At 40.3% G+C, this 144,179-nt stretch overlaps 2 protein-coding genes and 1 long non-coding RNA gene across 12 annotated transcripts; 2 read left to right on the top strand and 1 right to left on the bottom strand.

Moving 5' to 3' along the window:
- Nucleotides 1-12,190: 12,190 nt before the first annotated feature.
- LOC140251884 (uncharacterized) lies at nucleotides 12,191-16,288 on the bottom strand. The gene is made up of 3 exons (XR_011903484.1): nucleotides 16,208-16,288; nucleotides 12,503-14,448; nucleotides 12,191-12,314 (listed from the first exon to the last, which is right to left on the bottom strand). It is a non-coding gene; the product is annotated as an uncharacterized lncRNA (long non-coding RNA).
- A 10,729-nt stretch (nucleotides 16,289-27,017) lies between these two features.
- SH3RF1 (SH3 domain containing ring finger 1) lies at nucleotides 27,018-93,726 on the top strand. Of its 2 annotated transcripts, none has more exons than XM_072336414.1 (12): nucleotides 27,018-27,146; nucleotides 28,032-28,521; nucleotides 65,506-65,781; nucleotides 67,090-67,185; nucleotides 73,373-73,675; nucleotides 74,227-74,337; nucleotides 79,792-79,943; nucleotides 81,551-81,721; nucleotides 81,862-82,121; nucleotides 85,039-85,382; nucleotides 87,447-87,781; nucleotides 91,102-93,726. In XM_072336414.1, exons 2-12 carry the CDS (start codon nucleotides 28,135-28,137, stop codon nucleotides 91,268-91,270), a joined length of 2,604 nt encoding a protein of 867 aa, XP_072192515.1. In that variant the 5' UTR covers nucleotides 27,018-27,146; nucleotides 28,032-28,134; the 3' UTR covers nucleotides 91,271-93,726. The 2 variants fall into 2 exon arrangements, with proteins under 2 accessions (XP_072192515.1, XP_072192516.1); XM_072336415.1 differs by lacking the exon at nucleotides 27,018-27,146 and adding an exon at nucleotides 27,309-27,341.
- Nucleotides 93,727-98,333: 4,607 nt separating this feature from the next.
- Nucleotides 98,334-118,208, top strand: CBR4 (carbonyl reductase 4). 9 transcript variants are annotated; one of them, XM_072335251.1, is made up of 7 exons: nucleotides 98,334-99,103; nucleotides 111,005-111,147; nucleotides 111,667-111,787; nucleotides 112,246-112,382; nucleotides 112,960-113,094; nucleotides 114,378-115,902; nucleotides 116,127-116,622. In XM_072335251.1, exons 2-6 carry the CDS (start codon nucleotides 111,006-111,008, stop codon nucleotides 114,554-114,556), a joined length of 714 nt encoding a protein of 237 aa, XP_072191352.1. In that variant the 5' UTR covers nucleotides 98,334-99,103; nucleotide 111,005; the 3' UTR covers nucleotides 114,557-115,902; nucleotides 116,127-116,622. The 9 variants fall into 9 exon arrangements, with proteins under 9 accessions (XP_072191352.1, XP_072191353.1, XP_072191350.1 ...); XM_072335252.1 differs by lacking the exon at nucleotides 98,334-99,103 and adding an exon at nucleotides 103,113-103,196; XM_072335249.1 differs by lacking the exon at nucleotides 98,334-99,103 and adding an exon at nucleotides 106,483-106,546.
- The last annotated feature ends 25,971 nt before the right edge of the window (nucleotides 118,209-144,179 follow it).

Raw genomic sequence — 144,179 nt, 5'->3', positions numbered from 1 at the left:
ATACGACACTCCTCTCAAGAAAATCAATAAGAAACTAAAAAGTCATCTAGACTCAAATGACATCTGCATCCCGTCAGGTCTGAGATGCAGCCAGGCGATTTTTGTCAGTACTCCCAGCTAAGTGCCTGGATGGATGCAGAGTGGAGCTGTAAAACTCAAAGACAAGATGCACTGAGCACATGAACGCATTTCTCCTGCCTCCTCACAAACACAAGAGCAGCACAGATCCGTCTGTAGGGATGCAGAAGCCATAGAAGTACTTCTGTGTTACGGTCACTGATCTGCTTATGAGTTGCTGACATGCAGATGGAGCAGCAGGGGCAGCACCACCTCTGTTTGCAGGCAAAATGACTGGATCAATGGCAACCATGCGGAGCCCCATGCTGTCAGAATCACATAACAGTAACTGAGGCAATTTAAAGGTAGCACTAACTGCAGCATGGACATCTCCTCGTTAACACAAAACCAAATCAAACAAAAATACACATCACGGGTGAAAAGGGAATCAAAGAACAGCCCTGTTCATTTGCACCAGAGACTGGAGAAAGTGGTCTGAGTTTGCTATGTGCTGTGCTTTCTGCTTCAAAGCCAGCAGCATCAGCATGGACAGCAGCAGTAAACTCTCTTGATGCCACTGAGAGTCTTGTTTGGCCTTAGGAAAGAAATCTCCACTGTGTCTGCAGGGCTCATTTTACAAGGAAATCAGATTAACCTTTTTGGTCTGTGCTCAAGATCCATGTGGCATGGGAAAATAAGGCTAATGTGGAAGATAGAAATAATGAATTGACCTTTCTGAATAAGTGCAGCTATAAAAATCATTTAGTCTTCTTCATACTATCTTAAAATGGAAACATGCCTATTCTTCCCAGTAGAAATAGCACTAAAATTCATTCCTGAGCCCACAAACAACAACATTCAGCCCATTACTTCCTCTAAACATCATCTCCTGCTACACATTCTTTTTAGTAGGCCGTAACACCTCTTCTCCCACACTTTCTACTGCATTCATGTTAAGTCAATTGCAGTCATCTAAAGATGCTGGAGGTGTAATTCATAAATAAATTGAAATAGGTATCCATATATCAATTCCCTTCATCCAGTTTCTCCTGTTCAGCCTCCACGTAATCAGCTTTGTTATACGAATCAGGCTGACTGCTAATACAGGCACCTGGGTTATCGTGTTGTTGGGGTCACAGTCTTTAGTGAGATTTTGTAACATTCAAACAGAGCTTGAACCTGTTTTTGCTTTGCAACCCATTGCTGCATTTTAGTGCATTCACTGCTTTTGCTCAATGTCTGCCCATTTCAGAGGATTGTCATGCTAACAAACAGAAATCTCCACTGAAATACCTCTTAGTTTAATTTCCTGATACTTGATGCCTTCCTAGGCCACAATTGTGGCCAACTGCATAAACCCTGAGCCCTGTGCTTTCAGTGACATGAAAATGGTACACACTGATTGATACAGCAGAAAGGAATATCACACAGCAGCGATGGATATGACATTGAAGCCTGTTGTGCACTTCATTTGGCAAACTGAGTATCAGCCCAGAAGCTTCTCAGCTTCTCCTTTTTCTCCCATTATGAAATACTTGTCCCCCCATTTACTCCTCTGTGGCCCATCCATCTTCTCCTCTCTTCAATACAGTTCAACCCCTGCCCCTTCACGAGCAAAGCGTGACTGTGTTTCTCATTATGGCTCCAACTGAATGTCAGAGGCATTACCAATTAAATCCTACCCACCTCCTCAGGAAGTGGCAGAGCGCACACTTGAAAAGGCCATCCCGTTTTGAGCACTGTGAAAAGCACTTCATACAACAAGGCTGTAACAAGGCAGAAAATTCACCAGCAATACAACACAGTCAAGGACAAAACTAAAGGGTCTATTTCAAGCTGCATAACAAAAAATAAATAATAATAATAAGTAAAAACCCAGAAGGAGCTCATCACCAAGAGACCCCATTAAACAGCTAGTTAAACATGGGAAGATCTCACTCTATTTTCTCCTCTCCACCTCTAACCCATTACTCCAACACATGAAAAGGTGGTGATGTGTTCGTGACGCAGAGATCTTGTTCTTAAATATTGCCTGTAAGGAGTCAGATATTTGCACACTGAACAGAAATGAAATGTCTAATATAAAGGATCAGCAGTGAAGGTAGGAATGGCATGCATACCAATATTACCCTATGGTACCGTGGGAAACCACCTATCAACATTCCAGGCAACTGAATACCTACCCACTGTATCCAATGCATTGCTACATTGTGATACAAGTTGGTTTTTCCCCTTGTTCAGATACAATGATTTTCATCCACATATACCCGCCCCAGAAAACACACACTATTCTTACACACCTGTCCGCACTCACTATGGCTCAGGCAGGTAGCAATTCTGTTTCATCAGACCCATTTAACGTAGAGGAGCAGATTCTGAATCATTTGTTTTAACTCAACATCGTATATAGTGTGTATTATTTTATTTAGAGAAGAACATAAGGAACATTCCTTCACATTACATCTCTTTAATATAACTTTCTAAGGTTTTATTGTTTAAAGACATTTGCATAGAGCGGTAGCTCAATTGTGAAAGAGGTTTGCACTTTGTGCTAGGCAGAATTAGGAAGAAGCCTTCTATAGTTTTAAACAAGACTTGCATTTCAAGTGCTAAGATTGCCAGCTAGTTGAGGACTCTTAAAGGGGTACATGGAATCAAAATAATCAATTGGGAATGCTTTATATATTTGGAGAGTAACCTGCAACCACAGCTGATTAAAAGCAGCCTACTCTAGTGCCCCTATAGCTAAATCCTTGTTTCACTATGTCCCCTGCTGCTCTGAAAAAAGTCTTATAAGCCAGATGTCTGTTCATCAGTACAGAAACTAGCATCACCTCTTCTCTTGGCCAACTGGAACATTTCCTTTGCTCCCTGTCCTGATGCTCCTTCCTTACAGAGCCCATCTCTGGCTCACCCATTCATTCACTTGCTTCCCATGACTGCTGCTGCATCTCCCAGATTTAAATAATCTCAGTTCTCTATTCCCTATTTTAAAGTATTGTGCCAGGTTGTGGCAGGAGGACATATTTTATCACCAAACAGGCAGAGTTCACAAAAACAAACAAAACAACTACAGGAATAGTCTCAAGTTTCTGGAAAACAACAACAAAAGCCACTGTGACTTGTATGTTATTTATGGGTATATAGATTGTTAAAATGGCTGCTAAAAATCTGTTCCTTTCCTTGTTCTGCACTGGGATCTGTTCAGAGGCAACAGCAGCCCGAGCACATAAACTCTTGCAAACCGAAAATTAGATTCTTATTAACACAGCTCAGGCAAACCACACACTCCTAAGTTTGTCAGAGGAACGGTATGTCATGCTGCCCTTACACAGTATGAGATGCCTATATACTTTGTCAGGTGTGAAAAATATTCCTCTTCTTGTACCGAACTCGATCAATAGATAGGCCCCGATTTCTTCATCTTTTCATGTCTTATTACCCCCCAGACTAATACACTTGGATCTATACTATAAAAGAGTTAAAGCAGTGATGCTGGACCACCACTTCCATAGATCAGAATGAGTTATACAGACATCAGTAGATTTTCTTCTTCTTGTGTCTGGAAAACCACAAGTCTCAAACCTTTATTCTCTATTCCACTCTCCACCCTCCCACCCCTCACAATACAGACCTAAGTCATTCACATTTTATAGACAGAATCCTTAGGAATAATCTGTGTGGGACTACCCATCTATTCATATGCAATTCAAGGAAGCCTATTCTCTGAAGCAGCATGCCTTTTGCTGGCTTACAAACAGATTTGCAAGGCTGGAAAAGTTAAGTAAATGCAATAGAAAACCATTAAGTGAAAAGAAAAAGCGGAATAAGAAAAACTCACTAAAAACTGATCTGTCATCTGAAAAAACTGCAGAAGGAGTTGCATTCTCACAGGGAATACAAATAACTGCCATTTTCCACTTCAGCTTCCAGGGAGTGCAGTACAACAGACTCACCAGCTGTGCCATTTACTATCTTCAGACTAATAGCTGGGCATAGCTGTAAGTCCTTCTCCTTCAATGCGGCTGTTACCACGCTATGTTTTGGAGAAATACAACATTGTTAACACACCAATGTTTTCAGTTGTGACTGAGTAGTTCTGAAGAATCAAGTAGTATTAGTTTTCTCAGCTGCTCCTACAATCCAAGAAAAAAGCTAAGAGCAACTCACAAGGCTGGAAGGGGACAGAGTCATAAGAGCTGACCTAAACCTAGCAAAGGAATATTCTGTAGCCCACACCATGATATATAGGGTAAGTTCAAAAAAGACAATAAAGTTGATCAGGAGGGCAACTGATGCTCAGGAACCAGCTAGGCTTAAGTCACTAGGAACTGCGTAATTGCTTTGGCATCAGCAGCTACACACAAACTGATGAGTGTATTCTATCATAGCTATTATCCTCTTTCCCCTTTTCTCTACATGAATAAATTGTTTTTAACTCCAGTCCACTAGTTCTACTTCATCTCCACCCACCCCCCCCCCCCCCTCCATTCTCTCCTACTCCTCCTGGGAAGGGAGGGAGTGAGCCAGCTTAGCCCTATGCAGTTGCTGTCTGCCAGTCTAAACCACAACACAGCAGAGAAACAAAATTACTGCCCCCATTGACCACAGCCACATTACCGCAAATGGTGCAATAAATCAGGTTCTAAAGAGGGATAAAGCACCAGCAGAGAGAACCACACTAACAGCTAGAGGGGAACCAAGCACATCCAATTCATCCCTTAATGCAAAGGAAGATCTAGCATTTGGAAGACACCAATGAAAAACCACGCAATGGGAAGAGAGAACAGCATAAGTATACCAGCAAGTGAGCCAGTCTTACTTGGATGAAAATCTGCCAATGAGCCAGTTTGACACAGAACATGCAGAAGACTAAAGGAAGAGATCTACTAAATCAGTGAGTTCAATGCATGAAATGAAGGAAACAAAGGCAGCCAGCTCACCCTGGAGAAATCCAAAAAGCAGGGGAGAAAACAATAGAGTGCAGACAATTCAACCACTGAAAAACGAAAAGAACCACGCTACTTAAGATTTAACATAACAAGAAAACTCAATTTTAGCCTGCAATGGAATAACAAGGTAACATACTGAACCACAACATGAGCATGAGAGTACCCAGAGCAGGGGAAGCAAACACCCAAAGTTACACAGCACAGCAGGTCTGCCAGCAGAACATATTCAGACAGAGACAAAGCGACCCCAATCAACCTGCCCACCCCGCTATATTCAGAGAGCCATTATTTGAAAAAAAAAGGCAACATTAGTCAAGACAAACATTTACCCAAACCACAGCTAACACAGGAGAGGAAAACCCTGCACTTTGATATCAGGATCCAATATAATAGGATATGTTTGTTTAACAATAACAAAGACAGAAAACACAAAACACTTAAACAAGAAAAACAAAACAGCTTTAATCTTATGAGAAAGCAGAAGAAACTACCAGTATTACAAAATCATGCCCAACAGCAAATAACAGAACAAAAAGAAAACGGCAAAAGATAGGACAAAGAAAAGGCAGCACTTTGAAGTCATGCCTGCCTCCAGGTCCCAGCGCTGCTTCGCCTCTTCTTTTTTCGGCAGCAGATCCTGAAATACGAGGCACGACACCATTAGACCTGAGCAGCAGCAAACCCCCCACCTCAAGGAAGCAGGAAAACCAGCGTCCCAAAGGAACGCGGCACACGACCACCCAGCCAAGGGGGAAGACCTTGCATCCGCCCCCTCTCCCCAGCCCAATTCCAAACAAAACTACTTAAGAGCTGCTTTTCTCACCTCACTGGCACGCTGCGAAGGCTCCAGCCGGCGCTGCAGGGGATCGTGGAGGCGGGCAGACTGGGCAAATATAGCTGGGCACTCAAAAAGCAGCGGACAAAGGAGTCGCTTCCCTGCTTACAGGGGACCCCCAGCCACTGCCTCCATTGCAAAGGGCCTGGGACTCGGGGACACAGCCGCTCCCTGACTTACAGGGCAGCCCCCATCCCTATGGCCGCGGGAGGCTCCTTCTCTCCCAGTCCGGGGCACTTTGGCACCCACCCCGCTAACGGGGCGGTCGCCCCACACAGGCTGCCAGCAGAGCAAAAAGGCTCACGCACCCAGACCCTGATTACAGGCGGGCCGACAACACCCCTGGAGCCACAGAGCTCGGTTTCCCCCCCAGCAGCAGGAACGACTCTCAGCCGCCAGGCAGCGGGGCGACACGGCCTAATGCCGCGGTCGGGGAAAAAGCACATCCAATTCCAGGGAGGGAGCAAGCCCAGCCCCACAGCTCGCAGCCCCGTGCCTCTGAAAGGCCGGGGCCACATTCCCACCTGAGTACAGGGGGTCTCTCAGAACGCAGCTCACCAAACACAGGGGGCACGCACAGCCCTGCCTACAGGACGGCACCCCATGCCTCACCATCATCAAAAAGCCCCACGGAGCACACAGCTCCCGCCAACGCCCGAGCTACAGGCGGGCCCGCCCAGCAGCAGAACATCACCACAGCATCACCACAACATCACCACGTCTTTGAGAGCCCAGGGAACAACCTCGACCCACCGAGCGGGGAGGTCACCCCAACACATAAGCACATAAGCACATAAAAGCAGCACCTCAACCTGCACCCTCTGACGGGACAGGGAGGGGTCATCCCCACCAGCTGGATGGCTAAAGCAGCCGGCCGCAACACTGCGGCCTCCCCGGCCCTGATTACAGGGCGGGGCGGGCCACTTGAGGGACAGAGGGCTCCACATCTTGTGACACAAGCCCCGAGTACGGAGCGGTCACGCCGCCAGAACAGGCGGCCACGCAAGGACAGGCCCAAGCCCTGGCTACAGGGCGGCCTCGGCCACAGAGCTGCCAAGTGGCACAGATCTCATCTAAGAGAAAAAGGAGACAGGCCAACAGGACACTCGCTGCGCTCATGGGACTAAGATGAGAGGGAAGACCCCCGCCTTGCAGCATGCAGCCAACCCCTCCAAGCCCCACTTGGGAAGCCAAAGCTAGGCTGCAGCATCTTTGGGGAGGCCTAAAGGGAAAGCTCACTCACACACTCACCACGCAAACAGGGAATGGAAGGGGAACACACACACAGGCAAGCTTTCCAGCAGGGAAGGACAAGGCGGCGCAGCCAACTCCTGGGAATAAACCCGCACCCACGAGCAACTCACAAGAGCCTGAGGCCTGTGTCCGGGGGCTGCACGGAGGCCACAAACCTCAACGTGCCAAGGGGGCGTTCTCAAGCAAGGACAAAGGACAAAGGACAAATGCCACACCACTCACCCCGAGTACGGGGCCGGCGCATTGACAGGCCACCAGCAGGCAACAGCACTGAGGGGCCGGGGGAGGAGGGGCAGGGAAAAGGCACTGCCCTGATTACAGGGAGGCCTTGGGGTACCGACGAGCTCCATTTCCCACGCAGGTGCGGAGAGGTGGCTTTCACCCTCCGTTACAGGGGGCCACGCTCCCCAGGCAGCCAAAGGAGCAACAAGGCAAAAGGCCAACTACAACACAGACCAGAGCCCTGATTACAGGGAGGCCACCCAGCACAAAGACGGCCTGGTCACCCAAGGCCGCCGGCAACGCTCAATTCCAATGTGACTATATAGCCCTGCTAACAGGGAGGTGATTTGCCCAGAACGCCTTTCTCTTTCCCCCCCGCATTGGCAGGCTTCTGCTTCCTCCTCTTCCTCTTCTTCCTCCTCTTCTTCCTCTTCTTCTTCCTCCTCTTCCTCCTCTTCTTCTTCCTCCTCTTCCTTCTCTTTTTCCTCCTCCTCTTCCTCGCTCCTGCCTCCCAGGTCCCCACGTCGCTGCTTCTTTCTTCGGCAGCAGATCCTGAAATACGAGGCACGACACCATTAGACCTGAGCAGCAGCAAACCCTCCACCTCAAGGAAGCGGGGAAAACCTGGCGTCCCAAAGGAACGCGGCACACGACCACCCAGCCAAGGGGGAAGACCTTGCATCCGCCCCCTCTCCCCAGCCCAATTCCAAACAAAACTACTTAAGAGCTGCTTTTCTCACCTCACTGGCACGCTGCGAAGGCTCCAGCCGGCGCTGCAGGGGATCGTGGAGGCGGGCAGACTGGGCAAATATAGCTGGGCACTCAAAAAGCAGCGGACAAAGGAGTCGCTTCCCTGCTTACAGGGGACCCCCAGCCACTGCCTCCATTGCAAAGGGCCTGGGACTCGGGGACACAGCCGCTCCCTGACTTACAGGGCAGCCCCCATCCCTATGGCCGCGGGAGGCTCCTTCTCTCCCAGTCCGGGGCACTTTGGCACCCACCCCGCTAACGGGGCGGTCGCCCCACACAGGCTGCCAGCAGAGCAAAAAGGCTCACGCACCCAGACCCTGATTACAGGCGGGCCGACAACACCCCTGGAGCCACAGAGCTCGGTTTCCCCCCCAGCAGCAGGAACGACTCTCAGCCGCCAGGCAGCGGGGCGACACGGCCTAATGCCGCGGTCGGGGAAAAAGCACATCCAATTCCAGGGAGGGAGCAAGCCCAGCCCCACAGCTCGCAGCCCCGTGCCTCTGAAAGGCCGGGGCCACATTCCCACCTGAGTACAGGGGGTCTCTCAGAACGCAGCTCACCAAACACAGGGGCACGCACAGCCCTGCCTACAGGACGGCACCCCATGCCTCACCATCATCAAAAAGCCCCACGGAGCACACAGCTCCCGCCAACGCCCGAGCTACAGGCGGGCCCGCCCAGCAGCAGAACATCACCACAGCATCACCACAACATCACCACGTCTTTGAGAGCCCAGGGAACAACCTCGACCCACCGAGCGGGGAGGTCACCCCAACACATAAGCACATAAGCACATAAAAGCAGCACCTCAACCTGCACCCTCTGACGGGACAGGGAGGGGTCATCCCCACCAGCTGGATGGCTAAAGCAGCCGGCCGCAACACTGCGGCCTCCCCGGCCCTGATTACAGGGCGGGGCGGGCCACTTGAGGGACAGAGGGCTCCACATCTTGTGACACAAGCCCCGAGTACGGAGCGGTCACGCCGCCAGAACAGGCGGCCACGCAAGGACAGGCCCAAGCCCTGGCTACAGGGCGGCCTCGGCCACAGAGCTGCCAAGTGGCACAGATCTCATCTAAGAGAAAAAGGAGACAGGCCAACAGGACACTCGCTGCGCTCATGGGACTAAGATGAGAGGGAAGACCCCCGCCTTGCAGCATGCAGCCAACCCCTCCAAGCCCCACTTGGGAAGCCAAAGCTAGGCTGCAGCATCTTTGGGGAGGCCTAAAGGGAAAGCTCACTCACACACTCACCACGCAAACAGGGAATGGAAGGGGAACACACACACAGGCAAGCTTTCCAGCAGGGAAGGACAAGGCGGCGCAGCCAACTCCTGGGAATAAACCCGCACCCACGAGCAACTCACAAGAGCCTGAGGCCTGTGTCCGGGGGCTGCACGGAGGCCACAAACCTCAACGTGCCAAGGGGGCGTTCTCAAGCAAGGACAAAGGACAAAGGACAAAGGACAAATGCCACACCACTCACCCCGAGTACGGGGCCGGCGCATTGACAGGCCACCAGCAGGCAACAGCACTGAGGGGCCGGGGGAGGAGGGGCAGGGAAAAGGCACTGCCCTGATTACAGGGAGGCCTTGGGGTACCGACGAGCTCCATTTCCCACGCAGGTGCGGAAAGGTGGCTTTCACCCTCCGTTACAGGGGGCCACGCTCCCCAGGCAGCCAAAGGAGCAACAAGGCAAAAGGCCAACTACAACACAGACCAGAGCCCTGATTACAGGGAGGCCACCCAGCACAAAGACGGCCTGGTCACCCAAGGCCGCCGGCAACGCTCAATTCCAATGTGACTATATAGCCCTGCTAACAGGGAGGTGATTTGCCCAGAACGCCTTTCTCTTTCCCCCCCGCATTGGCAGGCTTCTGCTTCCTCCTCTTCCTCTTCTTCCTCCTCTTCTTCCTCTTCTTCTTCCTCCTCTTCCTCCTCTTCTTCTTCCTCCTCTTCCTTCTCTTTTTCCTCCTCCTCTTCCTCGCTCCTGCCTCCCAGGTCCCCACGTCGCTGCTTCTTTCTTCGGCAGCAGATCCTGAAATACGAGGCACGACACCATTAGACCTGAGCAGCAGCAAACCCTCCACCTCAAGGAAGCGGGGAAAACCTGGCGTCCCAAAGGAACGCGGCACACGACCACCCAGCCAAGGGGGAAGACCTTGCATCCGCCCCCTCTCCCCAGCCCAATTCCAAACAAAACTACTTAAGAGCTGCTTTTCTCACCTCACTGGCACGCTGCGAAGGCTCCAGCCGGCGCTGCAGGGGATCGTGGAGGCGGGCAGACTGGGCAAATATAGCTGGGCACTCAAAAAGCAGCGGACAAAGGAGTCGCTTCCCTGCTTACAGGGGACCCCCAGCCACTGCCTCCATTGCAAAGGGCCTGGGACTCGGGGACACAGCCGCTCCCTGACTTACAGGGCAGCCCCCATCCCTATGGCCGCGGGAGGCTCCTTCTCTCCCAGTCCGGGGCACTTTGGCACCCACCCCGCTAACGGGGCGGTCGCCCCACACAGGCTGCCAGCAGAGCAAAAAGGCTCACGCACCCAGACCCTGATTACAGGCGGGCCGACAACACCCCTGGAGCCACAGAGCTCGGTTTCCCCCCCAGCAGCAGGAACGACTCTCAGCCGCCAGGCAGCGGGGCGACACGGCCTAATGCCGCGGTCGGGGAAAAAGCACATCCAATTCCAGGGAGGGAGCAAGCCCAGCCCCACAGCTCGCAGCCCCGTGCCTCTGAAAGGCCGGGGCCACATTCCCACCTGAGTACAGGGGGTCTCTCAGAACGCAGCTCACCAAACACAGGGGCACGCACAGCCCTGCCTACAGGACGGCACCCCATGCCTCACCATCATCAAAAAGCCCCACGGAGCACACAGCTCCCGCCAACGCCCGAGCTACAGGCGGGCCCGCCCAGCAGCAGAACATCACCACAGCATCACCACAACATCACCACGTCTTTGAGAGCCCAGGGAACAACCTCGACCCACCGAGCGGGGAGGTCACCCCAACACATAAGCACATAAGCACATAAAAGCAGCACCTCAACCTGCACCCTCTGACGGGACAGGGAGGGGTCATCCCCACCAGCTGGATGGCTAAAGCAGCCGGCCGCAACACTGCGGCCTCCCCGGCCCTGATTACAGGGCGGGGCGGGCCACTTGAGGGACAGAGGGCTCCACATCTTGTGACACAAGCCCCGAGTACGGAGCGGTCACGCCGCCAGAACAGGCGGCCACGCAAGGACAGGCCCAAGCCCTGGCTACAGGGCGGCCTCGGCCACAGAGCTGCCAAGTGGCACAGATCTCATCTAAGAGAAAAAGGAGACAGGCCAACAGGACACTCGCTGCGCTCATGGGACTAAGATGAGAGGGAAGACCCCCGCCTTGCGGCATGCAGCCAACCCCTCCAAGCCCCACTTGGGAAGCCAAAGCTAGGCTGCAGCATCTTTGGGGAGGCCTAAAGGGAAAGCTCACTCACACACTCACCACGCAAACAGGGAATGGAAGGGGAACACACACACAGGCAAGCTTTCCAGCAGGGAAGGACAAGGCGGCGCAGCCAACTCCTGGGAATAAACCCGCACCCACGAGCAACTCACAAGAGCCTGAGGCCTGTGTCCGGGGGCTGCACGGAGGCCACAAACCTCAACGTGCCAAGGGGGCGTTCTCAAGCAAGGACAAAGGACAAATGCCACACCACTCACCCCGAGTACGGGGCCGGCGCATTGACAGGCCACCAGCAGGCAACAGCACTGAGGGGCCGGGGGAGGAGGGGCAGGGAAAAGGCACTGCCCTGATTACAGGGAGGCCTTGGGGTACCGACGAGCTCCATTTCCCACGCAGGTGCGGAGAGGTGGCTTTCACCCTCCGTTACAGGGGGCCACGCTCCCCAGGCAGCCAAAGGAGCAACAAGGCAAAAGGCCAACTACAACACAGACCAGAGCCCTGATTACAGGGAGGCCACCCAGCACAAAGACGGCCTGGTCACCCAAGGCCGCCGGCAACGCTCAATTCCAATGTGACTATATAGCCCTGCTAACAGGGAGGTGATTTGCCCAGAACGCCTTTCTCTTTCCCCCCCGCATTGGCAGGCTTCTGCTTCCTCCTCTTCCTCTTCTTCCTCCTCTTCTTCCTCCTCTTCCTCCTCTTCTTCTTCCTCCTCTTCCTTCTCTTTTTCCTCCTCCTCTTCCTCGCTCCTGCCTCCCAGGTCCCCACGTCGCTGCTTCTTTCTTCGGCAGCAGATCCTGAAATACGAGGCACGACACCATTAGACCTGAGCAGCAGCAAACCCTCCACCTCAAGGAAGCGGGGAAAACCTGGCGTCCCAAAGGAACGCGGCACACGACCACCCAGCCAAGGGGGAAGACCTTGCATCCGCCCCCTCTCCCCAGCCCAATTCCAAACAAAACTACTTAAGAGCTGCTTTTCTCACCTCACTGGCACGCTGCGAAGGCTCCAGCCGGCGCTGCAGGGGATCGTGGAGGCGGGCAGACTGGGCAAATATAGCTGGGCACTCAAAAAGCAGCGGACAAAGGAGTCGCTTCCCTGCTTACAGGGGACCCCCAGCCACTGCCTCCATTGCAAAGGGCCTGGGACTCGGGGACACAGCCGCTCCCTGACTTACAGGGCAGCCCCCATCCCTATGGCCGCGGGAGGCTCCTTCTCTCCCAGTCCGGGGCACTTTGGCACCCACCCCGCTAACGGGGCGGTCGCCCCACACAGGCTGCCAGCAGAGCAAAAAGGCTCACGCACCCAGACCCTGATTACAGGCGGGCCGACAACACCCCTGGAGCCACAGAGCTCGGTTTCCCCCCCAGCAGCAGGAACGACTCTCAGCCGCCAGGCAGCGGGGCGACACGGCCTAATGCCGCGGTCGGGGAAAAAGCACATCCAATTCCAGGGAGGGAGCAAGCCCAGCCCCACAGCTCGCAGCCCCGTGCCTCTGAAAGGCCGGGGCCACATTCCCACCTGAGTACAGGGGGTCTCTCAGAACGCAGCTCACCAAACACAGGGGCACGCACAGCCCTGCCTACAGGACGGCACCCCATGCCTCACCATCATCAAAAAGCCCCACGGAGCACACAGCTCCCGCCAACGCCCGAGCTACAGGCGGGCCCGCCCAGCAGCAGAACATCACCACAGCATCACCACAACATCACCACGTCTTTGAGAGCCCAGGGAACAACCTCGACCCACCGAGCGGGGAGGTCACCCCAACACATAAGCACATAAGCACATAAAAGCAGCACCTCAACCTGCACCCTCTGACGGGACAGGGAGGGGTCATCCCCACCAGCTGGATGGCTAAAGCAGCCGGCCGCAACACTGCGGCCTCCCCGGCCCTGATTACAGGGCGGGGCGGGCCACTTGAGGGACAGAGGGCTCCACATCTTGTGACACAAGCCCCGAGTACGGAGCGGTCACGCCGCCAGAACAGGCGGCCACGCAAGGACAGGCCCAAGCCCTGGCTACAGGGCGGCCTCGGCCACAGAGCTGCCAAGTGGCACAGATCTCATCTAAGAGAAAAAGGAGACAGGCCAACAGGACACTCGCTGCGCTCATGGGACTAAGATGAGAGGGAAGACCCCCGCCTTGCGGCATGCAGCCAACCCCTCCAAGCCCCACTTGGGAAGCCAAAGCTAGGCTGCAGCATCTTTGGGGAGGCCTAAAGGGAAAGCTCACTCACACACTCACCACGCAAACAGGGAATGGAAGGGGAACACACACACAGGCAAGCTTTCCAGCAGGGAAGGACAAGGCGGCGCAGCCAACTCCTGGGAATAAACCCGCACCCACGAGCAACTCACAAGAGCCTGAGGCCTGTGTCCGGGGGCTGCACGGAGGCCACAAACCTCAACGTGCCAAGGGGGCGTTCTCAAGCAAGGACAAAGGACAAATGCCACGCCACTCACCCCGAGTACGGGGCCGGCGCATTGACAGGCCACCAGCAGGCAACAGCACTGAGGGGCCGGGGCAGGAGGGGCAGGGAAAAGGCACTGCCCTGATTACAGGGAGGCCTTGGGGTACCGACGAGCTCCATTTCCCACGCAGGTGCGGAGAGGTGGCTTTCACCCTCCGTTACAGGGGGCCACGCTCCCCAGGCAGCCAAAAGAGCAACAAGGCAAAAGGCCAACTACAACACAGACCAGAGCCCTGTTTACAGGTTGGTCGCCCAGCACAAAGATGGCCCTGGTCACCCAAGGCCACTGGCAATGCTCAAATCCAATGTGACTATAGCCCTGCTAACAGGGAATTGCTTTGCCCAGAACGCCTTTCTCTTTCCCCCCCGCATCGGCTGGCTTCTGCTTCCTCTTCTTCCTTGCTCCTGCCTCCCAGGTCCTAACGCCACTTCGCTTCTTCTTTCTTCAGCAGTAGATCCTGATGTATGAGGTACAACACCATTTCACTTTCTCGCAAATTCATTATTGCTGTAACTACTTCGAGCACCAGGCACCCACCTCCATCTTTTATAGTATACGTAAAGTAGGTGATTGTCCCTTACTCAAATGAGGCATATCATAGGAAATTAAGAGAGAGATTTAGAACACATCATCTAAGACCAGAGTAGATAACGGTATTTTACCTTCATGCCTGTTTTTTTCAATCATTCTTATCTTTATTATCAAAGCATTTCTTTATTTTCATACACAACTCTAATACTGCTGTAATGATTTCTTCTAAACACCCTGAATACCTCACTTATCTAGAAGCACATCTTCATGCAATCAATGGATATAGTCTCTAAAGAGCATCACTTCAGTCACAACAAGAACTTATTTTTTATTAGTTTTCTTCCATAGCATTGAAAAAGGGGAGGTATTGAAGTCTCTGTTGCAGCCACCCCCTTCCACCTGTTGCCGGCAGCAGTGCCCCGGCAACCCCCCCCCCCCCCCCCCCCACCTGCCTGCCGACAGAGGCACCGCTCCGGCCGGCCCCCACCCCCTTTCCATCTTTTCGTCGGAGGCTCTGCTCCGCCCTCCCCTCCCCTCCGGTTGCCGTCGGAGACTGTCTGGCAACCCCCCCACCCGCTTGCGGTCGGGGGTTCCGCTCCTCCCGCCCCCCCACCCGCTTGCCGTCGGAGGCTCCGCTCCGCCTGGGCCCCTACTCCAACTGCTTGTGGTCGGCGACTCCGCTCCGCCCGCCCGCCCGCCCCCCTCTCCCCTCTCGCCGGAGGCTCCGCTCCGCCTGGCACCCCCCTCACCCGCTTGCCGCCGGAGGCTCCGCTCCGCCCGCCCCCCCCACACTCGCCGTCAGAGGCGCCGCTCCGCCCGGCCCCCCAGCACCAGCCTGCCGCTGGATGCGCCGTTCCACCCGTTCCCCCCCAACCCCAGCCTTCAGAGGCGCCGCACCGCTCCCCCCCCCCCCCAACCCGCCTGCCATCGGTCGCGCGGGTCCGCCCAGCCACCCCCCCCTCCGGCCGCCGTCGGAGGCTCTGCTCCGGCCGGCACGCCCTCCACCGTCGGAAGCGCCGCTCCGCCCGCACCCCCCCCTCACCCGCTTGCCGTCGGAGGTTCCGCCAGGCTCCCCCCCCACACACACCACGCGCTTGCCGTCGGGAGCTCCGCTCCGCCCGCCCCCCCCCCCCCCCCCCCCCTCCCCCCCACCCGCTTGCCGTCTTAGGCTCCGCTCCGCCCGGGCCCCCCCTACCCGCCTGCCGTCGGAGGCGCCGCTCCACCGGCCCCCCAATACCACAGCCGTCAGAGACACCGCTCCACCCGCCCCCCCCCCACCCGCCTGCCCTCGGAGGCGCCGCTCCGCCCGGCCCCCCAGCACCAGCCTGCCATCAGATACACCGTTCCTCCCGTTCCCCCCCCCCAACCCCAGCCGTCAGAGACGCCGCACCGCCCCCCCTCCCAACCGGCCTGCCATCGGAGGCGCGTGTCCGCCCGGCCAACCCTCCCCCCCGGCCGCCATCGGAGGCGCCGCTTCGGCCGGCACCCCCCCCCACCGTCGGAGGCGCCGCTCCACCCGGCTCGCCCCCTTTCTCCATGACCGTCGGAGGTCCCACTCTCGCCATCCCACCACCCGCGTGCTGTCGGAGTACTACATCGACTTTTCAGGCAGCCGTCATTCCTAATAAATCGTGCCCGGCACTGCACCCATCGATCCCAGCCGCACCCCCCCCTTCGCACCGTACCTCGTTCCCGGCGGCGGCTTGTAGTTCTGCTGCGGCTGCTACCGTCGCCTCGCAGCACCCCGCTCCTTCTTTTCCGCTGAGGTAATCTTCTTTTGCTCACGGTCCCACCCACGCCTTATATACGTTTCCCAGACTCCCGGTAGCCAATAGAAGCTCAGAACGCAGCTTTCTTTTCCCGCCCTTTTCTCTTCCCGCCCATTTTTTTTCCCGCTCTTTTTTCTTCACGCCGTTTTTTTTCCTCACCTCGGCCTTCCCGCCCTTTCCAGCTGAAGGGACCGGGCCGGGGTCACCTGCAGGTCACAGCTGGGGTCACCTGGAGGTCACGGCCCCCTTGCAGGGCTTTGCCGCCCGTCCGCTCAGGGCCGAGCCTCTCACAGGTGGTGTCACTTCACCAACTGCAGCCGGGCTGAGCTGGGGGTGAGGAATTATTTCTTCTATTTCAGTGTTTCTTTTAACAGTCTCATAAACATTAAGTGTTCTTTCCTAAGGAGTTGCTGTCCACAAGTATTATATATATATATATATATATATATATTTTTTTTTTTTAATGAATTTTTCCATTGACGCCTCACATCTCTGTACCTACAGGCAAAATCCCATCTGAGCTCCTACATATTGTTATCGAGGTAAAGTGGTTAAATGATGCCTGATGTGTGGAAGATAGAATTTATTTGTAATCTCAAGATGTTTTTGTTTTATGGGGTTGTTTGTGTTCTATCATTTCATTACAGGCCATGGCTGGAAGTGCTCACCTGGGTGCTGCCCACTGTAGTGAATGCTCACTAAACATATTTCCTTCTGTGCTTGACTACATTCCTTCTCATTGTAAGAGTGTTATGAATTATGGCTAAGAGGGATCCAAAATGACGGATCCATAACACATGCTGCTCCCACCAATGAGAGATTCCAAAATAGGACAGTATCAGAGATGACTTTGGGCAGCTGTGAGGAAAAGTTTCTCCTTCAAGGAATCTCTTGCCTTAATGTATTAATACGCAAGACAGGCAAATAGTCCAGCACAAAGGGCACCCAGGACCTGAGGGAACCAGCTGTGTTACAGATGCTGTGTAGCATGAGTGTCCAATCTTTTGTTTGCCTGGGCCACATTGACTGAAGAGGAATTGTCTTGGGCTGCATGTATGTGGGTTGCTCCAAAAGTAATGCCTTCTATTTGTTTTCAATGAAATGACAGCAGTTTAAACGAGTAACTCTGTTCAACAGAGTGAATTCTCAGCTAGAAAATGCTGTTTTTCAACACAGTCATTACCATTAGCTATGTGGGATTTTTGTTTGTTTGTTTTTCCAGCAATGAACATGAGGCTGCATGCCGTGGCTTGTTAAAACGTGCACCAGCACATGTGGCCCATGGTCACTGTCACCACTGCTGAAATGCACTATGCACCACCCCTCTGTGCTGACATCCATAAGTATTCAGCAAGCATCCATGAAGGCCAGTGGGTGCCATTTTTTCCACACGGTGGGATTCAGTGACATGCTTTTGTTTCATACGCACTTCTATGTCAGGTGCCATTCTGTCAGACTGCCCCTCTGTTGCCATCTATCACACGGCAACAACACACAGTGGAATACTGGTGGAAGGTTCAGCCTCTGCTGCTGTACCACCGACATTGGCCTTTTGTGTCCTGGGACAACACTACCTCTTTAACTCCCAGTGTTATGATGTGAAATATTGATAACAAATCATAAAAGCATGACAAGGGATGAAGATGAAAGAGTACACAAGAGGAGCAACAATGGAAACACACCCAGGTATTGTTCAGGATCTTGTCACTTTCTCTCAGTTTTAGATGTGGTTTTGCCCTGGAGTAGCCAGAAAGTTTTTCAAGATCAAAATAGTAAGATAACTGGTAGGTAGTAGAAAAATCACCTGCAGTAGAACTGCCAGTTTGTATTCACTCAAGGATCATCCACTTGGTTGTCTCTAGTAGGCTTTAAGTTTTACTGGCCTTTCAAATAGCTGCACTCTAAATTGCATTTAGTAACAACTGATAGAATAAACTGACTTTGATATCTTTGAAAGCAGATGTAGTCATCATTAATTTTAAATGGTGAGCTTTCATGAGAAATCTGCTTTCACACAGAAATTTGGGACAAGAAATGACAAGAAGGCTTGTAAATCTAATGCCTGTCATTTATTGTCATCTGTGCTAGCTATTTAGAACCTCACAGCTATCTTTTTCTTATTTCCTTCAGGAGAAGAAGATGAAGGATGAAGCCAAAAAGCAAAGACACAATTACTGAACTACGCAGTAAAGATTCTTAGTAAGGTAGGCCCTGAGAACTCTGCACAAAACTGAAAACCTGATCAGTGCTCAAAAGCAGTTGTATAAATATTATTGTTTGTCATAGCACAAGACTTCATTCAATAACCCAGACAACGTTTGCCACTCCTTTCCATTTGGAGCAAGTATCCATGAAACATTATCTGTTGTACAGATATATTTCATTCTTAGCATTTAACTTATTTGAGGAATTAAATTTGTGCAAATATCTTCAATGAGAGGAGTAGTTGAAATGCTAAGTCACAGCTTGAAACAGTGATTAAGCATCTGGTAAGATGGCTGGGCCAAGTCAGGGGAGCTCAGGTGCAAGCAATGCAGGTGAGAAACTGGTAGAGGAGGAGCCAGGATCCACCTTTTTCCCAGATCTCATGTAAGGTTTGGTAGTGTAATTGAGAATATCTTGTTTGGGAGAGGGAGAAGTGAGAGGGTCTTTGTGTGGCATGAGTGCTTTCTGAGCATTTTGAAGGTGAGCAGTTTTTTTGTTTCTTTGTTTATTGCTGTTGTGTCTGACTGGATTCTTCTGTGCTGTAACTTAAGATCTTGCTGCTTTGCCATTTTGTTATGCTTTCCTTTGCATCGTGGAAAGTAATGGACTAGATGGTCTTAGTGTTTTGGTTTTTTTTTCCAACCTTAATGACTCTTTGCTTTTATAACCAGTAACTAGCTATACTACTAGTACTGAAAGCATTTTAGAGGAAGTACCTGGGTGCAAAAAATTTATCTACAGCACGTGGAAGATATGACTTTTTTTTCTTCAGTGTCAGTTAGGAGTGTCTTTCTGTTCTTATTTTCCTTGAGAACTATTCCATTAGGTCTCAATTTGTTTCCTTTGTGTTGTGATTGAAATAGTTATCTTGCAGTGCTCAGTGCATGGGGAAGAAGCAGAAATTGAAAAACAGCAAGTAAATGTTTAGCCTTCTGTCTGGAAACGGTGAAAATATGTTTAGATGATAGAGAGCTTACTCCAGTAATCAGCATCACAAATGACAATATGACTGTAGGGTAGCTGTATGTGGCCCCAGTACGCCTGTACTGTACTTCAGAAGGTGAAATGCTAATGCAGACTCTGTGCTACCTTCCTTCAACTGACCTCTTTCAAGGTTAAGGAGTTACAACCTTAAGTGATTTTCAGGCAAGATGAGACTTGGTAAAGTATTGAGGCTGAGCTGAGACTTCATGTTAACTGTCTGTTTCGCTCCCACTCATATCCCATTAGCTGCCTATGGAATTTCCACCAATTGTAGAAGCAAAGCTTGGTCATACATGCTTCTGAAATCTCTTCCATTATTAGTTGTTGTTGTTGTTGTTTTTTCCCCAATTCTTTTGCCCACACAGTATGAGTACATTAATTTGCAGATGTGTCCTCAGAATGAAATGTAGTTAAATCAATAAAGAAAACAAGCCATTTATAATACACTTTGGAGAAAAAAAATACTAAAACAACAGCTTTTGGAAACATTGTAGTATTGTATTTGCAGAAAACCTTCTGGGCCTCAATCCAATAAAAACCTGTCAGAAAATACTGATGATGAATGTGGGTGTACAATTAAAAAACCAAACAAACATGAATACATAACTTTTTCCTAAATTCGATTTTTCCAGGTAGGAAATAAGATTAACTTTTTCTCCAGACTACATTAGTTAGTTCATTTAATTGAGCTGTTCTTGGTAAGCAGGATTATTTCATATTTAAAAAAAAAAAAAAAAGTCCCTGTAATAATCACAGGTAAATGGGCAAAGACTGTTGCTCTGATTAGAATTTTAATTCATAATTGCTTATTGAGGACACCTGTAAGAGTCTAATATGATTAAATCTACTGTCCCATCAGACAAATATGATCAAAGCAATTGCCAGATGGCAAGAAGCTCACTTTCCATGTACTACACAAGGTATTCTTTCAGCTTTATCTTGGAAGATCTTCTTATGCTCCTTTCTGTACTCTAATCCAAATTCTGCAAGTGTAAGGTTGATGGAGTGTACTTTTAATACATAGATACATCTTAATGTAGACTAATAAACTGTATCTTCATGGAGTGTTCTCTTTTTAACATAAAGAAACAACAGGACTTCTGCCATGCTGTGACATGAGTACATTCAAGCAGCTTCCCAACACAGTGAATGATACAGCTCAGAAAGCTTCCAGTTAGACTAATTAAATCAAATGTCTGACACAAGATGGTAAATGTATTAGCTATCAATCTATGTAAATAAATGCTCTTTTCTGAGTGGGCAGTGTGAAGTTGGATTGCTTTTAGACAATTGCTGATGATGTGAATGACTTCAACTATTAGTTCAATTTACACACTATGATGTTTTAGCTAGTTTTCCTTTAACAAAGAATTACTATAATAATTAGAGACACAGTGGAGAAGTTGCTTAGAAGCTTGCTGCAGTGTCCCTAGCAATAGGGATCAATACATTAGCTTAAGAACTAACATATTGCTTTGGCAAAAGGAAACCATAAGTGATAGTTCTGAAACTTTCCTTTTCAGTTTCAGTGGTGAACAGATTTTCCTCTATAGTTTTGCATAGAGGATATAATAGAGTCCTTTTATCTTCTACCCCGATGATTTTTGCCTCACAAGAAGTACTGGAGTCACAATAGAATACTTTTATCTTTTGCCTCTAAATGTGCAAGGAGTTTTTCTTTGGGTTCCATGTGTAGGAAGTGAATCACTATGGAAATCTTAAAGAGTGGATGGAAGTGGATCGAAGGCCCAGGTGGCCCACCGTGACTGAAATATTGTGGATGGGAGGACCAGAGAAGACCTCTGTTCAGTGCACACAGTAAGTGATACTCAGGGAGCTCCCCCTGATCTGGACTCCATCAAGACCAGCCACAAGTTCCCTGGAATACAATAAGGTATTCTTTTTTTATTGCCTCTGGTAAGGGGTAACAGAAGTCATGTATGGAGAGCCTAGGGTAAAGTGGTCCCCAAATCAGTACCCCACACACGAGCAGGGTTATGTCCAGAGTTTGTGGGGGGCTTCATGTTTCCCAGAAGTAACATGGTGAGGAGGTGCTTATGAGAAGCCCCCCAGAAGAAACTGAATTTGAGTCCCTGTTAAAATGAGTGCTTGAGAGATTCAAGACCCCCAAGAGAAAGTAAAGCATTTGGTTTATTGGTAATTGTGTTGCATTATGGTTGCTGGTGTTGTGATATTTGCGTGTGAACATGGTAATGTGAGTACTACTTTAACAGCACTGAGTTTTTACTTCTTTCTTTCTTTGTGGTGTGTATGTGCTGGATTTGCAGGCTGTGTATTGAGACTGGGGTCTTTGATAGAGAATTGAAGTTTGCTGAACTGTAGTGTGTAGTCTTAAAAGGAGAAACAGAAAACCTGGCATGGAATCTGAAATGTGGAAGTCCTTTGGAGACCTCAACTTGGAAAGCCACTACTTAAAAGCTGTAGCAACTGCATTCTTGTGTATAGAGGAGGCTGGAAAATTGCAATTGACTTTGGGAAATATGATAACCTCTTGTATTTTCTTTATGGCTACTGCAGTACTGAATGAATCAAAAGGGAAGTTATTGGTTATCTCCAAGCAGGATCATGAAGCACTGAGTGGTACTGGTGGAACAAGAGGGTATGTAAATGTTTGTGGATGGTAGCAGTTTTGTGTGAGATGGCTTAAGAAGGCCAGGTATGCTGTAACAACCAGAGATGAAGTAACAGAGCCTGAGACTCCAGCACTGCCACCTCAGCAGAGAAAGCAGAACTCAGTCTTCTTAAGAACACTGGACCTAGTAAAAAGTGTCAATATTTGGACAGGCTTGAAATTTGTGTTTGGGGTTGTGCATGTGCGTGGTGCTTTCTGGAAAGCGCAGAGGTATTAACATCTCGGTGAGCACCTGTAAAACATGGAGAAACGATAGTAGAACTGCTAGAAACTTTCAGTTACTGAAATAAATAGTTATAATATGCTTTAATCTTGCTAATCAAATGACAATTATATCATTTTGGGCAAAAACTGCAAATAAAATGCAGCAGGAGTTTTCTTCCAACTAATGCCCCCAAGAGCTGAAGAACTGATTAATGAACCTCTGAAATACCAGATAGAAGGTGGAAAAATAACTTCCAATAGTGTTTGGAAATGAATATAATCAGAGGTTCACATTTTGTAGCTGGAATTGTTCAAAACCTAGAAAAAAAATATTGAAATAGCATAAGATTGACATACTCCATACAGGATACCCTCAAGTGGAAAGCTGGAAAAAATGATTTGAACGTGGCAAAACAAATTAGTGAAATCTGTTAAGAAGCAGACTTGAAATGGCCTGGGGCACCTTACTATACGTTATGGTAAAACCACATGCTAAAGAGAAAATTAGTCCTCGTGAAATTGTGTATGGAGGACTATTTCAGGTATAGGCTGGTGGTATTGATGTAAACCAATTAGGCAAACTAAAACTAAGAGAATGTAATCTCCTTAGGGTAAGCTGTATCTTCTATACACAGGTTCATGGCACAGGCAGCACCAGCATCTCTGGAAGTCACAGCACTTCCATTCCAAGTCAATGAGTGGGTGTATCTATGAACCTGGAGCTCTAAAGCACCTGGACCGCAGTTTGGGGATAGTATTTGTTATCAAACCTGTAGGTAGGGAACTTTGTAGATGAATAAGCAGAATTGCAAACATAGATTGTAGAGACCTAACCTATGAATAATACAATTTTTCTGATGGACATAGGGACTAGCCAGTTAGGAAAGGCTCCAGTATCAAAATAGCTGCACTGCAAGTGGACAGTACAAATGAGTGCTGGGGAGTGGGAGGGAAGGGAAGAACAAGGATAAATATTGGGAGTCAGATAAAGGGTGACACTTGCTGTGTGGAGGTCAGCCTTGGAAGGTACCACCCCCATTCTGGACTAGAACCTGTACCCTAGAAACAGTAATGCCAAAGGTTATAGTAACAGGTAAGGTAACCTAGATAATACAGGCCCAAGTATCATCAAAAGTCAAGAGAGAAGGGCTCATTCTGCCAATGGAAAGACCTGGCAGATTTCATTCATTCATCAGGTCATTAATTTCCTTTTTGAGGAGTTGTAGAATCGGAAAAGGCTATAGTGAATGCCTTAGTAGTTATGAAACACCTTGAAACTAAAACTTGAAATGCTATTGTTGCCCTTGAAGTTCAAAGCTTAGCCAGCGTGGTTATGGGAGTGCAAAATAGAATGGCTTTATATTTTTTTTTACTTAAACAGCCTGTTTTGTTAAGCACTCAAAAACAATTATTTGTGCACGCACTGCTTGAAACAGAGTTGCGTTTTCTCATTCAGTAACACCATTTTCTGATATAAAGAAATCGATGAGTAGAAATGTAACAGCAAAGTTTTATTACCCTTAAGCAAGGTATTCTTTATTGGTAAGGCAGGGCTAACATCGAGATTATTCTCTAGGAATGTTCCACCAGTTGATCATTCATAAGCAGGTTACATTTTCATGCTTATTACATCTCATTAAGTTTCCAAATTCATTAACCCATCCACCCCCACTGTCTAACAGATATAACCTTATTTGCCCCTGTTCAGTGTCCTCTAGCATTCTGATGGTCCATTGTTAGTTCGTGGGGGTCGTTTATTTCCTCCCAACACTCCTTTTGTCCCAAAGATTGCTGCAGAATGCAAGGACAGTCAGAGAACTCTCCATATGCATGGATAAGGAAGGGGAACGCCTTGATGCTGTCTGTCACATTTTAGTAATTCCATTGTTGTTTCCTTTGCCTTGTCAAAGCAGACCAGCCTTACAGCATAAATCCCCATCTGAAATACTTGATCAAAACTATCACCCACAATATCTAAGGAATGCTGTGGTGTTGCAAGCAAGCATTAGCAGAATATTTTGCATAATTACTTTTTCAAATCATTTCCAGTACCAAAATTATTGCTTATTTCATTGCAGCAGAAGTTTCCTGGGTGCATCATTGTATTGAGTATCATATTTCAGTAAATATTTAAGATATGATCAGTAGTTTAGGACAGCACAGGTCAGGTTCCTTGAACTGCTGTATTCCAGCCAGCCTCAATCTAGGATGATATGCAGCACTCCTAACAAAAGCAGTCTCCTGTAAGTAGCACTCACATCAAGTTCAGTCAGTCCTTACCGTTCATCAGAAATTGCTGCCTAACTCTGATGAAATTTCCCTAAAGAGTTTGACTCAGTTCCCACCTTCTAAGAACAACTGGATCACTTTGAAGTTTCAAGCTTATATCAGCTCAATCACTGCTTCTTGGTGGGATTCTATAGCCCAGAGTCTCTTACCTTTCAGCAGACACTCGCTTACAGACAGCAGGTTCTGAAAGCAAAGGATGCTTGTAAATAATTCATTTACAAGCCAGCAGTCCTATGCACTAGTGACCAGTGGGTTTACAAATGTTTACAAACACAGTGTTGCTCAGAGATAGGCACAGCTTAAGCTGTCTATCATTATAAAGACAGAGGAAGAATTATGGGTACTTGGAATTGTGTTAGAAAAAAGAAATGCTGCAGGAGGGTTTGGGGGGGTAGAGGAATAGCAAATATGACTGCATTGGCAGAGAGGGCTGAAGTCTTGGGAAGGTCTGTAGGGTGGCTGGCCTACAGAAGAACGAGACCAGCAGGAGGGAAGCAGAAGCACAAAGGTTTGTACCTGAAAACCAACTTCCAGAGCACACAACGAATGAGTAAAATAAGTTTTTACAAATATGAAAGAAAAACAGAAAATATAATGGTAGAAATCTAGCTATTTGAGTAATGTGAGGGCCTCTAAACTCAAACTGCATTTGTTCTCCACGCTACGCAACCTCTTATTTGAAGTAACCTGTATCTGTCACAACATTTGCTAAGTAACGAGCTGTACATGGAAACAGAACAGCTTGAAGAAATGAGGAGGGGGTTGTTTCCCTGTGAAATATGTGCAGGTGTACAAAGCAGTTCCCTGCTTGTGTCTGCCAGCGAGAATGAATGAACGCTTAACTGCAGAGGGAATTCTGTCGGCCTGTTCTGCCAAGGTAGAGTCTAACACTTCATCCACAAGAGGGCAGTGCTGTACACCGACATGCGTACCCGCTGTTTTTCACACAGGTTACATTTGTTTGAAAATTAACTACTGCTGCTGCTCAGGAAGTAACGTGTTCATCTGACGCTCTTCAGAGTGTTTATTGCTCTGGCCAGCATACTGAAACACATTTAATATTTTACAGACTTTACATGAAACATTACCAGAGACCAGCCTTGATAAAGAGCTAATCTTTTTATCCCATTCCCCTGAACTTTCATCTTCCTTCCCTGGTGCACCGCCTGCAATTGAAATGCTTTCGTTGTTTTAATAGACATTTTACATTCCTTAGGCAACATACTGAGCTCAGACAGCAATAACCGGGTTGTTTACAGAACTACACTGTGCTGGAAAGGCAGGCAGCAAACTGTTACCGTGCAGCCTTTTGGAAACACCATGGCAGAAAGCGGCACCTACTTGTGAGACGTGTTTCTGTTTCAGTTCAGCAAGTCAGCATTTTAAACTGATAATTCTTTGCGTAGTGGCCATGAATGATGGAGGAGTGCAGTGAGACGTGGCAATACTCCAAAGTATCAGCTGTTCATACCCTTCTATTTACGTTACAGTGCTCCCTGAAAAGCACAGACACAGACCAGAGCCCCATCTGTATCAGCTTCCCCAAACTCCAGAACACATGGGGGAGGAGGCCTTATTTCTTAATGAGCTGTACATATTTATAACATTTGCTGTTTCTACTAGGAAAAAGAACTCGTAATAGTCACAGAATGTGATTTCTATAGGAAACAACCCAGAAGCACCACAGGCGGTCTCCCCACTCACACAGATTACATGAATTGTGCAACTTGCAAATAAAGGCCTTCATCTGCACGTAGAATTCAGTGCAGTGACAACAGGTGTGTGTGGTGAACTCCAGCAGCTCAGAGCTGCACACCGGGAAGCTTCCTGATAATTTCCTTTCTGAGTTGCAGCAGAAGAGATGCTTAATGGGACAAACATAGAGTTTGACTGGTCACCGCTGTGGACACAGTGCCGCACCCAGCTGCTTCTTGCTGTTTTACGATGTACTTTAGGCTTTCTTTGTGCTAAAGGCGAAGTGAAGCATTTCACAAGGGCTACCTAAAGAGTAAACGCATATATCTTGGGTGCAGGTGTGTGTCAGGAGAACCGCCTCTCCGGGACAGCTCGCACCCTTCCCTGGCCGTTCGCCCTCTACCACCATGCGGGCACGTTCCGCGGGGCCGGGCCGCTCCCGTGACTCTCAGCAGAAGGCCCGAGCGCCGTGACTCTCCCGTCCGCTCCCCACCTCGCCCCGACTCGAAGGCGGCTCCAACCCCCGGCACCTGGCGAGGGGGCGGTGAGAGGAAGGGGCGGCCGTAACGGGGAGGCCCCACCCGCCAGGGAGGCGCAGCCTCTGAGGGGAAGCGGCCCCGCGCCCCGCCGGGCCGTGCTGGGCCGGGCCGGAGCCGCCGCGGCCCCCTTGGCGGGGCGGTGCCGGGTGGGGCGGAGCCGCCCCCCGCGTCAGCCCAGCGCGGCGGGCGGGAGGGGCCGGCAGCCTCGGCGCTGCCGCGGCGGGAGAGGCACTGGCGGGGTCGGCGGCGGTTCCTCGCGGGAACAAAGCGGGGCCGGCGACGTACGGTGAGAGGCCGGAGGGAGGGCGGCTCGGCGCCGCGTCTTCCCGCCGCGGCTGAGGCGGCGTTGACGGCTCCTGCCCCGGGGGCCGCCCCCGTTCGGGCCCGGCTCGAGGGGAACGGGGAGGAGGGCGGGGAGGGGCGCCGAACAGGGTTGGGGGAAAGAAGCGGCGAACCAACATGGAGGTGCGGCCCGCCGCAGGTAGGCGCGGGGACGGCGCTGAGTTGGGGCGGGCCGGCGGCTCGCGGGGACTCGCAAGTTCGTGCCGCGGCTTCGCAGCGCTGGCAGCCGCCCCGGGCGCCGCGCCTCTCTCCCGCTGGGCAGCGCGCGGCCGCTTCCTGCCGGGGGCTCGGGCTGCCCGGGGTTCTGTCCGCCCCTCTCCCTATTTCCAGCCGCGTACGTGCTGTGGTTGTGCGGCCGCTGCCCGCTGCGGGTCGCCTGATGGAGCGGGGAGCCCTCGGTGGCGCTCGGGGCCGGGCCGTGCGAGGCGCTGCCGTCGCTCCTCGGGGAAGGGATGCAGCAGCCCGGGGGGTTCCGCGCCGCCCGCTGCTGTGCCGAGTTGTGTGCGGTGGAGAGACGCTTCCCTGTCGTCTTCTGGAAAACGCGAGTGGTTCATAAAGGTCCGGAGGTACAGGCGATTTCCGAGAGCTGGAATTCAAACCCCCGGCTGTTACTGTTGGCTGTAGTGTTTGTACTAATCGGGTACCTAAGTGTAAGCTGTGGCTATTATTTAGTGCTATTCTGAGGTTTATTTGCTATATTGAGAATGCAGTATTGAATTAGAGTACAGAGGTGCAATGTTTGGCTCATTGTAGGAATATCTGTAGGGAAATTGGACCCACTGACTCTTTTTCAAGCTCCTTAATGCCTTTCTACCTCAAAAAATTTCAGAGCGCAGCCAGAAGAGGAATGGATGTAACATGATAGCCCTGGAGTCCTCAAAACACACGCAGTCTGTGAAGATTCAGTTTTTTGGTTAAGCACTGCAAAGAAAATGGATGAATCAGCTCTGCTGGATCTGTTGGAGTGCCCTGTGTGCTTGGAGCGCCTCGATGCCTCGGCAAAAGTCTTGCCTTGCCAGCACACGTTCTGCAAACGCTGTCTGCTGGGTATCGTGAGCTCTCGGAATGAGCTTCGTTGCCCAGAGTGCAGGACTTTAGTGGACTGCAGTGTTGATGAACTTCCAAGCAACATTTTGCTTGTTAGACTACTGGATGGCATCAAACAGCGTCCGCGGAAGCCTAGCACTGCTGGTGGGACAGGGGGCACAAATACTTTAAGGGTCCCCATCACCTCTGTCACTAATTGTGGATCTAAGGACCTGCAGAGCTCTCAGACTGGACAACAGCAAAGGGTGCAAGCACGGAGCCCTCCTGTTAGGGTAAGTAGGAAGGAATGTGGTATATTTTGTTTCAGTCCTTTTCCTCACAGTTTCAAAATGTTATTTGCCTTTGTCTCAGGATAAGATCAGTCACGTAGTAAAAGTGGCAAAACCAATTATTTTGGACAATTGTTGTAGATGTCTAGCATCAGTTCTCTTATCAGTGATGGTTTATTGCTCTGTAAATATCAACAAGTGAGGGATAATACTTTCATACTGGAGGTCTTGCTTTGGCTCTTGCCCTTTCTGGTTATCTGCAAACTTCTTGCAAAGTAGGTATGATGAGTATTAAAAATGGGAGGGAAGTTAAGTTTGCGTTGCAGATGATGGAAGTTTTGTCTTTGGCTTCTAAGCAGCTAGGCTTTTACTTTGAAAAAGAAGAGATCCTTTGATTGCCATGGTCTGGTAAGTTTGTTTGTCCTTGAAGTCCTCACCCTGTCAGTTCTTTTATTCTTGAAAGTATTTTTTTTTTTTAAGCAATTAAAAGAATCTGTGTGCAGTGATTGGCAAACATTGTCTTAAGTCTGTGCTCTGGTTCCTTCATGGGGTCCATGCAACCTGTGAACTTTGTTATGCCTTATAGTTGAGACTGCAGTGGCCTCATGATTATCCATTCTGGAGCCCTTATCAGGAAATAACCATTTATGAGGCTACTGACCTTGTTCTGTTATATCTGACAGCATGGCAGATTGGCTTCTCTGAAGGATGCTGTTGCCCACTTGGGGATGTGGCCTATCCCGAGTTGCTGTGATGGAAGTGAAATTTCTGAACAATGAATGTTTTTTCCTTCTTGTGAAGTTTAGTGAAATGTCCTGTGGAGTTCTAAGGAGAGGGTTTAAATGTGTGTTTGGCAAGGCTAGGCTTTATCTTCAAGTACATCTGAATGTTTTTGTGTACTTACCAAATGAGGAAAAGCTTATAAATAGCTCTGGAGACAAGCATTATGACTGGCATCTCTAAAACATCTTCGATACACCCCTTATGTTTGCATGAGAATTTCCAGCACAGGTGTTCCTGCATTAGACTGTATTGTTTTAGCTGATGGGTAATCTCATTAGGTTCTTTTCTGTAGAATATAACAATAATAAACGTCATGCTGCTTCCTGCTGATTAGTTTTGATCTGTGTGTATATGTTGGTAAGGGAGAGGAGGTGATGTACTTCTGTTTCATGAGCTAAGCCTTAAAAAAAAGTTCTATGAAGAAGCTCCAGCTGAATAAAAAGCAATCATCTGGTCTTCTCCATAACCTTAAGGAGTTTTCTATGACTTCTTGCATTTTCAGAAGGTCTTCAGCTCAAAATAAAGCAAAAATATCCGTGTAATTTGTTTTTGTATGGTCATGTGTGTTTTCAGAGATGCCTTTTTGGAGAAGACTTGTGATGTAGCAATGTAGTGCATATGTGAGGGAGTGCACACTGGAGTTTCTCAAAGCTTCACTAGAAAAATAATAAAATGGAATATGGAATGTTCTTTTCTAACGTTGCACAACAGGATATTGTGGAACACTTACATTTCCAGATGTTGTACAGAGTAGAAAGTGATAACGTATGGAATGTTGCTTCAGTTCATTAGCTGTTTTATACCATGTGCCAATGAAATTGTGACCATGTGGATTCCTCCTGCAATTAATTGATACTCTGTGTATGTTAGTGGTAGACGTCAGTGTTTTACAGTATGTCTGAATACATCTTTGTTTCTGGAGCTTCAAAGCTCTTTTAGAGTAACACAGGCATTCTTGTGTCTTCTTTCCTTTGGGAGATGCAGAAAGATGATCTCTCATCTTCTGTCTGCTTTGTCCAGAGCCTTCTTTTAATGAGGAGGGCAGTGCTTCTGAGAATGAACCTACTCTGAGGAACGATAACAGGGAGAAAGGCACAATCTTTCCTGTTTCTATGCTAAAGTGTCTATAAAAACAAAGTTTGGAAGACAAAATGTCCAGTTTAATGGACAGTGCTGAAGTGAATGTTGTACTTCTTTTGTGAACTATAGCATAAAGATGGTTTCAAATACAGTTGTTCTCTGGGAGCTGGGGAGGAAAATATGCTTCTAGATGAGTGGCAGAGTCAGATTTCCTGAACTAATTTTGCTGAAGGTGAACTAATAAATGAAAGTTGCTGTTATGTTAAATGAAGTGAATGTGGATGAAGGCTGTCAAGTCATAAACATTCTGCTTATATCCTGAAGTAATACTAAACTCAAAAATGCCCTTTCAGGGGGTGCCATAGCTCAGAGAAAAGGTTAATTCAGCATGTACTGCAGTGCGATTTCCTGAACTGTATCAATGGCTATGAAACTGCCAGCCCTTTTGTTTTAGAGTTCTACCTATATTGCATTCTCCGGGTGTATGTGGTGACACATGGCAATAAACAAACAAATGATTCCTTGTGCCTTAAATGTAATAAAGCTGGGGGTGGTGGGGGTTAATGTGTCTTGCACCTCATATTCCTCCCTCTGCAATAACCCTGTTTCTTTCTGTAACCTGTATAATCTCTCACCACTAAACAACTACAGTTTCTTGTTATGAGTTCTTAACCTCTTTGTGTTCCCTTCTGTCTTGATGCAGAAAGCCTTCTGCACCTTTCCCTGGCTGCCAGTTGGACAAAGGCAGCACAGTGCTGTGCTTGATGGAAGTTGCCTTAGCTGAGTGCCCTGCTTTTCTGTTCTGAGCTGCTACCTTGCCTGGGAGAGCAGGAGGTGGCTGAGCTCATGCTGTAGCTTTCTCTTTGGTGTGGAGAATAATTTGGTGCCTTTTTAAGTGAAAGCTAGATTGACAGTTCAACAGAGCTTTTAAGAACTGCAGCATGCTGTTAGATCTCCTTGGGTCTGGTCATTAGGAGCAAGCTATTGTGGTCTGCTGTGAGGGGCTGTGTGAACATATCTGCTTTCTTAAAAGGGGTGTGTGAATATTTGAAGATTGCTTTCAAATTTCTGTTCTTGTCATCTTGTCACTTCCACAAAGCGTGCCAAGCAGGTATTATCATAAGTTCCTTATGTCAGTTTTATGAGGGCATGCTTATTGCTGGAGGCTTAAGCCTAACTGTGGGCATAAGTTGGTAGGTGCTGGAGAATGTTCTAGTTGCTGTACCAGAGGATAGGTTTAAGTTGGTAGAGATTGTCTTGGGCAATACAAATTCAAGGGGAAAAAAGAAGTTATACATTTTTCTGTGAGTTTATGTATGGTCTGAATAGCTAACAAAGTTAGGGTTGTCTTCTTCACAGAATCTAGAATGGAACTGCCTAGATGGTCTGAAATCTTAGCACTGTTGGAAATGTTTTGTTCTTTTGTTTTTCATCTGTTGCCTGGACCAAGTTTAGGCAGAATAGATAAGTGAGAGATTAAAACATTTTTCCTTCCCAGAAGAAGGAGGTATGAGTAGCTCAGAAATTGGCCAGGCCTGATGGAGTTGATGCTTTTGCTGAGTGAACATTGATGGTGTAATCTGAGTTATATATACTGTCAGTGAGAAACGTCATAGAGAAATCTTACAGTGTAGGAACTGGAACAGTCACCACAAATGATAATGTTTCCTTGAAACAAGAAGGTAAAGGAACATTACAAGCTCTTAGGAGGTGCTCACTTAAGATGCTGATGGGGCTTTCTCATTTCTTTTATAAATTCTTGCACTGTGCATTCCTGAAACTTTTTCTTAACTACTAAAATCTCAGCTGATTGAGATGTTTCCTTCTAAACTGAGGAGAAAACAAGCCCACAAACGAAGTTTTATTCCACAGGCTTTTACTAATAAATATGTTTCTGTCTGGCATTGAGTTGTAACCTCATGCTTCCGTTCTCATGCAGGTGTATCCCAGGCTTAAATGGTAAGGTGTAAGGTTTTAACAGTAAGAGTTTAAATTCCATGTTGTTACTGCAACAGCGTACATTGCATTCTGATAGATTTGCTTGGCAACTGCTGAAGCAGCTGTAAGGCCAAGAAGAAGGGAGAGATGCACATTGTCTTTTCCCAGGGGTAGTGTTTGTACTGGGCACAAAGCTTTGGGCAGCAGGTATGGTGGGCAGCAGGCATGATGGGCTGCCTTCTCTGTTATTAGGGCCTAGGGAAGCGTGACCCGTTTATCTGTAAGATTTGATGGGTGGCATTAGCAATGAGTTTTCCTTTGTGCTCAAGAGCTCCGAAGAAAAAGAGGCCGTGCTGGCAGCCTACACAGCTGGACTTTTGCACAGGATTCATGGACCCACTGGGAGCTAAAGTGAGTGTTGCAGCTGTAAGCATGGTGATCACTGGCCAACTGATACCTTGGCAAGTCTTTGTTTATGTCAGAAGAAAACACTGGAATTGCAAATGTGCTATTCATAGATCTGCAACTTTAACAAAGGATTGAAAATAAACATGGGGTCCAGTTGGGATTTTGACAAAGCATAACAGCAGATGTTGAATGGAACATGTGTTTAAAATCTGCTCTGGACAGGAGTTAGCTGAATGAAACAGTACTGAGAAATGTACCTGACCAGCAGATGTTTACCAATAGAATGCTTAGAAGAGGCCCATATTGTGATGATAGATCAGATCGTAAAATGTACCTCTTAGAAAAAAATCCGCTGTTGTAGAAACATGCAGCTGCTAATGCAGTTAGTTTCATGCCTGGTATTCGTGCTGATAGGTTAGCACGTCATGAGCTGGCAGCGGTTAATTTTTGAGGGCCTTATTTGTACAAAACCTGCTTTTTTTAATTTTTTTTTTTAGTGTAGTTTACTGTTGTCTGTGTAGTTTGAATCGTGTTTCTGCATATGTTCTGTCTTAGAAAAGTAGGAAGAAGCAAGGTGCAACTCAGAGGGGTTTGGTGTGCTGATGGCAGGGAGAGGTGCTTATTTGTGTTCGGTAGGCATGATTAAGAAATATTTTGAGAAGTCTCTCTAAAACATGTGCCTGTACTTCTTTTGCCTCTCGCACTTTCTGAAACAACAGATTCTGGTTTTACATCTACAATTGCTTGTACCATTTTAATTACTTCTTTGTAAGCCTTCTTTATGCTGTGTTAAGCTAGATAAAAATTTAACGGAGATTATAAATATAAAAGGATAGCAGACCGTCTCTTGTATTAATTGTCTGGCTGCTAGATAACTAATTAAGTAGAGAGAAAGAGAACAAGCAATAGGAGAAATTGTCCCTATCTGAAAATACTGGGCTAGGAGTCAGTGCTTCCGGGCTCAGTTCCTGGCTTTCCCACAGATGTCTGTTGTAACCTTGCGCCAAGTCATCCACAGCCCTTTGTGCCTCTGTTTCCCATCTGCAGATATGACTGATAGTATGTCCTTTGTCTGAGTTGCTATTTAAACTGTATACTCTGTAGGGCAAGGATTGACTTTTTATTTTAGATGGATGTGTAGTGTTTTACAATGGGTCCACAGTCTCAGCTGAGGTCAGTAGATACCACAGTACACTCACTAAATAGTTGACTTACAGATTACTGAAGAGCTGTTGATAATCCATTTCCTGTACCAGAGATGGTCCTGTGCCTAGTGTTGATTTGTTAAAAGGATTTTCTTTTGTATTTGGGTGTTTGATAGTCACGTAAATGTCTCAGTGAAGAAAAGCCAGACACTTAAAAATAGCTGGAAGCTGGTGTTCCATTCTTTATCTTGGGAAATTTGTATCTGACTGCAAGGCTTGTGTGTAGATTTGAGTGTATTTTGGAAGGAATGAAAAGAGAATATCTAATGTGAATGACACCGGTAGTGCTGAAATATTTAATTCCATGCTTTGAATCTTCATAGCAGTCTTTCTCTGCAAGCTAACAGTAATCTGCTTGATGAAATAGGTGAGAAACTGCTATTCCTTTATTATAACTAATTAGGTTTTGAAGTAGCTTGACCTAAAAATAACAAATAAAACAAACAACAAAACAAACTCAAAATCAAATCCACGGTGTTTGTTTGGCACTTAAGTCTTCTGGCTTTGTTGCTCTCTTACATTTTTGCATGTTAATGTTACAGTAGTGTTGTATGAGGGCTGCTTTGAAAGTAATGCCTCCTATTTGTGATGTCAGTGCATGACACCAGCGGCTAGGATAGTGATAGCAGCTGTAACGTAGTGGGTCAGCTCTGCTGGTGCAGATTTTGTTTTTTGTTTTTAGAAGTGCAGCATGCAGGCTTTTCTTCACAGCTCTAAGAAATGCATAGCTAATGGTAGTGACTGTGTTTAAATAGTAGTGTCTTCTTTTTTTTACCATAGAAATCAGTATGAATACAATTTTACAGTTACTTGACATAGGTGGTCCAGGTTCTATTTTTAAAATAAAAGACACAGTAGTACTATTTTACTGTGTTTCTTTCAGCTTTATGCTGAGCTTTGTATGATTGGTGTCTCTTGTTCTGTGGCTTAATAGATGTGCTGTAAGGTAGGAGAAAGCTAGAGGGGGTGATTGAAATGGGAATCAGCAAGAAATCTTTCTTCTTCCCCCTCCTTTACCTGAGTGAAGTAGGTTTTAGTTGTATTTCCTCTTCTTCCTCATTTTACATGTACATGTGGGCCTGCTGTTCTCTGCATTCCTGAAACTGCAGCTGTAGTCATAAGACTTGGAATTCTTATCTTTATTTGTTTGTGTTTCAGAGGGCTTCCCATTGCAGTGCCTTCTTTGTATGATATTCTTAGCTTCATCCTTTGACTCCATCGTTGTCCTTTATTCAACCATATGATCTCTTGATCTTATGTAGCATACATCTTCCAAAGGAAAAGAAAACATTCCCTTTCCTGTCCAACTTGCCCTGACCTGTGTCAAACTTACAGAAAATGAAATAAGCAATGAGGAAAAAAAAGAAAACACACTGAAGTGTCTGGACTGCAGAAGCTCATGTGGTGTTTATGATTACCTACTGAATGAGGACTATAAAGCATAGGTTAGTGCTGCCATGTTGATTAGCTTCCTTCAGTTGGGAAAGGAGTGCCTTCTCCTTTATATCACTGGTTACATGTATATCTTAGCGTGGATAGAAACGTGTCTCAGTAATTGAAGCTGAAACATCATCTGGTCAGCTTTGTCCACACATGCACCTTCTTACTATGTGCACAAAGGGAAGTGTGCATCCTGTTAAGTCTCAGTCCCAGTCGGATTTTTTTTAGGCAGAAAAGCTTCATCTCAGAAATTCAACAGTGAGCTCTTGGGTCAGTTGTATTATGCTTATTCCTTTGCTTTTCTTTTCATATTACCTCATGAAATCTTTTTAAGAGCTGCTCTTTTGGAACAGGAATGTCTGCTTAGAGGTGAGCTGGATTAATTTTGGGAAGTAAGCAGCCCTGAAGTGGGAGAATAGTGTATTCAGAGAAAGCAGCCTATTCTCAACATTCTTCACCCTCCAAACTTGTGAAGATCGCTTAAGCCTTTCTGATATGTCTTGACAAAGCAATAGATACCTTGACTCTGGCGCATGTTCAGAATACTGAAAAACAGTGATGTGGCATGTGTTATTTATAGATTTCTACCTTCCTATAGATCTGACTGAGGGGAAAAAACCTGTCTGATAGAAGAGCTTCAAAGTAGCTTGTTAGAAATGGTGTGCCTGCTTTATGAGTGCTGTGTTGCAGTTCTGTTATTGGTGGACTTCAGTTATGCTTTGATGACTGCGATCCAAGAAGTGTTAACATAATAGTTCAACTATCTTAAAAATCCTTTGTTCATTTTTGGTTTCCAAATCTATCACGTTCTGGCCCAGCAATGTTGACCATTGAAGATAACATCTTGACAGAAGTCTCCTAGGCATTGTGCTGTGTGCAGCCAGTACTGTGGTATGGCTGGAGTTGTCATGTTTGATCACTGGGCTGGTGGCATCTTCCTGCTTAAAGCCTTGCTGCATTGTGCTTGAGTAACTGCTTTCATTTGTGCTCATCCTGTAGGTACTGCTTGTGCTGTGTGTAAGTTGGGTCCCTAGCTGGTTTGGTCAGCACAGAGGCAAACAGTTAAGCCTTTTTTTTCCTCTTGTCTATCCTCTTAAATGTCAGGAAATCGTCAGGAGTCCAGGACTCAGGTGCTTTTCTAGGGCATACACATATAATCATTTTCAGTTTTCGGGAAGGTACTTCCTTAGCAGCAAATTAATATTCTGTTGTCTCTTCCATGAGTTAGAAATGTTAGATGGTACTGTGGAGGGGATTAGACTGGGCGAGAGGGGGAAAGCTAAGGACACCATAATCCTGTTTGCACAGATCTCTGTGGCTTCTCTATGGCTTTCTGTTTACAGTGATGAATATGAGATGCGTACATTCTACCTGTGAGGGACAGGTCAGTCTCTATGGTGCTATGGTGTTCTGGCTTGCTGATACTAACATGGAGAGTAAAAACAAACAAACAAAAAAAACCAGAATGGTCTCTACAGCGTTCCATACCTATCTCTAAAGGAGATGAAATACAGTGCTAAAATGCCAACAAAAATAAGTGCCTGTTCTAGTCTTTTGTTTAGCAGCTGTACATAGTTGTATTTTGATATTAACAAATTGCCATGTAATTTCCTGACAGGATGAGTCACTGCCTCAAGAAATAAAGCCAAAACAACAGCAAAACAAAAAAACTCAATCAAAACCAAAACATTTTAGTTCTGCTAAGGTCTGTTTGAGGCTACAGATGAGCTGGTCATTGTTCTGGAGATACTGGTTAATCACTTCAGATAAGCTGAGTCTGGCATTTGGAGTTCTTTGTGATCTAACAGCTGGCAACCCTGCTCACTGCTGAGATGTTGGAACTGAATGGTCTTCAAGGTCCTTTCCAACCCAAACTGTTCTGTGATTTCATGATCTGATGCTTATATGCATATCTTCAAAATGTCATTCAGAGTTCTGTGGTAACATGCATGTTTGGACTGTAGAGTTGAAGGGAAAATGATACACCACAGTTCAACAAAACTCTTCATGTTCCATTTACAGACACCATTGCTAAGGTGTCTGGTAGACTGAGCCTGCTAGGTAGGTGAAAATCAATTGTGGCAAATATGAGCAATCCATTGTGGTAATCATTTACCTGTGTAGCTTTGCAAGCTTATGATTGTGACACTCATTTAACACTTACATGACACTTGAGCATGTGATTTTTGTTATCCAACATAAGGTTTTTGTGGGATAGGGATATCAACACTTAAGAATTTGAAGTAATTGAATTTATTGGTTGGGTTGTCTTCTATGTATTGGGTGACCCTTGATTATTTTTATTTTTCCATCTGCGCTGTAAATGCTTAAACTTGAAAGTATAAAAACAGCCTGGAAGAATGTGTGTCTCGTCCTCAGAATGGGTACACGGCTCTCTTTGATGCTTTTATAAGCTGTTTCTTTCACACAGTAATTGTGTTTAAAACAGTACTCATCAATTATGCCTTCCATGCAGAAGTTTTAAATTTGCTATAAACATATGGATGTAGTATTCATTTGTTAGCTTTTGAAATGAAAAGTCTTAGAGGGAGAGTTTCGCTGTTCTTACCCCATTTCTTTAGTGCTGAGTGTAGGTTGTCAATTCCTACTTTCTGTAAATATGTGAAGTGTAACTTGTCAATTTCTAGCTGGGAAGTAAACTATTTGTCATATTTTGTATTATAGGGAAGCATTTGAAAGGTGCTTAAAAATTAATACAGATGTCCTCCTCCTCTCAAGAGTGAGTGCCATCAGTGTTGCACAGCACTTGTAGTTTACAGCAAAAATTAAGTCTGTCAGCAGTGAATGCTTTATTGAACTTCCTCACAGCTGAAGCACTCAGAAGCAGTGGAACACTTTCATCATTCTGTAGTGTATTTCGTTAATAAGACTAATTTTGTTCATGTCACTGACATTACAGAAAGATGAGGTAACTTTATTTTTTTTTTTTTTAATAAAGGAAAGATGTATATATTACCTCTCCTGAATTCCTTTTCAGTACCTAAACTTTGAAAGCATACATGGACATTAAAAAGCTTTTTGAAGAACAAAAGCGCTGTTTTATCTTGTGTGAAGCACAATTTTCCAAGACGAGCATTGGAAAAGCTCTGGTTACAGACAGAAGAACCCAGTCCTACTGGTCTTTCATACTGCTGAAATAAAGGAACATAGTCTTGCTTGCACAGAGATGTAAGAGGATCAATGCCAAATAATTTGAAAAAGGTCTTTGAAATTATTCTTCATTATCATGCTCTATTACTTTAGGTTATATAGTTCATATTTCATTTATATTAAAAAATATTGTAAAATGCAGATGGTTCTGACTGATTTACATGTTAGAAGATGGTCAGATGACTTACATGGCACACAGAAAGCATAGCTATTCTAGAAATTTATTTTAAACAGAGTAAAGGTGGAATTGGTGTGTGTTGCAGTAATGCACCTTGGAGAAAAGGTGAAGCTTTTATTTTGAAGGTTGGAGACTGCTGGAAGAAAACTTCTCAAGGACTTTCACTTGTTTGTGTATGTCAGTGCACTGCTATCTCACGTGGTCGTCTTTTTCATGAGCTAGATAAAGATCTGAAAGGAGACTCTTGAATCTTATCCACACTAGCAGAGTTAAGCCATTTTCAAAACCTGTTTAATTTAACACAGTTTTAAATCCACAGCCTTATTAAGTTAACAAGCCCTTAGCCTTGCCACCAGATTCTGTAATCCTCTTAGATCTTCCGTCTAAGCAGGCCAGGCATAGTCAATAAGCAGATGAATAGATAATCTTTCAAAAGAAGTATAGGTCTTCCAGAAATAAGTCTTGGTATCTACACTGGTTTTTGAAAGTTAAGAAATGCCAATTTGAGCTGCTGTTTAGTATAAGACGTATGGCCACGCTAAACAAATATGAGAGGAAAAGAGTGTGAGAACTATTGCTTATTTATTGGAGGAGGAAGATGAAAAATTTTCCTGTGATTCCGTGTGCGTTTACAGCACAAAACAGTTATTGCAGTGCAAGAGATTTTAAATACAAAATGGGGTTAATAAAAATAAGATAGTTTCATTGCCTTTGTCTGTGTGCAAATGAAAAGCTTCTTTGTGGTTATTTCATGAGCTATCTTGTAAATCTTTCAGGCAATCAGTAATCTACTAATCAGAATTCTGGAAACATGAATGCAAATAATGTGGTACTTGCTACCACCACAATCTGTGCATCTGTTCAATTTTGGTTCTTCAAGGTATGTCAGACTTAAGCTGTATCTGTCTCCAGAACAGGGCTGCAGAGGTAGGTGGTGGAGCCAAAGAGAGGGGCTGAGAAAACCACATGGGGGAAGAAGTCAGCCTAGCTAGCTATAGGATCTGTGCCTGAGACATCCACACAGAGTGGAAGCAGGAGCAGGGGAAGTACATGTGGGGTGCAGTCCAGGTCTGGTAGATGCCAAGGGTGACCTTGCACTGGGAGAGCAGAAGAGCTAATTAAGCACATGGAGGGTGTGAGGTGCAAAGGAGGTCGCTCATCTCATTGAAGGAATGGAAGAACACTTCAGGATGGAGATAACTGATAAGTAGAGAAGTTTCAATTCCAATGGGTGCTAAAGAGCAGAAAGGCATAACATGGGGTGATTGTGATTTGGGGTGAAGGAATATGAGTTACATTAGTATATTTAAAATAAAGCAGTGAACACATCGGAGGAGAAATGGAGGGGGAGAAGACTGGATCAACAGATGACTCTTTACTCACTGTAGTTGAACTTGAGACCAGGGGAGGAGAAAGTGCTCTAGAAACAGACTGTAGAGGTAGCTGTGATGTTTTAGGAAGGTTTTGAAGAGCATCAAAATTGAAAAGTTGCTGTAGAAAACCTGATTAGACAATAGGGAAGAATGGGAGTTATGTTGACTTGTGCGTCCTCTGTATTTCTCTGGTATGTATGTGTTCTAACATTAACATGTGTTGTTTATTTTGAAATAGTGTCATGTGCTGTGTGGCATTATTAGAACTGAAATATTCTAAATGCTGAAGGTTGAGGGACTTCATACCTGAGTAGCAATTGATAAGACTGTGAGGATTATTTAATATACAAGTCTCTAAAGCACTCTGAGATTCTTTACAACATTCTGAAAATGAAGGCTTCATTACTAATAAACTGTTCTCACTGTTTTTGTAGATCTAATAAGGCCACAAATTTCAATTCTTTGTCTGTTGAACTCAAGAATATTGGAAAAAGTGTGCGTATGTCTTAGGAATTAACAGGGTTGGCAGAAGTTTTCTTGTTTGCTTTGAGAAAAGGAGTCTGAGGAAGGAAGAGTGCATTTCCAGCTTCTGGTTTGGTTGCATTTTCTTTTACCTTCCTTCCATGTTTCCATATCTTCTGTGTGGTCCTTCTAATAGTGGAGAAGGGTAGGGAGACGATGAAATTTTGGCAGAATATGGCCCGTTGGCTTAAAAGGGAGACCAAGCTCTATACCAAACAGGATTCATGTGGAAGCAGTGCTGCAGCATTGTGGTGCTCTGGGTTTAGGCCCAGGCTTCAAATATTGAAGCCCAAGCTGACTGCGTTGCTCTGTGAATGAGGTAGCTGGTTGGTGCTATGCTTGGGGAAGAGAAATCTATTGCAGATTTCTTTCTCCCATTCAGCAAGTCAAGTTTATTAGAAGAAATGCATCCAAAGTGGTCTTAGGTAAATACTGTGTTTATATTTCAATGGCTTAAAGACCTTGAGAAATATAAAGGCAGACTTGAACTTTATTATTAAAATATACTTTTAAAATAAACTGTTGGAATACAGAGGAGTGTTAATGGCTTCCATGAAAACAGATCTGGTAAAAATTGACAAATTCAGCAGATACCCTTCAGTAAAGGGGCACTGGTGGTGGTGTTCCTGCAGTAGCTGAAAGAACAGCAGCTGCTGCTCAAGGCGCTGATCAGCGCAGTAGACATACAACAGAGGGAACTACTCTGTGGTGCCTGATACAAGTGACTGTAAAGATAGAAGGCTGGGTTGTTGAGTAGTGCCTGAGGAGAGCCACATTTAGTTGGGAAGGGTGTAGGAAGGGAAAAAGGAAGCAGAGATGCACACAAGCCAGAGAGCACAGGAGGTGCTGATAGAGCCTGCAGCAGTAAGGTGTGTCAACTGTTGTACTATTTACAGAGAATCACGATTTTACAAGTGTTGTTGGTAAACAGTGTTTTGAGTTCTCTTTTCATATTTCTGATGGAGGTACAATAGCAAGGACTGGCCATTCAGATCTAACGTAGCAAATATGTTGCATTGTAGCTCTGCTTTTTGTTTTCTTTGCACGCAGTATTTTCAAAAGGCATGGAAAAAAACAGTGGTGCTTACAGAAGTCCTGTACTTTTTGTGTTGTCATTCTGTCAGGATGAATTAAATCGACCTTAAGTGAATAACCGTAATCAGTGTAATTCAATCTTCAGTTAAGTATTCAACTTCCTGTGCAGATGTATAGTGGAGATTGTAGTAGCCCAGTTATATAGATTTATGGTGTCTCTTTCTGAAGTTGAAACTGCTCTACTGTGAGAAAATAAAACATCCTTTGGAAAAGGGATTTAAACCCAACTGCCCCCATTCCCAGTGAGTTCTTGGGCCACAGAGCTAGAGAACTGTTCTGATATCTCTTTGAATGCTGTGATAGAGGTACTGGGAAATCCTTGTCAGGATACACACTGGCGGTGGTTTGCTCAGTCAGTTTATCTGGAGAGAAAAGGGAGCTATAGGTGAAGCATCTGCATCCTGGGTGAATGCACGAACCCTTCTTGTTATGAGGTGAAACAGAGTGTATTGCAGGTACAGTCTTTATCCAAACTGTATCTTTGTTGCTTTTTTTTAACCTGCTCCTTTAAGTCCCCTCTGATGTTTTTGCTGAGGTAAAATGATTTTATTTTGTTTAGAAATAAAACAATTAAGCGTGAATATAATTTTTTATTTTGATTTTTAGCTATCAAACATAAGATTCATTAGCTGTGAGAATTCTTATTTTCCTCTGTGATGTAAAGGTAAGATTGTTTTTGGAGGAAATCATTTGTTTCTGACTTCTGTGTTAAATGAGAAATGAATATCTCTTGGGATAAACTTTCATATGTTGGAATATTATTGTTTTGAAAGGAACTTGTATTTATCAAAGCATAAATTAAGATTTTTTTTTTTCTAGTCACTCTTAAAAATAGAATTTTAAAAGTGTGCATAACTTTTAATATCCACTTCAGATCATCCACATGTCTGTTGTATTGTGAGAGTTATATAACTTTTGTTAAATTTGAGAGAGAGATAGCAAAAATAATAATTTCAGTATAGCCTTTGTTATTCCCTTAGCAACAACCTGCAAATTACACTGAGATGTGTGTGGATCTCAGTTTTTTGTACCGTGTTGCAGAGTGCACCTAACCCTTTGCTCTTACAATGCAGTGTTCTCGTACAGGAAACCAGTGTGAGGTATTTTCTTTCTAAGTGGTAGAAAAGGGTAATTAAATTTGAGGGGCTTTAAGTTATTGCACAAAGTGTTTGAAAGCCTCACTAGTGAATATGTAGTTAAACTGAATTGCTGAGCAGTGTGATACCATGATATTCTTTTGTTTCCCTTTTCAAAACACAAAATAGAACTGCAGTCTTCTGCCTCCTAGGCAAGTGAGCAACGAGGGCCATACAAATGTAGTGTTATTGAGAATTACAAGTGAGTACTCATCTTACAGCTTCAGGTGAAGTGTAACTGTTGTGCTTTACTCATGCTTGTGGGGGCATAATAGTGACTATGCTCTGCTGTATGAAATGTTGGCAATAGAAAGCTGAACTGCTGTTGTGTGAAAATTATCCCTTTGTTCTCTTTTCACACTCTTCATTTACCCTATGCAATATTTTAATCAAAAATCAAAAGTAGAATTTTCATGAGTTTGTGTCGTTATGTACGTAGTTATGTCTTCCTTGATTATTTTTTTTAAATGTAAATAGTGTTGCTCGAGTTGATTTTCTTAATCTCTTTTGACTTTAAGGTGCTTCAGTGCTGTCTCTTCTCAAACTGGTTGCAATTTGTCTTGGTGTCAACTATCCCTTCTAATTTTGCATTTCGAAGTATGGTTGTCAAACAGAATGTGCAGGGAAAAGGCTGTTGGGCTGGCTTTGCTCTCCGTGGTCTTAAGTTCTTCAGGAATAATTAGTACAAGCATTGCTGATTGTTCCAGCCAGGCTGCATTAACACCACGTTTCTAAGGAACCACTTGCGTCTAGTTTTGTTTCATTAGTATTGACAGTGGTAGAAGCAGAGGAGTGTGCTGCCAAGGTTATTAACAGTGTATGACCCGGACTTTCTGGGGGTGTGTGAAAGATGTTAAAACAAACTGCTGGAGCCTAGCTTGCATCATTACTATGCTTCAGATATAACTTAGGCCAAGGATGGCAAAATCAGATTTTCCCATGAAAAGGAAGGCCAGTACATATTTTTGATCCGGGAAGACCTGATGAGTATTGTTCAGTTAAAGTCTCTACGTCTGTATGAGGTATACTATACTGTCTTCATTTTCCAAAGGGAAAGTAAAGGTTTGTTTGTTTTACGTTTGTGGTGAGGTATTACGTGGCTCTGGAGGCTGTACACTAACATCCTGATATAAAACTCACAAAATAGATGCGAGGTAGTAAAAAGAGAAGCTTTGAATCAGCGCAGACCAGCCCCAGCTCAGGATTCTGTGTAGGCGGAGTACCATGTTGATACATGGTCAGATACAACCAAACTCATTCACAGAAAGAAAAAATGTTTTTGTTGAGCTTTTAGAGCTTTTTTTTTGTTTGTTTGCCTTTTTTGCTTCTTTAAAAAATGTCAGTTACACTAGAGGGCACAGTTTTATGAGAACAAACTGTAAATAAATGCTTCTCAGTGCTTACATTAATTTGAATTTTCCAAATGAAAATCAGTCGGATTACTTCAAGTAGAGAAGGAGGTGTCAGCATTTTGACTGAGCAAACAAGAACAGCCTCCAGTTACCTTACTATCTCCATTTACCAAGATAGTTTCTGTTTTATTTTTGACACTTTGACATTCATTCAACAGTGATATTCAGTTTCAGTATTCAAAGTTGACTTAAGTTGTTGTATTCAAGTATATATCCTGTATGGATTTTTTAAATGAATGTTATATAGAATATGTGAGATTTAATGGAGATATCTCTTGAAAAATAAAACCGTTTTGTTATAATAAAAGAGATAACATGAGTATTACTAGCTTTTAGAGAGGAGAAGGACAGTGAATATTGTTCTAATAGTTTAATATAAAAATATACCTATTACTTAACAAGCACTTTTTTTGTTGTTGTTGTTTTGTTTTTTTATCACATTAGTCTGAGTCCTTGTAAAAACTGATTAAAACTGTTATGATACTGAATTATTTTATGGAGTACATAATTTATGAATTGGATTGCTTTTTTAGATCCTGTTCCCAGCATGGAGAGATGAGGTTTATAATTCTAAGCGAGTAAACTTGAGTGGAACAAAGTTAGGACTTGTGAACTGGATTCAATCTATAACCAAGATGCATTTATAAAACTGGGTGATGTACATTTCTGTTTTGCTGCAATTTTTGAGTGGTTTATCTTGCTGTCAACTGCAGTAACTATGGCAAGCTGTGAAAATAAGGTAGTATTTTCAGAGTTCTGATTGAAGCCCATTATTTCCTTTCAGACAAATAATAGGTTGTGTGAGAAAGCTGTTTTCACTTCCATGGGCATGAATGTACAAACGCAGACTAAAATATTGGTCTGTGTGTTCAGCAGTGTGTTGCATACAAGGTACGTCATCTCCTCTCCACGCTTTTATTTCCTACTATACTGGCATTTTTTCTTCCATGCTTAGGTTTTGTGGACTTGTGGAAACCCTCCATTGTTTTTTGTTGTTCTTTTCTTCCTACATTTCTTTCACTGCTTGAGATTAACAGTATAATCGTCATCTCCCATATTCTTTCTACTGTGGTGAGCTTAAGTATTTGCATTGAGTAAGCATGGCAGGTTTTTGGAGCAAAACACGAAATATGAAGTCATGAAATAAGATAGCTTGGATTTTTTTTTTTTTCAGGAAAAAGAAAATTAAGCCTTTGATTTTATAGGTGAAAAGAGAAATATGAAGCAAAGTTGATCTCTGATCATTGCTGTGGAAAGTTAGCTGTATTTGTTTTCAGCTAAAACTATTGCTTCTTTGGGGGCTTCTGTTTCTCAGTTTTCTCCCCTTTCACTGATTGACTCCTGTTTTTGAAAAGAAAGACAAAGGAAACACTAATGTGGAGGGAAACCATCAACTCCAACTGAATTTCCTGGAAATGAGATGACCTTGTGTTACAACTTTAAAGTGAATCCAACTCTTTCAATTCAGATTTGTGCCATTACGGTTGCTTCCTAGACCAGCTGTACAAAATATATGAGGGTGTATGAATTAGAAAAAACAAAAAATCTGTTTTGCAAGAGACAGTATTCTAGATAAGCCGCAAAGTTTTTGTCGTTTTCTGTAATTTTTTCCTTGGTCAAAGCTGTCCGTGACAGAATGGAAGTGTGGAAGCACTTAAAAAATTGGGTAAGAAGAGGATGAATTCAAAAACTTCATCTTTTGCCCTCAGTAATAAAATGTGCTAATGAACAGCATCTTGTAGATAAGGCTGACAAAGAGACTGTGAAGTTCCAGCTCTTAAGCTGAATATATGATGCTGGACAAATTGCTTAGTTGGTATGTGAGCTGAATCAGGATCTTTGACAGGTTTATCTGAGGCAATTTCAGCTGTTATCACTCCTGCCTTCTGCTGAAGGTTGCTGACAAAGTCAGTTGAGGCTAATCTGCAGGTTATGAGCTGGGCCTGCCTGTGAGCTAGGTTTTTCCTGTTGTCCTTGCCAAAGGGACAATAACCCACAGCAGGAAAGTGGGGTAGAAAATAGAGGCAGTGATATCTTAGTTTCTGTAATGATGTCTTCTGGAGAACAGTGAATTCATCTTCATTTCTTCCAATGTGAAATGAACATGACACCTTTTCATGTTGTCTCACTTTTTATAAACTTTATTCACTGCTTGTTTGCCTTGTACATAGGATTGCTGAGGGTGGAGGTGCAGATTGATGGCAAGTCAGAGAAATTGTGCCTTTCTTTAGTTTATGCTGTTAAATCTCTCAGTTTTGGTAATCTGCAGAAAGCTTGCTGAAATCCATGATGTGTCATTTATTGAATACACAAAACGTGCATTCTTTCTTGTTAAATAATTAACCAATAAATACTTATTACCTGATGTTTTGATTCTAGCATATTTTCTTTTTTCTTTGTGGGTGTAATAGATAAGAGATCTCAAGCATGGCAGTACTGCATATTGATGGTGTTTACTCTAGAATACTGCGTGGTGTTTTTCAGATGATATATCTTGCCCTTGAACTTTAACACAAGAAATTATGGTTGGTTACGTGCAGATGTGTTTTAACGATTCTGTGTACGTGCTTGTTGAAATGGCATTCATTGTACTGATGAAACAGAATGAATAGAAATTTCCCAATGGCAAGCAGGGTATTAAAAGAGCATGTGCAACTCTTGGCAAATTGGTTACAAAACCCCTGTGGATTATAGCAATATAAATCAGATTTTTTTGTAGCATAAATTAGATTAACTGTATAATGTGCTGTGTTTGTGAGCAACTTGATTAATGTGTAAGTACTACTCTTTTATCCATCCAGTAAACAGGAACATGGTGCATGTCTATTGCTTTACTAGTACATGGTTGCATATTCACTTCAGAAAATTGCATTTGAACTAGCATAGAGTCTTGACTTTAGCCTTTTTCACATGGGGTCCTTAATTACTTTCATTATGCCTTCTTTTAATAGGGTTTTTAAAACTTTGGCTGTAAGTGTGTTTTGATCATTTTGGTTTGTTAGGACCTTAATCCATGTGCAAGAGAGCTGGTGGAGGAGCAGCTCCGTGCTCTGCTGGGCCACAGGGAGATGCACGTGAGGCTGTTGGCTCCTCCTCTGAACTTGATGACATTTTGAGGAGTATGTAGGAGGCTATTTAATTTTATATCCCCTGGAGACAATAGTTCACATGCTTGCATAGCAGTGGGAAGTGGTGCCCTCTTCCCTGGCTGGCGTTGGTGTTGGTTGCCCTCTGGTAGAAGAGCAGGAGGATGAACTGGCAGCACCTCGCTGTGTGTATGACTTGGCATCGTGTTTTGCTCTTCCCGATGCTGGTTTTTCATGGCAGAGTATTTCAAGCTTTTGGAACTGTAGAACTACAAATAGAAGGAAAAGAGGAAACAAAGGCTTCATTTTCCTTGCTAGCACGTACCACAGGCACAGGGAGAAATATCTGGTGAGCTAAAAGAAAAGGAGCAGAATCATTTCCCTCCAGGGTTGCTGGTTCACAGTAGATAGTTGTAATTTTGGCTACCCAGTGTCTCTTCATCTACATCCTCCAGACAACACCCCTTGTTTTTTTTTTCCTGCAGGGATTTAAATTGGGTCTTTCCCATTGAACAGCTGTCAATGTGAACAGTGTTGCCTTGTTAATAGCAATGTTTTATATCATTTTTGTAACAGTAAGTTATTCATAACTGTTCGCATGTAATGCTTATTGTTAGCAAGAGTTATTCACCCTACTTATTTTACTCTATGTATCTCTGCTTACGTTTCTGAGAGTTAGGCTTGATTACCAAGGTACATTTTAATACGTAGAAGTTTTTAGGAACATAAAATGTTGAACTTCTGCAGCTGACATGCTCCAGCAATCTTTGGATGCTTTCATTTTTTATTGCTCATGTCTTCGCTGCTCTTAGGCAAAGAACTGTGGTCAGGGAAAATTGTTAGTCTGTACTGCAGGATGTGAAAATGCCATTATTATGTGCTGGTTGAGGAAGTTGAATGGCATTTTTTGTTTTTCAGCTCTGAAGATGAAACAAACTTTTTCAGGTACTTTTTCAGAGATATTTTCAAAGAAATGTGGTCTACCTTTGTTCAATCTGCTGGTTCAGCTGCATGAGTGAGCGAGGAGGTGGGAGGTCTGCCTTTGTCCTTTGGCTTCAGAAGGAGCATTAGCAACAATGCTAATATTTTGTGAAAACTGTACAAGTGCAGGCAAGGGTTATGCCTCTACTAAGTAAGATTCCTAAGGAAAGGTCTTCATTGTGCGAAGGATGTGTGTGGATTGATCCGGGATGACAACACAACTCCTTTTCCATTATCAACTAATGTATGATGAAGTGTTGTTGTCTACAGTTAGTTTTCTAAGTCACTAACTGCACGTGCTTTTGGTAAGTGCAGGGTTAAAAATGTTTAATAATTACACTGTAATACAACTTGAAAAATTGTCTGGGAGCTCTCACAGGTCCTAATGATTTCCTTTCTCTTTTTTTTTTTTTTTTTTTTTGCTTTTTGCCTTCTAAAGACTTGAACAAAAGTGGCAGGAAAAACTAAGGCAATAATGAGTTGCAATGTGTTACAAAGGGATGAATGACATTCCTAAGGGAAACAAAGTAGGAGGGCAAGGCAGAGGTCATTTAAACACTGGACAGTAGCAGCTATTGTCTGCTGGGAAAGCTGGGGGCCAACAAAAAGCATATTTCTTCTCAAGAGTTTAAATTCCCTGTAACAAACATTCAGGGAAAACAAAACAAACTCTCATCTTCAGCATTCTCCAAGTGTTTCTTTATAAAAGTCAAGGCTTTTTGCATAGCTGCAAAACTTACACCTATTCCAGAGGAAGTTAGTTATCTTTGGACAGTGTACATTTATTTATCAAATTAGGGTTTGAGGGATCAGAGTGGAGAATCATGTTTTCTAAGTTGTGATTTAAAGTAGTCCCTGTTTTGGCTGTATTCAAAATATGCTTTGTGTTCGGACTGCGAAGTAAATTTTTAGTGCAGAAAGCTTCTCTTCTGCTTTTATTATCAAGCTACCAGTCGAATAGTTTGTGCAAAAACATGAATGAGTACTAATGCTTTTCCCTCTAGTAGTAAATGTTTAGTATGACTTCAGTAACCCTGGCTAACTTGTAAACTAATCTGATATTTGCCCACAAGTTTAGAGAAACAGAAAAACAGAAAAAGCTTTTTTTATTTTTATTTATTTTATTTATTTTATTTATTTATTTATTTATTTTAAATATGAGTAGAAGTATAAGAAATGCATAAAACCTGCTATAGTAGGGATGCTGGCTGCCACTGTATTAACAAGCAGTTTTGAAGATGAGTCTGTATGCACTGCCATGGGTGTAAAGGTGTGTTTTTAAATCATAGCTTGTGAATTTAGAAAGCCTTTTACAAGCTGTCTTAATGTAGTCAGGAACTATTGCATTAAATATATTTGAGATACTGGTTCATTTATTTATTTATTTTGGGGATGTCCTGACATAATTTGTCTCTTTCTTCGGAGTAACTGAAGTCTTGCTGTGCATCTGGAGATAGCTGATTTCTAATTCATAGATCCTTTGAAATGCAAATATACAAACAGTATATAGAAAATAGCAAGCTGATAGGCATTAGCTATTCCATTTTCAGTTGCCTGCCTCGAATACTGTAATCCTAACTGTGAGTCAGACTTCAGAATACGCTGTCAGAGTAGGAGAGTATTTGGCACAGTGAATTTAAATGACCCAATTGAATGAGCTTTTTTATGATATTAACTGAGTAGATTTCTTTTTGACTGCTGAACGTTGGGAAATACATTTGCAGAGTACAGTTTTTCAGTGATCTTTGCCTTCAAATAGAACTTGGAGGATGAGGGGAGAAATAGGGACATTCACTTTTTATTTAATAAACATATAAGTGTACCACAGTTTAAAAAAAAAAAAAAATATGCACTTAATCTTTAAAATTCATATTACACTTGAGATTGTACTAATGAAGTACAGGTGACAGAGGCTTATAAGGCCAATTCCAGTATTGCAATTCAGTCTCAGTTATCCTCTCTCCATTCTGAGGAAGGTAAAAATAAGATTGTCCATGAGAACAGTGAAGAATCTTGGTAGGCCAAGGGAAGGGTACAAACTGAGAATAAACATATTTTAAATAGGTAAAAGTTAATACTGCAGCCAGTTTGCCCTGGGCAATTCTCATATTTATTTGAGGTGTTATCTGCAAGCTAACTAAAGGTACAGTTTAAATCAGAAATGTATAGATGTCGTAGGTCTTAAAGCAAGGGATGCATTCTATAATCTAGTACATATCTATGTGATATTGATGAAGCTTTGTTATAAAAACTTGTGTTGAGGTTACTCTGATCGTATGTACTTTTTTAAACCTTCCCTCCTCCAATGTTACTTAAGCTGTTATTTAGCTGGGCTGCTTAGCCACCAGGGCCATAAAAAGGCTGCAAACCAGAAATGCAGGAAAGGAGCTTGTTTCCTCCAAAGGCCAATACTTTTACCTCAGTTATCAGAGAAGATTGAATATAACGTCACAGACCTTAGAGGTTGATAAAAATGATGCTGCTTAAAGCAAGACCCATCCAAATCCCATCTCAAGCATTTTAGATATGAGAGAAGAATTTATTTTTGCTCATGAAACTTTGGAAAGGCAATATGCTTCCCTCTTTACCTGTGGGTATAATATTTGGTCCATTAGTATCCAGCTGAAGGCTTCAGGTGTTCACTTTAAAGTGGTGGTCACATGATCTCTTGCATTTCTCTAGACTTCATAGTCAAACATATCTAAGTGCTAGCAGGTAACGTGATATTAATTTAAAAGCATGCAGTAGTTTACCATTTGGAAATGTGTGTGTGTGTCTTTGTGCAGCCATGTCTGCTATCTGTGTGGTGAGTGCTTCAGCAAATCATTGAACACTTTCAGTATACTGGGAAATAGAGCTGGAAGAGAGAGGAACAGAACAAGTCACCAAAAAGGAGACAGGGTTTGTGTTGTTGGCTTTTTGCTTCCATGTGTGCAAAGAAAGTCACACCACTCCTACATCTCATCAAAGCATTTATGAATTTTTGTAAGTAACAAGTTTTTCATTAGTATAATTAAAACCTTAGTAAGATGAATTAAGGTTTAGTATTTTTGATTGGTGAAATGAATGGGACATGGAGACTTAAACAACCGATCCACTATAAAAAAGAATGTAACAGTCTCTTCTCTAAAAGTTAAAACAGTGATCATGTAATTGAAGATTATAGTTTGGAGGGATAATGTAAAGTTTTTCAGGCTCTCTCAGGTCAACATTTCTGACTGTGAGGGCCCGTCTCTCATATTATTGATTTTAACATAAACTGCAGTTGGAAGCAAGTGAAGTTTCAAAGGACTTAAGTAATAACTGTAGGTAGTAGTAAATGTGCCACAGTAGGAATAATATTTGGAGAGACAGCACTGCAGAAGTGTGCTGTCTTTGCTTTAAGAATTTGTTCAGGAAATGCTGAAGGAAAAAATAAAGAATCCTTGATCCACACCATTAAACTAACAGTTTGAGAAGTTTAATGATACTTTTTTTTTATTATACTGCTTTTTTGGAAGCCTTACCAGGACAGAATGCAAAGAAAAGCTGTTCTTGCTAGAAGATATTGGAAAGAGCTGTTAATATTAAGATGATTAGAGGGTGAAATTGAAGATAGGAGAAATTGAAAGCCCTTACCTTAACCTGTAAGGTCATTAACTCTGCTAGGGGATAATCAGTCATATCAAAGGTGGGGAAGGGGGAAAAAGAAAGTTTGGCTTGTATTTGGATTCACCATGATTTTACAGCCTCTTAAATGGAGTTATGTATGAATAACATTTTTCTTCTACTGCACGCCAAACAGCCATGGAAGCAGCATCTTTTCGCTTGTTTGTAGAGTTTTAAAACTCTTAGGGAAAAAAAAAATTATTTGTTTGATATCGATTACTATGAGTGTGTAAAAATAAATTAAAAAAAAAAATCAGCATGTTGGTTAACTGGCTGGTGGATGTGTGTTCTGTTTTGTATTATACAGACCAGCTATATTCAAAGTTATTCTGAGTCATTTTTCTTTTGACTCTGTGTTTTCTTGGTGTAATCTCAGAGCATTAAAGTTGAGAAAATATAATGGTATTAAATGTATTAGAATAACTTCATTTCTGTATACAACAAAACAAGGCTTGATAATTCAACCTGGAGTCCTTGTTTAACTGGGCTAACTTGGATGTAAAGATTCCAAGCAGAAACCTCCCCCAGATTTTCAGTAGACTTTTAAGTAGAACCTTTGTTAATGCAATATGAAGCATAAGAAGACATCAATAAAGGGATCTTTTAAGGTGAGATCTGATAACTGTCAGTGCTTACATAAAGTAGCTCAGTACATTCTGTATCCAAAGCACAAGCTATATATTTTTTGGAAAATCCGGACTTGGTATAGTGGATGATGTGCTGGAGGATGGCTTATTTAAAGATTGAGATCTTTTGTCTTTCTCTTTTTGATGTGAGACATTCTTTAAAGTGGCATTTTGAGTATGAGAAAATAGTCAATTCATAGACCTTAAGTGCATGTTTTCTGTAAGATTCTAAATGTAGGTTTTTTTTTTTCTTCTGTGCTTGTTCTTGAAGTTCATTGGTATGATGAAAAATGATGTGTTAGATAAGGTCATTACAGTCTGTCTGCTATTTTTGAGATGTAAATCTGCTTCCCTGACTGCATGTTGATGTGATGGAAAGTCACAATTCAGAAGAAGCAGTGAATAATTTTCGTGGAGTGACTTTTGTACTGCTTTTGAAAGCATAACAAGCTGAAGTCAGTTTGTATTCTGTGCCAGAAGGTGAGCTTTTGCATGGCAGGATAACAGGTAGTCCTGATCTGTACTGAGAGCCAGATGAGTAACAAGTGACCTGTGGGACTGCTGGGCCCCTTGGAACTGTGCCGAATGGGCTCTGAAATCTGTGCAGGTCTCCCGGTCTGAGCAGCATATCAGAAGACCTTATTCAGAATGGTCACCATGTTACACATTGCAAAAGTTGCAAGTTGAGATTTCCATTGTTTTATTTGTAGCAAATGAGTTATACTGTAAGACAGAAGAAGTGCTGTTAATCTCATTCATGCAGTTAAATGCTCTGGCAACAGTCTGGCCTGAATTTTGGTGGTAGCCTTGTGCATTGGTGACAGTTCCTGCTCTCCTCCCGGCTCTGATACAGACCCAATGTCATTCTTCCGGGAGCTTTGCTGAGTGAACCTGTTGTGTCCAGCAGCATGGGTCTCTTCCTTCACTAAGAGAGATGGGATGAGCTGCAGGCTCTCAGCTGGTGCTTTTTTGAATCTCCAGGTATGCTGTAGTTGTCTCTTTGGTACCCTACCTGAATGCTTTCGAGCAATTTTCCATTTACTTCCTGATTTGCTTCTTGTTCATCATGTTGACTGCTAGCTAATGACAAGCCACAGCAGACACACTGCTGAAGCTGAATAAAAGAAAGTACTGCTTTTATTCTTAGCCATCTACGTTATTTCTCCAATTTGCATGCATGTGACTTTCTGGTACATTTAAGAGATTTACTTGTATCAACACTGTGATAAACTCTGATGCCTCCTCGTGTCCTGCGTTAGCTGCTACTGCAGTATTTTGACTCTGCTAGCATTCCTTATCACTCGTTGCTTGCCAGCAAATTGGAGAAGAGACACCTGTGACTGGTGCCCAGCTGTGCCTGTCGGCACCACAGAGCCAGCAGCCGTAGGGAGCATGGCATGAGCATGGTGTTCGGCCCTTCTGCGTGCCTGCTTGCTTTAATGCAGCTCAGTGGAGAGGGGAACGGAGCCGGCCAAGGCAGCAGGGATTCCTTTTCAAATGTAACCAAGCTCAAAATTGCTTTTGGCTCAACAGCAAGCATGGAACATCTCAAACAAATTGGAATTTTTCATAAAGTCATGATCGGATCATGGAATTTTCATCCATGTTATTAAGGTTTATATTCTAGCTCATGCTTACAGCACATGTTAATAATAACAGTTATTGTTTAGAACAAGTTTCCAAAGTATGTGTGGCTTTTATTATTATTGTCTTTAATGTTTTAAAAGGAAATCAAGAGCATGCTTTTGAAACACATTCTGATTTGTCGTTATGAGAATGCTGATTTGTAAAATATGGTTGCTTCATATATGTTTTAATTCTAACCTTCTCTGTTCTGGGATCAAAGACACTGAGCGTAAACAGAAGAGTTGTGTGCAGTTAATTTCAGGGTCAGCTTTACAGATGTAGATTAAATTGGTAAGGAATATTTTTTAATGACTTCTTGTAATTAAATAGCATTTCACACAAGCTTGCATCAGCTGCAAGGAGAACTGAGGAAACCAAATGGTACTGTATGTTGCACATCTGGAAAGGCTTTTACTTGTAACTAGCTAGTGGTCTATTTGCAGAGGCCATTTAAACCAATGCTGTGTTTATGCTCATGAAGCTATTAAGTGAACTCTTAAGAATTTTGTAGTAGTATAAGGAGCACCAGATTTTCATATGGAAAGACATACAGTTTTAGAAAATAAGGATTCCTGTGTTAGGGCTATTATCACAGAAGGCTATTCCTTTGGCCTTTCTTAATTATATAAAGACTGTTAAGGGATCCAGAGAAAACTCATTTAAAGCTATTAATAGGAAAGATTGGAGTTTTCCTGAATGGGAGACAAAGTGTGCTTTGAATACATCTGCTAGTATGTGGTTTCTGTCCTGTGTTCCCCATCTCACTTAACAGACATTAAAGAGATTACTCAGCCTCTGTTACCCACAGCTCAGACATTCAGAGTAGAGTTGGAGGGGCCTCCAAACTCATGCCTAAAGAAAAGGAAAAAATGACATTTGAAGGTAACAGATTTTGAAAATATAGGCTCCCCCCCCGCCAGAGACAGAGGAATTTTATCTTTATTTTTGAATACATCAGAGTGTATATTTAAAAAACAGTAAGTCCACCATTTTGAAATATATATTAAATTTGGAATAGTGAAAATCACAGAAACTGGAGTAATGTGCTGATTTTCATATGCTTCTGTAATTCATTTGCAGTGTTTGGGGTTATTCACATGCTGCTTCTCTGTAAATGCTGCACAGCTTGTACTGGTGTGACTTGATTCTTCTCTTTTTTGTGAAGAAAACTTCCTTTGCAGTACAGCAGAGATAACTACTGATGTTGATGCAACCATTCTGATCTGACAAATTCTAGCTTTCAAAATACTTTCTCAGGCTTTGTTACTATTACAGAGAATAGGGGAATTGCCTGCAAATAGCTACAAACAACAGCTTGTTGCATTGTAAGTATTGTTAGAGCATTTAAAAGTAGACTGTGTTCTTCCGTGTTCTTACACTCTGGCTCCTATCTCCTCTAGGTTTCATAACTGATATATATATAATATAATAGGATCAGCTTAACTTTTTATTTGAGGGAAGTTATTTTGTTGGGAAATATGAGAAGATCTTAAATAGTATTTGGAGAAATAAGAGAGCAAAAAGAGATTATATGTAATTAGCTGTCAACTCTTAAATTATTTTTTAAGAAAGCACTTGAAAGGAAATTAAACTGAAATTTTATGGATAACAGTCTTATTCTGAAGACCTTATGTAGCTTCTATTAACTTAATTTTAGCTTCTTAATTATAAAGGTAATCATTTTCCTTCACAGATTATAGGGAATTATATCAAATATGATTGAAATGTAACTTCCTATTCTGTGACCTCAGTAATTTTTGGCTGTTGTAAGTTCAAGACAAGAAGTGGCTGCTTACGAAGATAATAAATTCTGTAGAGTATAAGCAACTCCTAATTTGGTAAGTCAAAAGAGCTAGTCCTCCATGGCTGGAAAAAGAATTGAAAGTGGAGCAAAACTAGCAGAGCTCTGGTGGTGGTGGGACCCCAGGCTGTAAACTGTTCTACCAACGTGATTAAGCCAGGGACAAGAAATCACAAAAGGCTGTGGAGTTTCAGTCAATTTGAGCAACCTGCTTGAGGAGTCATTTTGCATCAGACCATGCTAGAGTCTAAATCAGTAATCTCAAAGGCAGCACTAACAACATCTATTTTCCAAATGAATCTTAAGCAGTTTAGTAGCATGAGTAGTTGAGAGAGAATTAAAGAGTCATCAGCCTTTCATTATCCTATCTGATTCTTAACTCTTGGCTCCAAAGCTGTGCTCTCCATTATTATGCATTATGATTGAACCACATGATTAAAATGCTTTTTATCTAAATGAGAGAGTTGTACGTATTCTAAGTTGTTCTTTGGAATTTATCTGTGGGACATAATTATTCTGTGTTCCCTATTAAAGTAAGCAGATGGTTATTTATTTTGCTTACTATGGAGTCTCAAAGGCTGGAGGAGCTTAAACAGTAGAACTTTACAGGCTCCTTGAAGTATTAGAAGTTAAAATTGTTCAGGAAGTGGAAATGGCCAAGTGCATGGTCTTAGCCCACTGGACAAGCTTTCTGTTCCCTACAAGAGTTTGTGATATCTGGTTGGTTCTTACTACTATTTTATCTGAGCAGTTTTACTATTACAGAATTAACTTTCACGGAATAAACTTCTAGTAGGGTTAACCTGGCTGGAATAAGAAGTATTTTAATTATTTCAAAGAAAACTTGGAGATCATGGCATGTATCACATCTGAAAATTAGAGGACTGAAACCTTTAGGTTGAGAAAATGTTATCAACATCAGCAAGTCCTGAGAGTGGGTCCATAGAGGAAAAAACACTGGATGCTGAAGACTGCATAAACTTGTTATTCATAGATATAGAGACTGATAAGTTGTGATATAAGACCAGTAGTTATTTTGGACTTCGCTTTAGTAAAGACTTTCAAGTTCTTGTAACATCTGGAGAGCTAAAGGACTTTCAGAGAAGTTTGGCTGACCATAGGTTAGAGTTGGTGTTAGACTGCTGTTTGAAATAATAAATTTGTTATATTTTAGAAAAGAGGGCTGCTTCTAAGGAGAGGCTGTCTGCACACAATACTTAGTGTACCATTTCCTATCTACCAAATGCACAAAAAAAAATGGGTGAAGATTTTCAGGTGATATAGCCTGTAAATGGAGATGTAATACAATCTGTGTTGAAACACCATAGTAATGATTGATTTGTTATTCTTGAATTTCCTTTACTTTCTGTACTGAATGCTAATACAGTTACTGAAAGACAATTCATGTGAACAGTTACAATATTTCTAATGTCTGTGACATTGTGAAATGTGTCCTGTTTGTTGTTCCCAAGAAATAATACAATGTCAACAAAGCAAGCAGACTAGAGGAGCAGAACTTGTGTAAGCAAACCTCCCTGGATTAAAGTTCTAGCAGTGTTTCTGTGGTAAAATACTGTGAGATGATCAGGTCATCCCTTCGGTATAAGCCTCGTTTCCTATCATTTCTAACTCTTGTTCACCTGTAATGTTTAAAGTGAAATCTAAGAAACCTCTTACATATATAAGCAACTGAATTTGAATGCAAAGTGGAAAATCCTTTCATGTCTGTACTGAAATACCCAGTTCTGCTTCTTGTACCCATTCTGTAACTCTCCCTGCCTTTGTCTGTGGAGATTCAGTAATGAGAGATTTTGCTGTTTTGCAGTTTTGCTGAACTGATTTGGGGAAAGAAAGAAAAAAAAGAAAAAAGAAAAAAGCACCTCTGTGCCATTAAAGACATTGTAGAGCTTGACAATTTGGAACAAAATTTCACCACATTCCACTGGAGTAATACCTTATCTAGGTATTAGTGCCTTCTTGAAATCAGTGGTGGCTCTCAGTGGAATGAAGGGTTAATAAGCATTCATAGCCAGATTTTCTGCCATGCTCTCAGAGGTGGTCAGGTGCTGCTGGAAATGGGTTGACTGGCTGAGGGAGCAGGATAACACCTGGGCCCAAGAGAGCAGGAGACCTGGTCCAGGCTGAGGCAGGGGGTGGGATGGGCTTGCCAGGAGGCAGAAGGAACTCCATAGTGAGCACCATTCACAATGGAGGGCAGAGGGGGGATGGGAATAGGGACAGATGGAGCTTGGGGGATTTGGCAGCACTTAATGTGTAGGTATGGAAATGAGGAAGCCAGAGCCTGGAGACCCGAAGTTGGGGAGGCTGCAGAGGGCAGCAAGGAGGGATTCCCCAAAGGTGCAGGAAAAGCAAAACCGGGGTGTGGTGGTGCAGGGTAAGTGCCTGTGTACCAATTCAGATTTGATAAGCTCCAGACATGTTGATTGGTTTTGCATTCTACACCATTACTTCCATGATAAAACTGTTCATTTGAGCTGTGTGTTAACGTGAAGTGTGGTGCTCTGTTTCAATATACAGAGTGGATTCAAATCTCTTCTAGTGGGGCTACACTGAGCAGAAGGCACGTGATAGCTGGGCCATTCATCTACAGTTTACAGTCTGGCTGAAGTGATTGTGAAGTGCAAGCTCCAGCTTGTCAGTGCACAAAAGATAAATGTTAATGTAGCATTTTTCTGGCGTACTCAGCTCTTCTGTTAAAGTAAGGAACATTTCTCTTGTGAAAACTGAGTAATTTGACTAGGATTAGCTGACTTTTCAAAAGACCAACCAGCTGCTTCAAGGGGAAGGCAAGAAAAAAAGAAAGGATACATAAAATAAATAGCAAATTGAGTTCGTAACTTTCTCTGTGCACACAGCATACATACATTTGCATGTGCAACAGAAAGGTCTAAAATTAACACAAATCTTTGCTTTTCTGCTGTAGGCACAGGGCTGTTGGAAGTCAGAGCATTAAAAGAAATTAAGCTGTTTCCAACAGAACTTTAAGGAAGTGATAGGGTCTCAGGAGACATTGTATTACTTCCAAATCAAGCTTAGCAGAAGTCTCTCCTGGCAAAAGGTATCTCTGTGACACCAGAGAACAACAATGTGTGACAGAAATGTCGAGTTCATCCAGATGATTTGACAGGCAGCTGAACATTTACAAAATACTGAAGGTGACGAGAAATAAACCTTAAAACACTTTCTCATCAGACAGTAGAGTGTCAGATATTATCTTTTTTTAAAATCCAATTCACATAAGAGGTCTGTGTGTGATTACTTTGTTTATTTCAATTTAATTGGCAGAACAATTTTAATTTTAATCCTTTTATTGTTTTGGCTTTAGCACCTGAACATGATGAAAAGCAAAATATGCTCAAATAAGGTGACAACCTTGATAGAATTTCAACAAAAAAGGTGCAGCAACCTCCTCATTTGCTACTGTTTTCTTTTTCCCATAGCCCAATTTTAGGCTGCAAAGTATTTTAGAGATTAAAGGTATGTTTCTCTGTGCTGAGCTCATCAAGAATGAACTTGGAGAGTCACTCTCTACTTCAGAGTCACTTGTTGGCTTTGCTTCTTCTGTATCATGTTCAGACTCCTTACCTTCAAACAAAGCTCAGTAAGACTTTGCTCTTGGCAATCTAATTTTTTTTTTCTTCTTGTTTTCTTTTTGTATGCATGTCTTTACACTTGGAATTCCCTTTGCCTTTCTTGCTGCAGTAAGTAAACATACTGGTCTTCATATCAGAGTGAGGAAAGTTTGTTTATACTGGTATTCAAAGTGTAAAACCTTTTAGAACCGCACAGAGTGTTACTCCCAGATTTTTACATTGTTGATAAAACCTTTGGGGCTTTTAATTCTTAATCTGAAACACTAGTTCCCTCAAGCAGGGACAGGGCCTCCTGTCAGTGCTCTGCTGGTAAATCTATGTTGCAATCTCTTCTGCATTAAGTAGATTTAATTTTTTTTTAATGTGAGCAAATTATGTGTTTTGTAAAGTGGTGTTATAAGGCTTGAATTTGTGAAAGAATTTTAAACCTGCTCATGAAGCTGGCATTCTGAAGACACTCAGTTTTTCATTTTAAAAGAAGTTTACAAAAACACTGATATTTCAGAGAACCTGACTGAGTGAAGTGCCTTTGGGAAGCTTTGTAAACATCCCTTTCTAACCTTCCATGCTATTAGTCTGATTGTTTTGGCCCTAAGGCAATATTTTTAAATTCCTTACATTCTCCTGTGTTCCAGCTTTTAATTTCAACACTTTTGTGGGAGAGAGTTTCTCATCGTAAACAACCTTCTATTTATTTCTTGACATCAGACAAGAAGAAGATACAGAAATATTTTCTTCTGTGTACGCTAAAAACATTTAAGGCTGAGGAAGCAAGAATGTCTTTCATAAACCAACTCTTTGAGCTGCCCACTGGTAGTTTGCCCCAGAAGAAGATATGAAAATTGTTCAGGTAAGGGGAGGTGCAGGGTTTTTCTGATCCTGTCTTGTGGAGTTCTGCTGGAAGTTACCAAGAACAAGGTTAACTGATAAAGACCTTGCAAGAGTTGAGCCACCACAGGACTCTAGCAGTGCATGCAACTCCTAGCTGCTATGTGACTGAAACCTGACAATTAACATCCTTTTCTTTGAGCAGTATTCTGACACATCTAGTACTAGGTACTAGTACTCCAGAGTCAGGTTAAAACAGAAAGGAAATTACAACGTTCTGTGATACTTATATGTTAGCAGAGAAGCTTTGAAGGTCTGCTAAATAGGCTTTGATTGTTGAGTTAAATAGCTGTAAAAAATAGTGTCTGATTTCTTTGTTAATCTAATATTTTTCCTGATTGATTTGTTCAGCTTCTCCAGAAGTACAGAAACTATGTTGATGTGATTGTACTTTTTGTCCTGCATCCTATTTCTTTCCTAAAGTAAACTTGCTTCAGAGTTGTGATGTAGGGCAGTGCAAATTTGCACAAAGGTGGTAGATTTTAGGGGTAACCTGGCTATCTATTTGTGTAAAAAGCTAGTTCTACTAAAATAAGAACTATACTAAGTTATGACTAACCATATTTAGATATGGTGTTTCAAGACAACTGTAAATCTTTTAACTTTTTATAATCAAATGTGTGGTTATTTTGTAACTGTACTGAGAAGAATGAGAACTAGTACAGCTATCTCATAAACGAGTAGAAATGAATGTAATCACCAACATTAACATTGCCTGCTTCCCTAATCTAGTGAATTGTCATTAGAAAAAAAAAAAAAAAAAAAAAAAGTGAACTGTCAGATACTTTTTCATGATGTTCAGCAATAGTAATTCACATCATGTGAAGACCAGAGGTTTGTTTTTTGGATACTGCAGGATACTGACAACTTGGTAGAACGAGTTCTTGGTATCATAGAAGTATATCACGTTTTCATCATTTATACTGCAGGTAGTGCAGAAGCTCTCTAACTAGTGAGCGTTTCGTTTGCACTCATGACCTCTGCAGTCTACCAAAAAAGTTCTGGTGTTATAAGTGTGTATAATTTGTTCCACTATTAATTTAGTGTGGGATGCAGGTTAGTAGTACTTCACTGAGGTCTTTCTCTGAACAAATCTGACCTTGTTTGTGTCATTCCTTAAATAAGAAAATTAAAAAATAAAAATAAAATAAAAAAGGGCTTTTAAGGTTCTTGGACAATGGAAACACTTTGTGTTCTAGACCTCAAAATAAATGGGGAGATTTAGTTGAGAATGTTCAACCTCTAGGTTTGTGTTTTCCAGAAATCTGGGTGTTCGGATAGGATGATTTTGTGGATAGGACTGAGCAGCTTGATAAACAAGGCAAGAATGGAAAAATGCATGTCTAAAAAATGCAATCAAAAGATCTGAGGCAAGATAAAGAATGAACAAGAAAATTAAAAGGAACAGTACTCATCAAAAAGTATTTTTTTCAATAGGAGTCTGAAGGTAAAATCTTGGCTATACCTGCATCTGCTGGAGAATGTACATGCAAATAATTTGCTCGACCCAAATCTGCCTTCAGAACAACCTGACTGTATGTTTACTGTTGCATGTTAACACTTTTCTTATTTTTATTGGCAGCTGAATATGTCTTATAATAGAGATTTCTAAGGAAAAAAAGTCTGGGAATCTGGGATAGTTGAAAGCTGTGCAGGTACTGTGGGTAAGTTCACCTGGTTCAAAGGAACTTCCAGGCCAAATTGCAGCCCAGCAGCAGGAAGAATCCATCTTGGAAAGGGACAACCAGCAGAGCTGCAGCAGAGGCTGGTGAGAACTGCCATGGAACGCTCTTCCTTGCGGGGCAGGAGAAGGAGGTAGTTTTTGTGCTCGTTCAGCTTATGCTGGTTCTCCAAGTGAAAGAAGTTACACAATGAACTCTGTTTTATGCCAGTGTAAGCATATTTACATTTGGGCTTCTGCCACAGAAACTTCTTTTCGAAAGGAAATTGGATCTCATGTTTCTGTGGCATAAGTTTCTCTTGGCTTAAGTTCATGAAAAATACATACAGTTGCAAACTGTTTGTTAAAAGGGTAAAAGCAAAGTTAGAAATAAGGTGACTGAAGAGAAAGTGTAAATCCAAAGGGAGTTGCAAGGGAATTCTGCAGGTTTCTAAGACAAAATATCTGGATGGGAAGAAATACAAGGACGCATAAGAAATCTTAGCCTCATATAAGTAATTGTATATGCACTTCTTGGTACTCTTGTTGAGCTGTTTTGTTTTGATGTCACCGTATTTCTTCTGTAAAGGAATCTCGCAAGTGAGAAATTATTTCTATCTGTGTCTTAGCTAAAATTAAATTTAAACTGTAAGCATTTTTAATTCCATAAAGATGACAGAGGCAGTAATTCTAAGAAACCTGTTTTGCATGGTTTCTTTCTGGGCTTTAAGTTTTCGTTTCCTAAAATGTTTCCAGTCTGTACTTTGGTTGCTTTCTCAAAGAGCTCCAGGGTAAATGGCAGCTGTAAACCTCAGGGTAGCCTGCAAAGTTTTTCTTCCAAAGCCTTCCTTTCATGTGTAGCCAAGCGAAAGGCAGGGAGTGAGCTGGAAACTCTGGCTCAGCTTTATCGTGGTGGCTAGCTGGCCTGGTGAGCAGGCTGAGAGGTGGAGGGGAGGCTGAACAGCAAAGCTGTGGGTGCAGCAGGCTAGAGCTGTGGCAGCCTGGTGGGCTGTGTCCTGGGCACGTGTGCCTGTGTGTAACACCTTGTTCCTGCTTCGTCCTTTGCCTATTGCAGAAGGCAGTTTGTCTTTCTTTTTCAAACTGTTTCAGCGTTTATCCTTAGTTGTTGGCAGCTGGCTGAGAATAAGCTTGTATTTCATTGAATGTTGTTCATTTGGGAACCATTTTTATTGAATGGTGTGAAAAGACTTTGGAGAAATTCGGCCTGTTCATCAGTAATTAATTATTTTAGGCTTTGTAGGAAAGTACTTGCATAAAAAATACATGCAGATGTTTGTGTGATTAAACCTTCGTTCATGTCAGGTTTTGTGATAAACTGTATAAATGCAATATTGAATTTTCTTTGACATAATCTGTTCCACTGGCACTCCTATTCTGGTTTTGTTTGTGTATCCAAAACTGGATTTTTCTTCTGAGCAGTCTTGCAAGTTCTTCCCTAATATAAAGTGACAGGTAACTTTATCCTGGGACAACTCCAGTTATTCTCCTCAGTGCAAGACAGAGACTGTCTTCTTGTAGACATGACTGCTGGGTGCCCTCTTTCTGCCAAGTAGTTCTTGGGATCATAATTTGTGAAGTGCAGCAGGTTTTTTTGTTAGCTAGTTTGCTTTACTGGGAAAGGAAATGGATGAGCATACAGTGCTTTCTTTGTTATACAGAGGCATGCTGCTTCTGTGGCCATGAATTTCCCCTTCTACCATTTAGAGCCCACAGATTCTCTAGTTGATATCTTTGTCTTATTACCTATCTGAGTTCAAATAGGGTATGCTGTTACTGTTTTTATTGTGTTTCAGTGTAGTTAAGTGTGATTGTGAAAGCATGTATTGTTTCCATCAGTCTGAAGATCTCCAGATTTTTGTGAACAGTTATATGAATAGTGATAATATAAAGGATTTAGTGCCCATCCAAGCACTAGAATGAAGTGTGGTTTGCCATATTCCTGTGTAAATCAAGCTGATCTGTTCATCTGTTGTGTATGTATGTATGATTATCCTTTGATTTTGATATAGAAAGAAAACTGTTAAATAAGTTTACAAATAAACAATACCTTTAAAATAATTGCTGTGGTTGTAAAGTCATGCACAAAACTTGAGAAAGTCCAAAGAAACTGGATTCCATTGAAAGATAAAATTTCAAGTGGTAAATATGAAATCAATTGTCAAGTTGCCTCCTGTCTAGCGACACAGACTCTGAGTGGTAATTCCTTCTGAGAATTCCCTTGTATTGTGTGCTTCTTGAGAGAGATTGTAAACTGCAATTGCACGTGCACTGTGCTAGTACAGGAGAGACATACCACGGTGTAGGCCTTTCTGAGTAATATTGCCAGCAATTAATTTCTTACTATATCTTTAGTACAATTCCATTAAAAAAAACAAACAAAAAAACAACCTGTGCTGTAGTTGACTATGAATGCTTTCTTTTGCATGTTAAAACCGTGTTGGTAATGCAAGTTACTACTGCTTACATTAGTAGAGGGTGGTACCCTCTTCTAAATATTTGTAATTAGAGAGACAAGAGAATTTTGAAGGAAATATCTCTAATGCTAGAGTTTTATGGTTCACTCTGTAAAGAGGGATTACAGTATTGTTTTGTAATTCGCATGTGCATTCAAGAGCAGCACTAATTGCCTACAGTTTTCAGATATTATGGAGGAACTGGAAGAAAAGCTGCGGACAGTCACTTTAAGCTGATTTTTTTTTTAGCTATGTTTGAGAAATAAATAAAAGCAGTCATTCGGGCTGAAAGCTCTCATCTTTAATAAAGTGAGATTTGTTTTTCAGGCTGGAAAACACCTCCCTTATGTCCTCATCCTCATCATTAATAAGCAAGCCAGACAGGCAGAAAATGTGCCTCAAAGGTCTCATAGCAGATTTGTTATTCTAATGTTGTATTTTCTTGCAGAATTTTTGTCATCTCTCTCAAGTGGTCAGAATAGTTTCCCATAGTGCTCCTTCTCCTCCCCCCTCCTCCCTTGTTTTTTTGTTTGTTTTTTTTTCTTTTTTTCCAATATTGAACTGATATAGCATATTCATCTCATCTGTAAGCATTTAAGTGCAGTGGTTTTTATTTTGCTTCTTCACTGTCTTATAATGCTGCAGTCTTGCTGAAAATATAACTGAAACTCTTAAGGTAAAATCAGTAGAGTCAGTACAGTGACATAATTCTATTATGTATAATTTTACTTCACAGTTTTCTATGTTTACTTTCTTTCATTGTCCCCAAAAGAATATAATACAAATTCTACTTAGTGATGCTTAACTAACTCTACTGGTCTTTTCTTTTTCTTCTCCTTTAGGGTGTACCTCAGTTACCATGTGCCAAAGCATTGTACAACTATGAGGGAAAAGAACCTGGAGATCTGAAGTTCAGTAAAGGAGACATCATCATTTTGCGTCGACAGGTGGATGAAAATTGGTATCATGGAGAAGTCAATGGCATCCATGGCTTTTTTCCTACCAATTTTGTTCAGATTATTAAACCTTTACCTCAACCTCCGCCTCAGTGCAAAGCACTTTATGACTTTGAAGTAAAAGACAAGGAAGCAGATAAGGACTGTTTACCATTTGCAAAGGTAAAATAGGAATAAAATAAATGTTTTCTTTGAATAATTTCATTCACTTGGAAAAGAAATACTAAAGTGTATGTAGTCTTGTGTACATTTTTAGTGGGTCCGTAGAAATATGAAAAGGGCAGTTAATTCTATAGGTATTTTATTTTCTCTTATGTAAATGATTTTTGCCTTCCTTTTCTTCCTAATTGCATACAATTTCTCTAAGGTTATTTTTTTGTGCATGGAACTTTTCATAATTGCAGGAGTTGCATTCTTAATCTCCAGTAAATAACTAATGTTATTAATTAAGTGTTCCATCTTCTAAGGAAACTCTAGATATTAATTTTCAGCTATGCGTTTTGTGTGATTTTTAGGCTTTAGATACTAAATGCAAAGCAGTACTAATCTTTGTCAATCTGTAACATCACTAATTGCCCTTTGGAAGATATAACATTCTTGAATTGTTTCTGTTGTAATGAATTGTCCATCTTTTAAGGCTGTGTTTTATTAGAGCTGTTCCTTATTTGTTTCTGATTCTTTATCAGGTTGTACAAAAGTGTTTCAGGGTCAAATGTGAGCTAACTTCATTTTTGTCCTTGCCTACTGAAAATGGAAGCAGAAGTGTTTGCTTGGTCAAGCAGTGGTTTTAACTACACATAATTATTAGTGTTGAGGATAACTGTCATAAACTTTGCTTATCTTTATTAGATAGATTGCAAACTGTTCTTTTTTTTGATCTACAGCCATGCTTGAATTGGCATCTTATGTTTCCAAATGTTTTAACTTACCTACAAAATAAATATGAATCTTAGTATAGCGATGTTTAATATACATGTGATGCTGTTTTTATATCATGCTCAAAGCCATATCTAGAAACAAAAGCATGGGGTATATCTGAAACAAGTCATGCCACTTAGCAGTGCTCCTGAATGTTTAAGTAGAAGAGCAACGTCTATGGAACATTGGATAATGAGTTAGCTGAGATGAAATATAAATAAAATAATAAGTAGAGGTCCTGTGGCTTAATGTCAGTATTTAAAAGGGAAATTGATAGAGTACAACAAGCTGAGCATGCTTGGAATTTTGTTATGAAGAACAAAGTAGAACGACTGAGGTTGGCTGTGGACAGTTAGTTTACCTTCGTCAAAACAGGAGAAGGAACACTTGGAATTGACTTCAGCCCCAAGAATGGCATACTTGTATTACAGAATGCTTTCTGTGCGGTTCTTGCCATGTGGCACCTTCTCTGATTACCCATGCATTGTGGAGGGAAATTTAATTAGAAGTTTAATTAGAGTTGGGAGGCATAATCACTGCATGTTCCCGCAGGATGATGTTCTGACTGTAATTCGTCGAGTGGATGAAAACTGGGCAGAAGGAATGCTAGCTGACAAGATAGGAATATTTCCAATCTCATATGTTGAGGTGAGTTGTGCTATCAGTAAGGCTGTGCTCATTGTGTGTACTTAGTCTTCTACAAATGAACTACTGCAATTAACTAATAGCATTTCTAAAATAATACTGTTATACTTTATAAAATAATACTGTTGATTCTAAAGTAACATGAGATAGAATAGTCTATGTCTAAAGTTATTTATAAAGTTAGTTTGGGAAAGTTCATGCCTTCATCAGTTGAATGATTTTTATGTAGTCATGTGAATACTTGTTTCCAGCAAATGAAATCAGAGTGAAAGTATTGGAGGCAGTCACTGTATTTTCTTACTAATACTGTGAGTCATGTAGTCAATCACAGACCACACTTAACCACAAAATGAAGGCAATCAGCAAGTCAGAAAATAATAAGCATTGCACAGTCCCTCTCAAACAAAATCAGCACAACTAGAAAGTTAGAGAGTATAGGCTGCTGTTAAGCAAGTAAAACATTGTATTTTACATCACGTAGACTGTTTCATAAAATTTTGTCTTTGAGGTAGCACTTGAGAGGGTCTCCCCAACCCTTTATGGTGTCACATTTGAAAACTATTTATCTTCTCTATAGAAATGAGCAAGTCATTAAGAATAGTGTCTACAGCTGCAACGGTAATTATTGAAACTCGTACTGCTAGTAGGTACCCTGTGGATGTGTTAACATAGTCTTCTTGGAGCAAGGTGATTTTGTTCAAATAAATGGGATGGATGGGTGAAAGGAAGTGTTTCCACATCATAGTTAAGATGAGAGGTACCTTATTGTCACAGGAGAAATGAGTAGCCATATTAAGCATTCAGTCAGGTGTTATTAATGCAATTCTTGAGTGCCCTTTACAGATGGGAACTTGCTTAAAAACAAACAAACAAAACAAACAAACAAACAAAAAAAAAGCACAAAAAGCCACATTTTTTAGGTTATTTTGATATGTTTTTTTTTACATATAATTCCTAGTTCTGTAATCATTACCTGTTTTTGTCATAATGACAAATCCATCTCTGCCTTGTACATGTCAGTACACTTTATTTTATTATCAGTAGCTGTGTTTAATGGAGGTCTCGGTGGCTTCTGTCATTACGTTTAAGATGAGTGTAATCTGTCCTGTTTATTCCTAAGAATTTATAATATGTCTTGCACTGTGATGTCCTGGAGAATAGTGCTTCAGATATCTTCAAGTCCTTGAAAAACTCTTAATTGGTTGTGTTTGTCGACAACTGATTACCTGAAGGAATATCCCCAGTTTAATGATTGCCAGTCTGCGCTATTCATTTATATGACTGAAACATACTAAGTTTGTGATAATAATAAAAGCTAAGACTGACAACGTTTTGAAAGGTATTTTAATAGTGATTGCACTAAGAGAATCTGACTCAGAAAACATAGTGCTTAATTGTAGACACATGACACCGTGAAATAATCACTTATCTCTCCAGGTGAAAAATAAATTATGCAAAACATTACAAAAAAAGAATGTCTGTTTTCAAAGCAGGAGAAATGTTAAAACAAAATACTAGAAAAAGCCCTCTAGCTTTATTAAAGTATGTCCTAGCTAATATTATCTAAATTACTGAACTTTCAACTGATGGAATTGTAACATATTTGCTTTAAAAGTAGATACGGTTCTGAGTATTAAGTTAATTAGAACATCAGATTTGATATTTTGATGTGGACTAACATTCAGTAAACAGGATCAGAGTCTAAAAGCTATTTGTATTATTGCAAGAACTCTTAAAAAACAGCTGGAAAGATACAAATGGAAGAAAGAGAGACTGGAAAATCATTATTCTATCAAAATATCAGTAGAAAATAATGGCAGCTCCTGTTTTCCCAAGTTAATGTGAACAACGGGGAAACATATCTTTATTAATCCATCTCCTCTAGTTCAATTTATAAGCAGTCTTTCAGAAATACAGCGAAGTATTGTTATCCATATCTTGAATACTCATTCATGTTGTAGAACATGAAGTTCACTGTCATTTTAAGCTACTGCATCCATCAACTAATGCAACGTTCTCAAAAATAGTAAGATAAGATTTGATATACCTACTGTGTCAGCGATGTCTTGGTTTTTTTTCTTTATTAGCATCTTTTCCAGTACTTAACAAGAATGTTTCTCAACATTTCTGTACATGTGTCTCTACATTTCAGACTGGATTTTTAGACTGGATTTCTAGCATATTTTTTAAAACATCATAGTTAATAGAGTCAGCTTTCTGTCTGTCACTGTTAGATGATGTGATTTAATGGAAACGCTTCTGTAGCAATACCAACTCAGACGAATACTTGACTGTTTTGACTGACCAGAACAGAAAATTTGTGCAGAAAGTGGAAATTGTAGATTATGCTTGAAACCAGAGATAGTTAGATTTTAGTAGAAAACGATAGTCTAATTCACATTATATTTGAATGTGGTAACCTTAATGTAGTCATTCCAATAACAGTTACCAAGTGTTATAATTTTGATCAATTCTCCCTACAAAAACTACAATGCTGAACTACTGAGTTTATTTCAGTAACTCATATAAATGCATCTCTGCTTCTGACTGTGAGCTGTTCAAGTTCTGTAAAATGATTCTTCTGCTGGTTTGAGCAGAATATATTTTGAAACCTGAATTGCGAAGCTGAATTTATATTTCTAAGGTATTACCTGTCTTTCAGGGGGATGTCTAGCAAGACTAATTGTGTCAAATAAGGACGATATTTGCCTCTACTTGCACTTCCTCTTTGTTTGAAAATATACGGGTGAAACAGAAATGCAGCCTAGGAATTTGTGTTTGACCAATAATAGTGTTGGTGATGGGAGGGAAGACAGCTTTTTGATGCATGGTAACAGAGTAAAGTTTTGTAAGTAAAAATTCTGGATGAAGAATGTGGGTAACTGAGGGAGCAGGCAGTGTTTTGACTTAATTTCAGAAAGTGATGATATTTGAATTCCATCTGTATACATGTGAATGAAAAATACCAGAATTCATTTGGTAAATAAGTGCAGTAAAGCATAAGCAGAAGGCTGGCAGTAGCCATTTGTGTTGGTCTGTCTGATCATTTCTCCAGGCAGCTGCAAGGAGATGGGAGCCCAGAGCCCTGCAGGGCCACTTAGCTGCTTCAAAGCCAGCTGACTGTGCTGTTACCATCTGGGGAGTTGTTCTGTTTCCTGGCCTTGATAGAGAGTGGAATTGGCTTTCAGGTGACCTGATGCAGCAAAGATTTTATTAATTAAAAAATAAAACTGTGTGAATGTGAAAGTTAAAGAAGTTTCAATTTAAATGTGTCTCCTCTGGTAAACCTGATAGCGTGGATACAGATGCAAGGATATTTGTTGGACAAAGGAACACTGTATTCAAACACTTGATAGCAATGGCTAGCCATTTCTTTGGAAAATGAATGCAAGCTCTTGATTTCTCAACTAAGAGATGAAGTGTCCTCTGCAAAATACTGTGCAGTACTGCTGTTCTCATGTTGTTTCATTGGCAAGGCCAGCCATCCATTCAGAGCCATCATTAGGTTCCATGTTACCGTCCTGTGCTTGTTTCTGTCTTTAAGAAAGCTCAGTATGTTGCTTATATTTGAATCATTCCCATGAGCAGGCTTTAACTTTTCTCTAATGTGTTGTTTGCTTTATAGAGTAACCAGATTCTGCAGGCATTTTTAGTTTGAGGAGGTAAACAAACATCATTAGCTGTAACTGCGGTGCCTTGGGATGCTTCCGGCAGTGAGGCATTTTTGTTTTCATTTTGTTTTTTACTCATGGGTGATCCCTCAACTTTTCTGTTAGATAATTCATATTTTAGAAATGTGTACTGCCTGCCTTTCTTTCTCTGATCTACATTATTTGTGAACAGAGTGTTAAGTGAGTGATAGAGAATGGAGTGGATGAGATTGGTTGTGGCCAGTGTTATAAGACAATGTGGAATACAGAACAGGTTCTCAGGTAGCGTGTGAAGAACTCAATTTTGAGTTGAAAAATAGAAAATGACTGACAGTACAGAACATATGAAATTGTTAATCTTTGAGAAGCCTGCCTGTTCTTCCATGTTAAAGAGTAAGTATCAGAACAGTCTGTCTTTGGTCCTGTTTTGCTGTTTGTTTCGTGTCCTTCAACCTCCTATTGGTGTTCCGTGTTAAAATAATCGTTTTCACTAGTCCATTGAAAGCGTATGTACATTCTAAATTTAAATTTTAACAAATAATAATAATAAAAAAGTTAAAATCCAAAAGATGAATTTGTAAATTAGTTGTAGAAAGCTGTATGGATGCTTCGTATACCACATAAATGCTATAAAAATTTTTGTCTATATGATTCATGTAGTGGGAGGTAAACACAGTATTTACATCACTTTTAGGAGTGTTTACTACTGTGACATTTTTCTCTAATATTCTGCCTTGTGTTTTCAGCTATGTTTTAAAGAACCAGTAGTAGGAACTTGTAGGAATCATTTCTGTGTTGTCATCTTCATGTCGTCTTTTTCAGATCCTCCTTTGTTTCCCTCTTTCTCTGTTACTGTATTGTGGGTTCTTTTTCCTTGTTAAGGCCTTTCATAACTTAATTTTTCCTTCCCTTATGACCTCACAGGTTTTTGCATCAGTTCCTCATTGTTCAGTAATTCCCATTTTGATCCTGGTTTATTTCTTCTGTCTATGCATATAATTTCCTTCCATATCTTGTCTTTGAAATACTATTTGAAAATCTGCTTATTTAACAAATTTGTGTGTGGTGTGTGTCTCTATATATGTATATATATTACCACTTTATGTTATCTACTTGTTGTCAGAGCTCAGAAAACGTTCAGTATATGAGCTATGGATGTTTCTATGAGACACGCTTAGATGGCTAACGGTTAAAATGGTTAATAATGTGCAACTTGTGTAGTGAAGTTTTTATGGGACAAGATACTTCAAAGCTCCTTATGAGCATAGTTTGGTGTCTTAAGACTTTTAGGGAGATGATTACAATAAATACAAAAAAATGTCCTGAAAAGCAGAAGTAGTGCTTTCACAGTCGCTAATTTCATTCTTAAATCATGTTGTTCTTGAGATGAGGTTTTTTCCATTCTTCATAATGGACTGAATTACCTGGGTAACACTGTTCATACTTAATGGAATGTATTAATGTTATTTTATTTGGTCAAAAGATTGGTGCTTGTTTACATCAGCTTATGAATAAATGACAGTTCTGATGCTATTATTTATAGTACCTTTAAAATATTAATGAGATGAAATTGTGGTTTTGTGAGAAATCTAAATATTTTTTTTTCCCCTTTCTGACTAATCTACTTTAACAAGAAACTGTACATGATTCCATTCTTTGTTATCAGAGAGGAAGGATTTGTTTGCACTTTATGTCATCTTGTTATAACAAATCAGCAAATAGGGGCTGTTTTATTTTTGTGGGGGAAAACAGTTTCCCATTAGATAAACTTAAAAAAGGAATTGAGTTTACACTCTTATGCATAAATACACTATCTCAGCATTGGAGAATTAAGAGGCTAAAGACTGTTCAAAGCTGAGAAGATATTTCCACCAGGTTCTTGATGTGTGTGTCTTTTCTCCTTATGCCGTTCTATGCTTGTATGCTACTTCTCAGGCAGTATAAGAATATAGCCGGATTTGCCCTAATTAAGTCTGTGTTTAGGAAGCCTATTTTTCACTATTGCTACAGTTAAAATAAGTGCATAAATTGAAAGGGATGCTAGGGGGAATGTCTTCAGGAACCTAAATGCAAAGGTTTGGGTTGATGTCATAAACAACAAAAAAGGCATAAAATGAAACAAAGTTTTTATGTAATACAGATGTTTATATTGTAAGGTCAAAGGAGGCTGTTGTGATTTAGTTTGAGTATTCTAGATAACACAGGCCATGAATATTACTGAATTAATCCAAATTTAGACCAGTGCAAGTCTTCCTTTCTGTGCTGAAATTATACCTCTTGTTGGTAGTCCACATCAGTCTGAATCTAATCATGCTAAGTTTGTAGTGAAAGACTCATCAATCTGTGTCAACTCATTTGTTGGTCAGTATGGCACATTTTTGAGTTTTGAGTTGCATAGTTGAAGTTTTACTATAATATGAATGGTAAAATTAATTAATATGATTAATTAGTAAAATAGGAAAATAGATTTTAGTTGTTTGTAGGTGATCTTTGTAAAGAAAAATGCATTGATTTTTCATGTTTGAATATTTTTTTTATAGTTTAACACAGCAGCCAAGCAGCTGATAGAATTGGACAAGCCCTCAGGTTCTGCTGTAGACTCTGGAGAAGGTACCTCTGGGGCAGTCCTCAACAATTCAGTCCAAAAGCACACCGATACTAAGAAAAACACCAAAAAACGACACTCTTTTACCTCCCTCACTATGTCCAACAAGTCCTCACAGTCTTCTCAGAATCGCCACTCGATGGAAATTAGTCCTCCTGTCCTCATCAGCTCTAGCAACCCAACTGCAGCAGCACGCATAAGTGAGCTGACGGGACTTTCTTGTAGTGCCCCTTCTCAGGTAATTTACATGAAATTAAGTATAAATCATGCTTTACTTTTTAAGTAACTAAAAGGCTTCTTGTTGCATTGTTTATTCCAAATTATTTCAAATATGCACTTAATATTACGATGTCACAAAGTTCATCTTCAGTGCTTACATTCTAAAGAAAAATATTTACAGTGGTCCTTAAAAAATGATTGCAGATATTTTTGGTCTTGTGAGTTTTTTTTTTACTGCTCTTAATTTCTTAAGAATCACAGGTGGTTGTTAAATTTTAGAAATTATGACTTAATTTCTTCATTTTCTTTTAAATTGAATATAATACTGGATATCAATAAAGTGTATGCAAGAAATATTATTATTATTATTTTTTTTTTCGGTGAGAAGTGTGATCCAGTACGTTTTTCATGAGTATCTAACCCAAAATTATTTCTGTGGTAAAATTTTGTCTGGTAGAATGCTGCTGGTTTTGACCATGAAGCTTACAGCTTTGTAAAAAAAACTGTTCCCATAAAGATAAAGATAACAGAACTGACTCTGTTGTTTGCTTATGACTTATTTTTCAACAGGTTCATATCGGTACTACAGGGCTAATTGTGACTCCACCCCCTAGCAGCCCAGTCACAACAGGGCCCTCATTTACCTTCCCATCAGAAGTTACCTACCAAGCTGCTCTTGGTGTAAGTACTGTTTAAGGAAACCCAGCCTTCTCGTATGTCTTTGGTCTGTACAGTCCTTCTGTAGTTCTTTCTGGAGTTCTGATACACTGATTTGAGATGATGGTAATCTGTGTAATAGATGATATTGAGCTACCACAGAAACATTTTTTATAAAATACTTCTTGCTTCATGTGATTCCTATCAGTTTCTCTGGTTTTCCTCAATCTGTTAGATTTCTTTGATCCCATCCTTCAGAAAGTACTTGCAAGTACTGGCAAACAAATTCATTGTTGATACCCTTGTTAGGCAGAATACAATTCTAGTTAATGGATTTACTGCAAGCATAAGATATTGATTTAATTTGTGAGCAAGATGATCAGTTTAGGAAAGGATGGGTTAGAAGGATTTAAAGCATCATTTCGAATTTTCTATCAGAAGGTCTTTTTTATCTTTTTTAAACACTTTATTTTGGTTTTGGTGCAAAGTCATTAAACTACCTTGGGTGCTTTAGTTGCATAAGCTTGTTCAAAAGCAATCTCACCATCAGTACCCATAGGAATTAAATTACAGTGCTAAATGCAACATGGAGTGAACCTTTGCCACATGATTGTCCTGTATCCAACAGCGATGCTTTCTCTTTGTGATAACTAGGTTCCTGGTTATGTTTCCAATTAGGCATATAATTCCCATTGAGAATCTAAATTATTCTCTGCCACCCTCTTTAAAAGTCAATAACCTTCTGTACATAGTGTTCCATTTCTTAACTTGTTTTCTGCATGGTTAAAATACAAACTGACAGCTCAGGCTATGGTCAGGTGGTTCTTTTCGTATAGGTGATATTAGATGATTTGTAGTCACAGACTGAAATTTGTCTTTAGATTCCACTTTTCCACTTGCTTCAGAAATGTATTTTTATTTTTGAACTACGTAGAACAGCTCTGATAGGAAAGAAGGTGAAGGTGACAATCTTTTCCCTCTCTATATTTTTTCATTTCTGGAAATACCCTCCCTAATGTTCTGAGCATTAATTTTAAGCTACAGAACAATTGTACTGTATGATACAATATTCCAGTGACTGGCCTGGGTTTTGGTTTTTTTTTGGCTGAGTCTAAACTCTTGCAGTACGGGTGATAGCAGCAGGGACTGTGACCTGGAAAGAATACAGGGATGTTGTCCAGATGTGCATTGAATACAGGCTGAGGGAGCTGGGCTCTTTCAACCAGGAGAATAGAAGGCTTCAGGAAGACCTCACTGCAGCCTTCCTGTACCTGAAAGAAGATTATAAACAGGAGAGAGACCCAACTGTTTGCACGGTCTGATAATGATGGGACAAGGGGGAGAAAGGGGGGAAACTGAAAGAGAGGAGATATAGGTTAGGCAGAAATGCTTAACTCAGAGAGTAGTGAGGCACTAGAATAGGCTGCCCAGAGAAGTTGTAGATACCCCACTCCTGGAGGCATTTAAGGCCAGGTTGGGAACTTGATCTGGTGGTTGGCAACCATGCCCACAACAGGGGTTTGGAACAAGATGATCTTTGAGGTCCGTTCCAACCCAAGCCATTCTGTGATTCCATGAGAATACCATATTTCTGTATTTTTGTTGCATTTATCTACATTCTATTTATGAATCTACAAGTGAAGAGAAGTTCCAGCCTGCTCTTACCTTCTGTAAGACAGATGTGGCTTTTTTAGAAATGTTTTTACCTGTCTTGTTTAGGTAGAAAGTCGCTCTTATAAAATGGTTGAGATGACTTCCTAGCCTCCAAATCTGTGACTCTTCTATCTGCATACAATTATAGGATGACACTTTAATTTATTGCATTGCTTTTTACAGTAGTTCAGAAGATGCCAACTGCGTTCATTTTATTTTGTTCTCTTCTGTATATGATATTTGGTACCAGGAGTTTTATGAGTTGTATGTTACAAATTTGTAGCCAAAACTGACACAAGTAAGAATTGAGTGCTTGTGTTGAATGGCCACATATGCTGTCTGCTGCATGTATCTCATCAGCAAATTTTTATTTGCATCAAGAAAGCCTGTGGTAATTGGAATTTTATTTTACAGCTTTAAACTAGTTCTTTTGCCAGCAGCATGAAACCTCATTTTGAGGTTTGGTTCTTTGAAACTGAAGAAGCTATGAACTGAGACAGACTTCTCATAGATTAGACTTTTGATTGATACTATCACTTGTAGTTTTCTCTGGAACTTCAGGCTACAGCTTTGTCCCTAATAGGGGGATTAATTGATCTTCTCTTCTTGGCTACTGGTGTTTTTGAACTTCGTAGACACTTATTTTATAAAGAACTTCAAATATACTATGAATAGCAGATGTCAAGTTCAATAGTTTCTGGGTGAAAATGGGCACATACAATTATGTAAGCCACATTTAGTTGGGAGGGAGCTCTTGGATGTAGTTTATAAGGCAGTTATCTAATGGAAGGGATCTAGTTGCTGTCATCTTTGCCGAAAAAAAAAAAAAAAAAAGGAAAAAGAAAAAATGAAAGAGGAAGTATGCAACTTGAGCCATTATACAGAAGTAAGGTGAAATAAACCACAGCTAAGTTCATTACATTCATAAGCAGCATAAGAAAAACAGACTAACAACAACAGATAGCTTACCATCCTTTCATTCTGCCTTTATATTCTCTTGAGATGTGGAGTGTGTTTTGGACTGCAGTTGCCCAGATATCCGTATTCCTACCCATTCAAGTTAAATATGTTGTATTTGAAGTAGTGGTGTATGTAAAATAGATGGTCCATATTTGGATTATTTACATTAGTTTACATACTGAAGGTTTCAAAAATTAAAAAACTCCTTCTTTCTGGTTCTGTTTCTTCTCTCATCCACCCACACAAAAATTGCCCTTCTGTGCTGCAGTACATAAGATAGTCTGATCTGTTACTGATGAGACATAAGCTGTGAGAGTTATAGTATACTGATGACTTACAACTCTCTTTCGTGTTGTTCCGGCTGATTCAGTAGTGTGCATCAGGAGGAGGTTTAAACAAGAACTGAATTTAAATCAACAAGTATTCAAATTAACTTTTGCTGGTAAGAAGAAACAGCTGAAAGAAATGATGAGGTTTTATGTGAGAGGCCTGCTCTTGATAGTCAGGGATTTTGCTAAACATGAGCCTTAATTTGTTAGCACTGAAGGGGATTTTGTGAGTTGTATATTTTTTCCTAGGCCTCGTAGTAATGAACATAGTTAATTTTTTTTCCACTGCTTTGCCTTTTGTTTGGGTGAGGTGATGGCTGGTCTGCAGCTGACTGATACAGGAATGAAGCCTCCATATATTTAAGATCAGCAATATATGCGAGTTTCTAGAACATACTGAAAAGCACAGTTTGAAATTTTTTATATAAATATCAAATTGTGTATAGTGTTCCATCTTTCAATTAAGAAACCATCATTCTTCAGAGATGCATGTAAGATGCCATTTTATGCTGAAAGTACATTCACTGTGTGATGAGTAGTTGCAGAAAGCTTCATTTTTATTTTTTTTTTAACCAACTCAACTGCCTGATATTAAAAATACTTAAAATTATTTTGATACGTATATTTTATTAAATCGTATGGGACTTGCATATATTCTTTCACAAAATGCTGACTATGGAGACCATCAAAACTAGCTTGTGCTAAAGGTAGATATGTTTTCTCAATAGCTACAATAGTAGCTAAGTGTTGGAAAGCTTACTGAAAATTTGGCTAGAGCATTTGGGGCCATTTTATTAAATCATAGCAGTGCTAGCAGAGAAGCAGTTGCATTCTAAAGCCTATCAGGTAGTTTGTTTAGATTTCTGAGTATTTGCTCAGTCTTTAGAGGTTTAATTGGGCTGTGGCTCACTGCAGGTTTCATTACCATAGTAATAGACATGGGTAGGGGAGCAGAACCTGAATGGAGCAAAATAAAATGGAGGTGAGAATGTGCCTGTATTGCTGCTAAAAATTCTATCTATATTAAGTGATCTGTTAAGTACAACACCAAGCACTTATAGCTTTAGAGATGCAGGAAGTATGAAATAGTGATGCCTTGGTGCATGGATGCATATAAAGATTTCCAGCTGATCATCTCTTATGTGAATTTACAGATTCCACCATATGTAGCTGAATCTGCATTCCCCCAAAAAAGATTTGAATTTATATTATTTAGAGCAGTTGTCTAAAAGTAGTTGCTTACATTCAACTTGCAGTTGCAGTTTACCTTTCTATTCATATCTAATTAAGCATAAGAAGTTTGATAGAAATTATGATTGCTGTGAGAGACTGTTTTCTCCAGGTTTTGTACTGTTTAATACTTCGCTGTGTCTTGATTGACTGAACTAGCCTTACATTGTCATCTTTTTATTAACACTCACAAAATGCAGTGAGGTACTAATCCCACAGTGCAGGACTACTTTGTCTGTACCTTTTTGTTTAGGAAAACAACAGGCTTTTAGGAGTAGGCTGTTTGAGGGGAATTAAAATTACTTTCAATGCATTTATATGCAGATGTACTGAGCGAGCCAGGCAGCGTTTCAGTACATTTTGTTAATTTCTATTTCTGTGGTTTCTTTTAGATCTCAGTCGGCATGAGTTAAGAGTATTAAAGATTGATTTTAGTCTGAGATCATGTATGAAATGAATTCTGTTTTACATTTTGAAGTATGTGAGGTTTTTTATTTGTTTGTTGTAATATAAATAATTATTTTTGGGAGGAGGAAAGAAAAGTTCTGCTTTTCTGAGACAATTTTCCCAGGAGTGTCAGTACACAAGCTCCTAAAAGATTGTCTGAGGCTTTATAGAGTAGAAGGTAACAATTGCTCCATCGAGTCTCAAAAGGCATAGAATCCTGTAGGCAGAACCCCTGTTAATATCTGCCTGTAAAGGAACTTTGCCTTTTTACTGGAGTGTTTGTTAAAGATTACCAATCTTGATAATACTGAATTTCAAAAGGTAACCCTTTAAACTAGAAGAATAAGTGAAAGCAGTAACAATAGCTCAGTGGCTATGATCTCATATTGTGCTTGCTTTTTGTTACCCATACATCAAAAGAAATTTTCCCCCAAAAGAAGGGTGGTTTGGGGTGCAGTGCTCTCAAATGGTATATTATGTTTCAGCTTCAGGTTACAAAAACAATAATGTTTTGAAGTACAGTCAGCAGTAGGATGCAGAATCAGCCTCCTGGAAGGCTTTTGAATTTCCATTAAGTCCTATCCTAAAGATGTTATAGTTAGAAACAATGCCATCAGTTTTTCCTTCAAGATTATTTGTCCTTTGCTTAATTATCTGCCAAGACTTCAAGATCTAGACTAGAAAAAGCAAAATACAGGCAATCCAAACTCTGTATGCAACAGAAGGTAGCGGAATGTTGAACTTTACTGGGTTTTTTTGTATGCTTTCTTCTGTAGCATATCATTTGTTTGATGAGTTGAATCAGCTGGAAAAAATATTGATTTTTTTTTTTTTTTTGTTTTTCCTCTCAAAATATCAGAATATGAATCCCCCACTTCCACCACCACCTCTCTCTGCTGCAATTGTTGCATCAGCCTCTTCTGGACCTCAGCCTGCAGGTGTAATTCAAAGGTCTGCATCAGGATCAGCTGACCAAATGGCACATTTAAGACCACAAACTCGTCCAAGTGTGTAAGTAAGATTGAAACATTCTGCCATCAGAAAGATGCTATGTGATCAGGAACTTCATTCTGTAATTACTTCATGTCAGCTGGTTATGTTCTGCTAAAATTCCCAGAAAGTCACACGTACTATTTTAAACAAAAGCAGCAAGGCATACATAATGACGATATCCTCAGATGGCCTTAGCACTGAGTGTTATTTATGTCTTAAGTAAATATCATCAGCTGATGCCATTTGTTAAAAAAAACAAAACAAAACAAAAAACTCACTTCAAAAATATAAAGCATTTGTCATGCAGAATATGAATGAATCCTGAAGTTAGTGACGAAGACTGTATAGCTTGCAAATGGCAAACAGTGGAGTGAATTTATTCAGTGTTTTCTCTTATGAGTGGAATGAAAAGACTGTTCTCATATGGAATAATTCATGCTAAAATATAGAAATGCTGTTCCTCATTTAGTCTGTTATATTAGCATGTCATTGTCAATCTGCTTGTGTAAGTTGCAATTGAAATTTGATTGAGGATTCTGCAGTTCAGTTAATTACTGGGTGTCAGTTTGAAATGAAGGCAGAAAGCTGCTAGTTAGTGTTAGTATTTTCACGCTTATACAAGCAAATGTGCATGATCCTTCTGGTTGAAAATATTTTGTATATTAACACAAACTTGTGATAACATCTTTCTTGAAAACTTCATTGTAAGCAGTTTGGAGAATAAGAATGGGGGAGGAAAAAAACAACAAAATTAAGGAGTCGTTGAGCCATTTGATAGGACACATATGAATAATGCAAGGACCATTATTGTCCTGTCTTTGTATTTATTGTGTCAGGTTTTCTTCCTCTCAAAAGAGGACCAATCTTGTGTAGCAGGTGCATCTGGATTTGGGCTGTTTCTTTGGTGTCAAGCATTTTTAGCACTGCTTCTTGTGGATCATTATTGCTTAGTGCCGCTAACCAAGTTCTATCTCATTTATTCCCATCCTCCATCTTCAAAGGATTGCTTTATTTGAGGATGCTAATGAAATTTGGAATGATTTAACTAAAAGGGAAGTTAATGAACACCAATTAAAGCACATCATTTGCTTTCCTGCAGAGGTTTGTTACAGGACTTGAGACGCACACAGTTTTCCACAAGTATCTTTCTTAAAAAAAAAAAAAGAGTAAAACATTTCTCAACTCTCACTGTAATTTGTGTTGTATTATACAATAATGCTACTTTGCAAGGAAGAAAAGAAACTTTAAAAGGTTAATAACTGCTAGGTAATTTACCTGTGAATGTCAAGTCCTCCTAAAACTTGGCATGTCGTGTATTAGAAGCAGTGTAGTGAGAGAGGTGGGTTTTGGTGGGATCTGCAGCTCATCAACACCTATTTAATTAAGAACAGTGAATTAAGAAAGTGGTCATTTTTACTGGAAGTAATGTACACTACAGTAAACTGTAATTAGGAGAATATTTTTAAATGGTCATTTTGATATTGACAAATTTCTGCTTCAATATTTCAACAATGTGATGGGCCTTTTCTACCACATCTTCTCATTTTTGACTCACTGGTTCAGAAATGCAAGTGATGTTTTTAACTGTTTTAGTTTTAACAACTACATCCACTTTCCTGTCTCAGATATGTTGCTATATACCCTTATACTCCTCGAAAAGAAGATGAACTGGAACTGCGGAAGGGAGAAATGTTCTTAGTGTTCGAACGCTGCCAAGATGGCTGGTTCAAGGGGACTTCCATGCATACGAGCAAGATTGGTGTTTTTCCTGGCAATTATGTTGCTCCAGCTACAAGGTATATTTTTAAATGGGTATCTAAATAGGTTTTCTAGTTTGAGGTCCAAAATGATCGTGTATTTAAGTCTAAAGCTAGGTACTGGAAGACGAGTGTCAGTATTCATTGTGTTTCAACATTTTGTTGTTAAATTTTGACAGGACAGTGACAAGTGCATCGCAAACGAAAGTTCCCATGTCTACTGCTGGTCAAACAGGACGAGTGGTAACTGTGGTCAGCCCTTCCACTGCTAGTGGGACATCTCAGAAGCTCCAGGGGAATGGTGTGGCAGTGAACTCTAGCACTGTACCCACAGCTGTGGTTTCTGCAGCACATATCCAAACTAGCCCACAAACCAAGGTTCTTATGCACGTGACAGGACAAATGACAGTCAACCAGGCTCGCAACGCAGTTAGAACAGGTAAAAGAAAAAATTGAAAACAAAATCTTTGTATGTGCATTAGTATCTTCATGGTAAAACTGCTGGGGTCTGTCTGAGCAGGTGGAATGAGACAGGATGTTGGGTTTCTTAAGCGTATTTTAAGTGGTCTTCTAGAGCTGAATACTACATAGAATTCCAGTGTAACTCTCTGAATTGCTTAATCTTTTATTATTTCCCTCCAATCAATTGTATGCACATACATACTGCTCCTGTTGGAAACTTATATATGGGTGCCTTAGTGTTGGATTTACTTTTTTATTCCAACAGTACCTAGAATGGAGGCATTCAGTGATCTCCCCTACTCATGCACAGTTCATATGGTAATAAAAAACAACAGGAGGAAAACTGGTAGCTTATTTTTTCGTGTTAACAGCATACAGATAATTGCATAACTTCAGATTACTGTACACCAGCAGTTACTTTTATATTATCTCTGATTATCTTTGAAAATTTCTAGAATTCATTCTTTTTTTTTTTTTTTTTCTTTTAGAATAGGAATTGCAAATGGTATAATTTGTTATCAATTTAAGGATGATTGTTCCTTATTCTCTCAGTATCCATGGACTTGTGGAGCCTGTCCTTCCTTCAGAATCATGCAACTTCCCAAACATTTTACATAAGCTCAGATATCAGCACTGGGTCTGTTTTTGAAGGCAGGATCCGTGTATATGTCTTTAGATACCGTGTCTCCTTAATTGGCCCATCTTCTTACAGTCTGATCTTAGGCTGAAACAGATGCAATAATCCTTTGTTACAACTTTATTATTTACTTCTGGATTTAAAAAAAAAAAAAAGAATAACACCAGGTGCTATTGGCAGGCGGTAAGAGAAACTAAGCAAAACATGTGTACTTTCTTGCCTCTCAGGCACAGGTGGTTCCTACTTTAAATCCTTTTGAGCTGTCGAGAAGCTTGCAAGTGACTGTGCAAAGGAGAAAGCTCCTGTGGGCTCCGAAGGCTTTTCTGTCTCTACACCTCTATTATTTTGCCAGGATGAATAAGCTCTTGTCGTTTATTCAGCTGGAAAACATGACAGCATGCTGCCCACCAACTTCTTAGGTCCCAAATGGTAAATTCAGAGCAGCAGGACTCTCTTCATTGGAAACTTAACGTTGGATTGTGATGTAAAAGTATACTGTTCAGTCACATCTGTAGATCTGTTCCTTGTAAGGGCTTGTTAAACTAGAAGCAATAATGGCTGCTTTATATTCAAATGTTAGAGAGAACTATGTAGTCAGTATCTGAAATGTGATCATCTTGAGCTTTTGCTCTCTTGATGAGGCTTCACAGGCTAATGCTGCAATTTGTAGGGCTCTTTTTCAGTTTCTGTTTAACTTAGGACTTTGAGGATCATTCTTCAAATTATTATTGTGCCAGCAAAGACAATTGGTATCTGAGTAGTTTGTGTTCCTTAACTGAATGGAACTGGGAAGGAAATATATATTATACCTGTTCCATTAAAGGATGAACTGTATAGAAATAGAGGAACTTCAGGTTCCTACCTGCAGTTACAGTTCAGAAAACAAAGCCAGAAAGCAATCCCATACTTGTACTCCATTGATTGCATGCAAGCATAGGCATAACTTGAAAAAGAGCAGGTACTTGCAAGAAAACTGGCTTTATCTCGTGAACAAAAGGCAGTTAATAATTGTTGGATTTTTTGTTGTTTTTTTGTTCCATGCTTTTTTTTTTTTTTTTTTTTTTTTAATAAAAAGCTTCTGCTTTTGGTTTTAGGCTGGCTTGCATTCTTGTCATCTTTCTTTAAATGTTCATGATACTTAGATCTGATATGGTGGGAGACATCACATGTCAAAAAGTATATGTAGCATTTAGCTGCTTTCTTTTTAATTAAGAGCTTGTGTTTCTTATCTCTGAGACTGTAATTGGATATAATGCTTACTGTAGTATTGTTATATCAAACTTATGAGCCGTGTCAGTCTTCTCTAAATACACTGTTGGTACAGTCTACCAGGGGAATTTGTAGAGGGGAGATGGAAGAGAGGAAAGCACTAGAGGCTTGATTTCAGGATATTACTTCTGTAACAAGCCTGGAACTCTAAATTATATCTGAAAAATCAAAATGAATCGATGTACTTGAGAAGTGCATGCACCATAGCAGTGGTACAGAGATACCCAACCTGTTTAAGTGAGCTAGAGCATATATTGTTGACACTGTTACTGTAACAGCAGTGTTGCTTCTTGGAAAAGATAAATTCATGTAGAGATCTGTGCTTTGAAGCTGGGCTGCAGCCTGGGTTGATATATTCATTGCTCTGCCGCTCTCTGACTTCCAGTGTAAATGTTCCTTTTATTTCACCAGGGGTATGAGGAAATCCATTTCTATATTTAAACATCCCAAGAGACAATAGCATGTTTTCAGAAATCCACTCATAGCAGTAATTGCTGCTGTACTTACTGTTTGAAGGACCCACTAAGTCTGTTGTGGATTTTGTTTAGGGAAAACAATCCAATTATATTTTTAGCAGCTTCTGTAAAGGAGTATTTCTTTCTGCATTGTTTTATGTGCACTGGCAACTATGTAATAAAGAACAAACAAATTCCAGGCAGTATTTATCTAGCTCTTGTGAACTAAAATGAAAGCTTTGCGTCACTTTTTGCCTGTGAAGTACTTTGCTTAGTGGCTTGGACATCTCCACAGTACCTGCAGTGCTGTTAATCTTCCTGTTGCATATTGGTTCAAATAGATTACTACACGTATGCTGCTCTGTTACTAGATAGATTTGATGCTGTGTAAGATGTTGTTATGGTAATATAAATGGAAGTGATACAGTAGGAAGAAAACTTCTTCAAAATCAACTAGTTGAAAGACAGTGACAGTGCCTCATTTTTTGCATGCCTTGTGCAAAGTTAACTCTCATATTATCCTTTTGTTCTAGTTGCTGTACACAATCAAGACCGGCCTACAGCAGCAGTCACACCCATACAAGCACAAAGTCAAACATGCCTTATTCCTGCAGCTGTGATTATTCCCCACCATTCTGTTGCCTCCCAGCAGCTCCAGTCCCAGCTTCCAAATACTGCTGCTTATGTCACAGCTGTGAATGTGAACCGTTCAGCCATCCCACTGGCATGTGCAGCAGCTTCTTTGAATTCTCCCAACATTGCTGCTTCATCTTTGGAGGGAGATATAAATGGGAGAACTGTGAACACTCACCCCATAGCTCCTGTGTCTCAAGAGAGCTCTCTAGCAGCTGGTGGAAGTGCTGCTAAGGATGTCAAGGTGCGTAGAGAATCAAATCACTCCCTTGAATGCTCCAGTTTTCTTCATGCACACTTCTTAGAGATCTGTACTTTTTTCTTACCTTTGCTGAGTAACAGTGCTATAAGGTTTACAAGGCTTAGCCTGAAACTCAGGCAGCCCATTCATGGCCATTCAAGAATAAGGAGAGGTAAAATACAGAGCAGACACTGGAGAAGGGTTAAAATAGAGTAGATGGCTCATGCTGTTATTTGGATGAAAAATGGTGAGTTGAGTATGTTCAGAAGAGCTGACTGACTGCTGGAATTTTAAATAATTTCTATTCTGGACTGGAAGCCAGGTTGCTGGATACCCAAGGATGTTGCATGGTTAGCAAATGTTATCTGTAAGTATCTCTAAACTTACGTATTAATGTGGTAATGGAGGGGGGAAAAAAAAAGAGTAAATCAAAAAGGACCATTAAAAGTTCAATCTAAAGAAATAAAATTCGTATTTAGTCTTAATCATTGTTCCTTTAGGTTGGATAAATGAGTAGAAAGGATAAATTTGTCTTCCTTGTTTAGAAGACACACAGGTTATGCAACATGTGTTACAAGCAGTGGTCGTTGTACAAAGGAAAAAGAAAGCTGAAAATCCAGACCTAACGTTTCTTTTTAAATCGATGGTCAGTCCAGCAATTCCATTTTTCTTTTTTCCCATTTGAAGTACTTTGTGTCCACGTTCATTTTTACTGTCCAACAGTGTCACTATGTTATGTTGTTGGCAGAAACATTCCAACAAATTTCTGACCATTTTTGTTTTACAGTTGTTGAGTATTTGAAACCCTTCCCCCCCCCAGTTTTTTCTTTCACAACTTCCTTTAGATCTCAAATGTTTTAGGCATTACCGTCCTACTTTTCACCCACATACTCTTCTTAATGAAGTTTATGAGGTTTTTAATGATTATAGGCTGTAACAGTAATCTCACCCCCTTTTTAATTATTTTTGTTGGTTATTGTTAAAGGTAGAACTTTTTTTAAACAACTTTCTGCTGTACCATCTGAAAGCAGACCAAGGTGCCTTTAGGAAGGACTTATAAAGAATAGATTTAGAGTTCAAGGTGAAAGATGCTAATGTATTTGGACTATGCCAATTCCTTTGAGTTTCTCTTTTTCTTTTCCATTTCGTACACAGCAGATCATTGCTGAAATAGCTTGAAGTTATTAGAGACTTGGAAAAAAGACAGAGGATTTTTCATTCACAGTTGACCAATTTCACTGCATCCTAAGCTGTAATAAAAGTCTCACATTTCTTAGCTTTTCTCTTTCTGTGGTTAGCTTATAGCTTATTTTTGTCTTCAGGGCTTACAATCTGGCACTTCTCATAAGCACTAAATTCATTTAGTCAAAGAGTTGGTGAGACGATCGCTGCCACACCCCTTAAAAAAAAAATCAAAACAGCAACACACAAGAAACACAAAAGCAGCTTAAATAATTCCCTTCAGGGTGAGTCCTAGTCTTCAGGGATTCCTGTCTGGACAAGCGAAAAGAATGTTTAGAATTCTTCTAGCAGAGCAGCAAAACACAATACGTTCCCCTTGTGTCAAATCTTTGCTAAATCATGAAGGTCTTCCCTTACTGAAGGAAAATGAATAAAAGACACTTACTGAAGCAGCAGCCTCCAGGGCAGACTTTTCTCTCTGCTTGGTCTGAGATAACATGGAAGTTTCTAGGAAGGAATACAGAGTTAGCTACTAGCTGTTTTACTTTCTGGATTCCCCTCTGTGGGTCTCTAATGACTCCCTCCTTTTTGTAGACAACTTTTTGGTCCACTGACATTGACTTTTAAGGTTAGCCTTAACTTACCTTAACTAAGCAAAAGTGCTTAGCTGGTTTATGATGTGAATGAGTTACTGTCCTTCTCTTCAGAGTTTTAGTAATTCTCTTTTATGATTTTCATAATTGTCTCTTGTAATGATTTCTACAATATCAAGCATTTCTTCATTACTAAGTCTCCTCTGGACAAGGTGGCATCTGTAAGAGGGAAGTGTTTAGCTCTTTGTAGAAAACCTTTGTTCTGAAATGAGGCACTGCCCTTTGCTTACAGAAAGAAAAAAAGGGTTTGCTGAAACTGCTTTCTGGAGCATCCACTAAACGTAAGCCACGGTTGTCACCTCCATCGTCTCCAACTCTGGAGGTTGAGCAAGGAGCCACAGAGTTAGTTCTGCAAGGTGCAGTTGGGCCAGAGCTTCCATCAGCAGGAGGTCATAGCAGAGCTGGAACCTGTCCGACTGACTGCGAGGTCTCTGGGCCGACACAGGAGATGTTGCAGCGGAAAACGAGTTCCCTGGATTCTGCTGTTCCGATAGCACCACCACCACGGCTGCCTTGCTCATCCCTGGGTCCAGTCTTGAATGAGTCCAGGCCTCTTGTCTGTGAAAGGTGAGTTATCCTCAGCCCCAAAACTTAGGCAAATCAATAAAAAATTGCACTCTGTGCTGTTCTCCCTATATTAGAATTGCTAGCAGGTCTTCAAAATGCTGAGATCTTGCAAAAACTAAGTTTGGTCTTCTAACAGTGCTTTATATACTTACCAACCAACTCTAAGGTTTATATTTGTTTGCTTTCGGTTACTTTAAAGTTTTGGTGTAAGTAGATAGTAAAATACAGTGATCTAGTCTTGGAATGAGAACTGAAATAGGTCTCTTTTGCCAAACATTAACGTTACAGTTTTGTGTATAGAATTATCAAGTTAGACCTTCAGAATTATTAGCAGTATTTAACTACCAACCCAAACTGATGCTGAATAAGTAATTTATCCCTGTGTAACTTAAATTGTTGCAGAGGTACTTTTCCTACGTGATTTCCTTGTTACTATGCACTGCATATAGGAACTGTTAGGGTAGCCTCTACATCTTGACAAGTGAGACTAAAACAAAGTGCACAGTTGTCTGGTAAAAGCCAGGCCCGTTACTTTTAAAGTTCAATCACCTTCCTTTAATGTCCACCCAATATGTTCAGATTTCAAAGCCTTGGGAGGTTGCAGGAACTGAGAAGGAAGAGGCAGTTTTCTAACTACTGTTTCTTACTACTACCCTTGAAAATAGACAAGCAGTGTGAAGACTATTGAAGGATTTTTGTTATTTTATTATTTTTTTTTTCATGGTAGCTACATGCAGGGGAAAAAAAACAACAGTAGGGTTGCAGTTTAATTGTTCTAAACTCAATCCTGCTGACATGTAGAGTTTGTTCTAGTGCTACTAACTCATGATATGTGGGCATACCAGTGTGCTTCGAGTCTCACTGATCTTAAGCTACATCCTTGTACTAAGAGCAAGGCAGTATATGCATCACTTTCTTTTATTTGACTTCTGTCATACCTTTAACATTATTTAAAAATCTATTACTGTTTTTATGCAGTTTTCTTTGAGGAAAATTTCTATTTTTTTCATGTAACTGTATTCTTCATATTTAGGGAAGTGATAATCACTACCAGAGAAGTACTACCACAGATTTGTTCTCTCTGCCACTTACACAGAGTTACTATATTTTATGTCAGTGTCTATAAACAGAATTTCATATGGATTCTCTTTGTGCTTTTCAGGGCAGGTTTAATACTTTTTTTGTTAATGTGCTTCTGTCTCTTTTTCTGTTTCCCCTAGGCCGCATTACTTGTGATGCTTAATAGAACTGTATACTTGTGTCTTACACTGTACTCTGTCTTCAGAGAAACCTGTGGACATGAATCAGTGTTATTAGTTCTAGGGAGGGATGTGTAGAGAACTCACCATATCTTCAGTTAAAATTTTGGGAAAGGGGTGGAAAATAGTAATGAAAGAAACCTCAAAAAGAGCTAGAGAGCAGAGAAATCCCCTACTATCATTGTTCTGCTCTTACATATCACAATTCCAATCAGAAGCTACAGCCTGGCTGGAAAAGAACCACAACAGTACTCTATTCTGACTTTGGAGAATAATTATTAGTGTTCAAGTCTGTTTTCAAAGTTGACAGGAGGATTTAGGAGTTATGTTCTGCATGAATAAGAAGCAAAAGTGCCTGAATCAACTCTGAAAAGCACTTGAAGCACTTGAAAATATTTCTCTGATTCTGAGTTTTCCCCAGAGTGTTGCCTTCGTTTAAAACATGGGAATGCATTCTTCACTGTAATCCCACTGTTTTTCCATTCAGTAAAATTGCCAAGTTCTCTTACAGTGTATTTAATGTGTGTTCTGTAGAAATTTGAAGTAAAACTCAAACCACTAAAGAGCTTGTTTCCATTCATACAGAATAAATGGATTAACAGATTTGAGAGTACACAGGCTCTTTGTGGCATGGATTGGCAGATATATACTTTGATACCTGTAACCATTTCTTAAAAGGAAGGGAAAGATGGTGGCATTCCCTTCCATCTTAGTACTGCTGGTCTTTGTAGCAAACAAGCAGTTTGCTTCCCATTGCTATACTTACTCTTCTCCAGTGAGCTAAGTTGTTTGGCTGTTGGCATTCACTCTCCTTCATGTCTTCATTAGAGAACTGATTATATCCCAATATGATTTGCTATACATAGATCTCCCAAGATACTTTAACTATTTACACATTGCTGCTACCCTTTTCTGAACACTTTTAGAGATGCAGACAGACTTAATTTCTGTTATAATATGTCCTTAAGAAGTACGCAGTACTTTAATCTTTCTGTGTTTCAGTATCACAGAATTAACTGATGTTATTAGGGGTGTATTGAGCTATAGTCAGTATTTTGACTTCAACAGATTATTAATTTGTTGTTTTTCTCTTAAACAACAACAGCAGCAAGAACCTTAATAAGTGCAGTGTTCTGATTTTAATCAGAAACTAGATTTTGTCCAACACATCCCATAGCACTGCACTGAAGGCCCTCTAACCTTAGAAGCTTTTGAATTCTGCTGTTATCTGTTGATTTTATTCAGCTTCAGCATGCAGCCATTACTGATTGTGTAGCTAGAAACTCAGCTATGATAATTTTCTATAGAGCTATAACATGTAACTTTTAGGGTTATTTGAACTCTTGTCATCACAGCAGAGCCCAAATATAGAAGAGTATTAGAAACCTGTACAAAATGCGTAAAAAAGTGATTTTACTGTGGAAAAACAGGAAAAATACATTGTTATCAGCTGAGTGCTAAAGGAAATCGTTGGGCTGAACACTTGTAAAAATGTTCATTTTTAATGAAGTAGTGCACAAATTGTGCAGCTGTTTAGTTAAGACGACACGCATTCTCTTCCTGAAAAGCTCTAAGATAAACAAAAGTAATTAAAACCAAAAGCAAATTAGTAGATTTTCTTTGTTGCTTCTTTCTGTTCTTTGCACGCTTCCTTAAGAGCATTCCCTGGGATAACATCATGTTAAACATATAGTTACTAAATTATGTTCAATTTCTGTTCTGAATGCTTTGATTATAGTTGAATTGTTTTTGCTGGAAGAGTCTCAAGCTTATTTTCATAAACGTGCCTACAGTTTTCTCCCGTTACTTGCCTTTTTAGTTTAGTTTTACAGGAGTCGTAGTTACAAAAAAATCTAATAGGAGATGCATACTTTTAACTTAGATTCATTACATTATTATTATTATTTTCTGTTCAAGATACTTTTAACAGTTCTAGACAGTTTCTTGATAAGCTTGAACACAAATAGGGATATTTAATAAGCATTGGTTTAAAAAAAAAACAAACCAGAACTACCAAGCTTTTTTACTGTTGTTTTTGGATTTTTTTCCCCTATCAAACAGGTACAGAGTTGTGGTATCCTATCCTCCTCAGAGTGAAGCAGAACTTGAACTTAAAGAAGGTGACATTGTATTTGTACATAAAAAACGTGAGGATGGCTGGTTCAAAGGCACTCTGCAACGGAATGGAAAAACTGGCCTTTTCCCCGGCAGCTTTGTAGAGAACGTTTGAGAGAATTGATTCCAAGAGCTTCAAATCATATCGTACTGTAAAGTAGCACAAGTATTTTACCGGAAAAAGCACAGTCATGAAATGTTTTCAAATGACTGTAATGTAAACAAAAATATACATATTTTTACAGTGTCTATAGCACAATTACACCAGCAAACAAAGAAGATGAAGGCATCTGCTGGTTTTATCACTTTCGATTCTTGAGTGTAATGTGTGCCTTGTACTGTCTGATTTATTATATAGAACTTTTCTCCCCACGTATGTTACATAAATGAAAAATTGTTTACAAGGCTGTAACTAATTTATTGTTTTGTTTGTTTTTTTTTTAAACTTGAATTTTGTGTAATAGTTAAAAATCTTGTGACTATGATTTTAACAAATTATTAATTTATGAAAGAATAGCTAAGGGGAAGCTGGATTCTCTCCTTATGAGCAAGCAATTATATCTGATAAAGAGTCTCCTGTTTATCCTCTGGACATTTTTCCCCTGCAGTGTTTAACAGTGGAGTAAGTCTCTTGTATGAGTTAATATTGAATGGTGGTGATGTGGCGTCAAATAGAATTTGCCAAGTGGGGGAAAAATTGTGTTTTGTTCTTTGGATGGAGGAAAAGAAAGTCAGTGGTGTTCTTGAGCCTAGTTCTACTCTTTCATAAATCACACAAGTGGAGTAATGTTTCCAGGAGGCAAAGATGTATGTGGAAAAATGATTGAAATTGAACCATCCCAAGGTTAGAGCCTTCTCAAAGTTAGGAAGGAAGAAATTTAAGAGTGTTGATGACAATTTCCCTCTACCTTCTGATTCTTAATAACTGGGCTGTTCAAACAAAGCTTAGCTTTGTATATTTGGCCTTTTTTTTGGGGGGTGGGGGTGTTTCGTGCTCAGGATCCAACAAAATTGGAGGGAATGTTAAAGCCCAGTACTTAGAAGAATAATATCTTGAAAACACCTGTTTGATAAGACAGAATATGAAAATAAAATTATAAGTTGTACTTGCTGTCTAAAAACGCCTAAGAAGTGTAATTTGATGTTTTCTTCTCAAACTGATCTGCATGGCCAAGAGGTGTTTTACAGTGTCTGAGCAATAGTGGTGGTAAGTGATACACTCGTGTTAAAGTAAAGGCTGTATGAAACACTGTGAAAATTTTACTAACGTCTTAACGTCATTTCTACTTTGGTATGTTCTGACCTTTTCTTTGTCTTGCATGTGTTACTCAGTTCCTGCAGTAAAATAGCTGTGCATGATTGGCATTTTCCTTTTCAATTACCTGTTACTGGGTTATTTTGCTCTGAAAGTTTCCCAAAAGCCACTTGACCAAAACTAGTGATAGGCTCACTTTCAACCAGAGAAGGTGTCCAGTGTTTGAATCATTAATAAAACATTTTTATTTCCTTGCAGCTGATGGATATAAAGAACGCAGCCTGCAAGGAAAACGTTAAGTCTTTCAGGGTTCTGATTTTCCTTTTTTGATTGTTGAAGTTCAGTTGTGATTTTTTGCAAGACGACTGAGCACCATCATCTCCAGTTAAATTTGATGTAATTTGGCTGTTACTTGGCACTTTACAAAGGGAAGCCAGTAGTGTGATTTGGTATCACACAGTATGTAGAAAGCGATGAACAAATACACAGCAATGTGTTAAATCCTTATTTTATTTTTTTGAAGTTATGCGTTGAAAAATATCAAATGTTAATGACAAGGATTCTTTGCCATTATCATGTAGTATCATTGTGATGGTCTTAAAGATAAGAAAAAATATATATCTATAAATATATGTAGTTGAACATGACAGCATTCCCAAATTAACTGTCTCTCTGAAACACTGTATAAATCAGTTTTTGTGCTTTTTAATATTTTTAAATAGTTTACTTGAATATTCATGTAATATATAAAGGTTTTGTGAAACAAATTTTTAGTTAGAAAGGAGCTGATAACGGCTTTTGTCAGCATAAATTGGCACTAGTGTGTCATAATATCCTTATTTTGAAAAATGTAGTGCATTTTATATTAAAGACTACTAAAGGTTAATTTTTTTCTATTTCTGCTCTCCATATTTTAAACTAAGTGACTAAGTTACCTCTGTTAATAGATTTTCATGGTGTAAAGTCAGTAAAAAATCAGCTGTTAACCCAATAGTTCTGTTAGATGGCATACGGTTTTAATTTTTTTAACAATAAATGTTTGTAGAAAGGGCTTATTACATAGCAGTGCAATGACAAAATGCAGTTATCCTGCCTTTTTTTGTGATCTTTTAGGAGTTATCTTTTTGGTATTGGCTTGGGATGAATTCAGTGTCGAAACAGACAAACCCTGTGCATTTGCTTTGTGTAATTCCATACATGAAAATTTTTGTAAGGTATTTTATATTAATGTTTGAAGTTCAGTGAATGTTAAGTGTTTGATTTACTATGTTAAACTTCCAATCGTAATAAATATTTTCTTAGCAAACGTCTGAATCAAAATGTGTTTGCAAACATTGAACATCAATTTCTTGTACAGAATTTGACAATAAAATTACCAGAACTTAATTTTAGAGTTTATAGGAGGGTATTTCTGCTCATAGAGGAAGTTTACAGATTCCATAGTGTTGGAAGCTTGGGATGATTAATTTTATGCAAAAATTCTAGAGAGACCTGATGGCTGATGTTTTCCATTTCCTTATTTCTGCAGGCAACTTCAGAACATGTAGGTAAATTCCATCTCAGTCAGATCATGACTGATTCATTTGCTCTAGCTCTCGTTATGTCAGGAGTTAAGAACTGTTTTCCCTAGAGGATGAAGTGTCTAGTGTAGTGTGTGTATTGAAGGAGAGTCCCCAGCTCTAAGTTTAAAGCAGCTACAGTAACTTTCCCTGAGGGCAGAGGTGTTGGGTGGTAAGAGGCTCCTTTCCCCTGAAGAAGTTTGCAGTCAAACAGTAAAGCCTAACTAGACCTTCTTGATTCAGATGAGTTCACTGTTCTACAGGTAGCCGATGGAGGAAAACATCTAGAGGGTTTAGAAGTGATGCCAAGAAGAGACAGCATTGCTAGAAATGGAGAATAGATATTATTGAATAACAGTTTGTTTTTTTTCCTACAGAATTGTGATCAGACATCAGTGTGTCCATAGGAGGAAAAAAAAAAACAAAAAACAACCCACAAAAAATCCTGGTAAGAAGTAAAACTGTTTCTTTGGATTTGAGGGATTTTATTGTTGCTTTGCTTTTGTGTTGTAATTATTGAGTAATTCTAACGTGTACAACGTTTGGATTGCCAGAGGTGCCTAAAATCCTATTCACCCTCACTTCATTGTTTCTGCCTTAAAGTAGTGATGCCAGTAGCTTTGCATAGGCTCGAGAATGTGGCTTCTTAGCATCCTAGCTTTTTTGGTAGAGCTGGCTAAGTATTTAACTGGATAGCTCTGTCCAGTAGCTTTAAGCAAGGGTGTTCAAAGGTGCATATTGACTTGAACTAAACAGAAGAAGACATTTGTCTATTTCAAAACCTTTATTTTTAAAAACTGTGACACTATGGTCTCTCTTATGTATTTTTACAACAAATAGTGATGGTTTTATAGGACATGCCAATGCACCCATCTTTTGGGGATTCTTACCATGATTCTCAAATACATGTATATCTCAGGTTGCTGTAAAATGCTTTCTTCCTGCATTGTGGTAGACAGTTAATGGTAGATCTTAGACTGTCTGGAACTTGGCTTGAGCAAAACCAATGTTGCTTTTCTTTTGAACGATTTAATCATTTACCAGCTGGTATATTCAGCATACAGTTATATAAAAGAATAAGAGCTGAGAATGGTGATGGTGGAAGATGAGGACCCAGACATTGTGAGGAAGGAGTTAGAAGACCTGTAAATGGCACCTGCCTCTTACCTGACGTGTTGTGTTAGTGGTATAACATCTGTTTTCAGGATCCAGCTCTGTGAAAGGAACAAAGAGGCACTTGAAAGTTTAAGACTGAAAATGCATCTCTTGATCTTTACATAGTCTCTTAAGCTTGTGTTTGTTTGCATGTGTCTGAAACTACTACTATTCTGGTTGGCCTGAACTTGCATTATCATTCTTACGTCAAAACACATTTGAAATCCCAAATTTCAGATAATTCTTGAATTATCTGAAACACATCTGGTGGATGTGCTCTGAGAATAAGTATTGCACTGAGTACTGACTTAAGTTTAAAAAATAAAAATCTGGCCACAAAAAACACAAGAGGAGTTACAGGTTGTTGTTAATAAACAGTGGTAGTATTTGCTTATAGTGTAGTCTATATGGTATGGTGATATTTGAGGGTTGCCTTTGGAAATAGTATGGATATGATGAAGTCATAGTCCACAGTGTTATCCAAATTCCTCTTACTTTCTAGAGGACAAACTTGTTGAGACCCATGAAGTTGGCAGCTGCTCCTAAAAACCTGAGGTCTCATATTTTGAACCTCAGTTTCTTCATTTGCCAAACTGACAGTTCCAGTTCTTGTGAAGTCTGTCATGCTGAGCCTGTTTTGAATGTAAATGCTCACTTTTTAGTGAACTTGCTGATAAATTCTAAACATTTATGTGTTCCTCCAAACATGATCATCAGCTGGAACATTTAAACCCTTCTCCTAGAGAAGTCTCCTATGGACTTATTATGCGAGTGAGAGTCTTAGCAGATTTTCTGGACATTTGAAATGCACTTTGATTGATATCAGCCTGCTACAAGGAACAAAACAAGTATGAATTTAAAATAAATAGTCTGCCATGTGCAGAAGCCATTGAGAATGTAACATGTGTTATGTGTGCCTATCAAATCATGGGAATTACACTGAATGTAATGTTAGCAGATATCAGAAAATACTATTTATCTGTTCTTTCTACTGTTCTCTTTCCTCCCAGCTGTATTATTTTGCTCAAAATAGAAGTGGCAAAATCATTTCTTAACTTCTTTGCTGTTCCTACTCAGTGGATAAAAACAACTTAAACACAGTAACATTAGCCCCAAATTTCAATTACTCACAGTTATAACTAGCTTGTAAAAATTCCTCTTAGCACATCTAAATGAATAGTACTCAGCCACCCTCTGCAACTGACTCAAATGCCTGTATTATGGTCCTGTTTATATGGCTCACAGAACACAAAGGCCTTCAGATGTTTGCATCTGGTAGTTAAATCAAAACCGATTCAGGAGATGTGCCCAAATTGTAGCTACGTTTTAATTTCAAAGTGCTGGGAACAGCGTGTACAGACCAAGGAGTAGAAATTGGGCACAGAAAGAAAAAATAAAATAATAATAATTAAAAAAATACACTGTATTACGAAGGCAGAAAGAAGAATGTCAGGATTTTAATATATCTGTGCAGGTGTTTAACATCTCTGCTGTCTTAGATGCAACCCCACTCCACAAATCAAGTGGACTTTGATTCCTCCTGCTTCAGGTCCCCCACCCCCACCCTTTTACACACAATTCCCAGAAAGGAAGGCTGTATAAGCCTTTAAAACATCCAAATTCTTTGGCACTGCAATACATGGTTGTACTCTCAATTACTGCTAATCAGTGCTACTTCATTGATTTCATTAAATTTTGCTGGCATACACTGAATGTGCCTCCTGCTGTTAAATAGTTGTGGAAAATATCTTCCCTGAAGAAATGACTATATCCGGAAGAAACCAAGCTTGTTGATTGTCATACTTGAAAAACAAGAGCTACTAGGGCTGTGCTATCCTTTTCTCAAAAACTGTTTGTCCCACTAATAAGGATAAGGCACTAGATCAAAGGTGATGCCATCTAGCTGCTCTGTAAAGCGTAGGAGAGTCGGTTACTTTTCAGTCAAATTATAAACTTTCAGATCCACAATTACAAAGTAGGATTTGGTTTGCACACAGCTGCTAGCCCCAGAATCTTTTGTGGTTAGCTCGTGCTGTATTTTCTCATGGTATATCTGTGGATGCTTGGAAGAGAAAGATGAGTCAGCAACTGAGTGACTTTAAAGTGGTCACTGACATTGTTTTCCACAGAAGGGATGTGACCTAGGTCAAATATCTTATTTCAGCTGGTTGAACTTCTCAGTAAGCTGAAGAATGCTAGCTCTTAAAAGTTTACAGTTCAAAGAAGTTTTCCCCACTCTGGTAGTCAGCCTCAGTGTGATTTCTGAATGCATGCACATCAGGAAAATCTGCTGGTTTTCTGCTCCATTTTCAAAGCTTTCCTCTGTGCTTCTGTCCAACTTCTAAGTTAGTCGTACACAAATAACTGTTGTCCTGCCTATCACTGAAATTCTTTGCATATAGTAATTTACATCTGATATACGTGATTATTTTTTTCCTACAAAATAAAATTTCATAATGCTGATGTATGCGAAGGTCAGACTTTTCAGGAAGGATGAGAAAACATATGAATAGGTGAATGCTTTAAAACTCGTAAAAATAATTTTAAAAAGAGGGTACTCACTCTGGCTATACGTTCAGTATTCTCACAGCAAGGGCATATTCCTTAACACTGAGTAGGTGGTCTTTGCTAAAGACTGCTAGGCGTAACTCTTAGAAAGCTGGAGTGCTTCTTTTGAGAATGTCTTCAGTAAGCAAGAGGGAGATCAAGAGTGATGTGGTGTCTGATTTCTCTCCTGTGAACCAGAATGGGGTCCTGAACCAACTGTTACCAACCCAGCTGTGTGTGCCACAACCACATTTCTGGTTGGCCTGCTATAGCTTTGCTTAAGAAAATAGAAAATGTTGATTTCTACCTATTCAGATGCAGAATAATCCTTGATAAGGAAATCAGTGTTAACTTGGTATTAAATGCTAATAAGGTTTGGCCATATAAAAGAAAAACAATTATAATTTGTTTTCACTCATTTGATGTATTATTAATGAGCACATAAAATATTTGAAAGGGACCTGGAAGGCTCACTGAGTCCAAGAAAATTTAAATACTAACATATACATTTCTGTAGGTTGCATTTCTCAAATGTTCCTGCAGCACAGGATCTGCTGGGCTTAAAATCAGTGTCAAGTTTGGGAAAGTTGCTGCAGTTCTCTCGGCATGGCAAGATGGGCCTGTCAGCAGTGTGTGAGTGGGGAATGAGTGGGAGGAGAACAGCCCTGTAATTAAAGAGATCAGTGAAACATTGTCTGGTTTAACCACAATTGTTTCTTTTTTTGTCATTAAGGTATCTCTTCATAAATGATTCACGTACTCCTCTCCCACCATAGGGCAATGTGGTTCCATACTGGATATGACCTTATGTTTAGATGTCTGGGATATGAGGGTCACAGCAGAGCTTGACTACTGTCATATCTGTGAGGCTTCCTCTTAGTGAGCCCCCTGCCATAATCCCCCATGTGCTGGCACAGGTTAGGCTGAATCAGTGGTGTAGCTGCACAGCATCCTTGGATGGCTTAACTATGCCATGGAAACTGTTCCCAGAGCAGTTGCATCTCTTCAGAGGTTGGGCTGGTGAGAAAAGATCAGTCAGCAGGTTGTGTCTGTCCTCACACCATAGTGTATTTATGTCGGCAACCCTTTGTTGTGTAGACTCAGCCAAAGCACGTTACTGATGAACAGGATGATGTGGGAATTTTTCCATCTGCTGTCTTCCTACTTTTGCTGATCTATGTAACAAGTTTGGTTTTAACTGTGAAGTGTCACGCTCTCACAGCTGATAGTAACAGAGCATGCTCACACAGGTGTGATTTGATTACACTACAGCCCTGCTTTTGAGTAATGGCTAAATCCACCAGAACAAAAGGTGTCTTCTGCCAAGCACAAGAACTAATGTAGAGAAAAATTGTACTGAGCTTTTTGAACTTTAACATCTGATAACACTGGCAGAAGCTGGATCTCTTCCTAGTTGTGTGCAAGTCTGAAGGTCAGTCTGTGTTTATCTGCATGTTTCTTGTTTTAAAATCAAAAGCAACATTTCTAAGGAAATAGCTGAAAATTGAAGTAATCTTTGTAAGGGCAAATACTAGATTCTAATTCACTTCTGGTTGTTGTTTTTCCATAAAAGTTGCCAATGCATCAGGCATTGTAAAATAAATAAATAACTAGCATGTGTTCTTGCAACTAAAATCTCTATTGATGAATTTACAATAGCTTATAGCTGCTTTACACTATCTTTTGTTCTGTATTTAGTAACGCAATGTAACGTTCTGGGAACAGATTTTATATGTGGAAATATTGATTCCAAATATATAAGAGGTCACTAAGGCACAAATGTAATTTCTTGCCTCTAAGTTACTTTTCTGTAATTAGAGCTGGTATGTCTAATGGCTGATTGTGAAGTAGCCTGATGTTGTGCCCAGCTGCTTTTCTCACACGTGCTTTTCTGTTAACTTCTTAGGCTTTTCTGTCGTGAAGGATTAAATGCATTGGATTCATTGGAACAAAAAAGCAAACAAAAATATTAAGTACTTTACAGAACAGAAATGGATTTAATGTGTTTTTAGAAGTTAAATCTTTATAGAGCTGTTTTGCTGAATCAGTTTTTCTCTGTTTTGGACCATCCCATTTGAGATGTAATGGTTGTGGTTCACTGAATTGGCCCAGAATGCTTTCTCTCTTTCTCCCACGTTATGCATTAGTCGCTGTGGCTGTGTTTGGTATAATCCTTTGGTGTACACACTGAATCTGCACTGATTTCAGTGGCAGTTTTTGGTACTTCTGAGTTTTGCTCAGTCAGAGACTTAAATGATGTCTTGGACCACACCTAAGCAAATAATCCCAGGGACTTCTACAACTAGGTGTTTTCGGACCCAGAGACTTTTCTGACTGTATCTACTACATGAATAGTAAGAATATTGTGTCTCCACAGAAAGCAAGTTGGGAGCAAAGGCCTTCAGTGCTATAATCAAGCAGCTCAGCATGTGGATTGAGACTTGTTCCAAGAAATCCTAGCAATGCTGACAATGAATTCAATCTGTTTATACATGTCCAACATTAGTCATGTGAAGTCTCTTCTCTGTCACTAGTGCTGGAAAACTGTTGAAGCATGTGATGAGATGTTTTGTAGGCGCAGCGTTAGAAATTAAGAGTGCAAATGCTTTCTTAAGGAGGAAAGGCAATGAAGTCCTAGAATGTAACTCAGACGTTGGCTCAGACATTTGTAGTATAGGTATACAGCTTTGGTTTTGGTGGCAGGAGGAACGCCTGTGGTACCTGGGAGAACTGCTTACTGTGGAGAAGTTGAATATTGTGTATGCTGATAACTTGAACGTGTAGAGTTGGGAGAGGAAGGCCTGTTTTAGAGTAGATGTGGGTACCTTAATTTCAGGGTAATCAGTATCTGGTTTATTTCATAACAGCTTTTATCTTCTGTGTTTTTGGAGCAGTTTATGGCTTGTCACGTTCAATAAGTCCAATGGGCTGGATGTACGTGCTTTTCTGTTGTCCTTTTTTTGTACTTTTTAGAAAGGAGATTGTTGGGTTTGGGGAAAGAAAGGATTGAGATAAATGATTCCTCACCTTACAAGTGAAGTTATTGGGGTGCACAGAGAGAAGAAGACCTACAGAACATCTGGAATTGTGTCCGTGAAGGGGAGCAGTAATTATGGGACTGGTACTGGTGCTTGGTATCAGCTGCAGGAAGGGTTGGAAATAATCTGACAAAATTGCTGTACCTAGAAATTGAACGGCTGAGCACCTTGCTAACTAAAAGATTTATGCTTACATAATGTGCTAAAGGTATGAAAATTATTACAAATGTATAGCCTGGGTCTGCAGAAAAGAGCTGCCTTTCAAATGATGCTATAAAATGAAATCAGGACCTGTAGCATTGCAATGCTTTGTTCTCGAAAGGAAGCTACATGGACAAATGATACACCATCAGTATTTGTATGGCTCTAGTTGTTTTACCTCAACATTTCCATGCTAATGTGAATGCTTTTCTGAAAGAACTGAATCACGCTGTAGCAGAATAAATTGTATTAATTACAGGAAATAGGGCCGTAAAGCTGTGATCCATGCAGATAATACTTAGGTATTATTTTGTCTACTTGTTTATACTTTGCGTAATGCATGTATCTGCTGGAAAAAACAATCTTATTTACAAAATGATTATCTTTAGAGACATGGGAAGTAGAAAGAGTAATGTTACAGTCAGAGAGCTTTAGTCAGATACTTGAACTGGACTTTGTCTTTTCCATTTTTCAGTCCCCCGTGAGTGTAATTCTCCCGAATTTGGAAATAGTTTGGGTGCAGATACTGATATGGAGAGTACTATCCTGTGTGGTTTTTATTTTTGACAGAAGAAATGAACTAGCAATTTACTGGGCTGATAAAATACATGGAAATGGTTAGTATTAGTGACACTTGCGGTTTCTCAGCTGGTGTGAAGATCTTTAAATTTATGCTGCTTTTTGAGTTTCTGCAGGTGGAATACCTAACTATGTCGTGCTCTTCCCAGCATATCCATTTCATCATAAAATGAATCTCTGCATGGCTGCCCTGCACATGCCTGGAGATGTTCATCAGGAACCCAGCAAAAGCTTGTCTCTTTAACATAAATTTGCTAGCACAGACATTGCATGCTAATTCCACATACATGGGTTTTCTCATCCCTCAGGGAGCAGTCTGTCTTATCAGAAACAGAATGACCCTCCTGTCAGCATTACAGATTTATTAACTTCCAAGAATCTTGTTTTGGAACCTCCTGCTGTGTTGTGAAGTTCCAGATGGCAAAGCACAAGAGCATGGCAGCAATTGTATTTGTTCGTGAACTCCCCCCACATCCAGTAACTGACTTGTCTTTGTTATAATTTCTCAGTGTCCAGGTACAAAAGCTTTGCAGCAAAAGGCTTCCTTTTACAGCTAAATAATGGCAATCACTGCCTTATTTATTTCTCAGTCTATCTTCCCCCCCCCCCCACACCAAACTGCTTAACAAAATAGGCAGCCTAAATTGGTTAGAGAAATTAAGGATGTTGCAAGTGGATGTAGTGTTGCAGCCAAAATGGGTTATGAAAACATTATGCAGAGTTCTGCTGCTAAAAATAGGTATGCACTGAGTTGGGGAAAATGCAGAGAGGCTGTATAAGGTCAGTCAACACAACCTTACTCAGCTCTCAAAACAGAGAAAATCTACCTACTGTGTCCACATGCTTGTCAGGAGTGCAGTCCTGCTGTGTATTGGGTGAAGCTTTTCTGATTTTTCCCTTCTCAGTCCATTTGGTTTTCTGCTGTATTTCCCTGTTCTCCCCAGGCTGTTTCTGGCAGACTCTCAGCTTGTTCTTTTCTCTTGCATCATTGTTATCAGGCAGTGTACCAAAATGTCATAAATAGAATTGCCTAACACATATTTAGCAGATCATTTATTTATATGCATTTAACAGCAGTTTAATCTAGGTACACATTACCAGAAAAGCTCCATTTTTTTATTCTATTTTTCTTAAAGAACTTGCTTCTTCCAGAAAATGGAAGTCTAGAAGTGTTTAGTAAATAGGTTCAATCTTACTTCAAAAATCAGAGAAAACACAGAAAACACAGAGAAAACAGAGAAAAGTTACCCAACTTTTATTACATGGTCACTTCTTGGTAAACTCCCTTACCCTTGATTTAGTAGAGGGTTGTTAGAGTTAGGGCACTATGGTTAGGCTGTGGTTGGACTTGATGGTCTTTGAGGTCTTTTCCAGCGTGAGTAATTCTATGATTCATTAATGAATTTGGTTTTGTTTCCTATGAAAAAATCAGTGACTTTTGAAATAAAAGATAATGCCTTTCCAAATGGGGCTTAAAGCCTGTATCTCTGGTGATTTGGTGATTCAGGTTTTTGTTTGTTTGTTTTGTATTGTTTTGCAGATGCATTTCTGTTTCTACATTAAATCCTAAAAGTGTTTCTTCAAAACAGACAAGCAAAAAAACCCCAGCCCTTTACACCGAGATCTTTCCCCAGGGCTGTGACAGTGAGAGAGCTGACAACCATTTGCCTCAGTTAAAGATGGGAGAACATTCAGAAGGGAAAAACAGTAAGTGGTATGGCAAGTTGAAGAAACAAAACTTGCAGCACGTCTCCTGAATTGCACCCCTCCTGTCAGCAACCTGAAGAGCTTTTGCTTCTCATCCCTCTGCTAGTTATTCTTCCTTCTTCATTTCACTTGAAAAATAAAATTGGACCGCAGGCTTCTGGGAATCAGAGCAGCCATCCTGCTTTGTTCTCTAAAATGACTTTTTATGTTTGGAGTTGTGAGAAACTGAAATATAAAAAAACAAAGCTATTTCCTTTTTTTCCTTGCTCTTATCATTGGTAAATACATATGTTTGTAAGTGGTGGTTATCATGTGATTGTAGCTTCCTTAAACCTTCATATTCCAGTGGGTTTATTGAGCGTATTGGAGCCAGATGGCATACCATATTTTTTTTTTTTCAAAAACATTTTAGAGCACATGGCAGACAACCCATGTTGACAGGAGCGCTTCACTGAGGTGTCTGCAAAGCAAATGTGTGACTCGGTGCTATTAGAGCAGAAGAATTGTTTGTGAAAGGCATCCTTAAATTGAACAATGATTTGATAAAGTAAACGGGAATGAGTATGCTGTGTAAACACTGCACACTGCAGAAATGTTATCTGCTTGCATGGAATGCCTAAAATAATTGTGATCTGAGTGGAAATGGGTGCTGCAGAGTTATGTACAGTGGTAGTCAGTCCTGACTTAGGCAATTTTGCTTGAAAAAGCTTCAATCTATAGGCAATATTATGGGGGAAAAAGTGATTGTGGATGTTAATGATAACTGTTTCATTTTCCTTTGACACAGAAAAAAAGAAACATTCTTTTTCCTTCTGCCTGGCAGGAAGAGGGAAGGAAAGATAGAAAAGCAGTGGACTTTCACTGTGCCAGTTAAGGTGGTTTGGGGCTGCAGACACATCATGCTTGATGTTCCTCTTGTTGCAGAGAGTAAGCTGGGAGGAGAAGCCAGCTGTCTGGTTTTGGGAGATAGCAGGATAAACATCTGGTCCTTGGTTATGTATCTTCTCTGGCATAACAGCTAAACAGAGACAGTAGAGAAGCACTAGCTTTTACTCAGAATTTTACTTTGATTTTACTCAGAATATGCATAATTTCAGCTAAGTAATTATAAAGTGGTATTTGAATGTTGCGTCTGTTGAAAGAAATAGGATGGGCAAGAATAAAGAAAATGATGTGAAGAAACTGGATGATGAGGAGAGTTGAACTTTGGCAGAGTTTATCCACAGAGGGCTGGGGATAATCTTATCGCTGTATTATGTGGAATACACTATATTCTGCGTGTTCAGTATAAAAACAACACAGAACCTTACAGAGACATTTTAGACAAGCGAGGATAAAAACAAAATTATACTTAAATACATGAATGAAATTGTTCTGTTCTGGAAGAACAGCTCAGACTCCTGTAGCACCCAACAGGTGTATCAACTTGCATCATGTTTTCACAGCCAGCAGTAAGCATAGTGTGGTAAAGACATACCTTCTAGACTGGTCTTCTAAGTTGCTCTTTTCTTTTCCCCCTTTGCAGTTAATATTTTCTATACAATGAGTAACTGTACGTATATGTAATCCATAACATTTCCTCTGGGATTTCAGGACAGTAGTTTGTGCCATCCTAGGTATCTGTAAGCCAGATGTTAATTGTGTGGATGGGCAGGTGTGATTATCAGACCTACTACTGGAAAAACCTAGAGAAACATGTTGGACTTCTAGGAGAATTTTGCAATGAACTGCGCTCTTGAAAATCCATACCTATGGGAAGTAATTAAAACTGCTGAAATAAGGTATGTGTTTTATATGAACAGCGATCATTTCATCTGATATAGTCTAGAACGAGCAATAGATCATTCTTTTCAAGGATGCTAAATGTTTATGTGTTTGTTGTTGTTTTTTAAGGAAAATATTCATTATAATAAGTAAATTAAAAATTGGGGCCTGTAGTCATCTAAAAATAGCTCTTACCTTTAATAACCCACTTTCTACCTCATTAAGCCATCTGATTGGGTATTATTATGCTTTACTACTCTAATGCTCAATCACTAGAAGGAACTACAACTGCACTGGCTTCTGTATCTCTCACAAGGAGAAGTCGTCTTCTGCTTAGTGAAATGCATGAAAAGGATGAAATGACAACAACGTGTTTCTGTGAGGAGATGAGATATGAAACTAGATTTATTTGGGACAGTCTGATAGAGAAAATTGAATGTCAGGAATTGAGTTCCTTGTAAGCTTTCCAGATATTACTGCATGTGTTTCAGTCTGTAAAATGGGTAACAGCTGTAAAGAATATTGTCTTTGACATTTCCTGTAATACTGGTGAAGATAAAGGAGGTGAGCGGTCTGTGAGATATGAACGATTGTTGCTGTCACTATCACAGTTGCTATTTATTATGGAGTGTGTTCAACACTCACTGCTGGCAAATCATCAGCTGAAGTTCTGCCAGTGTAAGTCCTGGTCAGGATCACAGCTATGTGCAGTTATGGGGGAATGGCTGCATAGTCCCCCGACTTGCTGTCTTCTGTCAGTAAGTAGATGTGCCACCTCAAACCAGGTATTCCTGTGCTCAATAAATCCATGCCTCACTAGTGCTGATCTTGCAAATGTTTTCATGATTGTACACTGAACAATCCTGAAAAATAACTGAAGCTATAAAAAATGGCTTTATGCCATTATGCCTTCAGTTTCCTGATTCAAACAGCCTGTGGTCCCTCCAATTTGAGCATGTTACAGATTTCTAAGTAGATACTAGTATCTACTAGTATTTCACTTTTGTGTCCTATTGAGTTCAGTCTTAATCGTCAGTTAATTTTTTTTCCACATTATATAAATTCTTCTTCCTTTTTGCTCCCTTCTCCTATTGTCACCTCCCAACATCCCAGTTTCTTCCCTTTTCCCACCAAAACAAACTTGAAGACACAGTAAATACAGTGCACTAAATAGAAATATGAAGAGATGCTGAAATGAATTTTGCTTCATTACAGGACCAGAGTGGACAACAGTGCCAAGTTATCCATACCCTGTGTGGAGATTCGATACTTGAGGTTGTGATTAGTGTGATGTGAGCCAGCAGTGTGCCCAGGTGTCCAAGAAGGCCAATGGCATTCTGGCTTGTATCAGGAATGGTGTGGTGAGCAGGACTAGGGAAGTCATCCTGCCCCTGTGCTTGGGCACTGCTGAGGCCTCACCTCAAGCACTGTGTTCAGTTTTGGGCACCTCAGTAAAGAAAGGTCATGGAGGTGCTGGAGCAGGTCTGAAGAAGGGCTGCAAGGCTTGTGAAGGGCCTGGAGAGTCTGCCTGACAAGAAGTGACTGAAGGAACTGGGGCTGTTTAGTCTGGGGGAAAGGAGGCTGAGGTAAGACCTTATTGCTCTCTTCCAAAGGTGCTTATAGCAAGAGCAGGGCTGGTCTTTTCACTGATGACAGGATGAGGGGAAATGGCCTCAAGTTGTGCCAGGCTAAGTTTAGGCTGGATATCTGGAAACACTTCTTTATAGAAAGGGTGGTTAAGCACTGGAATAGGCTCCCCAGGGAGGTGGTTGAGTCACCAACCCTGGATGTGTTTAAAAACTGCTTTGGTGCTCAGGGACGTGATTTAGCGGAGGGTTGTTAGGGTAGTATGGTTGTGACTGGACTTGATGATGGAGTCTTTACCAACCTGAGTGATTCTATCATTCTCTGTTAGGGTAGGAATAACTCAGCATCATAGTGTGATGGGAATGCTGGCTGTTCATAATATTTTGCTGTTAGTCCTAATGCTGACAGCAATTTTCTGTATGCATATGAACTAAAACCCAGTTGTGTTTCTGGATAAATATTTATCAAAAATACTAATTGTGCCAGCGATTGGAGCGATATCCAAAGAGGTTGTTGCAGGATAAATTCTTGACATGATTGCCGTAGATCTTATCTTGCAGCTGATATAAATATCTAGTGAATATGAGTAGGGATGAGGCAGAATGAGGAAGTTGAGACTGTGCTGTGATACACGTGGTGAAGGAGACTGATGCGCTCCTTCGCACTGCACTTCTCAAGTGAGGGGCTGATATTTGGAGGGAGTCACAGTGAGATGTCATCTCTGCAATGCTTCCTGAATACCTGCTTTTAAGGCTGGGTGTGGTGGGGGGGATTGTTTTTATTTGATGTGCAACGTGCTGCATGACAGCCCTGGGAGTGGGGTGCTGGCTGCGAGAAGCAGCTGGAGCAGAAGTAAGGGATGCACCTCCTCAGTGCATGGGTGGAACTTTGGTGCTGGCCTCACGCTCAGGTGTGAAATCATCAGGTTGCAGTGGGGAAACCTGTTTGGTCAGGAGAGTGTGAAAATAGTAGTGACTTGCTAGAGCATCTCGTGACTTTGTTCTGAGTGTACATGTTTTGCTTAAGATGTGAGACTTCACAGAAGCGTGGCAAATAAGGGGAATGTATTCTTGTGTATATGTTGAAAATGTGCATCTAATTGTGCAAGACCATCTAATTTTGGCACGATAAAGCTCACTCTTAGAACACAGTGAAAATGTCAGAGATTTTGGATGGTTATAAAAGAGCTAAAGGAAACTTCAGTAGTAGAGATGACTTAAGAACAAAAGCAAGGTAATTTGGTCACCCAAACAGCTCCACTGCTGCGGCTGGCAGAAACCCCGCAACGAGTTTCTCTCCTGCGTCCTGCTCATTTGCTCCTCTCTGCAAAGCTCCGCTGCGGCACTGCCTAGAAGGCCGACGCCCCGCCGCAGGGTTGTGGGAAGGGGAGCGTTGCAACCTGATGGCTGTATAAGCGATTACAACGTGCGTCTGCCAATATACAGCAGTGACCAGGGCCTGTTTTCCCCAGCGCCCCTCAGCTCTCCCCGCAGCCGTTAGCCCGGCCCACCGTCGGCGTTCGGTGCCGCCCCCACGGCGTGTGGGACGGCGCGTCCCGGCGTGCCCCGCGGCCCCCGGGCGAGCTGCGTTGGGGGTGCCATCTTGAGCCCGACCGCCGGATCCGTGCTGCGGAGCTCCGCCCCGCGAGGTGAGCGCGGAGCTGAGCGGCGTCTCCGCGGTCCCCTCCGCCGCCGGGCGGTGCGGAGTTGGCTGCGCTCGGGCTCCCCCTAGCGGTAATATGAGGCCGTTGCGGGCGCACTCACCTCCGGGGCCGCAGGTCGGAAGTGCGCGGTGGCAGCCGCACGCGAGCCGGGCCCTTTTCCTCCCTGCCCGAAATAAGGGAATCTAATAAAGAGAAGGTTTGCTGCGGGGAGAGGAGGTTGTGTGTGAGGGACGGGGTGCTGTCCGGGCGGCGGAGCGGGGCTGGCCCAGGGAGGCGCGTCCCCGGCGGCGCTTCTTGGAGGAAACCTCCAGCGTGTCAGAGCCGTGGTGGGCACGGGGTGAGCGGCTCGTCCCTAAAGAACGGGACCGAGAGCGTGAGGGGGGAGCGGGCACTGCAACGAGCTGCGTGGTGGCCTTGAGAAGACGCTGTTGCTCGGGGGAAGCTTGGTTTTCCGTGCCGTTCTTTGATCAGGGAATTAAGGCTTGTTCTTCCGACTGTAGTTTTTTCGTCCCAAGTCGCAACTCCGAAGAATCTTAATGGTGTTTTTGTGTCGAAACGTAAGTTGTAACGGTAAGAGCCTTAGCGCACGCCCCCTGCAAATACCTGGTTAGTGCGCGAGGACATGGAGCATTCCTTCCGAAAGCACGTGGTCGCTGTGCCTTTTGCTTTCCCACGGGGAGCAGGAAGGGCAGAATGACGCAGCTGAAGAGGATGTTTTCCCAAGACTGAAAAAAGCCACGGGACCAGCGGCTGTGGGGGGGCGTAAAACAGGCAAATTCGGAGGGTTTGGGGAAAGGAAATACGTATAGGTCTGGCTGCATCCATCAGCAGTGTAAGGCACCTCGCTGTAGTTTATCCTAGAACTGTTTCTGGAGACTTGTGGGTACCTCATGCTGAGTAAGGGGACTGTCCTTAATTATGGATATCCTTTGGATATTCAGAACTGACCTGGACGAGGCTCTGAGTGCTAAGACACCAACTTGGCATTGTTTTGGGCAGGGGAGTTAGATGAGATTGCTTCCAGAGGTTCTTTCCAACCCGTTTTGGTCCAGGTTTCACCTGAGTATAACAGAGTAGGTACAGCGGTGCTGGTGAGAGAACATGGAGGGAGAGATAACATTGTTGCAACAAAAGGACAAAAAACTTCCCACAATCTGTGTGGTTCATCCTGTGGAAGAATAGATCCCTCCTGGTGAAAAAGGCAGACTGAGACTTCATTAATACCAAAATATGTCAACACAATACAACCTGGTTGTGCCTCTAGTCTGCTGAGTCAGTAAGAGCTTCAGTTCTTGGGTACAAAACCTCTTGATTAGTCCGTTGCAGACAAGCTACCTAATGTGAGTACTCAAAAGGTTAGCCTTCCTAGTGAGGCTGTCGTACTTGTTTTTTTCACTAAGAAGTTGTCTTCACACAGCACATCTTCTTGTATGTGTTCTTTGAAAGGATGCCCATCTGAGATAGAAGCATCCCTCTTCTTCCTGCTCCTTCTCATCTAGTGTGTTAGCTGGGAAGCGGCTGCACAGATTGATTTCAGGCACTTGTGTTCATTTTCTAGTCTGTTACACGGATGGGCTGCTCCCTCTGGCAGATTTTGGTCTTTTGCAACCAAAATCTGACAGAGAGAGCACCCAGTCATTTTCTAGTCTTCTGTGATTAAAACCATTGCACATTTATAGGAATCGATAGTGTCTGTGTGTGTGCGTGTGCAGTTTTAGTTAAAACACATCAAAAGGGGCATAATAGAACTAAATAGTGAAAAGGGACAGAATTCCTACAGTCTTTGGTAGGATATAGAATGGCTTCCAGATGTCTGAGAGTAACTAAGTAGACCCGGAAGAGGATACAGGGCATATGGTAAAATGCTGAAGTGTGGTCTCTGAAGTCATGAGCAGAAAGGGGATGATACAAGGAGAAAAGTGTAGTGTTCTCTAATCAGAAAGCAATTTGAACACAAAATTTTCCACAAATAATGAAACTTAGTGCCTCAAGATTTTATAAAAGCAAAGTGTAATTGGGTCAAAAAGGATTTATTTAGATGTATGGAAAAGAAGTTTGTTGCTATTGCTTGTATCCTTCTTTTGGCTCAAGAAGTCCCCAGGCAGATGGTGATTGGTTTGTAGAGATTACAAGTAAAATCACAAATAAAAGCATATTTTACATTCCTGCCTATACATCTAAGCTAGCTATTTCTGAGGCATTTCAGATTTCAAAAAGCATTTTCTGTCTTCAAATGTAGAAAATCAAACAAACTGTGAGGCTAGTAATAAAATATAGTATTATGTAGTGAAGCATAGTTTTAACCTGCTGTAAATACAGTGTTATCAAGTCATGCTCCAGAAGTATTTGCAGTTTGAGCGTTCAGCACCGATACGTGGGATGGAGAGAGTCCTTGAGGCTAAATTTAGTACTAGAATAGTGCAGAAACAATATAATCACATCTACCGTGTTGGCTTTGAATAAACAGCTGGGTGATACATTATGGGTTTTAGATGCATAAATCACATATTGTCTCAAATAAATAGGAGTTATTGTAGCATTAGTACTGAAGTTCTAGACTAAGTGCATATATATATATATATATTTGCTATTTCAGAAATTGTTGAAATGGTGTCTTATTTACTTCAGCTATTTAATTTTCCACAAATAAAATAAAAAAAAAAATCTCAACTTTTGTAATCCTGCATTACAAAATGCTGCAAATAAGTAAGGATCGTGATATTGAAAAGAGCAGTGGTTGTTCTGTGCAATGTTTGCTCTGAAATTCATGGTTTATTTGCACCTTGTTTTTTAGGATGGGCAAGGTTTGTGCCATTTTTGGAGGATCCCGAGGAATAGGAAAAGCTGTTGCAGAATTATTGGCACAGAAAGGCTGCCACCTGGCAATTGTTGCTAGAAATCTTGAAGTAGCCCAAAATACTGCACACAGTCTTGGTGGTATGTATACTGATTTGCAATTGGTTCTTCACTGTCAAATGCCTAGGTAACTTGTGAAAGTAATAAGTCATTAAATGAACCATGTTGTTTAAATAGACGAGGAAACTGGGAGCAGTTATTTCATTACACCTTTGTTTTCACAGAGCTCTTTGGGAAAAGTGAATATGTTGCAATTCATATCATGCAGATAGAATAGATTCAAGGAGTTGTTCAAGGTTGCAGCAGGGATTTGGTAGGAATTGAGTCATCTGTGGCTCGTGACCAAGCTAGAACAGAGGCCAGTCAGATCATGCTGAAGTTCTGACTTCAAAAGGCTGAAAGTATGATGAGAGTTGTCATGTAACAAATTAGTGCAGTTCTTGAAAACTGTGCTGATTTAATTCTCTGGAGATGAAATGGATTCCTCAAGTTATGACAAGTTCAACATCTGTTCTTTCAGTTGAGTTTATAAATTCTTAAGATTTATGAATTACAAACTTCTTTCTACTGTTATCATCACGTGCCTTTATTTCAATGCAGCTGGCCACCTGGCAGTTAGCTGTGATATATCCAGAGAACAAGAAGTCCAGCATGCTTTTGAGGAGATACAGAGGAAATTAGGTCCTATTAACTACCTGGTTAATGCAGCTGGGATTAACAAGTAAGTTATAAAATACAAGGCAGTAAGTAATTTGAGACTGCACCGTATTGTCATGAGGTGTTAAGTGTGTTGTTAATGAGAGCATCTGAGAACAATATCAAGTGTTCACTGGTATATTATTTCTGTTGGAAGTAAAATTTTAATGAATTTAAACAGCTTTCACTGTAGATTCTGACTTCTGAGTTTATAAGTTCCACCTCTATTTTCTGTCTTCTACTTGTTCTTCCTGAAATAGTCCAAAGCGGTATTTCTTGCAAACGAAACTTTGTTATCAGAATAGCAGCACACTTCTCCTGCTGTGTGTCATCCTGGCAATGTCCAAATTTTGAATGCTGGAATGTAGAAAAGATCAGAAATCCCCTTTAATATTCTGCTCATTGGTCATGTTTAATTATGAGTAAATGTGATCACTGAGGTTGTGCAGTGAGCTCTTGTGTGTTTTTTTGTCTGTTTGTCAGGGATGGCTTGTTACTGAGAACCAAGACTGAAGATATGGTATCCCAGATACACACAAACCTTTTAGGAACAATATTGACATGCAAAGCTGCTGTAAAAAGTATGATTCATCATCAAGGAGGTGCTATTGTTAATATAGGTAAATTGCTTGTCTAATCCCGTTGGAATTATATGGAAAGTACTTTTCTAGAATGGTCAGGCATATGAAATGTTGAAATGTTGCTTTTTGCAACTGACTGTTTTCTTTATATTTCTTTCTATTCTATGTTGGGCATTTCTTTACGAGTTCTCATTCCTTTATCTAATTTCAGCAACTTCTGAATGTTGCTTGACTGCTCGTTTCAACAATAAACACCTAAGAGTTTAAATATTTCTGGAAAAAAAACCACCAAAACAACACAATTTTACCTTATCAGCAACTTTCAGTAGCTAAATCTACCAGCTGCTGGTTATAAGAATTAAATTGGTGTGGTGGTTCCTTTTTTTTTTCAGTGCAATGATATTTTTCCACTTTACTTTCCTGGTACATGTTCCTCAGCGTGGATATGCACTTATCATAAAAACTACAGAGGGATTTGCTTATTGCAATAGACTGTAATGTGTATTCAGTAATATACTTTGAATTCCTTTTCCTTTAATCTCATTTCTATCAAAATGTTAAAACTGAAACAATACAGCTATTAGCATCTAACCTCTTTGTTGTTTCTTTATTTTAGGAAGTGTTGTAGGACTTAAAGGCAACTCTGGTCAAAGCATATACAGTGCTAGTAAAGCAGGAATAGTTGGATTTTCACGTTCTCTTGCTAAAGAAGTTGCAAGAAAGCAAATTCGAGTCAATGTGGTTGCTCCAGGTTAGTTCATGGGATGTTCATAAATCCTCCACTATAGCAGTAAATGGTCTTCAAGTCTGCTAGATATTTGGTGTACTCTGCAAATACTTAAGACAAATTATTAGTTTTTCTTCAACCTTTGTGGTTTTTTTCCCCCTTTCTTATTTTTTCACTAGTTTAAGATATAATATATTCTTTTACAAAACACTTCAGTTTTTCCATGGGAACGCTGACAAATTTGAGAGTATGCATCTACCTGTTTTTCTATGCGTACTTACATTAAGAATTGCTTTTTTTTCTTTGTTCTCCTTCAAAACCTGCCATCCTTATGGATGGACAAATTAGAAATAGCTATGTACAGAGAGCTACCTTTGTGTAAAGAATGCTTCTAAAGAATATTTATTTGTTATTATAGAAGCATTGAAGACCATATGAAACTGTCTTGAAAACATCCCTGTCTTTCCTTTTAGTAAACAGGGATGGTCTGGAAAGAAATTTCATGAGGATGGTTTCATAAGACAGTCTGTTCCAGGCAAACCACCAGCCATAAGAAAAAGCCTTGTTTGTCTTTTCTGACATTCTGTGCTCTGAGTTATGTGTGTACTCTGCTGCTCGCCTTGTGCTGCTGTGTTTTTCAGACTTCCATGTGAACCAATTCAGCTCATGAACTAGGCAGGAAAAATACCTTTTATTGGTTAGTGAGTTGAACAGCTCATAGAAGAGATTTGTACAGCGGAAAGTAAAGCTGAGACTTCTTCTTAGTGGCAGATGGACATTAGATCAGATCTTTATGAAGCTGCAGCTTATGTGAGGGGAGGTGCGACAGTGGGAAAATTAAATCTCAGGAAACTGAAATTATGAAGGGTTGTCCTTCAAAATTGTAAAGAAATATTCCTCAGGGAAGAGTTACAGTAGGAATTCCGAAAGTTCTGGAATGAGCTCTAAAATTCAGTGAAGGTGCTTGCAAGCAGTAGGTGTATCTAGATAGGGATTTCACACCCACTCTTTTTTATTGTGCGTGTTTTGGTGGTGTGTTTATTTTTTGTCTTTCAGAAAATGTTTTTTGAGCACAATTTTAGAGTTACCTTTTTTTTGTTAATACAGATCTCTATTACACCAGTGCTTCCAAAACTGTTTGGTTGGTTAGGTAAAAAATTCCTTCTTTTCTACAAAATGATGCAGACTGACTTCTAAGACTTTGGAGAATTGTTGCTGGGGATGGGCATGTTGGAGGTTTCAAGGGAAACTCCACTGGGAAAATGTAATTCAAAATTAGGTTATTCTTCATATTTTTCCATTCTTAGGCTTTATTCACACAGAGATGACTGCTCACTTGGAAGAAGATGAGTTGAAGAAAGCAATTCCCCTTGGAAGATTTGGAGACCCTCATGAAGTTGCAAAAGCTGTTTTATTTCTTCTTGAGACCCCATATGTTACAGGGAGTACCCTAATTGTGGATGGAGGCTTGCAGCTTTCGATTTAGTTGTTACCTTGAATATGTACCTGCTTGAATGTAATGATGGTAATATATAAATACATGCTAATTAAGGAGGGGGAAATCTGTCTAAGATTCATGTATGTAATTGTCTTCATATTCTTTAATCAGATGAGTAATTTGTTGCAGTAGAGTCCAACAGGTATGTTTACCTACCTGAAAGAGTCCATTTGGTAGTATGAAGTTTGCATATGTAATAATTCTTAAAGAGCAAAATACGTCTGCCTTTGGCATGGTGAGAGTTATAAATAACTTCCTGATGGATTTTTAAAGCACTGTTTTTATAAAGTCATGTTTTCCAGTTTGGAATGAGAGTAGAGATTTTAATCTGAATTATTGTGTTACACAAAGGTGAATAAGATGCAGGGCGTGTTTATTTGCATTCAGTTATGATTGCATCACATTTTTCATGTATGTTGAAGATTGTGAACTGTATGTTTTGTTTTGTTTTTTTTATTCCTATCAATCTGTTCCTACAAAGTGGCAAAGAGTTTCCTTTGTTTTTTTTTTTGTTTATAGCAGAAACTACAAAGGTGGAAACTTCTTGGTCTCCAGCATACCTGAATTGCCTTTACAAGATGTAATTATTAGCAATATATTTTTATGAAAACAAAAACTCTGCAGTTCCACTCTTAAATATATGTACAGTGATTATTTAATTCAGTAGCACTTGATTGGATTAAAAGGCCAACGACTGGTCACTAGAGTTGCTAAGTCTGTAATTTTCTGTGTTCCAGCTACACAAACACTGGTCACTGGTGAATGGTATGGTTGCTGGCCTTGCTGCTGCATGGAAGTCTTTTCACAGACTCAGTACATGCTGAGAAGACAAGTATTGCTTTTGAAGTGCAAAGTACTGTTGTGTGTCTTCTTCAGCTCAGTCCGGCTGTGTTTGGTTGATGATCTTTAATATGATTATGTAGTCAATAAAATAGCCATTTATTTTACTCAAAGCAGCTTTTGAAGCAAGGTAATTATTCGTCTGTAAATGATCTTGGATGTTCCTCTCTCACTGTAAAATTACCAAGAGGTTGACCTCAGGCTTTTCTATTGAGATCAAGTAATTTGTGGTATTTGATGTTTTTATCTTCTCTGAAGAAAACTGTGAATGTGGTTTAGGATTTTCTCTTAGCTCTGGTGTTCTTTGCATCGTGATCCAGATGTTGATTCAGCTTCTGAAATTTCTTCCCATCTTGGCACAAACTGAAGTACAGAAAGAAGAGATCTCGCTGATGATAACTTTGAGTCTTTAAAGTCTGAGATTTTCTTCATTTGTGTGGTTGGGAAGTTTTGTCTTTGTGCCAGAAGACACCACATTTTCAAGCTTCTCCCAGGTATGTATTAAGAAATAATAGAAGGAATGGTTGTATTTTCAGGGAGTTTTACAAATGTCTTTCTTGCTTTTGGAATGTAAAATACCAGTAAGCGTAGACCTTTTAGGAGGACTTATCTTACTGATATATCTGATGGGAGGTGGTGTTACTTGCTGTGAGAAGTTGTGTTTTGTATGTGTCCTTGTTCAAAAAATGTAACTGCTAATTGTGTTTCTCTTTGCCAGGAGGAGCTGGCCAGAAAATAGTAGAATTTCTTCAGAGAGCACTGAAGGCGAAGGGCAGCTGGTTCTCCCATTTTTACTAGTCAAGCCATCAGTCATATGTTGGTAACTTGGCTGCTGTCCGTACCTGCCCTTCATTTTTTACCAGCAAAATCTGTCTGATGGATCTTGACCAAAACCCAAGCATAAGAGACTAAAAATAATTTCCTGTTAGTGAGTTTTGTTCCTAATTATTGTTACTATATATTGTTTTGTTTAATAAAGGAAATGTTATAAGCTAATAGCAATAACATTCTAGTGTTTGATTAAAACCTGGATTAATACCCTTAGAAGAATCTCAGTATGCAACTAAATAATTTCCTAAAAACACACCAATTGTTCTGTCGTTTAAATTACGATATAGGACCAGACTGAAGTGTTAGTAGCCTTTTGTGTTTTTTTCTCTTCAAACCTGGAAATCAGAACTGAAAGCCATTTAAAGACAAGAATCCATTTCCTAGTTTACTTTGTATGGCTACTCTGAAAAGTAGTGTTTACATTGTCAGGCTAAGTTTCTGTCTGGCCTGGTGTGCTTTTCAGACAGTGGAACTAATGAATGTGTAAGGTAGGTAACAGATGAAGTATGTGGTGATGTTTCTTTAGAACTCTCTTATGGATGTCTAGAATGGACATTCGAATTTCCCATTTTAGGCGTCTAGTATTTATGCCAAATTGTATAAAAATAGTTTGGTTTATCTTTTGTGTGAGCAGTTCTTAAAAAGGACAGTGTGCATGACTGACTTACCATGATTTCTCATTTGAATTTGGAAAACTTCAGTCTATTCTCTTAATAGTAATACAAAGTTTCTGTGATTCCATTCCTAATGGAAATGAATGTTTCTTCACCTGCTATATTGCTTCAAACTCTCTGTAATGTTTTCATGAAATCATTAAGGTTGTAAAAGACCTCTAAGATCATCTAGTCCAACTGTCCACCTACCACCAAAGTTGACCCCATTTATTACTATTGTTAAGTAGCAGTATTCTGCTACCTTGTTAGTTTACAATGAACTCTTTTAGAAATTCCCACTGTTCTAACAGTTTCTGCATTATTCCTAGAAATTTCTTTTTTTCAGGCATGTGCTGAAACTTTGCCTCAGCATCTGATTTTGGGAGTGCACTTTCAAAGTATCCTGACTACATTATTGTCTAAAGTTAAAACATATTATAGTGATCCTGCCTGAAGTCAGAACTCTGCTAAAGTCTCAGAGTATGTTGTATTTTCATCACATTATGTTCAGCTTCAGACTATAGGCCTTATGGAAGGTTCCTTTTTGCTGTAGATGGTAACAGAGTAAGAGAAGTTACCAATGCTTGGACTGACATCTTTAGGTGAGAGTGACTATGACTTGTTCCTTGTTGTCTGCACAATATGGCAAGCGTTGAAATTTTGATGATCACAAAACATATGTAACTGATGTCTGTCCATTGTGCAGTGAGTTTATGAGTGAGACCACATTTCAGAAGGGGAAGGATAGACTGATTAGAGGGAAAATCCAGATAATTAGGAATTTTTGAATTCATCTTTGTGCATGATTAGTGAGAGTAATGGGAAGGGAATTGTGTTGGGCAGATATCACAGAGTGAATGCCCCTCTCAGCAAGTGGAGTTCAGTCCTAGAGAAAGGAAGCAATGGAATCATTGCTTGTGTTTTATACAAATGGCATTTAGTCTGTATGCTTGGTTTTTGGCTATGAAATGGCTCTGCTAGCAGTGTAGCTCATGTTGGAAAGGCACATTGAATGGAGACCCCCTTAGTTTTATATAGTTCACCATGATCTTTTGGGGGGGCACTAGAATGGAGATCTTGTTAAGCTTGCTATACAGTGGAGCTCTGTTCAGTTTATTGGTAAATATTAGATTAGTTATTAAAGTACTGCACATTTCTGCAAAGCTGCTCACTACGTGTTCTGAAAAATCTTTGCATCTCTCAGCATTACAATGAATTCTTCCTAATAACCATGTCTGCACTATCTGGCTTCCAGTATTACTTATCATGTCTGTACCTCTTGTGGATTAATTAAAGTGGTGTCCTTCTGTTTGTGCAAGAATCACGTGTTCTAGATGATTAGCATGCAGTGAGTTTTATTCATAAGACGTGGTTTATTCAGTAGTATTTAGCTGAATCTGTCCAGGAAGAGCTGTTTGCATTGCAGAAGTAATAAGCTTAGTTTTCGCCTTAAAAGGACGTTGCATTTGAGCTCCCCCTACTGTGTTATTTTTTGTAAGCAGGAACTGCGTTTCTGCCGTAGTAACTGCTAACCAGTGATCTGCTATGTCAGCTTTCTCGACTAAAACACATCGAGCTTAACGCCACCTACAGGAGTTTGGTTCTGAATTCTGAGTTGACATGGTTTGAACTCTGAAGCAAGAGTCCTGGAAATGCACTGATCGCCTTATTTATTTATTTATTTTCACTTAGTTTTACATTCTTGTTTCATCTTAGATTTGGATGCTGTTTGCCCTGCACAAAGTTCGATAATTGATGTGTTTGTACTTGGAATTAGCAATTAGAAACAGTGTAACAACCCATCTTCATTCTTAGGATGCATAGGCTGACCTGAAATTCATTGTTCCAGAATGAAGATGACTTCCTCAGAAATAGGGATGCAATAACTAATTTCCCTTTTCATCATCCAAGCTGCAAATGACATCTAATGAAAGCTGCAGAAATTGAAATTATTAGAGAGCAGGAAGTTGGAAAGTTTGCTAGTTGAAGCACGGAGGATGTATAGTAGTAGGGAGGAGGAAGATAGGAAAAAAGATAAAAGGATGCTGGTGGTGGTTGTGTGAGAAACTAGGGAAATGAGAGCTGATGGACAGAAGAGGCCCTTGGAGAAGGACCAGTGCGCCATCTGTCGACAGCGAGGACACTGGAAGAACCAGCGTCTGGCAAAAAGGTAGGGAAGGGAGGGAGGACAGGCTCAACTGCAAGCCCCCATTAATGAGGAGTGATGGGAACGTGGGGAGTCTACCCTTGCAGATCCACTGGTTAGAATAAGGGTAGGGGAAAAAAAACAAAAACAAAGTATGGAATTTTTGGTAGATACAGGACTGACCTTTTCAGTTTTGAATAATAAAAATGATAACTGTGGGTGACAATTCTGTAACGGTTAGGGGAGCTACTGGCCAAAGTCAAAAGTCCTCAAGCCCTTGAAATTCGAACTAGTAAAGCAGGTAGGGATACATAAATTTCTGTATATGCCCAATTCACCAAAACCCCTTTTGGGGTGAGATTTATTGGAACAACTAGGATTTGAGATAAAATTTGAGCCAGGAAAGATGGAGTTCAGAGAGGATGAGAACCAATCATTGAAATACTTAGCCTGGCATTGATCATCACCCCTACTGAGAGTCCCTGTAGAAATCCAGAACCAGGTTTACCAGGGGTATGGGCAGCAGAAGCTCCAGGGCAAGCAAAGGCTGCCCTCCCAATGATAGTTAAAAGAGGAGACCCAACTGGTGTGCATTAAACAGTATCCCCTAAGACTTAAGGAGAGGAGGGGAATCCAACCTGCAACTGACCATTGTATGAAATCTGGGTTATTAGTAGAATGTGAGTCAAGATATAATACACCTATCCTGCCAGTTAAGAAGCCAGATGGCATTTACTTGATAGTACAGGACTGTAGGGCTATCAACAGAATAGTAGAGGATTTGTACTGGTTGACAGCAAATTTGTGCACCTTGGTCATTAACTTATCAAATGAATTTTGGCTTCATTTACCATACTGGTCTTAAAGGATGTTGTCTTTTGCCTGCCCTTGAGCCCTGAAAGTCAGCAGTTATTTGCATTTGAATGGGGAAAATCCCAATTTAGGGAGAAAGGCACAACTTACCCTGACTGTACTTCCCCAGGGGTTGAAAAACAGACCCACTCTTTTTGGATATCTGCTTGCTATGGATTTGGAACAGTGGGAATGCCCACCTTGGAAAGACGTCTTACTACAGTATATAGATGATCTTTTTGTAGCCAGTGAGACAAAGGAACTGTGTGTAATGTGGACAATTAGTTTGTAGAAGTTCCATGGACTTAATGACTGTTGAGTTTCCTCACAGAAGGCTGAGGTGGCCCAGCAACAAGTATTCTATCTGGGATATGAGATCACTGCTGGACTATGAACCCTAGGGGCAATGAGGAAGGAAGCTATCTGCCAGAACCCTGAGACATGAATGGCTAAGGAGTTCTGTATATACCTGGGAATGGTAGGATGATAGTGTCTATGGATGTACAACTATGATATATTGCTAAAACCACTCTATACACTTTTGAAATCCTGTCCAAATGACCTCACCTGGAATGAGGAGGCCAAGAGAGCGATTTGACTGTTAAAACAGGAACTCATGAGGGTTCCTGCACTCGTTTTACCAGACACAACTAAAACCTTATGGGTGTTCTCTTATGAGAAGCAGGGAATAGCTTTAGGAATCCTTGCCTAAAATTTAGGGCCACACTGCTCTCTGGTATTTCACTTGTATGTTTCCAAGCTTTAAAAGTTTATCTGAACTGTGAATTCTGCCCTTCATTAGGCTTTCATGTGGGTTTGTGGAATGCAGAGTTCTTCATCTGCATCTTCCAGGGGTGAGTATCAGTGTTAGTTGAGATGGCTTGCTAGTCCACAGCTGTCTGCCAGTCTGTTTTTCTTTAAACAGGCCTTGTTTCACCTGTGAAGTTCAGTTCTTGCTTGTCTTTCCTGAACTTCCTCTGTCTGCTTTGTTGACATGCAAAGATGAGGGGAAGATGAAACAAACTACTCTGTGAGAGTTTTATTTCAGTGCTCAATTGTTAACCTACAAGTGAAGATTCAACGTGATCCTTTTAAGTGTACCTATACATGCATATTTAGAAAATTCCTACCAGGAATCTGATAAGTACAGAAAAATCTTAATTTGTCACATAGGCTACACTGTGTGAATGATATCAATTTGTTAAAATATTGAGATGCATGACAGGTGGTATAGATCATGCTGGTTACTCTATCCACAAATCCATTTTACTCTGAAATGGGTTTAAACACTTCAATTCTGTGAGCACTTCTGAGCCATTACTGTTCCTTAAAAGGAATCTACCAGTCTGACAAATATTTCCTGTGTGTAACATTTGGCCCTGTGCTTGTTACATCCTGTGACAAACTGAATCTAAGATGCAGGAATTGCTTCTGAAAGGGTAATATCCTTTCAGGTATAAATAAGGTTCACAGCACCTTATTTTTAAAATTATTCTTAGCTGTTCTAGGGCTTTAAATAAATGTTCAAAATATGACCATTTCATCTGCAAGAGCAATATAACACTGATTTTTAAGTGCTTTGCCATATTCTGCCTTAAATGTCTCTAGGGCTGGGGCATCTATTTCATGGATAAGGGACTGGTTGAAAGACTGTAGACAGAGGGCGGTGGTGAAAGGCACTATGTCCAGGTGGAGGCCATGATAAGTGGTGTCCACCAGGGGTCTGTCTTGGGACTGGTGCTCTTAAACATCTTCATATCAGTGACAGGCTCAAATCTACCCTCAGCAAATTTGCTGATGACACCAAGCTGAGTGGTGTGGCTGACATGTTAGAAGGAAGTGAAGACATTCAGAGAGACCTCAACAAACTCAAAAGGTGGGCCCATGTAAACCTAATGAGGTTCAACATAGCAAATCGCAAGGTTTTGCACTTGGGTTGGAGTAATTCCAAATAACCATATTGACTGGGAGAAGAGGAACTTGAGAGTAGTCCTGTGGAGAAGGAGCTGGGCATCCTGGTGGATGAAAAACTGAACATGAGCCGGCAGCGTGCTCTTGCAGCTTGGAAAGCCTGGGCATATGGGCTCTGTCAGAAGAGGAAGCAGGGAGCTGGGTTAGTTCAGCCTGGAGAAAAAAAAGGTTGCAAGTAGTCCTAATAGCAACCTTCCAGTATTTAAAGGGGGATTATAAACAGAAAAATCAACTTTTTACAAGGGTAGACAGCAATAGGACATGGGTAAATGGTTTTAAGCTCAAGAAGGGAAGGTTTAGATTAGAGTGTCAGGGGAAAGTTCTTGACAGTGAGCGGTAAGGTAATGGGACAAGCTGCCCAGAGAGACTGTGCATGCTCCACCCGTGGAAGTGTTCAAGACCAGGTTGGATGGAGCCCTGGCCAGCCTGGTCTAGTACCAGATCTGGAGGTTGGTGGCCCTGCCTATGGCAGGGGGTTTGGAACTTGATGATCCTTGGGGTTCCTTCTAACCCACACCATTCTATGATTCTGTGATCCACAGCTTCCCTGGGCAACCTGTTGCAGTGCCTCACCACCCCCTGAGTAAAGAATTTCCTCCTAATATCTAACCTAAACATCCTCTCTTTTAATTTACAGCCATTTTCCCTTGTTCTGTCACCATCTGCCATGGGGGAAAGAAGTCTTTCCCTTTCCCCTTCCTGTTTTTTATGCTCCCCCCAAGCAGAAAGAGGCTGCAATGAGATCTTCCTTGAGCCTTCTCTTCCCCAAGGTGCGCAAGCCCAGCTCTTTCAACCTTTCTTCATAGCAGATGTGCTCCAGCTCTCTGAGCATCTTTCCGGATCATGGGGCTTCAAGTTCTGATGAAACATTCCTGGTCAGAATAGGCAAGCCATTTTATTACTATATAGACATGCACGGGTTTAAAAGGGTTAGCAAAGATCTATGTAATCTATTTAATTTATTATGTATCTTTCTTGTGATATCTGGGAACATCATTTACATTTAAAACCTGTCCAAAACATGTCAGGCATTGTACACCTTTTGTACACCTTTTCTGTGCTCAGTCACTGAGGGCATTAACTGTAGAATTGATTCTTATCTTGACTGTATTGTTACTGTTATCCGTGTTTGTCTGCCAGTGCCTGTAGCTCATTCTTTCCCTTCCTTTTTCATAACATGCTTCAAGATATCCTTGGAATGAGAAACACTTCTAAGATGCAAGTGAAAGTTTGAAGTTCAGTGCTGTTGTAGAAGAGCACCAATGCTTAAGTTCATTGTTTGCTACAGGCCTCTCTTGCTTCAGTGCTGAAAACATCGAACACCAACTGCAAGCCTGACAAGCAGCTGGACATAAGTGATGTGCCCTACAATTGGTTCAGAGCCTCTTGTATGGTAACACTTTCTTTGAAACCAAAAATCTGTTCATTTGTTTTTAATTTTTAATGGATTCTGTTTCTGAGAATTGTCAAATCTCTTTATATTGAGGGTTTTTTTGTGTGTTTTTGTTTTCTTTGAGAACCTGTATGCAGTTTGCTGGGTTTTGTTTTTGTTGTTGTATGGGAGACTGGTAATCACAGCCTGAACCTCTGATTAATCAGCTGAGGCAAGTGTGGGGTCAGCTGTGGGAGCACAGGTGAGAGTGATGTAGCTGTGCTCCTGGGAGGGGTGGAGCTCGACTCCATCCCCTCTGAGACCTCATTTAAGGGCTGACTCCCACTGAAGCAGTATCTCTTGGAGATCGCTCACCAGTGAGGACTGCCCCAGCTTCTTCAGCCAAGGCACCACCACTGGTGAGTTTTCCTTTACTTATACCTTCTGTACATTTGCTACAATCTATATATTAATAACCAATACAGTTGTTGTTTTTTGTTTGTTTGTTTTTTGTTTTCTTTTTCTCTTGGTAGTATATAAGTTTTTCTTTGTGTGTGTGTGTGTGTTGTTTGCGCACTGATTGAGAATGCTATTAGTTGAATTGTTCTGGAGAACAAATCGCTCATGGAAATAATACACACTATATGCTATGCTTATCCTATATGCTAATTATACTATTTCTTTTACACTGTGGCTCCCCTAAGGCCAGTGAAGTCACATAATTCAGAACTACTAGGACATCCTAAGCAGTCTGCAGGTTCTGAATGACTAGGCCAGCTTCTGAAAGTCCTTTTCACAGGGGACCAATCAGATAACTCTATGGGGAGAACTGCTTGCAGTTGCTAATGCCTGGGAAATTGGTTATTTACTACATGACAGAGTAAAAAGAGCCCAAGGAGAGCATGTTGATAAGAGTAGGGAAGGAAACAGCCTGTAGGAATGCTGAGTAACTGGAGGTAGGAAGTGCTCCCAGTTCTGACTGTATATTTCATATTTCTGACTGTAATTCTTTTCTCAGGAAGAAAGGTGGAGTGGTTGGATAGGTGTCTGTATCTTGCCTGCTTTTATCTAAACCAACTTTTCTACTTATACATTCTTTTGGAGCAATTCCTTTGAAGTTATCATGTATTAATAATTACATTAGCAATTGTAGTGATTTTTTTAGTTTGTAATGCTTTGAAAGCTAAGTAAAATCATCACTGGGACATCACTGGTATTACTTCTACACATATATAACAGTACTTTGCTGATACAGCCTATCTGAGTAAGGTGGAATAATGCTTCCTTTGCAGTGTTTAGGGTGTAGAACTTAATCAGCCTGTATTTCTAAGCTTATCAAGACAGGAACAAGCATTTTTTCTGGTTTGTTTTATTTTCTTGAGCAACAGCTTTTGTTTCCAGTATGTCCAGTATTGCTCAGTGAGTAGCACCTTCTCAGATGTTTTACAGCACTGTCACTGTGGTTAATTAAACTGTTAAAAGCATGGCAGTGGATTGTTGCTTATGGCATGCTAGCGTGCAGCACTGATATGCAACAATTACTCAGTTACTGAAATGTTGGCAAGTATAGCAATGTGGTAACCTAAGTGTAGTGTAAAAGTAGCAGAATAATAGGAATTGTGAGAAAACAAATGTCTGCATCCTGCTGAGTGTGCTGGTCAACTCAGGCTTATAAGATGCTGGATACATTTCTCCTTTTCATCATTGCAGCACTGAAAGCGATTGCTTTGCTACTTACACATGTAGTAGTTTTGTATTACAATTTCAATTAGTTTAAATAACCTATTAAATTTTACAAGCAGAAACAATCAAAATATAAAAAGGAACTTCAAGGCACGTTTTCAGATGTTCGTGTTCTTAAATTGGGGAAATAATTTCCCTGTTCCTGATATTCTGTGTAGAAGCTCTTGCACAAGGGGTAGTGGATTGAGTTTCCCCAAGTTCAGTGCTAGAGGTAACTGGAAGCCCAGAGACACAGGTCTGCCACTGCTTTTGAAACTGTTCATCTATTTATTTTATTTTCTCATTCACTGCATTCTGTTGTGAGAATGCTGATGCTGAAGTAGAATATGAGCTTGAAAGTGCTATAATTTAAAATTACAGTTGATGTAATGGATATATTTCTGTTGCATACATAGTGCTTAAGAATAACAGGCTTGGTTGGTTTGTTTTTCCTACCCACAAGAGTAAGATAATTCTGCAGAAGCTTTTAATTAGCTCTTATATTCTGCTCCAATGCTGCTGTTGTCTGTAGGGCAGTAGAAATAAGCTGTTTTATGTAGTTTATGCTATCTGTGGTATTGAATCTGCAGAATTTAATGAAATTCTAAATTCTAAGCTGTCTTGCTGTCAAGCTTCTTATTTTTTCCCTATATCTTAGTAAATACTTGAGCAGTTGAGTCCAAATGCAGAGTTGAATAGTTAAACTCTCTTATTTGGAAACTGATCAGACTGAATGACCCAGCAAACAAAAGTCCTGAGTTTGGGGAATGAAAAATATACCTGAGAAGAGAACTAGAGCTTGTTGCGGTAATTTTATCTCGAGATCGTCTGTAAACTCGCAATAGCATGTTTAATGCCTGCGAATTTAAACATGAGGGTCAAGATTCTACTTCAGCCCTTGTCATGCCGTTGCTGGTGAAGAGTTTCCGGAGTTGTCGTCTGGAAACTTCCTCCGGCTGCACTCCCAAAGTCCTTGTTTTGTACGCCTCTTGCCACTAGGTGGAGGAAGACGCAAAGCAAAGCTCTGTCCTGGCACTATGAGACCAGTTACCCGTAATCGCATCCGCTCCTCGTCTTCCTGAGCAGCATAGTGCCTAATTTGTCACGAATAAAATTTAATATTGTTCTTTCACGCTAACCAAGCCTTTTCTAAAGTGGACTCCGTTGCAAGTAATTACAGTGCATTTATAATGATACTACTGAAATTGGATAGTTAGCCTGTATTTCTTGTACTGATAATTCCTTCATTTTGCTGTCAGTGAGTGCTTTGGTTTACTATCTTGTCTCTGAACAGTGCTTCAGCAAAAAGCCCTAGGAAGTGCTTTAAGCCTAATTACAGAACCCTTATTGACATTGGCTGTATAAACAGCTATACTCGTACTCCTACAAATAGTCCCAGTGGGATCAATGCAACTGTTAACACGAGAAAGTAAATAACAGTCTCGTCTCTTTTCCAGTTAGTTTTCTACCTCTTGAAATGAGAATATGTGTGTTATCCAGGGAATCCGTTTCTAGAAGCTAGTTCTATATTAGCATAATGCTGGGCACTGCTTTTTTTTTCTTTCCCCTGGTCTAAAGCAAGGAAAACACCTTGGCTGCAGTGTCCACAGAAGGGTTTTAAGTTGTCACGCAGAAGGCTGATTGCGCCTGCATTTGCTACGAATGTATCAAAATGTGCTCATGATTTTCAGAAATGCTATGGAATACCCCAAAGTACAGAAATATTCTCTGCCATTCAAGTAGTACATTGGTGACTAGAAATATATTCTTACATATTTGGTAAACAAAATCTAAATAAGCTGTGTTAAAATAATGCTGAATTATTGTGTCTTCACTGCTTTTTTAAAACCACCCTGGCTTAGACCAATATCTAATAGGTTTCATGGAATATACAACTTAATCTTAAGGGAAAATGGAGTTTTCTGATATACCCTTTAAAAATACAGAACTGCCCTCTGCAGAAAAACATTCTTAACAAATTTAATCTTTTCACGATTCCTTCATCAACTCCATTCATTGCAGGCAATGAAGTTTATTTTTTTATGTCACTGGTAGCTGTCATAAAATTATTATCCCCTTTATTTGTAGGCAATGTAATTGGTTTACTTCCTTTTTTTTCTGAGTTTGACTTTGTCAGCAAATGATACATTATGGAATCTGATGTTTTCCTCAGTGTCTTATAGTTTATGCAAGTCCTGGGTTTTATATTGATTAAGACAGGTATTTCATGATATCAGAAGAAAAGAATACATGGTCTTTTGCCTCCATGAGTTTTAGTGACAGAACAAAATCTTGAGTCATGGCAAGAGGAGGAGTCTTGTAATCCCTGTGAAACAGCTTTATAGAAAGTATTCTGCATGTTCTAAGAAGTATTTTTTTGCAGCATTAATTCTCTGAGATCTTGCTAGGAGTGGGACTATACCACTGGTGAGTAGAATTAAATGATTAATTAATAAACCTTCCAGAAGAGGTTCAGATTAGACATAAGGAAACACTTTTTCTCTGAGAGAGTGATCAGGCACTGGAATGGCTGCCCAGGGAGGAGGTGGAGTCGCCATCCCTGACAGTGTTCAAGAGGTGTCTGGATGAGGAGCTATGAGATATGGTTTAGTGGCTTGTGGTAGCATCGGTAATGGGAGAACAGTTGGACTAGATGATCTTGTAGGTCCTTTCTCACCTTGTGATTCTATGATTACTGAGCTTCAACTTCAGGTCCTTTCTTCCCTTGCAGCAGAAAGCTTCTACGGCTGTCACTGGAGGAGTGCAAAATAGGGTCAGTGGAGGGGGCAATAGGGTGCAGTATTTAAGTTCAGGAATTGTATCATTGTGTATTTAAATGCACTTCTGGCTCCAGTGATCAATGATCATTGACAATGATCAAAGAGAGAGCTCTTTGAAGATCACCTGTTGGTTAGATTAGCCTGGTCTCCCACCTGTTGAACAGGTGGGGTGAGGATGTGATAGAGGGCTACAGACTGCTGGGTGGTTTAGACCAATGCAAGTTGTGTGGAGAGTTTGGGTGGGGGTTACTTCTGCTTTGAAGGTGGACCATCAATGAAGCTAGTGAGTGACTGCCGCACTCAAAAGAGAGAAATCTGGCACTTTTCTTAACAAATGGCCAGAAACAGCATATGAGAATTTTCTGTTGTTTCAGTGGGAGATGAAAAGGGTACTGGATTCTTAAAAAATTAAAGAAAATAAAATTATCACAGCTGAAAATAATTGGGAGAAAGGAGTATAGCAGAGCAAGCATATGCTTTACTTTCTACTCTCATTCCTCCTTAAGCATCTACTTATGGATAAAATCCACTGTGCAAGGTGGCTCATTGGTCTGAAACACAGTAGCTGTTATTTCTGCAAAAAAAGAGCTGAAGGAATTGTTATTTAATTCCCCGCAGTTGTTTCTCATTACTTACAAATTATACTAGAAGTGCACATTACAACCAAGGGACAAAGACACTGCTCTTGTTGATGATCTAAAAAATCTCCTGCTGAACGAGGTAACAAGAAATGAAAAGAGCACTAGAGCAGTAGTGGTGGATTGTGGCTTGCAATAGATTTACATCTATGGAATGCCACAAAAGGATTTGTGTTCATTCTTCTCCCCACGAAATGGCTTTCTCTAATTGACAGTTTTTGTGTGTTTCTTGTCATGAGCTACTTCAGGATAGAAAGAATCTAATTTGAATAGTTATAAGAGCGTTATTGTTTGTCACCTGATTCACTGCAGAATAACTATTCTGTTATGCAAACTTGTTTTTATAAGACTTCCAGACCACGAGTCACTTTTCTCGTACCTTTGCAGGCTTCATTTAATTCATCTTGTGATTATTCCTTCTTAAATGGCATTATCATTTTGTAAATTATCAAAAGGTGATTATAGATTTGTGTTAATGGTATTTGTTAATAGCATCTACCTGCAGATGTGCATGTGGTGTGTCATACAACCATTCATACTTCACCCTTCAGTTATTGTAACTCAGCTGTTACTGAGTATGGTTTCTGTTTCAAGACAGAGTTCTTCTGCACCTGAGCTACTTAATAACAGTTCCATTCACTCATTACAATTTTTGTTTTTCTGTTCTGGATATTCTTCCCAGCTGCCACAGTGAATGCAGAAGTCTGCCTGGTAACAGGCTCATTCCCAGCATGCTGTTCATCATGTGAAAGGTGGATTAGATAAATGTAGTTCACGTGATACATGTGCTGTTCAATATGGTGTGTGATTTTATGGTCACACACCTGAAACTAAAAGCTACTAAATATTAGTGCTGCTCTGAAAATAATGCCTTTTATTTTATCCTGTTGGGCCCACAATGTCATCCCCCCAGAAACCCACAGACTGCACCCCTATAGAAAAGTAAATTTGTAAGCTGAATGAATGTGTGAAATAAAAGGGACACAGACATCAGGCTGAAGAAGGAGAGCACTGCAGGTGTTTCCTTCTTTGGAGATAGATTTTTTTATTTTGTACCTGAGGATCCTTTAGATGAGTCTGTTTCCACATGTTGAGTATTTGTGTTGTCAAACTTAGTGAGATTTAGCACTCGGGACTGAACACAGTATCTGAGATAATGAGAAGTGGAAGACCATTTCTTAAATTTTTGCACCTACTTAGTTGATTTCAATAGGGAAGTAGATGGACTGCTTTTCATCTCAGTTAATGTGTGGATTTGTTGGGTGAGGCTCTCCAGATTGATTAGCAGCTTTAGCAAACGATATAGTAATCAGATTCTGCATGTGTCGGTGTCACAGTGCCAAGACTTCCTTCTCAGCCTCACCAGTCCGCTGTACCTGAAGTGAGCTACTTTTAAGATGTGTATTTTGCCTTTTAAAATGGAGATGATTGCACAGATTGTCCTAAGTGTTGACTATTTCTCCTGATGTGATGTTCACTGTAATGTAAAATACTGAATTCCTCTTTGGGTTTTCTTCTTCTTTATTTTATAATTATCTTCCTACTCCATGGTTTTTGAATGCATTCTGAAAGACCTGGGTGGTTTCCAACAATGTCTGCTTTTCTACCAAGATCATTTTTTTCTTTTTTTTCCAGATCAGCAAGGTTAGAATAACACAACTTAAAGTAGAACTTTGTCCAAAACCTCTGTGTGAATTCTCACTCTTATTTAGGTTGTGTATTAGCATCAATAACTCAAGACATTGGTTTTATTGTTAACAATGGGGTTTAGTTCAGAAAATTTGTCTACGGTGATTTTAAACTTTGTAAAACCTACTCTGTATTATTTCTCATTGAATGACAAGTTTTTAAAGAACAGATAGTGCTAACTCAAATGTCATGATCCTATATTACATACACTGTTCTTGAAATCAGGTATTTACATGGACAAGTTAATAGCTAGATTATTAGAACTCCTCCTAATTGTATGTTTTTTGCCTACAGCTACATTGTAGCCAATCTTGATAATAAGAACTTGATTTATTTATTTACTTATTGGTTAAATTCCAAGGATTATATAAAATGCCATTTTTCAGATTTTGACCTGAAGGTTTTTATTTATTGATTTATTTATTTAGGCACTAGTGGTCTTTTCTAACTTCTTTCTTAGTTATAATGTTCCCTAAAACACTTGAGAATAGAATAGAAGGGCTGCTCCAGAAGTAATGTCTCTTATTTTATTATTCTGGCTCATGGTATCAGAGGCAGATGTTGGTGGTATGGCAGCCAAGACTGACACTTCCCACCAATATTTTGTTACATGATGGCAGCAGAGGGGCAGTCTGACAAAATGGCGTTTGATATGGAAGTACAGGTGGAGCAAAGGTGTGTTTCTGAACTCTTCCATGCAAGAAAAAAATGGCACCCGTTGACATTCATCAACGCTAACTGAATATATATGGACACTGTTCAGTGGCTGTGAGCAGCGGTGAGTGGTGTTTTTCAGCAGCGATGGCAACAACAGTGAATCACCTCCTTTGGTGCAGATTTTTAAGAGAGCAACATGCAGACTCTTGTTCATTACTGGTGAAAATGCAATGCTAATGCTAATACAAAACAGTAGCTGAGAATATGCTTTAACAAATAGTGCTTTTGTTCTCATAATATCTGTTGTGGGTTCTGTGGAAATAAATAAAATGCATTACTTTCAGATTGACCCATGTAGCTGTGGTCTGTTGTCTCTCAGCATCTAATCTAAGAGCATACTAATTACAAGATATTCTATAAAACCTACTTTGTAGTGTGTGGATATTCCACATTCACTTGATGCACATCCACATGAGCCCTTCTATCTGCACTAGAGATCACTTGAGTATCTTATGCCTTGTTAGAAGAGTGACTGTTACAGAGTGTGTAATTGTTGTTGCACTCTGAGCTGAGTATGTCATCTCACAGAAAACTCACACTGCAAGTGATACTGTGAAAAAAATATCAGATTTGTTTGCAATTTTAGATGTCCTTTCCAGCCATGTTAATTCAGTTCTGTTGCTCTCAGAAATCGTGCTGGAATTTCCTTACAAAAATTATTTTCTTGTTTGGATTTAAAGTGTTTAAGTATAACCATTACATTTGTGTTCAATTCTGAGAATTGCTAAGCAGCATCAGTAAGACTGTCAGTGACAATATCAGAGCTGTGTCATTGGAACAAAACCCTACACCCCAGAACTTACACACCACTCCTTACCTCCCCCCCAAAAAAACCTCAAAACAACTCCACACCACAAATACTTACTTTGGTAGTGCTTAGTTTCTTATACTTTAGTTTTTGGTGCTCTCTTTGTCCTTTTTGCCCTCTGATGCTTATCCAAATCAAAATATAGCTTCTACCTGAAATGTGTATGCACAAGTAGTTTGGCCCATATGCTGGGTACCTGCATCAGCTGACTGATTAGCTGGTTCTTATTAAACAAAATACAAATGTCTGGAAATTGTACTCCTCTTTACTTCAGAGGAAGAGCAACTGAATCTTCTGTCTACTTAGTCTTATGTGCAAAAATGGTAGAAGTTTGTTAATGTGTTCATACTTTCCCTCCTGTGTAGGTGAGATTTCTCTGTGGATTTGTGACAGGACCAAGGGAACTGGTTTCAAACTAGAAGAAGGGAGATTTAGATTGGATACAAGGAAATAAGTTTTTTTTTTTTTTTTTTTTTTTTTTCCTGTAATTGTGATGAGGCACTGGAACGGGTTGCCCAGGGAGGTGGTGAAAGCCTCATCCTTGGGTAAATTTAAAAAGGTTGGATGGGGCTCTAAGCAACCTGATCTAGCCGTAGGTGTCTCTGATCATTGCAGGGTGGTTGGGAGGGACCTTAAAGGTCATCCAATCCAACTCAGAAATGATTCTGTGATTTAAAAGTAATCAGAACAGGGAGGATTGGAAAGTAGTGCAGCCGCATACACTTTATTTTCATGGAAAATCAGACAAAAGGTTTTTTAGATTCCAGAAGATGGAGACATAAAAAAAACAGCCAGAATTAAGAAGCTAGTTGATAGATGCTTATCTAAACTGTAATTTGCAATTGTTCTGAGTATGTAAAGTGATAGATTATTCTTTTTTGGAAAAGACATAACACTGATTATGAGGTTTTTGTTTGCTTAAACTTTAGCTGACTTCAAACTTATTTATAGGATTCTTTGCCAGTTATCTATGGAGTAAGAAATTAATAAAAGAATGCAAACATCTGGTTCTTCAAATTGTTTCCATGCCTAGTAATTAAATTCAGAGGAAGTAAAAATGTTAGCTGATGAGGTTTTGACTTATACTTTGTGTGTCTCTGCATAACTTAAATGTGGATTCTGTTTTCACTTGTAACTACTGTAAACTGTTTGCATGAAGGTAAAAGCCCATTGTCTTGAAAATGTGTGACTGCATACTTACAAGTGGTCTTCAATTCTGATGAGAAACTGGAACAGAAGAGTCAAGTTACTGTCTGAAGATGTTACTTTTCTGTCTATCTACAGGATCATTAACACCTTTAGGAATACATTGTAAACAAGATTGGACTTTGCTGTTCTGAGATAAGTATGTTTTGTCATCTACCACTTTCTGTCCTAATCGGTAGTGTGTAAGTTGCTGCAGGTATTGTAACATCTAATCATGCTATAAACAAGGCTGAAGAGTAATTCTTTTCTGGTGTGACTTGATTTTTTTTATACTTATCTGCAGTTAGATAAAGTGGTTGGACAACTTCAAAATTATCCTTTTATATTTAATGAGTCTGATAAAGCTACAGAGGAAATGACTAGTGTAGTACTGCTGATGCATATGATGTGCAATAGCAGGAGAAACTATTGTAAGAAAGAGAAATACTCCTACACTTAAAAGTAACAGACTGACAGTCTCATAAAGGAAGAACGAGTATATGGTTTTAATTAGGCATGTAAAAGCTGCTGCATTTTCTATGACGTCACTTTTTTGGTTACATTAGATTCCTGTCAATATCACTTGTTAATGTTGGCTGGATTTAAAAGATGTCATCTTGATACTTTACCAATACCTTTCTGATAGAGGGGCTCAAGCAACTCTCCAAAGAACAGCCCTATTGCCATGTTAGAGTTAAAACATTCTTGTCCAATTTCAAAATTGCTATACACACTGTATTGTAATTAAAATTAACATATAGGAACTAATTTATACTGTTGCAATCCTGCTGAAATGAAAAATAGATTGTTTTCAAATTCAGCTATGTGTTAAAGATGAAAGAATCACAAAGTACTTTGATAGGCCTGTACTCTTCATTGTGCATATAAATTTATAAAGGATGTAGGACTGGCATATATAAGTAATAGGAATTTTTCAGTACTATCATTGCAGTATACAATGCAGTATATTGCCTTGTAAGATAATAGGGATCCATTAAACAACATCTGTAAATGTTTTGATTATTTATTTATTTTGTGAAGGTATGATTGTACATTCAGTCTTTCAGTCACATGTATCTGAGCAGTTTTGGGCACAACCTGCTGGAGGTGAGCTCTGAGAGAAGGACTTGGGGGTCCTGATGGACAACAGGTTGGCCATGAGTCAGCAGTATGCCCTTGTGGCTGAGGCCAATGGGATTCTGAGATGCCTTAAAAAGAATGTGGCCAGCAGGTTGAGGGAGGTCATTGTCCCACTCTGCTCTGCTGAGGTCACATTTAGAATACTGTGTCAGTTTCTGTCCCTTTCAGTTCAAAAAAGTCAGGGATCTTCTAGAAGGAGTTCAGTGTAGGGCCGCAAAGATGATTAAGAGCCTGGAACATCTCCTGTAAGAGGCTGGGTGACCTGGTTCTGCTCAACCTGGGGAGGAGGGGGCGGAACTGATAAGTGTTATACATATTTAAAGGGAGGTGGGAAGTAAATTGATGAGGCCAGGCTCTTCTTGGTGGTATGTAGAGATAGGACAAAGAGTAATGGCCTAAAACTTGAAAAGCAAGTTTTATACTAACATGCAGAAGAATATCTTTACAGTATGGTTGATGGAACTCTGGAACAGGTTGTCCAGAGAGGTTGTGGAGTCATCTTGTATGGAGATATTCAAGACCCATCCAGATGCCTACCTGTGTGACCTATTGCGTAGGGTACTTGCTTTATCAGAAGGGTTGAACTTGATGATCTCTTGAGGTTCCTTCCTACCCCTGCAATTATGTGATTCAGTGATGTAGAGGTGTGGTGCCATTGGCTGTTTGGTTTTCCATTACCCATGTGTATTCAACCAGCTAAAATGACTTAGATACTTTTTTTATTTAAGGAATTATTATTAAGTTATCACAATTGTTTTAATAGCAAGCATGACGAAATGTCTTGTGCATAGCAACTGATCCAGTCTCAAATGAGAGAGGGACTATATAGGAATGACACTAGTTTGGAAGACACTGAGCTATCTATTCTATCCAGAAGGAATTACTCCTTCATATTGTGCACTTTGATCCTCGAATAAAATCTTTACTTCTCTCTTAATATGCTACTGATATGGCAATCTGTAAAATAATACTATTAAAAATAATGAAGTAATCAAAATCACTATCCATATTTCAGTATGTACATTAATAATTCCAAAGACAGCATTTAGTCATTCTTTTTCAATGAGTAGTCTTATACATTGCTTAAATAAATGTTGGAACTTTTACTGGGGAATGGGTGGAATAATCCCCAAATAGTAAGTAGTTGTGAAATTTGCTGATGCTTGTCTGAGTAATGCAGCTAATGAAAATGTTTGGGCACATTTGAAAATGTTTTGTTTAAAAATTCTATGGCAATTTGACATTGCAAATGAGGATAACATGTTAAAGATTTTAAATGCTTTGCAGATGAATTGATCTCCTTTATGCAGTGGATACAAGCTGAAGTAATTGCAATGATACATCTATTATTGAAAATATTTCCTACTTGATTAAAATGAATGTCAAGTTATCCACAGATAACTTGCAGTACTTGAGGAGGCTGAACTGGACCAGGAGTCTCATTTGTGAGTGTGAAAGGTTTCTTTTTACTAATAAAGTGAGACTTTAAGGATACTGAAGGCTGGAAATAAGGTTTTCATACTTGATCATCACAAAAGCTGCCAACTAATCTTGTAGAAAAAGAATAAGCTGCCTTTTGCATCTACAGCTTGTTTTACTGTAGCCACCATGGACCTGTTCCTCTTGGATCCAGTTTCTGACTTTGCAGATTTTCACAAGTAGTGTGTTTCAGAGTGATTATTAAAAATGATGATGTGGATATGCTGAAATTGGATTCTTTCCAGTGGCAAAAATGACTTTTTTTTTTTTTCTCCTAAATTTGTTTTCTTCAGAATGATGGAGGGGCTGCATAGGTTCTACACTACAAGTATTTTGCATGAAGAAATAGATTGGCAAATAAGATGATGATGTTCATGAACTATTTATTCTAAACAGACTATGGCTCTGTGATTCTGATTAGTCATGGTAATGGGTTAACTTGCCTTAGATGGTGTGGATTTTATACAATTTCTGGATTCCGGAATGTTTTATCCTTTTGAAAAGTGGATCCTTTAATATGAAACTCAAAATTGATTTGTAAAGCATTATCCCCTCTAAAGTTGTGATGACCTTATGGAGACAATATTTCTATATATTTCTTAGTTACTTCTGTTTCGATTGAGTATTATAGATGGCTGAAAATAATTGTTAATAATAGGCTTCTTGCAATTAAAAGCCAAAAATCTCCCCATAACAGTGATTATTAATGAGCATTGCTGAATAACCTTTTCTATTCAACAATCTGATATTGGTATCCTTATATCCTGTAATTAATGATTGAAGGGAATTTGTTTTGCTCTGTTCAGAAGCACTTTTTCACCTTGTGAACTTATATTCCTTGCTGCAGTGGAGAATGTTCCCCAGGTGATAAAGATACTGCAATGCATAGGTCAGTTTTCCAATTGTGACAGAAAGTGGAAATGTTGAGACAAGTTACATGATCTTGTGTACTGCAGTTTGGTTCAAGCCTTGTCTTGTACACCCATCTTCAAGGCACATTCAGTCATAAAAATCTGACTTGAAGTCTTTTAAAAAGCTTCTATGAAATTCCTTATAGTGCCATTTATTAATTGTAAGTTTAGGAACTCTAAATGAAAAAGTACTTTCTTTACAGAGTGTTATTAACAAGAGGGATTCTGGATTAATTTAGCAGCCAGGTTTGTTCTTTCAGCCATAAGCCATGCTGTCAGGGAAACTTAATTATACTTTAAGTGGGATGCAAATGAGTTGTGACACTACATCATTTCACATGAAAGCTTCATTACTTACATTAACTGCACAATGCTCTCTCCTAAGCATTGGGCTCATTACAGTTTTTCTGTTTCTCTAACATGGCTACATCTGAGCTGGGCTTTTACTTTTAATATGTCTTTTCTCACTGCATGTCCTTTCTTTAATCATTTAAGCTTTAAGCTGGTGAGTTTGTTAAATGAGTTGAACCTGAGTTGCATAGAAGATACTAAAATAAAATGAGACTTTATAGGTTTCCCAGATTATCACTTTGAATACATTTTCCCTCTTGTGAAATTTCATATGCAGAGCTTTTCTCTTTGGTACGAGTATATGTACTTTGATGAGACATTTGCCTTTTTTTTTTTTTTTTAAGAGAAAAATGTTCTTGTTTTTTCATTTTTGCTGAATCATGATAAAACTAATGGCTCCTTTATAATGGAATGTAAAGTATTGAGGATGGCTCAAAATTAAGGAATTCTGGTTTATTCCTGGTCACTCTCTTAAACGGGAAGATAACTTTTGATGAGTCTTATACTCTTTAGACCAACTACACAGACCTTTGTTGGGTTTTTGTCAAAAAAAGAAAGCACTGGTGAAATAGTTCAAAGGAATTTGTTGGAAAGCTTTCAAATCAATCTTTTATTGGTGATCCTCTTAAATTAAAAAGAAAATAATAATGATAATAATTAAAAAATCTGGAGAGGGGAAGAGAGAAAATCTGGCTTTCCTGGCACAGTGAGTGACCATTTCATTACAAGAATATCACGACAATATAAACAATTGTTATAGGATATCCTAGGTTTTATTTTCAACTTAGTGCAAGCAATTGAAAGCACTGTGGAAAAAGTCCTGAAGTTGCCCATTCTTAGGAATTCCTGCACGTGTTTAATCAGAAAATAAATATTTGGACTTTTTATTATGAAAAATATTACTGAAAAAATTATTAGGTTAGCAGCCTTCCATCAGCCCTAATTTTATGCATCTCTGAAGTCTGTGTATCGATGGCTCATTAACTCCAAAACCACAATTTTAGGCATGATATCCAGGTTCCTAAGCTATGTTTGACCCACTGCTGTGGACCTACGCAACAAAATAACTTGTTGTTCCTGAGAGGCTATTTGGTTATCACCAAGCTGTTTTGTATATTGGCCTCTTATTAGATTAGAGCACCTGAAAGTTGATGTCGTGAACTTCCCACTGTTTGAAGCAATGTGTGAGGTAGTTATGTGAAACCTATCAGAAAGATTACCAAAACCTAATGTGCAACGTAGCTTTTAAGTGTAAATGTATTCATAACTATTTGCTAGACTAAAAGTTGGCTCATATATTGCCATGTTTTTTTGATTTTTGTTATCAGTATTCCACACCATAAAGTCATGTAATGCACTAGGAGCTAAAGAGTTAATGCTGCAGCTACATGGATCATCTATAGTTCTGGGTAGACCTGTCTTAGAAGGGAAGAAGAACTACATACCCTGGAGGATTGTGCTTCTGTTTTCTACTCAGAGAGAGGTAAAATCTGTCTGCAGATCAGAAGATGCCCCTTTTCCCTTTCTGCTCATCTCAGCAGCTTGTATTCCCTAGATGGCTCACCTTCAGCAAGTAAGGCCTTTGGTTTTTGGAAACACTCTCTCATTTTATTTGATTTATTAGTCTCAGTTCTAATGATATTGTATCATATTACAATATAATACATTGAGTTTCTACTATCTATGTATCTTGAATTCTGATATTATATTTAGTAAATTAGCTTTCCTCCTCCTGCCCTGGTCTAGAGTAGAGGAGAGTTACTTTGAAAATGTGTGTTTTGGTTTCTGGAAGAAACTTGACTTGAATGGCTGGTACATAGGAAGCTGGGCTGCAAGAGGGTATGAACAGCATTTATTTCTTCTTTTTGTAGTAAGAGAGAAATTAAAAATAAAGAACAGAGTTGTAAGGAATAATAATAATAAATAATTAAAAGACTTTTGGGGACGTAATTACTTCTTTCCATTTTGGTCTCTACAGTGTTTATTTGCTATATATGTGTATATATATATACATATAATCCCCCAGATTTATCCCATAATAAGTGTAGATCAAAGAAATGAGACCACACTGTGTGTTAAGGAAATTGAATTAAAATTGAAATCGTTACAGAAGATCTTACAGGATAAAGAGAAAAGTAGTGTGATTGAACAAGTGCAGGAAAATACACAAACTAACAGATGTAGCAAAAGAGAAACTACATTAATGTAGCAATTATATTTAGGATTGTTCTTTTAAACAGCTTGCAATGATCAACGCTACTGAAACATGTCTCTTCTGAAGGAGCAATTGTGCTGGTAGTCAAACAAGGAGAATTAAAGGAAGGAGGAGATTGTTAAATGCTGCAGAAGTGACTCCAGGTTTCTGCTGGAAGCTTGAGGATTTTGACCCTACTGTGAATTTTAAGTTTTCTGCTTCAGCTTAGTACTTGTCCATTTTCTGAGAGGCTGGTCTCAGGCCAAGTCTATTTCACTTATGCCTACATAAATGCTATTAGGAAAGATATTCTGTATATACTGTAAATAACATTTGAGGGAAAAGATCTTATGCTATTTTGCACTTTTTCTTTCTTTCTTTCTTTTTCTTTTTTTTTTTTTTTTTTTTTCTTCACCTGTTAACCGTGAAACTTCCAAAGAAGGTAATTCAGTTTTTGAATTTTGCTTTGCAATAAGCATTGGTTTGTTACTTAACTATCAGATAATTAATTCGAGCTGAAGTGGAAAAAAAGCCTTTACAGTATTAGAACAGAATGACTCTGGGCAGTACAGCTTGTCTGATGTGTTAACCATATTTGGATTTCAAATACCTCATTATATGTTTTGTATTATTTAGAGGTGCTGAGGACTGGTTTTATCTGTTATGAAAAGGTCCAATTTCAGGATTTTGAAATCAGCCTTCACACATTGTACTAAAGCAACAGTAAAAAACTACTGTAGTATGTTGTTAGCAATTAAATATTTATAGCACTATTGTTCATATAGAATTTCATATAGAATTAGAAATTTGGTACAGTTACAGAAAAGATTAGTAATTAAAACAGCTTGGAGGAATAGAAAGTATTTTTAAAAATCACTTTTTTTGTGTAGTTGATAGAATATGGCATCATCTTCAATTAGCTAAATCTAGGATGATACAGAATAGTTTACTCAAACTATGAACTTGCCAGAATATTCAGCATTGGCTTCTATGACTGTAGAGGCCAGAACACTTGAGTGAATGGGGGTTATGTCATATTCAGTGTACTCTTCCACATAGTTGGTTTTGTCTCTTCCCCATTCCTGCTCCATTCTTCGACTATCCCTTTTACTGTTAGAGGTGAGTTGAGAAAAATGAGGAATAGACAACACTTACGTTTTTGACTCTGCTGTATTGGCTTCATATTGGAGCACGGGGAGCAGATGGGAGTTGTGAAGAAAAAAACAAATATTGCAAGGAAAGAGAGATAAATATTTCTAAGTTCCTTCCATCATCTCCTGAGGCAGAAAACTCATGAACTCTCCACTGAACTTGTACGGTACTTTTGTAATTAAAATATTTGTTTCTCTGGATTTTTGTATCTTCTGAAAATGGTGTCATGGTATTTAATAGCAGTAGCAATAACAACATCTGTTCAACATTTGAAAGATGATGGTTATAGCTGGTACTAATGGAAGAAAATATTTACATTTGGAAGGAAGCACGAGAGTACTTCAGTGTCTGTCCACCCAATGGTCTGTAACCAGAAACACTATTTTAAAGTAGCCTTTATAAGAACTTTTCTGCCATAAAATTGTGCAGAAGGCAGTGATCATTATAGATTAAAAGTAAATTGCAGGAGACACTTGAAACTGGATGTTACCATTATATTGGTTGGTATTTTATGGTGTGTTAATTTAAATGAGACTGTCTTGGGTATTTTGGCATGTGATGGGAGTTGCACTGTACCCACAGGTGGCTGCTATTTCTTGTTTTCACCTTTGTGATTTGACTGGGACTTCTTGTAATCTTTGGTGCCATGGATTTTCTGCCTTTGTTTGGGGAATCTGACCCCTTTGCTGTTATTGGGTGAAAATTATAAATTACACCTTTTTGGTTACTAATGTCTCATGCAGGGTTTTATAAAGAAAGCTTATGGGAGTATTAACTTCTTAAGTATTGTTTTCACTCAACATCATGTGATAAGGAAGAGGCTGTCTGGTTTAAAGGTGTCAGAAATTGTGGCACAATGATGGCCTGCACCCTTATATTCCTTGTATATTATCTGTTACAACAGCAGTGTAAACTATAGCAAAACTACTGCTGCACTTTAGGATTAAAAAAAAATTAAATAAATAAGACAAGGCTTAGTTGGAAAAAAAGGTGTATTGACAATACAATGTGGTCAATGGAGTGTATAAGTGATGTTATGGACACGTATGCCTGAAAGCTTGAAAGGTCCTTCTTACCCTTTAATCAAGATGACAAAACCAGCTTGATATAGTCAGTATTTCATTTTCTGTTACCCTTTGGGACATGGAACACACATCTCATTGTGCATTTGTGTTGTGGGGCTTCTGCTAATATTATTCCCCTCATGGATATGCAAGTGGAAGCAGAAGAAAACATTTAAATCAATGAAGCTAACAAATAAACAGTATGTGGCTGATGCATGGCCTGTCAGTTAGAAAATACCATGTGTAGGTCATATTGATGTCTTCTGGTGTAGAACTGTACTGATTATTGACAGCAGAAGTCTGTGTGTGATGAACATCTAATTGAGATTATGTTTACATGGAACTGCAGCCAGTTACCAACAGTAAGAAAAATATGATCCAGCCTCCTGCTATGAAAAATTTTATCTACTGTATTATAACCATAGTGGAGTTGATAATGTGTTCTAGAAACATGATATAAAACTTAATTTCATAAATATGAGCTATATGAGTATTTTATTTGCCAATTCTCTATGAAAAGTTGATGTGAATTATAGAAAATCATCTAAGGAATTTTCAGTTTTATCACTAATTTGGCCAATTTAATCTCTTTTCATCTTAATTTTAGGTTTCCCCTGATTATGAATATTGTTTTGTGCATAAGTCTTAGTATTTACATAAAGTTGTAGAGAGCAAACAGAAGAACAAAGGAAAATGATTAAAAAAAGTCCTCCTTGCTACCTGAACAGGGTTTATTGGTGCATGCCTTTTTGAAGGTATTTCTAGGAAATTTGTCCAGGGTCCCAATATAGCAGAATATTTCAGCTGAGGCTACTGTGGAAGAATTTTCCTGGAAGCTGAGTCTTTACTGAGAGTAGTGCTTTTATCATGGTAAAATTTATTTATCTGTACTGAAATATTGACACATTCTATACTGTTTTCTGAATTTTGGATCAAATCTTGTTGTTCTACATAAAAGCATTGCACTAAAGCTAATCACAGAATCATAGAATCACCAAGGTTGGAAAAGATGTAAAAGATCATCCAGTCCAACAATTCACCTATTACTAATAGCTCCCACTAAACCATGTCCCTCAACACAACATCCAGTCTTTCCTTGAACACCCCCAGGTGTTCAGGTGAAGCTTCTTAAATTTCATATAAATTACTTCTACTGTGTACAAATAAATAACTACTTCAAGCACTGTTCAGGTTGAAAAGCAAGTGAATTCCCTCCAAAATAGAAGTAATCATACATTTTGGATTCCAAAAATCAAGTATAGTTCAATATTATTGTAAATACAGCCAACACCTATCCTATTCTATGCATTTTTTAAGCTCTGGTATGCTTGTAATAATCTTACTGCAGGAAATCAATGAAACTCATATTGCTCTGCTATCCACTTTTTCTGGCAAGATTATAACTGAGTGCTTTAGGAGAACTTAGTGCATATGTGCTTCATCCTGTGCAATCTTAGTTAAAATGAAACATTCGGTGTAAGAGATTGGATTGACATACATCTTAAAGCCAATTGCATTTATAACATTGATAATCTTCCAGCTATTTATTTAGTGAAGACAGAGTCAAATTGCTTATCCTATGTACATAAATATCTTGAATTTATTTTTTTTTCTTTGCCAAGTTACTTCATCTTTAATGTGGAAAGATGTTATTATGTTTGCTTTCCATTTGCAAGTCCTTTGTCTCAAAAAATTGCAAGGGGGATGCTATTCATGCAGGAGCATTTGCTGAACATGATCAACTTTGTAAACTGTCTAACTGAAACTGCACATCTTGTTTACATTTTACTAAACTTGTTTTGTGGCTTCTGTGTATATGTGCAGTACCTTTACTGGTATTAGTGGGGAAATAATGTAGCAGTGCCTAAGCAGCACAGACTGTTTCTACCATAAATGTTGTATCTTTGCCACATTTTTATCAGGGACAGTTGAAACTGAGTGTAGAAAAAGCAAGTGATGTGCTTAGAAATGACTTGATGTATAGATGGAAATGTAATGAACTCTTATTAGCTAACGTAGGTATCATTTGGTATTGTGACTAAGTGAAGATGTAGAGTGTGCAGTCAGTTGAGTAAAGGAGCAGAGTAAAATGCAGAATTCTTAAAATGTCAGGAAATATCCAAAGGAAGGTGGATGAAAATATTAGAAGAAAGATTTGCATGAGGAAAAAAATTACTGTTGACTGATCTACTTATTATTAGATATTACTAATTACTGTGTTCAGTTTTGGGCACCTCAGTACAAAAAGGGCATGGAGGTAGTGGAGCAGGTACAGAGAAGAGCAACAAGACTTGTGAAGGACTTGGAAAATCAGCCCTATGAGGAGAGGCTGAGGGAGCTGGGGCTGTTTAGTCTGGGGAAGAGGAGACTGAGGGGAGAACTTATTGCTCTCTTCCAGTATCTGAAAGGTGCTTACAGTGAGAGTGGGGCAGGTCTCTTCTCACTGGTGACAGGTGACAAGATGAGGGGAAATGGCCTCAAGTTATGCCAAGGTAAGTTTATGTCGGACAATAGGAAACACTTCCTTACAGAATGGGTAGTTAAACACTGGAATAGACTCCCCCGGGAGGTGGTCAAGTCACCGTCCCTGGATGTGTTTAAGAGCCGTTTGGATGTGGTGCTCAGAGATGATTTAGCAGAGGGTTGTTAGAGTTAGGGTAATATGGTTAGGCTGTGGTTGGACTTGATGATCTTTGAGGCTTTTTCCAAACTGAGTAATTCTATGATTCCATGATTCTAATTATATAAGATCTTAAGGAATGTTGAACTCATTGGGTTTTAGTCTTAATTTTATGGCAAGTTTTTCTCGAGTCTAATATGCACAACTATGCACTGTGAGATTTAACACTTTTTTTTTTCTTTTAATGAATTCCTTAATAATATTTATTATTCCATCTACTTTGACTTGATTTTCTCATGAATAAAAGAGGACAAAGGTTGCCACTGCTACTCATTCCAGAGGATTTTGAACCCTTGCTTTATCTGCACTCTTTGCCTGTCTCCAAGGGGTCAGCAGTCTGCCTTGAGTACCCTACATAGTTAAATTCCAAACCTGTGGAATAATTTAAGAACGGTCTACTCTGCTTTCCTCAAATGATGCAGAATAACAATCACAA

Source organism: Excalfactoria chinensis, chromosome 4, assembly GCF_039878825.1.
Source record: "Excalfactoria chinensis isolate bCotChi1 chromosome 4, bCotChi1.hap2, whole genome shotgun sequence".
Classification (NCBI taxonomy): domain Eukaryota; kingdom Metazoa; phylum Chordata; class Aves; order Galliformes; family Phasianidae; genus Excalfactoria; species Excalfactoria chinensis.
The sequence above is the reverse complement of the archived record's forward strand: the minus strand, read 5'-3'. Positions and strand labels throughout refer to the sequence as shown.

Coding starts and splice junctions, on each gene's coding strand:
- CBR4 (XM_072335244.1), top strand. Junction 111,148..111,666: donor TACTGCACACAGTCTTGGTG/GTATGTATACTG, acceptor ATTTCAATGCAG/CTGGCCACCTGGCAGTTAGC. Junction 112,383..112,959: donor AGGTGCTATTGTTAATATAG/GTAAATTGCTTG, acceptor TCTTTATTTTAG/GAAGTGTTGTAGGACTTAAA.
- SH3RF1 (XM_072336414.1), top strand. CDS start 28,135: ATGGATGAATCAGCTCTGCTGGATCTGTTGGAGTGCCCTGTGTGCTTG. Junction 74,338..79,791: donor CCTACCAAGCTGCTCTTGGT/GTAAGTACTGTT, acceptor TCAAAATATCAG/AATATGAATCCCCCACTTCC. Junction 79,944..81,550: donor CCACAAACTCGTCCAAGTGT/GTAAGTAAGATT, acceptor TTCCTGTCTCAG/ATATGTTGCTATATACCCTT.